General features: G+C 41.4%; 1 protein-coding gene and 1 non-coding gene across 37 annotated transcripts; both read right to left on the bottom strand.

The window, feature by feature from the left end:
* Positions 1 to 15,172: 15,172 nt before the first annotated feature.
* Positions 15,173 to 112,911, bottom strand: Mia2 (MIA SH3 domain ER export factor 2). 36 transcript variants are annotated; one of them, NM_001371341.1, is made up of 30 exons: positions 112,584 to 112,911; positions 107,820 to 107,953; positions 105,187 to 105,273; positions 100,093 to 101,329; positions 89,410 to 89,589; positions 89,192 to 89,292; positions 74,950 to 75,081; positions 73,560 to 73,581; positions 73,376 to 73,464; positions 66,140 to 66,211; positions 64,549 to 64,575; positions 63,964 to 64,074; positions 55,586 to 55,657; positions 53,252 to 53,356; positions 49,038 to 49,160; positions 46,397 to 46,517; positions 44,893 to 44,939; positions 44,279 to 44,369; positions 40,540 to 40,678; positions 34,219 to 34,320; positions 32,841 to 32,901; positions 32,340 to 32,375; positions 30,840 to 30,907; positions 29,666 to 29,748; positions 27,494 to 27,622; positions 23,969 to 24,127; positions 20,047 to 20,163; positions 18,851 to 18,909; positions 16,596 to 16,830; positions 15,208 to 15,708 (listed from the first exon to the last, which is right to left on the bottom strand). In NM_001371341.1, exons 1-30 carry the CDS (start codon positions 112,696 to 112,698, stop codon positions 15,545 to 15,547), a joined length of 4,218 nt encoding a protein of 1,405 aa, NP_001358270.1. In that variant the 5' UTR covers positions 112,699 to 112,911; the 3' UTR covers positions 15,208 to 15,544. The 36 variants fall into 36 exon arrangements, with proteins under 36 accessions (XP_008762901.2, XP_017449942.1, XP_017449939.1 ...); XM_008764679.4 differs by lacking the exon at positions 20,047 to 20,163 and having other exon boundaries at positions 15,173 to 15,708; XM_017594453.3 differs by lacking the exon at positions 27,494 to 27,622 and having other exon boundaries at positions 15,173 to 15,708.
* Snora26l1 (small nucleolar RNA, H/ACA box 26 like 1) lies at positions 76,740 to 76,861 on the bottom strand. Its single transcript, XR_005486523.1, has one exon. It is a non-coding gene; the product is annotated as a small nucleolar RNA SNORA26 (small nucleolar RNA).
* Positions 112,912 to 118,791: the final 5,880 nt, after the last annotated feature.

Genomic DNA, 118,791 nt, shown 5'->3' with positions numbered 1-118,791 from the left:
GCTCAGGGTCTTAATTACTTTTCCGTTGTCCTGACAAAACTCCATGATCAAGGCATTTTATAAGTGAACCTGTAAGACAGATTAAACAGTTAAATAATCGGTCTTACAGGTTCAGAGGGTTAAAGTCCATGGTGGTGGAAGAAAAGCATGAGAGCAGGAACATCTGAGAATTCGCATCTAGAACCACAAGTTAAAGACAAAGAGCTAAGCATAGCATAGCCCCCTGTCTAAGCCATTGTTCTATTGCTGTGAAGAGACACCATAACCAAGGCAACTCCTATGAAAGAAAGCATTTAATCGGGAGCTTTCCCACAGTCTCGGGGCTAAGTGAACTCTGGAGAGAATGGCAGCATGCAGGCAGGCAATGATGCTAAAGAAGTAGCTGAGATCCTGGTCCTTAGGCAGCAAGGTAGGACCCAGAGCCAGGGAAAGACTCGGCTTGGCATGGACTTTTGAACCTCAAAGCCCACCTTCAGCTGCAGCCCGCCCCCTCCCCCTACCAGTTTTTTCAAACAGTCTACCAACAACTAAGTATTCAAGTATGGGGGCCATTAGCATACAAACCACCACTCCCTCCCTCAGTGATAAGCCATACCTCCAAATCCTTCCCAAACTGGACACCAAGTGTTAAAACGTGAGCCTAGTGGGCCATTCTTACTCAGACCACTAGAGTCACCTGCTGTTGCATAGTGAGTTTGAAGACAGCACGGACTGCATGCTGCGTGAGACCTTGTCAAAAGAAAGCGAAAAGATACCGAACTGGTTAACAAAATCCCATGGTCCTATGCCTTTAGCATATGTTATTGATACTGCAAACTTCCTATTTTTAAAAGTTGCTTTATTAAGTGCAGAAATAATTGCCCCTGTTAAATACACTTGCTTAAGCCCCTATTATTGCTGTCTTAATTTAATCTCCATTCTTGGTCCTTGAACAGTGTTCATTCAAGGGAAAATAGTCTCTTTCTCTTTTCCATCCTCCTTTTATTGTTGTGGGCACTGACTCTTTGAGAACTGATCCCTCTTGGAGTCATCTAGTGTCCTTTGAGTCTTTTTCTTGAACATACCTGATGCCTATGAATCACTCAGCGTGTTTGTCTACATGGACCCGGGCGTGTGCAGAGAGAGTGACTTAGGAGCGATGATCAGCATCCCAGTGAAGAGTCAGGTGCTGACCTCAGAGGCTCTCGAGTTGTGGCTCTGCCTGCTTCAACACAAGCTGCCCTTTGTCAGTGTCCATATCTCTTGAGTAAGAAGGGAATTTGGTGTTGTATGCCTTTAATCCTAGCAGGCAGATCTCTGAGCTCCAGTCCAACCTGCTTTACAGAGCTTCCAGGACAGACCGCACTACACAGAGACATGCCGTTTCAATAAACCAAAAGAAAATAACAGGCAGAAATAGAGTAGGACTCGGTTATCTCATACTGCCCTTCCCTTTTTGAAAATCCCAGCTGCTTTTAGCTTGACAGCTTATAGACAAATAAGATCATCTTTAAAAAAATAAATATTGAAAATTTCAATATGGTACCCTGTTTCTTATTGGGCCGAGAATAAACCCTGTCGTGTGCAAAGGCCCTGCCTTCCGTCCCCAGCACCGCCAAAGGACAGTAACAAAGTGAATAAAGTCATTTTCCCACCATCCTGGGAATAAAGAAGTCAGGGAGCCACTGGGAAGTGAGGGTGGCTGGGAAAGACCTTGTGCTCATGGTTGAACACAAAGATGCAGAAACCAGCTTGCTTGGGCTTGTTACATGAATCAGTGGCTCTTTATGAAGCCAAGAACAACTGTGTTCCTGGAGTAGTATACAGACATGAATAATATGCAGGTACCACCCTACACTGTCACTGCTTCCCAAACTTTTTACACACTCTCACACAGAAAATACTATACAGGAAACTGATAAACACCGGAAAGAACTGGAATCCCTGCCCGCCCCCCATTAGCCTGTAACATTTGCATTTTCTTTATAATGACTAAATAAAATGTAATCTTTTTCTATACAACTTTTTTTGACATTAACTCTGTGCACCCGCCACCGGGAATGTGTGGAGGTCAGAGGACAATTTTCCCTGTGGGTCCCAAGGATCAAGCTCACATTGGAAGGCCTAGCAGCAGGTACCTTTAGCTTATACACTGAGAAATCTCCTGGCTCTGTAGATCTTTCAGATATAATCATGTCCATGGTCAACCTCTTCAGAAATTCAGTGCTGCCACCATGTCTGCTGCTGTCTCAGCTCACAGTCAGAGTGGAAGGTTATACCTAGTTAGCTGAGTCCCTCAATGATACCACCCTGAAGAGGCATTCCTACTTCCCTTTAGCTCGTAATTCAGATAAGCCTGTTAATTGTTCCTCAGTCTGCAGTGGATGAGAGCAGAGACTGGCATAGGGCCATGCACCTACAAGTAAGCACACACTGTTCATCGGTCCACTTCTGCAGAGCCCTGGAAGACTCCAGCATGCCTGCACCAAGGCTGAAATAAAGGGCCATGTGTGGTGCTTAAATCAGTAGAGAAATACTGCATTGTCTCTGTTACCTTTTCACCCCTGTGACTTCAATACCCAACAGAAACAATGTGGTCTGGCCCACCGAAGTGCCTACTTCTGCCAACTAAGCCCCACTCTACCAAGTCCACACCCTCAGCTGGGGAATCGCTCTTCGGATCATTGGGCCACAGGCAGCTCGGTGGCAGTGCACTTAGCAAAGGCATGTGAGGCCCAGGTCCTATTCCTAGTACTACAACAAAAAATTCAAACATGAGCCTGTGGGGGATATTCAGATTTAAACCACAACAAAGAAACATTTACACACACGATGGCTTGAGTTTGTGTTTAAAAGAATGCCCTTAAGAATGAAGAAATTCTGGTAAGATTGACTAGAAGTGTCCTGGACGCCCACGCATTGTTTACTGTGTGTGAAGCACTGCTTTAAGTGCTGGAGTAAGTGTTTGCTTACTTAATTCTCACAGCAACCCTGGAGTCACTACCATCTCATCTCCATTGAATTAGGAAACTGAAACAATAATCTTGTCCAATTCCAAGGCCAATGAATTTCATTAATAAGAATGAGAACGTGCGCAGTCAGACGGGCCCCTATGTTATATGATCCCATCCTACCACTCAGTGTCTCACTGTGTAGCCCTGGCTAGCCTGAAACTTGCTGTGTAAACCCAAGCTGGCCTCCAACTCAGAGATCAGCTTGCCTCTGCCTCCTTGGTAATAAATCCTGCTGGGATTAAAGGCTTATGTACTCATGACACACACTCCTGGCCCCTTTCCGTCACTCTCCAGGCCTGCCATTACATCCCTGGTGAGAAGATTTTCCTGTCTTTCCACTTACTAAGTGTTAAACCGCACCTGTGTTCATATGCCAGTGTTCTCCAAGTGTCCTGAAGTGCATTGTCTGTGCCTGGTGTGATTGTATCGGTCTACTGAACTGCACGGCAAGAGAATGACTGTAGGGTGCATTAACTCAGCCCTACTACAGAGTGTTTATGAAGACAAAGTAGAAATGTAAATAGACTATATAGGCTTATAAACTTATTCTGGTTTTAATAAGAAAAGTCACGGCTGGTGTGTGGTCTGCCTGCTGGTAGGCAGCTGTAAAATTAGAAGGACAATACTTTGTAGTTGTTTTTCTGCACACTAAGAAGTATGCTCACCTGTGATGATGTCTTGTTGAAGATCGTTTCCCAGTACTGAAATAAAATGGAGGTTTATACTTTATGAGCATTTTCTTATATATACTTGGAAACCAGATAGATGGAAGCTATTTATCAAAAGCTGGCTGATCAAATTTGTTAACATACTAACATACTGCTCTTGTTCCCTTCTAAATTATTAAATAAATAAACTGTTCTGGCACCTTATGAGCTGTAGGCCATTATGTGACCCATTTCTCCAAAATAAGGAAATTAAATTCTTTTGACTTAGTGTAGTCCTTGACAACATGTTAATAACTAGACTTTAGTTTTCATTAAAATACTACATGGAGAAGTGAGACTTTGAGATTTCTTTGAGTTAATGCTAAAATAAAACAGTCTTGTGGGCAAACTATTTGAAAATGTAAGGTTGACACATTTAGGAGTTGGAGAAGTAATCAAGAGGGACTCAAATGCCAGGTCAGTAAAATGGGAATAGCCAATTGCTTCTGATGAATGGATTCGACGAGCTAGAGGAGGGAATGTGTCTGCTACTGAAAGCCCAGTCAGAAGACCACAGATGCTCATTCCACAAGAGTGAGTTCAAATCCGGTGCAGAAAACATGGCAGAAATCCGAAAGTCAGACATCCTAGGAATCAACTGTTATTCTGCTCAGTGGATCTTTGCCACACGAACATCAAACTGCTTTCCAGATAGTTATGTTTATATCCGTAGATTAGCACTGCTCTCTGCTCTGCTTAACGCGTCTCCCGTTTACCATGAGTAGCAGTAACTACAGAGACTCATAACCTGTCAGAGTGGTAAATGGACTGCCGAATGCTCAACCATTTATATCACCTCTTCCAAAACTTGGAACCTCATAGAAGGGTGGGAGGGGTAAGAGGCAGAGCGAGGAGTGGAATCAGGTGGAACGCTGTCTTCAGATCATGGCTGTCCTACCTAATCCTGACTTGAACTGAACTCACTACGAGAGGTCTTCGAACTTTTCAGAGCTGATGATATAACACCGTACAAATTCCACATACATGAGACTACACGCCATGCCATCTGTTAGAGGGCAAAGCAGCCCGAATTCAGACAAATTAAGAGGTCATCTTAAGGCCTGTAGTCCCAAGCACTGCCTGGCCCCCATACTTTAGAGCATGCAGGTCATACGCAGCAACACTGATATTAATATTCTGGCTCACTGGAGAATTTTTTACAGCCTTCAAACTCGATATTTTTTTTTATTAACTTGAGTATTTCTTATATACATTTCGAGTGTTATTCCCTTTCCCGGTTTCCGGGCAAACATCCCCCTTCCCCCTCCCCTTTTTTATGGGTGTTCCCCTCCCCATCCTCTCCCCCTTGCCGCCCTCCCCCCAACAGTCTAGTTCACTGGGGGTTCAGTCTTAGCAGGATCCAGGGCTTCCCCTTCCACTGGTGCTCTTACTAGGATATTCATTGCTACCTATGAGGTCAGAGTCCAGGGTCAGTCCATGTATAGACTTTAGGTAGTGGCTTAGTCCCTGGAAGCTCTGGTTGCTTGGCATTGTTGTTCATATGGGGTCTCGAGCCCCTTCAAGCTCTTCCAGTTCTTTCTCTGATTCCTTCCACGGGGGTCCTATTCTCAGTTCAGTGGTTTGCTGCTGGCATTCGCCTCTGTATTTTCTGTATTCTGGCTGTGTCTCTCAGGAGAGATCTACATCCGGCTCCTGTCGGCCTGCACTTCTTTGCTTCATCCATCCTGTCTAATTGGATGGCTGTATGTGTATGGGCCACATGTCGGGCAGGCTCTGAATGGGTGTTCCTTCTGTGTCTGTTTTAATCTTTGCCTCTCTATTCCCTGCCAAGGGTATTCTTGTTCCCCTTTTAAAGAAGGAGTGAAGCATTCGCATTTTGATCATCCGTCTTGAGTTTCATTTGTTCTAGGCATCTAGGGTAATTCAAGCATTTGGGCTAATAGCCACTTATCAATGAGTGCATACCATGCAAACACGATATTTTTAAGTAGTAACAAATGTGATCTTGCGGTTTTCAGTGGTTTGTGGTATTCCCCACATCCCCAGTTACCTTTGCCTCATGCTTATAAATCTAGCTGAAACAATGAAGTGGCTTTGGTTCAAGGTCAAGTACATCCTCTCGAGCTTCACTTTTGGTTCTAAAAAGCAGATTACAAGGCCCTGCTTCCTAAGGCTGAATCTAAAACAGAAACGAAAGCACCAGCTGTAACTGCTTTACAGAGTTATTTTGAAACATCAGATGCAAAGATGAGTCTCTCCTAACACCCAGAGGCCTAGAGGAGTCACCACCCCAGCTGTTACCACCCCAGCCTCCTGTTACATAAGCTTCTCTCCACAGTTAACCAGTGCCCCTGTGACCTCTGAGCTCCAGCAGGAAGAGGGCCGCTTCCCACTGCTGACTATTTGGATACAAAACAAACTCTCTAAAAGATCAACATCCATTTTCTCTAATTCATCAAGACCTCTGCTTCACAGGTATGTGCATAAAGGAGCTACATCCTTTTCAGTACACTTGTAACCTACGATTTTCCCATGTTTTTCCAAATAAAGACTTTCTGATTTCCCCCCACCCCCCAAATAAAACGAATCACAAGGCTAGAGAGCTGACTCAGCATTTAAGAGCTCTCCCAGCTCTGGTAGGGAACTCCAGTTTGATTCCCAGCAGCCTTGTGACTCATAAATGCCTACAACTCCAGTTCCAGAGGATCCAACACCCTCTGGCCTCTGCAAGCACCAGCACATTCATGGTACACAAATCCACTCAAACAGATGTACACAGAAATAAAAAAATGTGAACAATAGTACTGTCAGTCACCGTGTGCATTTAACTGTCCTTTGGGGAAGAGTCCTAGGTCTGCCCAGTCACTCTACCCATTTATACATCCAAATACTGCCAGGAAAGCCAGAGCCAACCCTAGGCCTGCTAAAATTTAAAATAAAAATAAATGCTGGTGCTTGACATTATACAGACTAAATGCTGTGTGGCCTGAAGATGTGGTCCCTTCTTGAGAAAATAAGAAGCTTGAGGAGAGGACTTACAGAGGAGAACACGGTGAGGAGCTACCCAGGAGAGACCAGCATCCGGTAATACACTTCATGCCACTACACACTGGAAAGCTTTGAAATTCTTATACAAAGTAATACTCCATTTATTTTTCTCAGACAAGGCTGAATCACATTTCTGTCTTACAATCAAGAGCTCCCTCCCTTCCCCCTCATCATAACACAGAGTAAGTTTACAGTCTTCAAAGCTTGTTTGGGGTGGGGGGTCTCTCAAATTAAAAAAAAAAAAAACAATCCCCCCAAAAGTTTTCTAAAACTCCTACCAATTCTACGAAAATAGCTATGAAAAAAACAGGTGGTTTAAGTTGCGAAAACTTGAAAAGCTCTCAGGGAGAACTTTCCCTCAGGATGGAGACCCTCTAACTCCAAAGACCAGACCGAGACACCACAGGATGCAATCAGCAAGAGGATTTGGTTTATTGTCGGGATACACAGGCACAGGCACCTGCGGGCGCTTCAGTCACTCGGGGGACTGGCGCGCCCCACGGAACCAAGGATGGGCTTTTATAGGATTTTGGGGAGCAGAAGCAAGCATACAGAAGCAGATGCATGGTTACAGGGATATAATTGGTGGATTCTAATGTGGCAAGGGTTCAGCCCGGGGGCAAGTTTCCTAGCTACCTTCCTGAAACATAACGACTGACTCGGCCCCCCAAGGGTTCAGCCCGGGGGCAAGTTTCTTAGCTACCTTCTTGGAACATAACGGCTGACTCGGCCCCCCACCAGGGTGTGGGACCTCTCCCGGGGCTTTTCTCATTGTCAGGTGTTCAACGGCAGTCCTCCTGTTGCCAGGCCTTCAACCAAACACATCTTGTTTGGCAGCCGCTGTGTACTCAGTGTTCTAACCTTTCCCTGAACCAGTCATCTTAAGTACAGCCTTGCAAAATGGCGTTACTGCTGCTAAGCTGGGGTCTTTCAAACTGAGTCTAAAGTTGTTTGTAAACAGGCTTATGGCGATCCTGGAACTACTACTGCAAATACAATTATCACCCAACAGACAGCTTTATAGTTTCCTAACCCTGTCTGTTGCAGGGTATTTGATTACACTGTGACCCCTGGGAATGTTTCTAGTTGTGTTCTATCTCAGCCTTGGCACACACCTTTAATCCCTCTGGCTGGAATACAGACTCACCCTTAGTAAACACCTTAAATCCCAAACAATGGAGGTAAAGTTAGTTTGTAAAAGGAAGCACCCATGCTTGAAAGTGATGTCTAATTGAGTGTCAGACAAAGTGATGAATCAGAGAAAGATTTGACAGAACAGGATATCCCCAACTCTCAAGAAGAGAGAGAAAAGAGGGGCTACTTAAGAGAAAAGAGCACAGAGAAAGAAAGGGAGAGAAGGCTATTTCACGGGCAAAGTTTTATAGAGACAGGTCACAGAGAGGACAGGCTAGGCACAGGTGAAAGACAGAAGGAGCCAGAGAATGAGAAGGCGCCAGAAGATCAGAACAGAGTGCCAGGGTTAGTTTGAGGCCAAGCAGAGCAAAGTCGGAGATTGAAAGAGAAGCCAGATTCAACCAGTCAGCTTTGAGAGGAGTTTGAGCCAGAGAAGCTGAGCTGAACCAGCCAGCCAGAGAACAGAAAGAACAAGAAAAGGAGGTCTCAGAGACCAAAAGCATCCTTAGCCTAGACAAGATAATACTGAGATTAGAAGCATCCCAGGCCAGCCCTAGTCAGCAGATTGCGGCAATAAGATTGGTTGTAGGTAAGCTGACATGGGCACTGAGAACCTAATTCAGGCTGTCTGCAAGTGCAGACTGCACCTTTAATACCTGAGCCATCTCTCCAGCCCTAGCTCCAAGAAAGGTTAGTTACAACTGCCTTCACAAACTAATGCCACACAACATGAAGCTTGTAAAGACTGTAGCAAAAACAATGTGCTAGACTATTTGTACAAAAATGTGTATTGATCTATATAAATATGTAATATGGATCTAAATACATGGATCTATATTCAAAATACATTTGAGCCTTCTGGTTTCTGTCTGCGCCCTCTTCTGAACCGGTCCCACAGCTCTCTGCACCCAAAACCCTTGGGGGAGAGAGCTGAACTCTCAGAAGTGTGCACAGGGGAGACCACCACTTCTGCTCACATTCCTGGCCCAAGAGGAACCCTCTGAACAGGATGGGTTTAGTGCAGAATTCTATCAGACCTTCAAAGAAGACCTAATACCAATATTGCTCAAACTATTTCACAAAATAAAAACAGATGGAGCACTACCCAATTCCTTCTACGATGCCCCAATTACTCTTATACCTTAAACCTCACAAAGACACAACAAAGAAAGGGAACTTCTGACCAATTTCCCTTATGAGTATCGACGCAAACATACTCAATAAAATTCTTGCAAACTGAACCCAAGAACACATCAAACCATCATCCATCATGATCAAGGTGGCTTCATCCCAGGGATGTAGGGATGGTTCAACATACAGAAATCCAACAACGTGATCCACTATATAAACAAACTCAAAGAAAAAAAAAACCACATGATCATCTCATTAGATGCTGAGAAAGCATTTGGCAAAATTCAACACCCCTTCATGTTCAAGTCTTGGAAAGATCAGGAATTCAAGGCCCATAACTAAACATAGTAACAGCCATATACAGCAAACCAGTGGGTAACATCAAACTAAATGGAGAGAAACTTGAAGAAATCCCACAAAAGTCAGGGACTAGACAAGGCTGCCCACTCTCCCTACTTATTCAATATAGTACTCAAATTTCTAGCCAGAGCAATTAGACAACAAAAGGAGGCAAAGGGGATACAAATTGGAAAGGAAGAAGTCAAAATATCACTATTTGCAGATGATATGATAGTACACTTAAGTGACCCCAAAAGTTCCACCAGAGAACTACTAAGCCTGATAAACAACTTCAGCAAAGTGGGCCAGGTATAAAATTAACTCAAACAAATTAACTCAAGCCTTCCTCTACTCAAAGGATAAACAGGCTGAGAAAGAAATTAGGGAAACAATACCCTTCACAATAGTCACAAATAACATAAAATACCATGGGAAGTCTTTCCATCTTCTGAGAGTTTCTTTAATTTCTTCCTTCAGAGACTTAAAGTTCTTGTCATACCAACTCAATTCTTCACAGAGTTAGAAAGGGTAAGCTGCAAATTAATTTGGAATAACAAAAAACCCACGAAAGCAAAAAACTATACTCAACAATAAAAGAACTTCTGGGGAAATCATCATCCCTGACTTCAAGCTGTATTACAGAGCAATAGTGATTTAAAAAAAAAAAACAAAAAAACACTGTATGGTAGTAGCACAGAGACAGGCAGGTAGATCAATGGAATAGAATTGAAGACCCAGAAATGAACCCACACAACTATGATCCCATGATCTGTGACAATGGAGCTAAAACCATTTGTGGAAAAAAGATAGCATTTTCAACAAATGGCGCTAGCTCAACTGGAGGTCAGCATGAAGAATGCAAATTGATCCATTCTTATTGCCCTGTACAAAGCTCAAGTCCAAGTGGATATAGAACCTCCACATAAAACCAGATACACTCAAACTAATGGAAGAAAATGTGGGAAAGAGCCTTGAACACATGGGCACTGGGGAAAATTTCCTGAACAAAACACCAATGGTTTATGCTCTAAGATCAAGATTCAACAAATGGGACCTCGTTTGCAACGCTTCTGTAAGGTAAAGGACACTGTCATTAGGACAAAATGGCAACCAACAGATTGGGAAAAGATCTTTACCAATCCTACATCTAATAGAGAGCTAATATCCAACATATACAAAGAACTCAAGAAGTTAGACTGCAGGGAGACAAATAACCCTATTAAAAAATGGGGTATAGGGCTGGAGAGATGGCTCAGTGGTTAAGAGCACTGACTGCTCTACCAGAGGTCCTGAGTTCAAATCCCAGCGACCACATGGTGGCTCACAACCATCTGTAATGAGATCTGATGTCCTCTTCTGGTGTGTCTGAAGACAGTGACAGTGTACTCACATATATAAATAAATAAATCTTTAAAAAAAAATGGGGTATAGAGCTAAACAAAGAATTATCAACTGAGGAATATAGAATGGCTGAGAAGTACCTAAAGAAATGTTCAACATCCTTAGTCATCAAGGAAATGCAAATCAAAACAAGCCTAAGATTCCACCTCACGCCAGTCAGAATGGCTAAGATTAAAAACTCAGGTGACAACAGATGCTGGCGAGGATGTGGAGAAAGAGGAACACTCCTCCATTGTTGGTGGGATTGCAAGCTGGTACAACCACTCTGGAAATCAGTCTGGAAGTTCCTCAGAATATTGAATATAGTACAACCTGAGGACCCAGCTATACCACTCCTGGGCATATACTCAAAAGATGCTCCAATATATAACATGGATACATACTCCACTATGTTCATAGCAGCCTTATTTATAATAGTCAGAAGCTGGAAAGAACCCAAATGTCCCTCAATAGAGGAATGGATACAAAAAATGTGGTACATCTACACAATGGAGTACTTACTACTCAACTACCCAAAACAATGTCTTCATGAAATTCATAGGCAAATGGATAAAAGTAGAAAATATCATCCTGAGTGAGGTAACCCAATCACAAAAATACACACATGGTATGCACTCACTCCTAAGTAGATATTAGCCCAAAACTCAGAGTACCCAAGATACAATCCATAGGCCACATGAAGCTCAAGAAGAACGACCAAAGTGCAGGTGCTTCATTCCTTAAAAGTGGGAACAAAAATATTCATAAGAGGAGATATGGAAAGAAAGTTTGGAGTAGAGACTGAAAGAATGGCCATTCAGAGCCTGCCCAACCTGGGGATCTAGCCCATATACATACAGCCACCAAACCCAGACAATATTGCTGATGCCAAGAAGTACATGCTGACAGGAGCCTGATATAGCTGTCTCCTGAGAGGCTCTGCCAGAGCATGACAAATACAGAGGGGAATGCTAGCAGCTAACCATTGAACTGAGAATGGGGTCCCCATTGGAGGAGTTAGAGAAAGGATTGAAGGAGCTGAAGGGGTTTCCAAATCCATAAGAACAATACCAACCAACCAGAGCTCCCAGGGACTAAACCACTATCCAAAGGGTACACATGGGCAGACCCATAGCTCCAGCTCCATATGTAGCAGAGGATGGCCTTGTTGGACACCAATGGGAGGAGAAGTCCTTGGTCTTGCCAAAGCTGGACCCCCCCACACCATTGTAGGGGAATCTTAGGGCAGGGAGGCAGGAAGGAGTAGGTGGTTGGGTGGGGGCAACACCCTCATAGAAGAAGGGTGAGGGGGCATGGGATAGGGGGGTTATGGATGGGAAACTGGGAAATAGTTTACATTTGAAATATAAATAAAAATATATCCAATAAAAAAATACATTTGAAGGATGAATGCCAGAAGGGAACATCACCTGAAGGGACAGAAATGCCACTTCCTAACAAATGCTTCAGTTGTTTCAGCCATTGTCTACCATTCTGCAAGGACAAATACATTCATTTTCGGTTTTGTTTTTCAGAGCAAAATTAATCAGAGAATTACACATGTAATTATACATTCACACTGGTCAAAATCATGCCTAATTCAATTTCTTGAGCTTTATCACTTCGATTAGTCTATGGATAAAGGAAACTAAAATGTGTCACTGTTTTAGGCTCTTGATGCTTAAGAACAAACAGGATTGGACGGAAAATTGTGTGTCACTGCGAGTCACAGAGAAGGGAACAGAAAATCATGTGTTTACTACTGTGCTGAATTAGCACTTACATGATAAATTTGATTTGACTTGCAAATTTTAGGTAAAATATAGAACTATGCATATATTTATATGCACAATAAAATTAATAGCATATGTGAAAATATAAATGCATAGCTAACTGGTCCTGGGAGAGAAAGAAGAAAAGTAGGTTTAAACAGATTCAAAGATATTAAGATTACTAAGGTATCAATGTAAACCTTAAATGTGGCCAGGCAGTGGAATGTGATGGAGAGGTGGGAAAATGGAACAGCAGAACTGTGCATACACTATGGAGATGTGACAGCAGTGGCAGCTGTGGGTCTCCAGGTGGCTTGCAGTAGCCTGGAACTTATGCAGATTCACCCCACCCCCACTGTGCCCCAATACACTGCAACACCACAGGATCGCCCTGGCTCTGGGCAAGTACAAAGGCCTTTGATGAGGAAGGTTCACTTTCTGGATTTGATCACCTCGAAGGACCACCATGATCTGAGGTGCCACCAGAGGCCATGTTGGTGGTCCACGCTGCTGCTTCAGGCCGAGATGAAGCCCAAGATCCATATGGCCAGTAGTGACTGAAGCCTTGCTGATGTCCAGGGGGTAGGAGGGGATGTTGATGTGAGTGGCCTATGTAGCCACCCGAGGCCATGCTCAGGCACAAAATCCATGCTGCTGCTGCTGGATATGAGTCAGTCAGTAGTCCTGATATATAGCCAGGAGCCATGCTGGTGTCTGTGGCTCTTGTTACTATCACACCATGGGGAGTCCATGATCTATTCCTCAGCATGAAGCCATGTTGATGCCCTTGGGCCATGCTGCTATATTGATCTGAGTGGCCTGCGCTGGCACCTAAGCCCATGTTAATGACCGCTGTCAGTCAGGGCTGTCTCTGAGAGCCTTGCCTTGGTTCACAGTCCTGCTGCAGCTGGGGGTTATTTTTGAGGTCTACAGTGTTGTCAGGAACCGTGTGACAGCCCATGGTCCATGCTGCCACTGACTATAAAGTACAAGGAAGCTACTTTTGCAGTGATATGGGTGACTGAAGATGGAAGGCTTCTGTGACAACCCTTATTTCACTCCACCCCACTCCCCAACAACCTAAACAGGAAACCATGGAAGTCTTAAAAAGTGTGGTAAGGGTGCTGAAGTGTAGCTCTCCACAATAGGTGGCAAGCCACTAAGAGTTTGAGCACCCTAAGGTGAGTATATAGATAAGACAAATTGGACTTGTTTCTGTTGGGAGGGGTCACAAGAGGGGGCAGATGTGGACTTGGAAGTGCTGTGATGAGGTGTGCGTTGTAAAATTCAAAGTTGTACATTCTTACTTCACAGAAACAACACACAAACTGGTGAGTGTGCTCAATCACATAATAAAATGAGAATAATCACATAATAAAATGAGTAATAAAATGAGAATGAAGAGGAAGAAGTGTATGTTCTAACTAGAATCTGAATAGGGGAAATAGACACTCCATGCAAAGTCTTTCTCTCCAGTCCAGAGAGAACATTTGTGTTTCCAATAACACATGGGAATGTTCCAATCACGATCACACTGCTGTATTAGAGAATGTTTAAAGTGCTGACCTTTGACCCTGAAAGAGAAACCTAACTAAGTGAAAAGCACAGCTGACCACACCCCGTGTTAGGTCCCACTCTCCTTTCACTGGCATTCAAAGACTAAGAACTCAAACACAGAGCGTCTGAAGACACTTGAACCCCAGCTCAAAGTGCAGACAGATTGCCTCAACAGTAGTTACACTGTGGCAACTCTCTTAACACTACCCTCAGAAAAGTCACCATCTTACAAGTTAAGAGTAAAATGAGAGCCTGGCCCTCGCCTCTATTCCAGGATGCCTTTATTCGCATTCTAAAGCAAGAAGTAGGCATTATCTCTTATATTCAAGGCCAGTCTGGTCTACAGGCCAAGTTCCAAGGCAGTCAGTGCTGTTCAGAAACCCTCTCAAACTCACTAATGAAATAGTTATAGAGTGACAGAAAGACAAATTATATAAGAAAGTCAGTCAGTAGGGCCCACAAGGTATAGGGGAGAAAGTGCTTGCTCTGTGAGCCTGACAACCTGAGCTGTCTCCGGAACCTACAGTCGAAAGAGGTTAACCGTCCAGTGATCCTCTCACCATCTTCCATGCCCACGAGTGGATGCCTGTATACTGTCCCCCCCCACACATTGTTTTCAAACTGATAAAAAAGAAAATTAGTCAGTGGAGTAAGTTAAAAAAAAATTGAAATTCACCATTAGACAATATCTGGGCTTTTAAAAAAAGTAATCCATATTTTAAGTCTTTAATTTGTTTTGGGTCATTCATATCTAACTATAAGAACTAGGGTACATACTTTGCAAGATAATCAAATCAGAAAGACCATAAAATGCTTTACTTTTTAAAATGTAATTTCATGTGTGCAAGCATTTTCTCTATATGCATGTTCACATACTATAAGCATCCCTGGCCGTGTGGAGGTCAGAAGAGGCCACTGAGCCCCTGGAGCTGGAGTTACAGAGCGTTGTGAACTCCCCAACTCCCCAACTCGTGACCCAAACCCAAATCCTCTGGAAGAGCAGCCAGTGTTCTTAACCGTTGAGCCACCATCTCCCCAGCCTCAAATGCTTTACTTCTGAACCACTGACTTATTGGTACAGGTCAAAAGACTAATTTATGGAACCATACTATGGAAGACTAGTTTTATTATTATCAATACAAAACAAGACTTTAAATCAATTAAAATTTTATTTGATTAAACATAGTTACTTTTACATTGTCTACAACCATGGTGAACACATTCCCGGTATAAAGACACAGCCTTTCGAGTTTGAGATGTCCCCAACTATGAGATTACATATATAAAACCGCATAACTATAGATGAGGTAATCAAAGTAAGATAGTTACTATCTAAAATAAAATAAAATGGAAATAATTTACTCATAAGATTCATATTTAAATCATCTTTATTTACAAAATACTATCCTGAGAATTATAATTCCATTAAGCTTCAATTTGAGCAAAAATATAATCAGGTAAGTAACGGCAGTTACTTAAACTGAAAGTGAGAAGGCAATGACTGCCGACAGACCCAACACGGTCAGGTCTCCTGTGTTTCTGGAGGGTCAGCTGCAGGTTCTTTCGAAGGCGGACTCATGTCTGGCGGGAGCTCACTCCGATTTTCATGATGTGGAGGTGGGGGGAAGAACCCAGCTCTTGGGGGAAGGAAAGGTGGAAAGCCCCTTGGTGCGTACACAGTTCTCCCTGTTCAAAGAGATCAGTAAATTGGAAGTTTAAACTGAGTACCGCACACTTGTTAAACTACCAGCTCCAGTAGCTATTATGATATTCAGTCATTCATACCAGAATACTTGATCTCAAGAATTAATTTTGTCACTGAAAAATGTACTTCTTCAAAAACACAGGATTAATAAGAATATCATTAATTTCGGGTATGTTTGTCCTATCTTAGCAGCTATACAAGATTTTGATACACTCAAGACTTAAAACCTTGATATTCTACTAAAAATATTTCCTATATACCAAGGACCACCTTAAAACTTCCCAAACAAAATTCATTTTGATTCGCCTTAAACCTGAACTTTAAAACCAGTGATGAGGTCAGAGTGACTATCTAGGACACCTAAGCTGATTCTTGTCTAGTACTTGAAAACACGATTTACTGTGTAGAAATCTGGGGTTCCAAATGTTAAAGTATGCTGTAAAAGCAATAAATTACTTTTATTTTTAAAATGTAAGGGTATTAAGGAATTTCAGTAGGTTCTACAAATAGCCAAACATGATCACAGATTTTAAATAAATATGATCACTTAGGAACTGTTATGAAAAAGATCTTACAACATTTTAGTCGGCCACAATACATGTCTAACAAATGAAATACACATAATTTTAATCTTAAAACTGCTTGTAAATTCAGCGGTTTTCTGAACTATCACAATACAGTAAAATTAAAAGTTAGCTAAGGTGGATCGAGCCCTGGCTCCGTCTGATGTTGGGCTATAACCTGTGCGCTACAAACCCTTCCCTTCCCCCGAGGTGGCTCTGGTTAGTGTGTATCATAGCAGCAGGGACCAAACTAGAAGTAAAGCCCAGATAAACTGTCATATGCACAGACTATTAAAAAAGCCTACCTGGGAACGGAGGAAGTGGTGGTCCAGGGAAGTCCCTTGGTGGAAAATAATCTCGAGGAGCTGTATAGATGTTTCCTGGAGGAGGTGGGGGAAAAGAGGGGCCCCTTCTCATGAACTGGCTCCTTGGATCCACTGGAAACAATGGGGCTCTGACTGGGGGAAATGGTGGTGGGATGAAGCCTCGGCCAGCTGCTTCACTTTCAGTGGGGTGAGGAGAATCAGGCACATTAGAGTTCTGTAACAGAGTGACAACCAGCAGTCAGTAACGTGGCGCAATTCACAGCTCCTTTCCTGGGAACATTAGGCATAAAAGAGAGCTTGTAGGCACCTATGCCGAAAGTGGTCCATGACTCTAGAAAGCTGCACAGCAGACTCAGTTTCCACACCGGCATATGAGCTATGTGCTAACATGTCTTTACTAACTCAACAGAAAACTTTAATCATGGTAGTTAATAGTCTACCTAGCTCACCTAAAACTCAAGCATGGGTCAAGCATATCAAAACAGACACTTAAAAAGTTTAAAGACACTACTGTCAAACACATGTTAAAAGAAAAGGTTAAGATACTGATATTTTGGAGATGAGAAGGGGAACAAAGGGAGGATTGGGTGTAAGGAGAACCAGCCGAGTGAACAGAAATGGGGCTGGGAGAGCATCTCCAGGACCTGCCAGGGACCTGGGATAGAGATAGAGGAGGCTCCAGGGAGTCATGAAGATGACTCTAGCCGAGACTCCTAGCAGTGGAGGATACGGAGCCTGAAGTGGCCACTTCCTGTAGCCAGCCAGGACTCCCAGTGGAGGGATAAGGACATAAACCCACCCACAAAGCCTCTGACACAAAATGTGTCCTGCCTACAAGAAGTGCAGGGATTAAAATGGAGCAGAGGCTGAGGGAATGGTCAACTGATGACCAGTCCAACCTGAGACCCACCCATGGGCAAGCACCAACCCCTGACATTATTATTATTATTATTATTATTTTTTTGGTTCTTTTTTTTTCAGAGCTGGGGACCGAACCAACCCCTGTCATTATTAATGATACTTTGGTAGGTTTGCAGACAGGAACCGAGCATAACTGTCCTTGAGGGGCTCCACTCAACAGTGACTGAAACAGATGCAGAGATCCACAGCCAAACATTAGATGGAGCTCAAGAAGTCTTGTGGAAGAGTTGAAGGAAGGATTGAGGGACCCGGAGAGGATAGGGACTCCACAAGTGAACCAACCGAATCAACCAACCTGGACCCTTGAAGGCTCTCAGAAACTGATCCACCAACCAAAGAGCATGCCTGGGCTAGACCTACGCCTCCTCACACATGTGGCAGATGTGAGCTTGGACGTCACGTGGGTCGGAGTCAGGGCTTACCTGTCTCCTTCAGCCTGTCTGTGGATCCTGTACCCCTAACTGAACTGTCCTGTCTGGCCTCAATAAGAGAAGATGTACCTAGGTACCAGGGTGGGTTGGTGTCCAGTGGTGATCTCCACTTTCTCAGAGATGGGGGAGGGGGAGGACTAGGAGGAGAGGGGAGCTAGGTGATCAGGACATAAAGTGAATAAACTAATGGGAAAAAAAGATGCTGATAGTTTCAAAATGATCAAAATCAATGTTATGTTTTAAAACTAAAACATACTTTAAGATTCAAATAAGACTTTGTTCAGCAGTAAGGTGGCTTTAAAACCCATCTGAAATTCATGCTATTTTTTAAGGAGGGAGCTGTCAGGTCTCTTCTTGTTTGTTTTTTTAAAAATGTTTTGTTTATCACATGTGTATGAGTATTTTACCTGCATTCCATACATAGCCATGTACAATTATTGGAGGATAAGAATGGGGCTTCAGATCCCCTGGGACTGGAGTGGAGGATGGTTGTAAGCCATCATGCAGTTGGAAACCCAGGCCCTCTAGGAGAGCAGTCAGTGCTCCTAGCCTGTAAGCCATTTCTCCAGCCCATTATCTGGCTTTTTGAGACAACATCTCCTTATATAGCCCACACTGACTTTGGACTCACTATCCTCTTGCCTCGGTCTTCCAAAATGACAGGATTACATACACCACCAAAACCCGGCTTGTGATTTGTAATATTTCACCATAGGTGAAAGAAAACCATAGCTAGGAAGGAAACAGTGTTAATCCTAAGTAGAAGTATGTTTTAATAATATATTGATATCACAAAGTAGAATAGTTCTAGCCTTGTTCTAGTAAAACCAAGAAACTGGTTATGATACATGGGTAGGGTAGAATTTAATTTTCAATACTTACACCAAGATTATCTTTGGTATCGTTTCTACTGGATTCCATTTCTGAGGATACTGGCCCATCTAGACAGACAAAAAAAGGAAAAAAATTCATGAGTTCTTGCTTCCATTCCTGGACTATTTACAGAACCGGATGACACTGATGTGTTCCCCACCCCTGCTGGCTCAAGAGAAGAACTTGACATGATTATTCCATATTAGGGTCCCAAGAGCAGCCTGAGGCCTGTGGAAATTTCAATAAAACAGACATTCTTTCGCAGTGTTGTGATGACCTTTCCGGCTAGTTCCTAAGCAATCTTCCTCAGGGAACTTCTTGGGGGACAGTACCTCAACTTCCCATCCTTCCTGTTTGCCCTCCATCCCCTTAGTATACAATATAAACTTTTGTTGTAAAAGTTCCTTATGGAACCCCATGACTGCACAATGAAAACTGAAATTTCTGAATTTTGTTCTTTCTTAATGTTGTGTGCTTTCTGCTACAGTAAATACACACATTTCCCACCTTCAGTGGGTGGTTCAGTGGTAGTCAAAGAGGTCCCAACAAACATCCATTGTCGTGTGGCCACCTAACATCCCTGAATGCAAAACAAGCTATATGTAAATGGACTGAAAACAATGAGACCTTAGCTATGGAACAGAGAAAAGTCTGTATCACAGGGAGAGGTAGCAAAACCCTTATCATGGTACCCAAACTAACCTTCAACACATACTTTTTTCTGCTTGCTATTTATTTTTAATTTAATTTTATTTTTTTTAACCTTTTCATTTATATGACATGCCTGTAATATGATACAACAAAGAAGGACTGGAAAGATGGCCAGCTGCTCTTCTACAGGACCTAGGTTCGATTCCTAGCACCCACAGCAGCATTCATCCATCTGTAACTCTAGTTCAGGGGAATCTGACGGCTTGTTCTGGCCTCCACGGGCATCAGGCATGCATATGATGCACAGAAATAAATGCAGGCCAAACACCCTCACATAGAGCATAAAACTTTTTTTTTTTTAAAAGACAATAAGAAATACAAACACAGGAAATCAGGAAATTCAGGAAAGAGATTTTGGCCTTCAGAGCTCTTTGACATAGTAACTGTATCAGCCTTCTGCTCAATTCCCAGTCCTCTAGACCATCACAATTTAATCATACACAAGCATACATTCACCCACACTCACAAGCAAACACACACGTAGTATTTCTTACCCACTTTATCCAAGGAAGGCATGTTATAGCTTCTGAGCTCCGCTGGCCCAGAGAGTCTACCAGAATTGGAATAAAATCTATCTTGCCTTTGTGGCACTGGATCAGAATATGGTTGGCCTAAAAAATAATTTTTTAAATGTCTTCATTAATTACTTATGCTTAGACATTTCCTCTACATCCAAAAATTAAAAACAAAAACTGTGAACCTATATTACAGGTAAGCACCTGTAATATATTAATTCTTAACAATTTAAGAAGTTATCCTGGCATACTCTGACATGTTAGAATTTGAATATTTCAATTACTGAATAAATGGAAGTTGAATCTGCACATGAAATGCTGAACAAGACAGAATCTGTGGAAACAACTTACTCATTTCACCTTCAAATTATTAACTACCTCAAGGAAACCACACCAACATGTCAAAGAAAGTGCTGAGCAGACCCTCAGTGAGAAGGAAGAGCAGAGTAGGAAATTCAGCACGAGAGTCACATTTGCCACCATGGCAAAAATACTGCAGACATCACGTGTGCTCAAACCTTCACTAACTTGAGAATTCTGGTTTCGCATTCTGTTGGATGGTTTTGTGCATTGTGTGTGTTTGCAGTCCAGGAAGATGGCATGGCCAAGTCTTAAAGTTATGTAAAAACTGCTTTCCATCACCTCTAATTGGTTACTAAAGAGCTGATCAGCCACTTAGCTGGGCAGAAGAGACAGAGTGGGACTTCTGATTCTAGTCAGGGTGCCCCAACGACGACGACCACAGAGTAGAAAAGGACCCGAGCTAAAAAAAGGGAAGAGAGCTGGACCTGGGGGATTTGCCATGAGGTCTGGATGAGAGAGCAGCCTGGGGACACACATGGAGGAGAACCAACCAGGGCAAACAGAGGGCATATAACAGGGCATTCTGCTGGGTGGTAGCAGCCTCGTTGGGTTAGCTCAGAACCTGCTCAGCTTAATGCCTGAAGCTTGTTAATAAAAAATAACAAGTCTTTCGTGTCTTTTATTCAGGAGCTAAAATGGACTACAATGGCATAAAACACCCCGGGGCGAAGGTAATCCCCTCAAAATTACATTTACAGCATTTATTCCAAACTGAAGGAAGGTGTGTCTCAACTGGTAGGCAGAAGGTGTCCACTCAGACGAAGGGCATCTGCACACACGTTTGTGCACTAACTATAAAACGAGGGCCTCTGCGGCCAACTCTCCTTCAGTCACAGTCATGGTCACTGAAAGGGGAAATGAACCTCTTCATTCCTAGTGGAATTCAGCACTCTGGAAGAAACTACAAGGAGTCTTGGCAGGTGATGGGAGACTTACTGAGAATGCTATGAAGATATCAACTCCATACTCTTGAAACAAAGAAAGTGGGCTATGTAGTTCTCAGTTTGTGCCTGGTAATCTTGTGCCACCTTGACACAGCTAAAGTCATCTGAGGGGAGGGAACCTCAGTCAAGAAAATGCTTCCATAAGCTCTGACTGAAGGCAAAGCTTCAGGGCATTTTCTTAATTCTGTGATCAATGGAGGAGGGCCTAGACCACCATGTGTGCTGCCAACCCTGGCAGGTGTCCTGGAGAGCAAGCCAGTAAGCAGCACTCCTCCATGGCAGGGGTTCATAATGTGAAGTGCTAAACTCAGCATTAGTGTCACTCTTCTTCTGATGTCACCACATGAGACGACCTGGAACATCTCTCCTGCACAAAGCCAAGGAGAGCACTTAGATGAAACAGAGCCAATGGAGAAAACGGTATTTAATGAGCTCCCAAGAGTAAGGGGATGTGACTAAGGAGAAGCTCTAAAACTCACTTACACTACCTTTCAGATCTTAGCAAAGAGCTAATAGACAGCCTCATATGTAAACACAACACCCCCTTTTTCTTCAAACATGGGATTAATGAGACAGAAGAATTAAGTGGAGAAACCTGAAACAACTCGTTCTTAATCAGGTCTCAAGAGAACACATTAGTGTTTTGCTTCTAAGGTACATCAAAATATCAGAAACTCAGACTTTATTCCTTAACAAAATATAAACATTTTGCCCTCCATTAAGAAAAGCAATGTGTTCCTTAAATCTGGGGCCTATTGTGCGGCAATACATAGGTCTTAGTATACGCTCTTAGAGTTTAACTGCAATAGAAACCAATAAATATAATGTGGCTGATTACTTAAAACATTCATTATATTGTGTGTGCACATGTGTACATATGCCATGGCATGAGTGTGGAGGTTCAAAAGACAGCTTTCAGGAGTCAGTTCTCGCCTTCTACCATGTGGGGTCCAAGGAATGAACTTGGGTTTTTCACGCTTGTTGGCAAGCACCCTTACCTCCTGAGCCATGTCACTGCCTGTGTGATTGGTGTTTTAAGAAAAGTATATGCAAGGAACAAGAAAAGCCGATTATCAATTATAATGGGAGTAAAAATTAAGTGGGGTCAAAGGGCTTTACTGAACTTTGTTGCTATAGTAACAGCTAGGTCGCTGAAGAACACAGTTCTGCTGTGGGAAAGAGAGAACTCAAACTGACCTAGAAGCTTCTTCCCACAGGCTGGCTTTCACAGTGCCAGAAGGTGCCATGTAGTCCACCGGAGAAGAAAAGTCACCAATATAAGATGGCTTTTGCAGGCTACAGGAACAGCCGTCCAGGGAAGACACACCACTGGCCAAATAGCACCATAACTCTTTTGGGAATGACCAACCATTTCCTGATTGAACTTGAGGCCTGCTTTACAGAAGGGAATTAATGCAATGTACTGCTCAAAAGTTTGTGGCTGGGAAGTTCACGGTCCCTAGAGGGGAACCTACAGGTTGTTTTGCTAAATGGATAAGTTATCAAAAAGAAGCCAAGCCAAACATGGTTCCAGTCATATGGCTCTGGCAGGGTAAGGGAAGCAGAAGCTTCATCCAAAAGATTAGCCAGGTATCCCAGGTAAGAGGGGACTGACCATCTTAAATTAGGGCAGACCCACAGTGTTCACAAGACTCAAACAGAAATGCAGGTTTTGGGGAGTGATTCTTAAGCAGAAGTCGGCACTAGAAAGCAATCCTATCCTGTTCCTCTCTAATAATTTGGAGGGTGAAGGCTGAGCATTGTCTTGAAAGGGAAGCTATGTAAAACAGCTAACTGGGGAGCCAGAGATCAACCACAAATCGAGAAGCCTGGATTCAACCAGCCACAACCAGTGTTAGAAACCCCTAGGAAACAGCTCTGACAGCTGAACAGTGCAGAGAGCAAGAAGCTCGGTCGGGGAGGGCCACAGCAGAGGAAGATGAGGCTCTGGAACCCAGTCTGCTGTCACAGCTCTGTCCTTGCCATCCACAGACGACCCTGTCTACAGACAAGCCATACTTGGGATCTGCTCATATCTCAGTAAGGTGGATGCTTCCCTCTTTCCCAAGTAGGAGACCCCTGCCCACCAGAACACCAGTCGCCTCAGAGAGTATCTTCTGGGCACCTTTCCAGGATGCAGAACTGAGAGTTCAAGCAGCAGCAGTAAGAGAATTTCAACAGCTATGTTTGTGGGGGGAAAAATATATGTATATATATTTTTTAATATAAATAAATATATATTTTTTCATTCATTCATTCATTCATTCATTCATTCATTCATTCTGGGCAAGATGGTTAAGATTACAATGGAAACTTTTACTTTTTTTTTTTTCTTTTTTTTGGAGCTGGGGACCGAACCCAGGGCCTCTACCGCTGAGCTAAATCTCCAACCCCAAAATTTTTACTTTTTAGCTATACATCCCTACACTACTCATATTTTCAAAAATAAGCGTTATTACTTTTATAAGCAACAAAAACAATAAGGAAAAGCTTCTTCTAATGTAAACCATCACCTCCTAATATTCTTTTTTCTAGACTTATTCTTATTCCCAAAATGTATCTTGACTTTAAGATAGGACTGTTGTTTCACACACCTGGTGGTGGATGGGCTGTCATCCTGCGTTCTTGTTCCCATGGAGGTGACAGGGACCTGTCAGAAGGTGCTCTAGGAGCATCAGATAACCTGTCATAGCTTGAGTCTCCTCTTTCAGTGTTCATCTGATGGTCCAGAAGGTTCTCAGGGCCTCGTGAGCCTAAATAAAGAAAACACAAATCTAGTTTATCTCAAGAAGTGTCACAAAGGTGTCATAAAATCAAGACAGTTTTTAAAAGTAAATACTAATTCAAACAAAGCTTCTACCAAAACCATTTCTAAGAAACAGGAAAAATAATTTTACAATGTACATAAACAAATACTTGCTTATGAGCTGGTGTATAGCTCAGAGATTAGAGCATTGCTTAGCTAACACAAGGCTCTGGGGTCAACCCATGCATAAAACACATAAGTAAATAAATATCTAGCAACACTTGCCTATAAAATGCATCTTTAAGCATTATCACCATCAGCACTTTATAATTACATCCGGTGGTTAAATAAATAAATACTAAATCTGAAAAATAAGGCATGGAGAGTAAACTGTAAAAACTTGCACTAAGCAAAATGGCAGCAGTGAATGAGGAGGTTCTGTAGCTCAGGCCTGATGTGAACCAGCTGTCCTAGACCTCACACCTCCCAGCCACTCTGCTACTAATCATGCACTTTCAGACTTTGCAAGTATATTACACTGACATTAAGAGGCCAAAACTTGTACCACAAGTTGTAATCGAATTTCTAATTCTAACCTACTATGATTATACATTCTAGAAAATTCCCACATCTTTCCTTCTAGCTTTCTCCCCCTCATTGGTTCATGAGAAGACTAGGAAGGGAGAACACTCAGGAGTCCACTGGGCGGAGCGCATCTCCAATGAAGTGCACAGGCCTTAATGAAAGACTTCAAACGGCTCTCCTCAGCACTTGCTACCAGAGAACCAGAGTCACAGACTACCAGGTACACTGCAAACCTAAAAGTACAAGAGCTAAAGGGTTTTAAGAACAAGTTATATATAATCCACTCTCTAAAAATCCTTGTTTTCGTTATATACAATCTTATTCAAGCTTTCAAATTTCAAGATAACAAAAGGAAGTAGAAGGAGCCACTCTTTCCTTTCACTGGTCATAGGAAAAGTGATCCAAATCAAGATTTTAAGCCTGAAGGTACTTACCAAGAGCTTCTGTAACTTTTTGAATAGATAAGAAACAACCTTGCGAATAATCTAAACACACTGTCACTTAAAAGCGATTAAATAGAAAAGTACTTAAACAGGAAAGGAGAAAGGAAATGTAATTTTTACTCTAATTTCAAACAAGCATTTGACTACAAGCAATCCTTGACTTATACAATTCAGCTTCCAGTGAGTTACTTTAGCCAATTAGCCCTATTTCTAGGATAATATGCTGATAATAGCTAGCTGCTACCCATGTGTGCTATGCAAAATTAACTTTGTCTTAATGACTATTCTATTAATGAAATGTGGCAACATTGTACAGAAACATCACAAATCACTAAAGTGCAATGGCAAATATGTTATGTGGCAGCTATGTTGCTATAGGTATATAATGTGACATGACTTAGTTCTATAAGTTGAAGTGGAAACGGTGGTGGCACTGACTAACAGCCCTAAGCCCAAAGTTTAATGTAGACATGTAAACTTCAAAACAAAACCCCATTCTGAAGTATTCAATACAACCCCCTAGGGCTCTATGTCTGTGGCATAATCGCTTTCCCTCGAAGTTTCCAGTTCAAAACCCACACAAGCAAAGAAAGCTCTTTCTGAGGTGAGCCAGGGCTGGCACCCAACTCAGGAGCTGGGATGTGAAAACAACTCAGAAGAGCAAACTGAGGGCCAAGAAGGTAACAAAGAGGAAACACGCTGCTTCACCTGCAACAGTGAACCCCGGGGAGCCTGGGAAACTCATATCCTCACTGTGTGAAGCCAACTCCAAAGACTAAGGTTGGAAGAGACGTACAGTGGTGTTGGGTTCAACAGAAGGACCTGCTGCCTGGGAGACTCAGGAGAGGAGTGGACTCAGCGTGAGGTGTCTGCTTCATTTAGCTGGCTGTTTTACAGTCGCCTTTGTTTCTGCCTCACATTTAGTTTGTTAAATCACTTACATAAATGGTTAGAGACAGTCATTAGCAGTTCATGTACTTAATGTAGCTATGGAAATACAGAAAAAGCAAGCAACCCTGGCTTAGTTTCTCAAAGTATAAGTAAAAGTTAGGCCTCCTGAAATGGCCACATCAAAACTCTGTAGGAAACAACGCTTCTGACGTCTTTCATGATTCAAAAAGGAGAGTAAGGATTTCATGTTTTGATTTTCTACAATTAAAGAATGTTAATTTATATAATATGTATTATATATATTTAGATATATATTTAGAAAATTCTATATTCTGATCCTGTTTCATAAAAGCACATTTTATGCTGGTTACACTGCTATATAGTATGGGTTTTTTTGTTTTTTGTTTTTGTTTTTTTTTTTTTTTTGACTTGTGACTACAAACCTTCAGGGATGACCATCATAAATCTAAAATCTGCAATATAAGATGCTTTAAAATTCACAACTTCTTAAGTACTATATACCCAAAGAGTCTGGCATTCAGAGCACTCTACAGAGTTGGGATGGCCACCTGTGCTACACTGCTTGTTAGAGTTGGGATGGTCACCTGCACTGAACTGCATGTCAGATTTGAGAGGGCCACCTGCATTACACTGTGTGCCACAGTTGGGATGGCCACTGTAGTAGTTTGGGTATGCTTGGTCCAGGGAGAGGCACTATTAGGAGGTGCAGCCTTATCGGAGTGGGTGCAGCCTTGTTAGAGGAAGTATTTCACTGCTGGCACGGGCTTTCAGACCCGCTTCCTAGCTGCCTGGAAGACAGTCTTCTCCTGGCTGCTTTGGAGCAAGATGTAGAACTCTCAGCTCCTTCCCCAGCACCATGCCCGTACGGATGCTTCCCTGCTGCCACCTTGATGATAATGGACTGAACCTCTGAACTTGTAAGCCAGCCCTGATTAAATGTCCTTCAAAGACTTGCTTTGGTCATGGTGTCTGTTCACAGCAACAGAAACCCTAAGACAGCCACATGCAGTACACTGTAGTCAGAGTTGGGATGGTCACCTGCACTATACTGTGTACGAGAAAACATCAGAACAAGGTGCTACAGAGCCATGCTTTTGTTTGTTTTTTGAAGCAGAATCTTACTATGCAGAATTACTATTCTGAATCACTAATCTTACTATTCTGAATGGCCTGGAAACTACTATGTGTGCCATGCTGGTCTCAAACTCACAGAGATCCTCCTGCTTCTGCCTCCCAACTGCTGGGATTAAAGGTGTGTGCCACAATATCTGGTCAAATATCTTAGTTTAAAAAAAAAAGCAAATCTCTGATAAGTACAAGGAATGCCTGTATTTTCCAAATGTCTATTTACAGATTATTTCAAAGGTAAGATGAGATGAAAATATAAAGGAAGGAAGGAATTTAGAGTAGTAAAAATGTTGAAACAAATATACCTCTTCCTCCTCCCCCTGGAAGCAAAGGGGAGAGTCTGAGTGGACCCTCCAACAACGTTGGAGGAGAGAGAAAAGCTCTCGTTTCAGATGGAGGTCGGCCCAATGGTGAGGGACCATATGGGGAGTGCTCTGGAATAATTAAAACAGCAGATATAAATGCATATCCAGTCAGCTGCATGGAAACATCAGCATCTTATTGAGCAACTGTCACCAGGTTACCCTCCTGTCAGCTTAAGTCTAATCTGTGCCCTGAACACTGCACAGGATTAAATAAATAGGAGGCCTGGTGCTTTTACAGCTTTTCAACAAATTAGATATTAGACAATTCAAAACATTAGATTGTATATATGAACACCCAGAACTTGAATTCTGTCACCTTTACACTTATATATACAGCTAAACATTATTCTGATGTTTTTAAAGGTAGTATTTTATTTTTAACTTTGCACATATGTGTTTGTCTATGTGTGGGTATGTACATGTAAGTGGCAGTAGTCTACAAGGCCAGAGGCAGTGGATCCCCTGGATGTGAAGTTAACAGGAACCATGAACTAGCTAGTTGACATGAGTGCTAGGAAGCAAACCCAAGTCCTCTGGAAGAGTTATCTGTGCAATGCTGAGGGCATGCCACAACTCCCAGAAAAACATTATGTGGTTAAATAAATGCAATTTTCAGAACACATGGTACATAAAAACCAACCAACAGACAAAAAAGTTCCAAACAAAACAAAAACATTAGCTTATAGTTAAGTAACAACATGGGTTAAACAAGGATGCGGGTGGTACTTAGGAGTTACAGAGTTAGGGAGCATGACATTGGTTTGCGTTTTTTGTTTGTTTTGTTGTTGTTTTGTTTTTTGAAACAGTCTCATTATGTGGCACTAGAATTGGATATGTAGAGCAGTTAGCCTCAGAGACCAGCCTGTCCTCTCCTCAGAGCACTAAAGGTGACTACACGCAGAGGGCTCAGGATTTTGATATTCCTTCCCAATATTTCAAATGGGAAGGTTTATAATACAGAAGTGCATGATTTATGTCAGAGCCAGACAGGCCATGTTAAACCATGAGAGGTTTTAGTCAGAGTCAGAATTTGAAAGTAAATAAATACATAAAATATTCCAAAGAATCAGAGCCAGATTTGTATCCGTGTAAGTGAAAGATTCAATTACACACTCTCATGGATCCAATAAATTTCTCTGTAACCTACATGACCAAGAGCTTAACCTTAATCATTTCCAATTTGTGGATATGCTTCCAAAGGTCAAAAAACAGCAACACAAAAATGAACTTAAACCCCAAGAACGTCACACTTCAAGCACAGTAAGTCTTATAAGTGTACTTGTTACACCCAATAGTTTACAGAAAGATCACAGCATGGTTTATCCTCCTCAGACTCCTACACTGGGTCTATATTCAAATCCCCTCATACACTTGTCCACTCCAAACTCTGCTACTACCTCAAATCTACAATAATCTGATATTTTAGCTTGTAAGACATATTTACATTTTAATGAAAGTGGACTCTGAAAAGTGATTTGATGACTCCCAGAGGTTATTAAAGTAGATTCCACCTATAAAGATTCCTTTTTATAACAACAGGAGTTTAATTCTACTTCAACTAACATTACTCTGAAAATGTTTAACTCAGAAGTAAACGGGCAGAGATACCGACTGCGTCTTTAAAGGATCAGCCCTCCCTGGGGTATTATAGTAATGACACATTACACTAAGGTTGCCCTGACTCTAAGTCAATACCTAGGAATTTCTTGAAGAACTATGCTAATTCTCACTTTAACCAAACAAATTTCCAAGTATTAATAATATGTAAAGTCACATGCTATTCCACTTAAATATTTCTCATTCATTGTCTCAAAAATTAGCAAGCTGGAATTTTTATTAAGAGCACTGGGCTTTTCAAGGAATTGAGGACACTAAATCTCTGTCTTGAGATCTACTGAAAGGGGAAATACCAATCATTTTCATTGTTGCTAGGAAAACAAAACCGTGAAGCATAAGAGTTAATGAAATAGTTTCAAATAGAATACTGTCTACAAAATCCAAACTACTGTTAAATGGAAATGGTAACTTACACTAATGTATACTATACATACAATATATATAAGTTATATAATATGTATTTCAAACAAGGGGTTTAAAAAAAAAAAAGACTACCTCTGCCAAATGCTGTATTTGGAACATCAAGTGCATAAGGATCTTTTTCTAAAAGTTCAAATTTAAACTCTGTTTCAGTTAATCTGCAAACAAAGAACAAACATCTCTAAGTTACTTATCCAAGAGAAACACATTTTTAAAGCAAAGGCCACTTCCAAACCAGCTACTCTCACAAGCTCAACATCTGCAGAAAGAGAGGGCCTGACAGTGCTCTGGGCAGATGCCTGCCATAGCCCCACACTGACTTGGGATGACTGGCTTCTTGTTAGAGCACTGGTGTTTGGAATTATTTGGCTCTTTAAAATTAGACTGGTGAGTGCTACCTCACAGAGTCCACATTTCTGAAATAGGAGAACCATTCAAGATGAAACAATGCAAATATATCATTTGTTAACTGAGGAAACCGAGGCAGGCAGTTTAACCAACTCATTCTAAATAAAAAGACCAGGGCTACAACGCAGAACCCCTGCCCTGAATTACTATACTGCCCTTGTGAAATGAAAATCCCACTAAATGACTCTACTACTTTATTTCTAAACTTTGTATCTTTAAATGTCACATTTTAAAACAAATGTTATTTAGTTCCTGAGCCTTATACCTAGAATAAGACAACTGTTTGACTTTAATTTCTGACTACAAGCCAGCAGACAAAAACTAAGTTTCTAATGATGCTAAAAGTACAGTTTGGCAAGCAAGTCCAATACTCCAGAAGACTGCTACCACCTTGAGAAAAGCATTTACTTGTCCCTTTTCTTCTTCCTTTCACGTTCTTCCTGCTCAACCTGACACCCAACAACAGCAAGCTAGGGGCTGAGACAATAAACACTATCTCCCTGGCAGTGAAAATGGAGGGGTTCTAAGCATCACTGTGCCCAGGAGACACAGTCTTTCTTTCACCCACTATCTTTTCTGTCCACTCGTACTAGTTTACATTTTTTTTAAGTTACACTTTTTACAGTACAATTTGTAAAAGCTTCTTTAAAGTGCCACTGGAGTAGCCTAAGAAAACTATTTCAAACAAACAAAAAATAAATACAACTTCTCACCTAGTAAAACTAACTAGATATTTCCTAATAGATTCTGTGGGAACTACATTTTTATTTATTTTTATTCAAATATTATATAATGAAGAAAGTATTTCTGGCTTTTAAAGTATTCCCACAAAGACACTTACTTTTGTCTGTTGTGGGCATTCTCTTTTCTTAAATCATTGAGATTTCTTTCAAGAGTCCGAGCTGCCAGCTTGAAGAAAATAAAACACTTGAAAAATCTATCTAATTAAACTTAAATGAAAGAACAGCATAAACATCAGCATATAGTGACAGCATATAATATCATAACTGAAACAGATACAAGTCCACATCTATTAAATTCAATGTAAAACATTTTAAATTTGGGGAATTAATTCAAAAGAGGAATGAGTTTCATGCCAGTCAAAAGCATAAGCCTAGAGTCTAACAGGTCCTTGTTAATGAACATTGCTATTTAGATAAAAGTCTGGGCCTACAATTATTTGAAGATGTGCGTATCCAATCATAAGAGGCATGCTGGCAGACAAGCTTAGGGCAAAGTCACTGGAAACACATGGCCATCATGTTTCCTGTCATTTCCCAGAATGCCAACAGAGGTCATGTTTCTAATAACTAAGTACCATCCATGCACACTGCACATCTATTAAGTACAGAACAATGTACAGATACTAAAGTATGGTGTGTGTGTGTGTGTGTGTGTGTGTGTGTGTGTTGGTAGGATATACATTAACAAAGGCTAGGTATATGCTGTTCTGCATGCTTTTCAGCCATTCTATGAACGCTACAGTTTAGCCACAGAATACCTAAAACATGAAATGGATCAAATGCAAACAGTGGCTTACCCAAATACAGGGTATAAAATAAGCTAATAGTCTATACCATCATCCATTTACAAGTAAATGAAACTCTTTCCATTTTGCTTTTACTTAAAACTGTGAATCATACATAAGAATTGATGTTAGCCAATGACAAACTAAACAGTCACAGGAAACAAAGCTAAAATATATTTAGTACTATCAAAGATTTTTGTGTAAATTATTTTCCAATATGTGATCATAAAATCAATTTTGAACAGAAACGATTACACCAATGTTACACCAATAACAACATTAGCTAGTAAATTGTAACAATTCACTTAGCTGTTTTTAAATTTTACTTAGTTCTATGTGCAGGAATATTCCGGTTGAAGGTGACAGAAGTGGAATTACTAGAATTACGCTCTGCTTGCTGTGTGTGTGCACGCACGTAAGTGGACGTGCACAGAGAGCAGAAGAGAGCACTGGATCACCTGGACTAGCATTGCGGGCACTTGCGAGCCAGCTGACATGCTCAGAACCAAATGCAGCTCAGGCCCTCTGGGAGAGCAGCCGTGCTCTTAACTGCCGAGCCCCCTGGGTTCCATTAAAAGAAATTTATAACTAAGTGCATTCAGAAAGAAAAGTACAAATAAAGTACAAATAAAAGATAATCACTTCTCAGCACAACCTGTGGTCTCTAATACTATTTTATCACTGGTAAAATTAATAAAATTAATAGGAAGTAATTATATTTTAAATACTGTCTGTATTTTTCCCTAATCTAAAATGCTAGTATATTCTCTGAAAGGAATTTAACAAAGGGCTTTAGGAGGACTTAAAACTTACCCAATTATCATGTGCTTTTTTTTCATGAGAAATAACCTAAAAAATAAAGTTATTAAAAAAATTTTAAGTTAAAAAAAAATTCATTCCCAACACTAAAATTTAGTGCATAAGCTATAAACTCAAGCTGCCCCAACATCCCTGAAGAAGCAGTTCAAGTATCTGAAAATACGCTTTCATAAATACACGATCTATTCTGCTACTCTTAAACAAAAACTGAACGTAAGTTTTTGTAATGCCAACAAACCACATGTGATAACCTGAGCTCCCAAGGAGCAGATAATGGACCCAGCTGGGGCTGCAAAGGTGACATTTATTTTGACTGCATAATCCTCATACCCAAAGAAAGGAAAAAAGGTTCATAATCTTGATTTCAGAATCATTAGCTCCCTGGAACTGCATCAGCCTCTGACCTCCTCAGGAGGAAAAGAAGCTACAGCCCTCCATCAGTTCTAGAGACTCACACTGTTTTCATTGTGTACACAACAGAAGTCACACACGTACCTGCCCCTGGTAAGAATGAATTGTTCTCTCCAGTTCTTCTTCAAGGTCCTTGGCACGCTGCCTGTAAGGAACAATTATTATTCCACTAAGGTAACACGCAGTAAGAAATGAGAACACATGACTACGAAAGTATAAACAGAGATGGCAGTGCATGCCTTTGATCCCAGCCCTGGGGAGGCTGGCCTAGAACTAGAGATTCAATTGCTTCTGCCTCCCTTGGGCTGGGATCAAAGACATATGCCACCCCCAAAGCAAATTCCCTGCCTTAATTTTAACCTCAATTAAACCTATGAGTACCACTGCCTGGGTGTGGCTAAAACAAACTCACACAAAGATTTATACAACAAGCAAGGTCTCACCATGTATCCCTGCCTGACCTTGAGCAAATTTATACTTTCCTCTCTCTCCATCCCAAGTGCTGGAGTCACAGACACCATCCTGGTCCTCAGGTTTTTATTTTCAGGATGTAGAATACTGAGAGATTAATTCAGATGCCTGTAATCTTATTAGAGTCCCAGGATAGGAACTCTTAGAAGGCAAAATATGACTTACTGCCTTTATGAAACAGAGGTAATTTCTCTGTTAGACAAAATGCAAACTCTTCCCGGAGTAAAGAGAAGCCCCACTATGATTCGGAGCGCCACTTTGCTAGCCTCTTTCTGACTGACATCCTATGATTTCCTTAGATCCACTGAGGCCTGAACCAAAAACTACAGCTAAGCACTTGCTCAAATGCCGAGTGTGACCGGCTGGTTTCGTGGCACACTTACTGAATGTTATCTGTGTACATTCTCCCCATCTGAACAAAGCCATGTGAGCTTAAATTAACTGCTCTCTCCATTTTCCTTTTGCAAGACAGGGTCTCATGTAGGCCAAGCTGGCCTCAAACTCACTATTTAGCCAAGGCTGGCCTTGACCTTGTGACCCCAGGTGCTAGGACTGCAGGTGGGATTGCAGAACAGGATAATGTGCATGCCACCACACTCAGCATTAATAACTATTTACAAACTTCTCGACATTCACAGAAAATGTCTATATTCAATGTGAGACTTAAGTATCAAATCCTTGAAAAGAAAGATTTCTCTTCTTATATTTTCTGAATATTTGCAAAATACAAAGAAATCGGAATGAAAAGAAATGAAATAAAAATATAAGCCACTTTGCTGCTGCTGGTGGTGCCTGCATGTGGTACCAGCACTTGGGAGGCAGAGAAAGGCGAATCTCTGAGTTAGAGGTCAGCCTGGTGTATACGATGAATTCCAAGAAAGCCAGGGCTACACAGAGAAACCCTGTCTCAAACAAACAAACGAACCAGCACCATCACTTTAGTTACTGCTTCCTGCTTCTGAGTTTGCCAACGAGAAGGAGCACTTCATACCTGTAGGTCTCCAGTTCCTCGGCCGCATGGCTGATTCTCTCATCTACTTTGGAAAGTTTTTCTTCTTTCTCTAATCGGTAATTTTCCTCTACTGTTAATTTCCTTAAAACAAAGTAAAACCAAAAATTATCAAATGAGATGGGGAAGAACACTGCATATTCATCAAAGAAAAAATCCACCAAGAGGAGGTCCAATTCTGAAAATCTATGCCCTAAATGCAAGGGCACCCATATTTGTAATAGAAACTTTACTAAAGAACAAAACATACATTGAGCCTCACACATTAATAGTGAAAGACTTTAACACCCCATTCTCAACCAACAGACAGATCATTGAAATAAAAAATAAACAGAGACACAGTGAAACTAACAGGAGTGATGGACCAAATGGATTGAACAGATATCCACAGAATATTTCACCCCAAAACAAGAGAATATGGAACCTCATGGAACTTTCTCCAAAAGTGTCCATATAATCAGACATGAAACAGGCCTCAACAGATACAAAAAGATTGGAATAATCCTATGCAATCTATCAGATCAACACGGACTAAGGCTGGTCTTCAATAACAACAAAAACGACAGAAAGCCCACACAGTCATGGAAACTGGGTAACTCTCTACTCAATGATAACTTGGTCAGGGAAGAAAGAAAGAAAGAAATCAAAGACTTTCTAAAATTCAATGAAAATGAAGACAGAACTTAGCCAAACGTATGGGACACAATGAAAGCATTCATAAAGAAGTGGAGAAATCCCATACAAACGACTTAATAGCACACCTGAAAGCTCTACAACAGAAAGAAGCAAATTCACCCAAGAGGAGTAGATGGCAGGAAACAGTCAAACTCAGGGCTGAAATCAACCAGTTAGAACCAAAGAGAACAATACAAAGAATCAACAAAACCAAGAACTGATTCTTTGAGAAAATCAATAAGATAGATAAACCCTTAGTCAAACTAAGTAAAGAAACAGGATACAAATTAACAAAATCAGAGATGAAAAGGGAGATATAACAGCAGAAACTGAGAAAAATGCAAAAAAAAAAATTATCAGATCCTACTACTAAAGCGTATATTCAACAAAACTGGAAAAATCTAGATGAAATGTATGATTTCATCTAGAAGGGGAAGGAGGAATGGGATGAGGAACTGTGGGAGGGAGGACTGGAAAGAGGGCAATGGCTGGAATGTAAATAAAATAATTTAAAAAACAAAAACCAAAGAGTATTTTATTTCTTTTAATGTATGTAATACATAAAACCACAACATTTTAGAAAAAAAATCACACCAGAACTGATGCATCCCGGAAAGCAATTGCCATACACTACTGCAAAGGTCACAAGCAAAAGGGTCTGTGTATTTCTGACATAAAATTTAATATTATAAAGCACTGTTCTTTGCTCATTACAGTGCTACTGCTATTAACAGTCTCAAGTGTTTTATCCAATATAAATATTACTAAACACTTTTAGCAAGAGTCCCTGTGGTAAAGCATTACGTTGGCTAATAAGGAGCTAACAACTAAAACTATGGCTTTCAGTTTTGGTTTTTGTTGTTGTTTTTTAAGACAGGGTCTGAAACTCACTAGCTGGCCAGGAACTCACTGTGGAGACCTGGCCGGCCTCTGAATTCACACAGATCAGCGTGTCTCTGCTCCTGGGAGAGAGGATTAAAGGTCTGTGCACTCACACCTGCCCCTATATTTTTATTGGTAGATAAAAATGAAGAATTTGGTCTTATAATTATGCTAATAGAACAAAGATCACCAGCACAAGTACTAATTCTGTCACTCCTTATTTCTTCTACTAATAGTGGGTAACAGGTAACTCACACATTAGTGTGTGCCAAAAACTGTTGTTTGACTTTTCAGGGCCTTTAAGAAGTCAGCAGCTATACAGAAAGGACTATGTTTCCTGTGACAGAAAAAGGAAAACACAACACAGAGAAAACTAATACAGTCATATGCTCTGTGTCAACAGAGCTCTGAAACATGTACCAAGAAGCCACTTCCTTACTCTGTGGACATCAGGGTGTTCTTACACAGCCCAAGAGGACCAACAATCAGTGGGGTAGCAGTGTCATAAAAGCATTATTATATCTATGATTCACAGCTGGCCAACATGCCACCAAGTGTCACGTGACTGTCACCGGGAACAGGCCTTGGGAGCCTCTCCCTACTTCAGTATTCACTGTCCTCACGCTTAGGACAGGACTACCCAGTTTCTGTGTTCCCCTTACCATCACAAGCTCTCCATGCCACCAGCCGCCCTGAGCACAATATTTTGTTTTTTGCTATGTTTTGTTTAGCATTTCAGTCATGGTGTTTTATCACAGCAACAGAAAAGTAACTAATACAGCCTTAAAGTTGAAAATGGCATTGTCAAATTTCCACTGGTAGAACTTTAAAGAATCATGTATTTAAAATAGTATACCAACTCCTAGGTTCTAATATTTTACTTCCCAATATTAACTTCAAAAAGTACAATCAACAAATGAATGTCATGAAAGACATCAAGAAAATACATTTTTTAAAATCACATCAGAATTGATGCATCCCACAAAGCAATTTCCGTACACTACTGCAAAGGTCGCATCCAAAAAGGGTCTGTGTATTAAATCTGAATCTAAAAAAAGAAATCTAGAAAATTACTGAGCCTGTATTATATCCTATACAGGCAACAATCGAATCTAGCATTTTAACAGTTCCACCAACTTTCTCTTTCCTACCTTGAAGAACCAGTGGTATAATCACCTTGAATAGTGAGTATCTTCAGAACAGAATTATAATATTTGGGGATACAAAAAGTTGTGCTAGTTAGGTTTTTGGTAACTTCTCACGAACTACAGACATTTGGGAAAAAGAACCTCACTTGAGAAAACACTTCCACAAGAGTAGGCTGTAGACAAGCCTGTGAGGCATCTTCTTGCTCAGTGATAGATGGGTCCATGTGAGTAAGTGCTGGAGTTGGGAGGGAATGAGAGTAACCAACAATCCACAGTCATAACTCAACAGAGCAGTAATATTCTCTACTCTTTTTTCAAATACAGAGAGTGGATTTTTGTTATCTGAACTCATTCTATTCGAAGTGACCATAAACTGTTAATTAGCAAATACGGGGGCCACTTTTCCTGGGAATAATGCAAGCTTACTGTTCTGTTAACCCCTCTTCACAATACTTACCAACTAAACAGTACACAACTTTGCTTTACGTATATTGTGTGATATTTAAAACTTGCCAGGGGCTAGAGATGGCTCGCTGCTCTTGCATAGGCCCAGGTTGTCCCCAGCACCCACATGGCGGCTCACGAACGTCTGTAACTCTAGTTTCAAGGGACCCAATGCCATCCTCTGCCCTTGGAGGGCACCAGGCACACATGTGTCCCATAGACACACATGTAGGAATTCACACATACACAGAAAATAGAAATAAACACTTATGGGCTAGAGAGATAGTTCAGCAGGTTAAGAAAGCCCACACTGAACCCATGTCTACTGACTCATAACTGTATGTATCTGTCGTTCCAGGGGGAATCCAACATTTCTGGCTTCTGCAGGCACCAGTACCCACACACATATATACATAATTTAAAATAATACATTCTGTAAGAATAAATAAAAAACTACAATGGTGGCAAACACCTGTAATCTAAGCACTTGGGAGTGAAAGCAGGAAGATTAGGAGTTGAAGGTCATCGTTGACTATATATCAAGGTCAAGCCGGCATGAGTTACATGAAATAATCTCACAAAATAAAAGATGTCTTATTTTATATATATTGTAGATTTCCTAACATTAAACTCATAGACAACAGCACTGTAAGTTATGCCCAAACAAAATTAATCTGATACGAGGTTATTTCTGCACAAACTACATCGTGGTCTTCTTACCATGAGGAACCCTCACCAGCACTCAAGCATCGGCCTGGTCTGTGTGAACAGTTAAATCACCACACAAAACAGTTAAACCATCCAATAAACGCTCTCAATGCTGTGGCACTCGGTAACTGCAAGAAGGGTACTTGTTTACAGACAGAGAACGGAAAGAGGCTGCTGATTCGTCCTCCACTGGGAGGGCTCATGCTGGGAAACTCAAACCCTTTACCATTCTCCGAGTATTTATGAAAGGCCATGAAGGCTCTGTAAGACCAGGCCTTTAAGGTTACAAACAAACTTTGTTTTTTTTTTTTTTTTTTTTTTGGTTCTTTTTTTCGGAGCTGGGGACCGAACCCAGGGCCTTGCGCTTCCTAGGTAAGCGCTCTACCACTGAGCTAAATCCCAGCCCCACAAACAAACTTTGTTAACAGACTAACTTTCCATCCAGAATGTACGAAGGATAAGAACTTCCAACTTTCATTAACTTCCTAAAAAGAAATGAAAGTCTGCTAGGTTTCATAAAAAAAATCTATGCTATAGTTTGTACTTGAAGATCTGCAGTCTCTGGGTCAGTACCTCGAGGTCTGCTCTCTACGTCTATCTGGGTATCACTACGTGTAAGCACAGCCTAATGTCAACAGGTAAGCGCACTGAGGATCCGCATCTGTACGTTCAACAAACACTGACAGGAAACCTACCATTTCCTCCCAGTTTAGGCACTGGGCATGTAAACAAAAATTTCCCAGAGTTTAAATTTATTAGCAGGTGGAGGACACACTTGATGTTCAGGTATTGTTTTAGTTGGAGCACTCAAAAAGCATTTTAAGATAACACCCGGGTTGGGGATTTAGCTCAGTGGTAGAGCGCTTGCCTAGCAAGCGCAAGGCCCTGGGTTCACTCCCCAGCTCCGGAAAAAAAAAAAAAGATAACACCCAAACCTAGACCCAAATAAATAAAGGATCAAACCATACAAACACAGACGGGGAACACTAACCACTGAAGGCAAAAGAAACATGCATAAAAGACCTTAAGATAAAGATATATTGGGGCTGGGGATTTAGCTCAGTGGTAGAGCGCTTACCTAGGAAGCGCAAGGCCCTGGGTTCTGTCCCCAGCTCCGAAAAAAAAAAGAACCAAAAAAAAAAAAAAAAAAAAAAAAAAAAAAGATAAAGATATATTTGACACATCAAAACTCAAGAAAGCCAGTGTCCACAGACAGCAACAAAGAAAAGAGAAATAGAAAAAGCTACAGAGATAGCAAGAAGGCAGGTTACAGAGGGCACTGATGGCAAGATAAAGTTTTGCATTAAATCTATTTAAATATACTTGGGGGGGTGGGGATCCAAGGACAAGAATATGGAACCACAATTCATGTTTTCACAGTTATTCTGTGATCACAGAGGAAAGACAGTGCAGGAAGTTAAGGTATAAAGATGACATTCATGAGACAAGCCAACTACTGCCAATGGCGCTTTAACCAGAGCAGTGACAGAGGTAAAATACCATCACACTCAGGACAGAAAGGCTGACAGGATGAATATGGGCTACAAGGAGGCACGTTAGGATGACCTGAGTAGCTGCCTTGAACACAAGAAAGAACACTGTCATTTGTTCACTAGGACAAGGAACACTGAGCAAGACTAATTTGCACAGGAGAAAGCAATCAGTTTTACAACACACATCAGATTCCCTGAACCCACTTATTAGTATTAGTCCAAGGCAATAAATAATCTGATAACTGTTTAGCAGACATTAAGGAAGAGCGTGTGAGGTAGCTTGGAAATTCAAACATCATTTACACTTTCTTCCATGAAGAAAAACGTGTCTCAAGATCAAATAACACTCTTAAAAGTGATAGTGCAGGGGTTGGGGATTTAGCTCAGTGGTAGAGCGCTTGCCTAGCAAACGCAAGGCCCTGGGTTCGGTCCCCAGCTCCGAAAAAAAGAAAAAAAAAAAGTGATAGTGCAATACAGCGGATAACTTCCAATAATTGTAAGCCTTAATGTCATGAGTATAAAACCTTTAAGATTTATTTATTTTATATACAGCATTCTGCCTGCATATGTGACTACAGGCCAGAAGAGGGCACCAGATCTCATTACAGATGGTTGTGAGCCACCATGTGGTTGCTGGGAATTGAACTCATGACCTCTGGAAGAGCAGTCAGTGCTCTTAACTGCTGAGCCATCTCTCCAGCCCATAACCTTTACTTTAAAGCAGCAGTTCTCAACATGTGGACCATGACCCCATCTGGGGCCACTTATCAGAAACTTACATTATGATTCACAACAGTAGCCAAATGACAGTTATGAAGTAGAACAAACTAATTTGATGGCTGGGCTCAGCACACATGAGAACTGTATTCAAGGCCACGCACTGGGAAGGTTGAGAACCATTACTTTATAGCCATTCCACTTGCCATTCAACGGGACCGGCCAACACTGCTCACCTGTGAAGCTTCATCTCATTTTCTTGGTACAGCTCAGTTATGACTTTCAGTTTCTGCTGAAGTCTCTGGCTCTCACTTTCAAACTCTGTGTTTTCTGACTGCAAGGATGCTTGTTTAGACTCAAGACTTTTGATATGCTCTAAAGAAATTATTGAAAAGTCATTAAGGAATAAAACTAAAGGAATTTCATAAAAATAAAACCTGTTAAAAATAGACAAGACTGGACATTCCCCTGGGTGATTCGGCTGTAGACAATTACTAAAAATAATAACAAATCAAACTTCCTCCAGCAACAATAGAAAACCTATAATATGTTTTCTTTGCCCAATTGCTTTCCACTATTTAACTGAGATGCTACACACACTATTTTAAATAGTTAATACTATTAGTACAAAGATCTCCAAAATCTCTAGCATTCTAATTCTAGAATTTGATTTTCAGTCTGAGATAGTAGCTTCTAAAGGAAGGACGAGAGTTTCTAGGGCAAGCAGTTCCACTCAGCACTCCCTATTTCACTTGCTGAGTATCTGTGACAACCTAGTGAAAACGTCAGTTATACGGTAGCTCAGGCTGCTGCAGAGAGCTGAGTGGCAGAGCACATGCCTAGAATGTACAAAGCTGTGGTGTGTGCAATCACCAGTACCATAAACACCCAGCCCCACCGTTTAAGCCAAATTCTACATATGCCGCAATTCCACCCTAGCTGACAACAAGTGCTCATTTCCAGTGCCGTGAGAGACCGAGTCTCAATCAAGATCAAGCCTGGGAAGAATATAATGACTTTAACTTTGTTTCAACAGCTAAGCTACCTAAAAGAATGACCATGAAAATGGGGAGATGGCACATAGTAAAGTAGTGGCCACATGACCGTGAGGACCAGAGTTTGGATCCCCAGCACCCACATATAAGCAGGGTAACAAAATAAACCTGTAAGCCTTATTACTGTGCAAGGAGGCAAGCAGGATTCCTGGGGCTCACTGGCCGGCTGTTGTAGACAAATTAGCAAGCTCCAGGGTTGGGGAGAGACCCTTTCTTCAACAAACAAGGTGGAAAGCAGCAGAAGAAAACACTGTATGTCACCTTTGTCCTCCCTACGCAGTTGTGTAAATACAGACATACAAGAACATAGGCAAAAATGAAAAGGAACAAGCCAAGTAACTATATGTCCTGTATAAACTAGAACCCCACTATTCTTTCAATATAATTACTTCAACTCTGAACATCTCTAATATTAAGGGACCACGATGAGAACCTCAGTTCTAATCTCATCTAAGATCATTTCCCAAAACATGTGTAAATGTACTAGGCTTCAAAAGGGCAGGTCCAAAACTGTAACAAACATGGCAGTTTAGTAATTAAATGTAATGGTATGTAATTATTCTAAAACACCAGTTAATTGAATATATATACCATAAAACTTTATGTAAATACATTAATAGTAAATGGTACTTGTACCAAAAACTGTGAATTGTTATTTTTCTGAAAATTTTTATATATCAGAAAAAACATCTCATACCAGAAAGAAAAAAGTCCATCTATGCTGTCAGCCAATTTCAAAAACAGTCACTGAGGAAAGAAATCAAGGTTGGATATTCTCTCTACTATAACTGACTCACAATACCAAAGAAACCTTACAAAACACCCCAAATTCTTTATTTTTATCTACTCTAGTTCATTTGTCTCATACTTTATTTTACTTAAAACTTTTAAAAAATTAGTGTGCTGGGGGCAGGGAGGAGGGAGAGATGTGTCTGCGTGGTCAAGCAGTCAAAGGTCAGAGGTCAACTAGCAGGGGTCAGGTGTCAGTTCTCTTCTTCCACTGGGAACTGCACTCAGTTCATCAGGCTCGGCAGCGAGGATTTTACCATTGAGCTGTCTCAGCAGCCCATATATTTTATTTTATAAGGATACTATACAGGCTAGGCATGGTAGTCATGAGCCTATATACACCCCATCACATGGGAGGCTCGGAGAGAAGGATCAGGACTTCAAGACAGCCTGGGGTTCCATAAAGACACAACTCCAATAGAAAGATTGTTGTAAATTATTTGAGTGAAGTAGAAGACTAGAGAAGGAGGATTAGAAGAAAATGTTTATATACAACAAAAATCAATTTGTGAAAGTTTTTATGATATGAGTAGTTGGATTCAGAGGAATATACACAGACTGTAGGAAACAATGGGATGACGGGTGACCTGGCCTTGCTACACTGGCACTCCCCACTAAGGCACACATATGGTAACATGCACCACAGGGCAAGTACCCCGACAACACCGTGCTTACTCCTCCATGGACCTTTCAGGCTGAGTACTAGTCTTTGCTGATAGCAGCTTTGGTTTACAGTTAGACTACCATTTTTTCAGGTCTAATGAAAATGCAACTACTACAATCATTACGTAGAGCAATGATCATTTCTTAGTAATTTTTTATATCCAGTAGTTCAATCTTTTTATACATTTTACTCATTTAAAAAAGCTTTCGAAAATCAGACAAGGACCCATTTTGTCCCTTCCTCATAAGATCTCCGTGCAAGTCTTGATGGCTGTAAAGGGACAAAAGAGTACACTGACACTGGCTCCCAGCGATGCAGTTTCCTATAGAGCACTGGTCCAGATTCAAACAGGTCTGGCTGCTCTGGGTTAAATAGAATAAGCTGAGAATTAGAGAGAAAAGCTCTGGGCAGCTGTAGCAATGGCTGACTAAAGGCTGGGTATTTCTTTCTTGCCCTCCTTGAGCAGGAGCTTTTGTTTGTTTCTGGTTTGTGCGTTTCCAGCTCTGTAACCAGTAAAGGCCGGTCAGCAATGATTGGTCTACAGTTAGAAACATGCACGAAGAGACCAGGCAGGGAAAGCAAAGCTCTGCAGGGACAAACTCGGCTCGTGCTGCACGATTTACACACATGCGCCTACACCAATAAAGACATTTTCAGCGAGTAAAAAGGAAAGAAAATGTAGATTAGAAGAAATAAAATAAAAAGTGCCTGCATTCAACACAGGTTTCTATATGTAGCCCTGACTGTCCTGGAATCAATTTGATACTTTTTTTTTTTTTTTTTTTTTTGGTTCTTTTTTTCGGAGCTGGGGACTGAACCCAGGGCCTTGCAATTTTTGATACTTTTTTTTTCTTTTTTTTTTTGGAGCTGGGGACCAAACCCAGGGCCTTGCGCTTGCTAGGCAAGCGCTCTACCACTAAGCCAAATCCCCAACCCTTTTGATACTTTTTAACAACTAAAACTATACCAAACATATAACATTATGTAGTGGTTTGAATGAAAATGGCCCCACAGGTCCACAAGCCCATAGAGTGGCACTATTAGGAGCTGTGGCCTTGTTGGAAGAAGTGTGTCACTGAGGGTGGGCTTCGAGGTTTCAAATGCTCAAGCCAATCCCACTGTCTCGGTCTCTTCCTGCTGCCTTCCAATCCAGAAGTAGAACTCTGGTTCTTTCTCCAGCACCATGTCTACCTGTGTGCTGCCATGCTTCTCACAGTGATCACAATGAGTTAAAACTCTGAACTCCAAGCCAGCCCAATTCAATGCTTTCCTTTATAAGAGTTGCCATGGTCATGGTGTCCCTTCACAGCAATGGAACACTGACTAAGACACACTGTAATCCACAATCTTACATGCTTTAAAAATTATTTTATAAGTATAAGAAGCTGAAAAGCCTTTATCAATAACAGAAAAACTCAGGAGTAATGCATTATCTTTAGGAGATACACTCATTGAGAAGAGCCTTACCTGTAAGGTCTTCTTTTATTTGATCCACTTCAGATAACTGAGTATAAATTTGATTTCTTTCTCCTTCCAGAGCTTTTAAAGAAGCATTTAACTTTAAAGAAAGGAAGAAAAAAGCAATAATCAATTACACAACATACACACATCTTCCCATATACCCCGCACTGCTCTTCAGCTGTGTTCATCAGAGCCGACGTAAGGCAGCCTTCACACTACATGATCTGGCCTTCTCACACAGGTTACGTAAGAACAGGTACAAGGAATAAACCAGAAGAAAACAAAGCTATTATCTACTTTTCAAAATAGGACCTAGACCTATCAGGGTAAGAAAATAATAAAACCAGAAGAAAAACAAAGCACAAAGGGAACTGTGAAATAACTATGAAACGTTTTTAAATTATTTTTAACTGAGTTACTATAGAACTTGAAATTTTTTAAATTAAATTATGTGAATTTCTAAAGATAATATAAAAGCAAATGATAAAATTCTAATTTCTCAGATAACCTTATATGGAAAAAAATAAACCCAATCTTTAAATTAGTTAAAAAGGACATACAGATTTAATCCCTGCTATAGGGCCTCTTTCCCATCTTTGTATTTACATAAAAATACAAACCTTGGCTGCATAAATCAGCTTCTTCAAAGCTCCCTTTGGCTGATTATCTAAGTGAAAAACGAAACCATAATTACTGAAGACATCCAAACGGATTCATTATCCCCTCAGCTAATCTTATAACCCCTCTTCTTGCCACAATAAACAATTGGAGCCGAGTACCTCGTGCCTACAATCCCAACACTCCAAAGGCTGAGACAGGAGTCTTACAGTGAGTTTGAGGCCAGCCTAGGCTAACAAAGTTAATTCCAGGCCAGCCTGAGCTACAGTGAGACACTGTCTCAGAACAACATTAACTAAAATAAAAGTAATTCGTTTAAGGTAGAGTGACCGTATAGCTTCTCGGGAAGCTAGACCTTAAAAGCAATCAGAGTACCAGCTACAGAGTCCCGACAAGACTCAATATTCACCTAAATGTTGGCCACAGACTTACCCACTCTTGGATACTAACGTGTTAGTGAAATTACAGCTCCAAATAAAGTAATATTAAGCATAAATCCTATTAGAAAACTACTTTTCCATGATAAGGTGTACATGAAAAAGTATAAATACAACTTCATTATAGTTCCACTCGTCTGTTTTAGCAGCAGCCTGTGCAAAATTCTATCCACTCTCACCACCTCAAATAGCGACATTTTCTAGTAATCTTTCTTCACCTCTTGCTCCATTACAACTTTACACTACACAGCTATTACATGTCATTGTGAGCAGCATGAAGTCTTACCACTTTCTTCCTGAGACAGGCCACACTGTATCTGTTCATTCTCCCTTTGTAGACAACTCAATTAGACAACCTGTTCCAGCCCTGGGAGTAAGCAAAACCACATTCGTGGCTTCATAACAGTATATTGTCATAACTGTCCTGTTTTGTTATTGCTGCTCCAAGTCTCTTACTGTGGCTATGTAACAGTTAAACTTCTAAAGGTTATCTAAGGACAGGAGAGGGCACAGCAACAAGGTACAGTACAGGCCTCTACTAGACAACTTGAAACTGATCTCTGTGAAGACTACTTTATATAACAGGTTGGGGAGCCAATGGGGCAAATTACATCTGGAGTACATGGGACCTTCTTGTATTATTTTTATCATTATTCTGTAATTTTCTCAAATTAAACTCTAACAAGTCAAGAGAACTGGCTTAAAAATACAATAAATGGCTAAAGGAACGTGAGTTTTCTGAATACTATAGCAAGCAATGGCAGTCAGTCTGTGGCAAACAAGACTAAAGCACCTTAACCGTCCAAAGCAGAAAGGCGTCGGGAATAAGTTATTCCAACACCTATACAATTAGCAAGAGAGACGGCGGGCATAAGTGGTTATGATCCAAATCCTAACGTGACTCCCAGGACAAAGCAGAAGGGGCTCCAACACTGAAGAGGGTAGGAAAGATTTACTAGGAAATCTAGCTGCATGCGATGGTGAGAGCAGACAGCTTTTCAGGCAGCTGAGCCCCATGTACAAGGAACACAGCACACATGCGCAATGCAGAGGAAGAAAGAAGCCACACCTAAGGAAGCAGTGTCTTCTAGGCCACTCTTCATATCCAGGTCCAGATTTCCATCATCTGCTGTGTCGTCTCCAAGCACAGCAGCCCAATCCTTCATCTTTAGCAGGCTTTTGATCAGAGACTGGACAGGGAACAAATAGGAAAACAAAGAGAGAAGGTATTACAATTTAGAAATGTGCAGCAGTCTAGCAATCAATCCCAGGCCCAAGTAATGGCTCAGCAGATAACAGCATCTGCTCCTACTGATGACATGTTTGAACCGGAGACCCGCCCACAAGGAAGAGAACGGACTCCCAAAGGTTGTCCTCTGAACTCTCCTATCGCACACAAACAAATTCGAAGATGTAATAAAAGAATTTTAAATCAATACACATAAGTAAGTCCTCATGTGCTCTAATTTTCTACCTACCATTAAGATATTTTAATGGTTTTGGGTTGTGTTTAGGGTTGTGTTTTGTTTTGAACTACAGCATTTATTGACTGTTAAACCTTAAAAAATACAAAACAAAACTTGCGGAGCATGGTACTACATCTTTAATACCAGCACTCAGAAGCAGAGGCAGACAGAGCTCAGCAAGCTTTGAGCCAGCCTGGTCTACAAGGTAAGTAGTCTGTTTAGCCAGGGCTATATAATTTAACTTTATATTTTAAAAAAGTGAGAGGGAGGGGAGAAGGGAGGGAGCAATAGGAAGGGGTGGGGGAAGGGAGAGAAAGAACAAAGAAACAAAGGAGAGAGAGAAAACTACTTCCTAAATCAACAGTATTTCACAATGGCCCGTTCTTACTAAACATCCCATATGACTGCAAACAGTAAAATCTTTTCTCCTGTGTGCATCACATGCTTGTGAGTACGCAGCTGCATATGCAGTCTAAGCTTCCTAAGTAGACTGTTTAGAGGGAGAAAAGCATCCACAGGGCACAATTCTCAGACTGGTTGAATTCAGAGAGGTAGAAAAGTTAGTCAACTATACAGCAAAATGTGAATAAAAGTAAACCTAGAGTCTCTCGAAAACATTTTTTCAATTACTTTCCACATTGACTTATTTAGGTAGGGAGCAACATTATGTATATGCGCCATGGCATATACACAAAGGTCAGAGGACAATTTACGAGTTAATTCTCTTTCCACCCTATGAACCCTAAGGAGCAAATGAACTCAGGCTGTCCAGATTGTACATCAAGCACTTCCACCCACGGAGTGCTCTCAATGGCCTATGGGAAGTCAAGCACTTCATTCCTACAATTAGAGTGAAGTTCCAATCAGTTCTGTGTGACCTGAGAGCCATATGTTCCTATGTATAGGATCAGGGACATATACCAAAACAAACCTTTGGAGTCAATCCTTTCCTTCCCAACTTGTTTGAGACAGGGGAAGCCAGGCTAGTTGGCCCTCGAGCTTATGGAAAGTCACTAGAAGCTGCCTCCGTCTCTCTACCACAGAGCACAGGCCTTAGATACTGTGCTACTGTGGCCAGCTTTTGCCTGGGTTCTAGGAATCTGAACTCACATCATCAGGCTTATAAAATACAGGCCTTTATCCAATGAGCCACCTCCCCAGACCAAATTTCAATTTTTTAAAAAGTTTTTATATAAGCGCATCTTCTCCCATTGAGGCCAGACAAAGCAGACCTCTGCTACATATGTGCCAGGGGCCTCAGACAAGCCCGTGTATCTCCTAGTTGGTGGCTCAGTCTCTGGGAGCTCTCTGGGGTCTGGGTTAGTTGAGACTGCTGGTCTTCCTATGGGGTCCTCCTCCCCTTCAGCTTCTTCAATCCTTCCCCTAATTCAACCATAGGGGTCCCTGACTTCAGTCCAAAGTTGGGTTTAAGTATTTGCTTCTGTCTCAGGGAGCTGCTGGTAGGGCCTCTCAGAGGACAGCCATGCCAGGCTCCCATCTGTAAGCACATCATAACATAGTAGTGTCAGGCCTTGAGGCCTCCCCCATGAGATGGATCCCAAGTTGGGCCTCTGATTGGACCTTCTTTCCTTTTCCTTTAGTCTCCATTTTTGTCCCTGCAGCTCTTTTAGACAGGAACAATTCTGGGTCAGGAATTTTGAGGCCCCAGAAAAGGGGGAGGCCTAAGGGGGATGGGGGGAAACACCCTCTCAGAGGCAAGGGGAAGGAAGAATAGGATGAGGAATTATGAGAGGAAAGACTGAGGGAACTGATGACTGGAATATAAATAAATATTTTTTTAAAAGTTTTTATATAGATAAAAGCATTACCAACTTGTAGAGATACTAAGAATATTCAGTCAATTCATTAAAATAATAAACCCAATTTATCAAAGTCTTTTCAACATCTTCTTAGCAGGAGATGTCAGAATACTAAGAAAAAATAATACACCATTATTTTCTTATTTTTTTTTTTTTCCCGGAGCTGAGGACTGAACCCAGGGCCTTGTGCTTGCTAGGCAAGCGCTCTACCACTGAGCTAAATCCCCAACCCCTATTTTCTTCTTTATTGATAAATACCAAGCTAAAACACTGGAGGGACACAGTCAGGGAACGCACATATCTGTGGATCTTCAAGGAGCACTTGAATGGTGACAGAGAAATGACAGCAGTGAAAGCTCCTAAAGTATCTGAATTTCTAAGTATAAAATGGCAGTCAAGCAGTCCCAAAGTGAAAGGCCATTACCTCAATCTGAGTTTCCTTCTCACTCAGAACTTGCTCTGCCTGTGCTCTGGACTCTTCCAATGTCACTTTCTGCTTATCGAGATCACTCACTTGTTCTTTCATTATTTCAGCTTCCTGTAAAAGCTGATGCAAAAACAGTAACAAAAGAGGTAAAAGTCAACATAACATTTAGATTTAAATACTTAGATGTATCATTAAGAGGTAGGGCTGCTACTTTTAAAAGGAAGCCAGGTGTGGCTCCCATTCATAAAGACCTTTTTTGTTTGGTTGGTAGGTTCTGGTTTTTTGAGACAGGGTTTGTCCATGTAGTCCTGGCTTTCCTGGAACTTGCTCTGTAGACCAGGCTGGCCTCAAATTCACAGAGATGAACCTGCCTCAACCTCCCACCCGCCCATAAAGAACTTTCACAACAGAAGAGTGTAAAATAACAAATAATCTTCAAAAGATTGCCAAAGTAAATTGTTATCCAATACGAGGTCTTTGACACATATCTGCTGCATCCAGTCAATTCTTTTTATCATTGAATCCCACAGAACATGCCACATCTCTCACTTACCTTAAGGATATTCTTTTAGTCACCAGGATGTTTTGTCCTGAAGATAGGTAACCTTTAAGAAGACTATTAGATAATTCCAGCCTGAACTACACTGTGAGTTCCAATCCAGCCTGGGCTACATAATAAGACTTTTACAGGGTGTAAGGAGGGGCACTTTTAATTATAGCATGGAAATTTCACAACTGGCATCACCACCATGTTCTCTAAAATCTGAGATGGTAGAACAACAATGAAAAAGGAAAAGACATCAACCCAGAAAGGAGAGAGAAAGAGGAGGAGGAGAAGAGATGAAGAAAAGGAAACTAGAGAAATAGAAAGAAGGCAGAGACGTGTGATAAAAGACTCCAAGGCAATGGAAGAAACCTAAGCAGAAAGGTAAAAAAAGACAATGTGACACAACCCAGAAAGGCTCACGGTTTGAAGGCAGTAATAACAGGAGGATGAGTGGAAACTAAAAGGGGAGACATGGGGGGCTGAAGAGACAGCTGAGCAGTTAAAAGCACTTGGTACTGCTCTAGGAGAGGATCCACACGCAGTTCCCAGCATCTGCACGGGTCCTGTTTTCCCTTCTTCCTTCCTGTTTCTGTTTTCTCCTAGAACATACATATACACATCCTCTCATTTTATGCCATTCATCTCTTATCTTGATTTTACACACACACACACACACACACACACACACACACACACACACACACACACAGAGTCAAAAACAGTTATTCTTTGGAAAAATGGAACCTGAGGACCTGGGATGACTCGACCAGATGGGAAGTAGGAGTAACACACAGAGAAAATGTAAGTGCTGAGTCAGAAGGGGACTAGCTGAGCAATGAGATGCCGGTTCTCCTGACCTCACTGAGTTGCCAGACTGCTAGAAAAAGCTAACTCCTCTGAATGGAAACTGATGAAAATTACTTCTATGGAAACAATCTTCAAATACAACAACTAGGGAACCTCACAGAAACACCATAGCCATACCGCAATACAGAAAGAAACACCAAGGACACTCTCAAATCTTCCCACTGGATTCGGACTATTTCATAATTAAACAAACAGCCCCAAATATCTGAAAATAAAAAGTAAGCCTTTTAGGTAAAACAGAAAGTGAATGCAAAAGAAACAAGGCAACATAATGAACTGAAAAGCACTTGAAAAAAATTTCAATATCCTCAACAATGGAACGGGAGAAAAGCCTACCAAAACAAAAAATATATTAAGTCAGGCAGGCAGTGGTGATGCACACCTTTGTCCCAGTGCTCGGGAGCCAAATGCAGGTGGATCTCTGTGAGTTCCAGAGCAGCCACAGCTACAAAGAGAGGTGGTGAGGGGGGGGCTTAGGGGGCCGTGTTAGTAGTTTGTGAAGCAAAAAGAGCAGGGACCAAAAAAAGCAGAAAAGACCCCATAGTCTACACAGCACTCAATCCTCAAAACCCAAAGTGGAAAGAAGACAACACAGCAATGTCAAACTTGCATAAAAAAGGAAAAGCAGCACTAACGAGGATCACCAAACTATCAGAAATGTGAACGGCAACCAGGAGCTTTGAACAACTGCACAGTGCTTGAGGCCGCACTCTTCTCCAAGAGGCCCTGAGCTCTGTTCCCAACCCCGCATCGAGCTGCTGACAACTGCACAACTCTAACTCCAGAGGCTCCGACACCTTCTCCTGGTGTCTGAGGACACCCTAATCATGACCACAAATGCACACAAAGACAGGCGCACACATGTAATTAAAACAATAATGAATTTAAAAATAAATTTTTTAAAAGTGAAAGATAAGAATTTTCAGCTATAAATCTCTTAAAAATTACTTCTAGTACCTCTTTATCTGAAAGTTTAATCAAAACAACTACAAGAAAGCAAGTCTTTGATACAGGAAATAAAACATTTAAGACAAGGAAAAACAAGACTTCTTAGCAGCGGAGTGAAGTGATTCCTCAGAACAAAGGTCAGTTGTTCTACAGAACACCTTCTTACTAGACAAGAGGACCTACGCTCCCAAGAACCAGCTCCACAGAGACAATGAGCACAAGAGAGATGGCTCAGGGTTTGAGAGTGCCCTTGAAGGTGAGTGTTCTCACCCAGGACTGAAGCGGGGTTCCCCTCACATTATGTCAGTTGGCTCATAACTGCCTGTAACCCAACTTCTGTGAGGGACCTGATACCTCTGACCTCTTAAGGCCCCTGTACATGTGTGACTACATCCACACTCAAGACACACACATGAGCAGACAGAAGAGGAAGAGAAGAGGTAGCAGCAGGCATAGTACATGCCTATAAAGCCAGCAGTTAGGAGTGAGTTCTAGGCCACCCTAAACTACACTAGGAGACTGTCTCAGAAAAGAAGAGAAGAGAAAAGAAGAGAAGAGGAGAGGAGAGGAGAGGAGAGAAGAGAAGAGAAGAGAAGAGAAGAGAAGAGAAGAGAAGAGAAGAGAAGAGAAGAGAAGAGAAGAGAAGAGAAGAGGTTGGAGATTTAGCTCAGTGGTAGAGCACTTGCCTAGCAAGTGCAAGGCCCTGGGTTCGGTCCCCAGCTCCGGAAAAAAAAAAAGAAAGAAAAAGAAAAAAGAGAGAAGAGAGAAGAGAAAAGAGAAAAAGAAAGAAAAAAGAGAGAAGCTTAAATGATCAAATTAGCCAAAGCAGTCAACTGAATGACATTTCCATCTCTCAAACAGCATAGAAGAAAACATTACAAATATTTATTACAGAAAACCAAGCAATTATTAACAATAGGAAAAAGAAAATGTTGGTCAACACAGAATATATAATCAAGTCCCAGCATGTGGCTCAGAGACACTACTACTTAGAGAATGTTTTCACTATGCAGGGGGAGATGAGCAAAGGCACTTGCCATTGAGCATGAAGACCTGAGTTCAATTCCCCAGAACTCACATAAAATCCAGATGAACAACACAATATCTGTAATCCTAGTGCTCCTACGCAGAGATGGAAGGCAGACAAGCTAGAAGCTTGCAAACTAGCTACCGAGGCATATACAAAAGAAAACGGACAGAGACTCTGTCTCAAACAAGGTGAAGGCAAGGTCCAACACCAAGTCATAACATATGCACACTCACAAACACACACACACACACACACACACACACACACACACACACACACACACACATGCACATCATATGCATATCATAGAAAAGAAGGGAGAGAGACAGAGAGGGAAAGATTGGTGGAGAAGAGAGACAGACAGCAGACAAAACAGACAAGACAAAATTGTTTTAGGAGAACAGAAGAGAGGGTATATATGTAGGAGTACCTGGGGCAGGGGGAGGGGGAAGGTTAGATAAGAATGAAGCTAAATTTTCATTTTATGTGTCCCAGAACTGCTCCTTCCTTTAGGCCCAGACTGCTAATGTGTTAACTCTTACTAGTATTCTCTACTGAGGGTCGGTGTTAACTGCTGTTTCCTATGGTTATCAGAATGCTGACTGCCTTGGCTTATTTCTTTCATGGGAGAAAACAAAGACAAAAATACTTTTCAACCCTTTACCAGAGATACAAAGTATGCATGGGAGACTGCCCTGCCCTTGTGCTCTATAGCAAATGCCCCTCATGAATGTGACTCCATTCATGGATCATCTGAGTTTGCCCAGAACATTCAAAATCTATACCCAATATCTAAAAGAGACTGTACAGGCTACAAACCTGTTTCTGGCTTTCCTGAAGTTGAGAATTTTCATTCAAGGCATCTTTTATTGCTCCCCTGAGTCGCTCTTCATTGATTTCAAATATTCTAAAGGTCGTTTTGGCCTAAACAAAACAAACACACAGTTTATAATAACTCAACAGAACACCTCGGGTTTATACATTCTCCACAGACCACAGAATTTAAGCAAAGGCCAAAACATTTCACTATTAACAGCAGAGGCACATGATGAAGCAAACAAGGCTGGCCAAGACCAAGGACCTGGTCCTAGCCCTACCACTCATTCTCCATGTAACTCTGGGCAAATTATTGAACTTTCCATATACTGTGCAGTCAATTCTATTACCTACTGAAGTAGAAAAGATAGGAGAATCCAATTATTAATACTGCTTTATTGACTTATTTAGTGTCTTACTTCCAGCATGGTTTGCACTGCCTATTTGCTAAGCACGACTTCACATGCTATCTGGGGGAGGAATGACCTGAATGTAGAATGATGTCATTGCACAGGTGAAGGCAGGTACAGGATAGAATGAGGCCTACCATTGGACGAGTAGGAAGGATGGGTGGGAGAAAAGTTTTAGAGAGGGGGAGGAGACGGGAGTGAGGGGGAGAAGCAGCCGAGAGAACATGGAGGCTGATGTTAAGATTCCACTCTATGTATTTACAGGTTGTTATGAATGTTCTTAAGGGATGGATGTGTACAGACAGGGCTTTGTAGGCCTAGGTGGGCAATTATATCTTATCAACTGGATCAGAGGTTATTGTGCTGTGTGTTCTTTCATGTGGTGATTTAATTGAATTCAAGAAAGTGTGTGGTGGTGGAGACACTGGGCCGCCAGAGAACTGGCAGTGTGATGTGGGATGGAGCAGAGTGAGAGAGACGCTTTGCTGACTGAGATGAAGACTTCAACATGTCATGGAGCAGTAAGGTGCCGGACCTAGTGTGGGGTAAAAGACAGCATTTTATTTTAATTTTACAGCAACACCTGGAGAAATAGCTGAAACAATGGGTTGTTGCCCTTAACAACCTGCTGACCTGTGAAGTCTTGTTTAACTGCCCGCCCTACCTTGTGTTTTGAGGAGTATAAAATGAGAATACAGACTAGGCTTGGCATAGCAGCCTTTCCGCTGTCCTGGTTTCTGGTGACAGCTCTCTTCTGTACTCACTGCTGTTGGGGTGCTTATTCCAGAAAGAGAGCCACAATACTGCTTATCCTCTGTCTCCTCTCTTACACTTTATATTGTAGGAGGCCATTAGTGTTTCCTATTAAATGCTATACAACTTCAAGAGTATTCACATATGGCCATAGTTTAAAGCTATCCAGTGAAAAATGAATTTCACTGAAGTAACTCAAGTTTAAAAAATGCATATTAAGATTCCCTTTATCTCAAATACTAACATAATATTTTACTACCTAATATGTTGGCTATTTTTGTTTGGTTTTGTTTTCCAAGATAGTGATTCTATATGTAGTCCTGCTGTCTTGGAACTTGCTCTGTAGACCAGGCTGGCCTTGAACTCACAGAGATCCACTGGCCTCTGCCTCTCAAGTGCTGAGATCAAAGGTGTGCACCACCACAGCCGAGCATGGTGGTTACTCCTGCTTATAAACTTAACTACAACTGTAACTAACTAAAACCCAAACAGGCTGGGTATACCTGTGACGAATTTTTCTTAATTAAATCATTTGAAGTGGGAAGAACCGCTTTTTTTTTTTTTTTTTTTTTTTTTTTTTTAGTTCTTTTTTTTTTTCGGAGCTGGGGACCAAAACCAGGGCCTTACGCTTCCTAGGTAAGCGCTCTACCACTGAGCTAAATCCCCAGCCCCAAGAACCGCTTTTAATACAGATCTTAGAGCTCCTATATCAGGATCCTTTGAGGTAGAAAGATCCACCTTTAATAAGGACCAAATCTTCTGGTGGCAGCCGATATATAAAAGACAGGGAAGAAGGAAATTTTTGCTCTTTGTCTGCTTGCTCTCACAGTCTCGCTGGCAAATCCATTCCTTCATTGGCATTAGAGCATAGTTCTTTAGGATTCTTATGTATACTGAAGACCAGGTTAGATATCCATCCTCATAGAATGAACTACGGGATTCTTGGACATTTCACTGGTAAAATGCCATTGTTGTTGGACTAGCTGGACCACAGCCTCTAAAGCACTCTAATAAAGTCCCTTAGATACAGAGATGGATGGATAAATAAAGAGAGAAAGAAAGATGAACTATTAGTTCTGTTCCTCTAGAAAACTCTAATACACCTAATAATAAAAATATCATGAAGATGTAAATAGTTTTCAAAAGTTACCAGACCAATTAGAGTCTTACTTACTTCAGCTACTTGTGATTTGAGAGACTTTGATTCATCTTCTAGGGACTGTATCCTTTTTGAAATATCAGCCATCTGGAAAGAGAGTGTCAGTCTATAAGTATTTAATAAGTCCCACTAGCTTCAACACATGTATTTGCTAGGTGTATTGTTAAATTACATCAATAAAAGAGCTCAGATGAGGGTGCTTAAGCAGCTTGCTTACCATCTGCTCAAGAAGAGTTTACACATCACATAATACTACGTTTCTCAATTTCAATGTACCATAGCACTTTTCAGGTTCAAGATGAGTGCACTAATGTCATATTAAATCGCCTCACACACATCAAGATTTTCCTTACACCAGAATTTAAATTAGAAAGTTATATTTTTAACACATTTCTAAGATTTATTTATTTTATGTATATGAGCACACTGTAGCTGTCTTCAGACACACCAGAAGAGGGCATCAGATCTCATTACAGATGGTTGTGAGTCACCATGTGGTGCTGGGAATTGAACTCAGGACCTCTGGAAGAGCAGTCAGTGCTCTTAACCACTGAGCATTCTCTCCAGCCCAACACATTTCTAACTTGAAAAAAAAAATATACTTTCTGGTTGCTGCTGCTGCAGAGAGCCCGTGAGCAGCACCCCGCGAGCAAACTTGAGCCTCGGGACCACAGGTAAGACCAACTTGTCTGCTGCAAGAGAGCTGCCTGGTGACATCGGGACACACAGAGGCAGAGTTCATCTAGGACCAGGCAGGTCCTGTGTTTGCCGGAGGTCCCACGCCCGCGGATCCCGGGCCCGCAGCAGCTCTCTGCTCCCAGACCCTGTGGGGTCTAAGACACCTCACCGCCTGATCAGGTGGGCACTCCTGAGGCTGCAGAGCGGAAGAGACCACCAACACTGCCCACCCCTGCCCACATCCCTGGCCCAAGAGGAAACTGTATAAGGCCTCTGGGCTCCCGTGGGGGAGGGCCCAGGAGCGGCAGGACCCCTGCCTGAGACACCGCTGGAACCTGAGGGAAACAGACCGGATAAACAGTTCTCTGCACCCAAATCCCGTGGGAGGGAGAGCTGAATCTTCAGAGAGGCAGACAAGCCTGGGAAACCAGAAGAGACTGCTCTCTGTACATACATCTCGGATGCCAGAGAAAAACACCAAAGGCCATCTGGAACCCTGGTGCACTGAAGCTCCCGGAAGGGACGGCACAGGTCTTCCTGGTTGCTGCCTCCGCAGAGAGCCCTTGGGCAGCACCCCCCGAGCAAACTTGAGCCTCGGGACCACAGGTAAGACCAACTTGTCTGCTGCAAGAAAGCTGCCTGGTGAACTCAAGACACAGGCCCACAGGAACAGCTGAAGACCTGTAGAGAGGAAAAACTACACGCCCGAAAGCAGAACACTCTGTCCCCATAACTGACTGAAAGAGAGGAAAACAGGTCTACAGCACTCCTGACACACAGGCTTATAGGACAGTCTAGCCACTGTCAGAAATAGCAGAACAAAGTAACACTACAGATAATCTGATGGCGAGAGGCAAGCGCAGGAACCCAAGCAACAGAAACCAAGACTACATGCCATCATCGGAGCCCAATTCTCCCACCAAAACAAACATGGAATATCCAAACACACCAGAAAAGCAAGATCTAGTTTCAAAATCATATCTGATCATGATGCTGGAGGACTTCAAGAAAGACATGAACACACTTAGGGAAACACAGGAAAACATTAATAAACAAGTAGAAGCCTACAGAGAGGAATCGCAAAAATCCCTGAAAGAATTCCAGGAAAACACAATCAAACAGTTGAAGGAATTAAAAATGGAAATAGAAGCAATCAAGAAAGAACACATGGAAACAACCCTGGATATAGAAAACCAAAAGAAGAGACAAGGAGCTGTAGATACAAGCCTCACCAACAGAATTCAAGAGATGGAAGAGAGAATCTCAGGAGCAGAAGATTCCATAGAAATCATTGACTCAACTGTCAAAGATAATGTAAAGCGGAAAAAGCTACTGGTCCAAAACATACAGGAAATCCAGGACTCAATGAGAAGATCAAACCTAAGGATAATAGGTAGAGAAGAGAGTGAAGACTCCCAGCTCAAAGGACCAGTAAATATCTTCAACAAAATCATAGAAGAAAACTTCCCTAACCTAAAAAAAGAGATACCCATAGGCATACAAGATGCCTACAGAACTCCAAATAGATTGGACCAGAAAAGAAATACCTCCCGTCACATAATAGTCAAAACACCAAATGCACAAAATAAAGAAAGAATATTAAAAGCAGTAAGGGAAAAAGGTCAAGTAACATATAAAGGCAGACCTATCAGAATCACACTAGACTTCTCGCCAGAAACTATGAAGGCCAGAAGATCCTGGACTGATGTCATACAGACCCTAAGAGAACACAAATGCCAGCCCAGGTTACTGTATCCTGCAAAACTCTCAATTAACATAGATGGAGAAACCAAGATATTCCATGACAAAAACAAATTTACACAATATCTTTCTACAAATCCAGCACTACAAAGGATAATAAACGGTAAAGCCCAACATAAGGAGGCAAGCTATACCCTAGAAGAAGCAAGAAACTAATCATCTTGGCAACAAAACAAAGAGAATGAAAGCACACAAACATAACCTCACATCCAAATATGAATATAACGGGAAGCAATAACCACTATTCCTTAATATCTCTCAACATCAATGGCCTCAACTCCCCAATAAAAAGAAATAGATTAACAAACTGGATACGCAACGAGGACCCTGCATTCTGCTGCCTACAGGAAACACACCTCAGAGACAAAGACAGACACTACCTCAGAGTGAAAGGCTGGAAAACAACTTTCCAAGCAAATGGTCAGAAGAAGCAAGCTGGAGTAGCCATTCTAATATCAAATAAAATCAATTTTCAACTAAAAGTCATCAAAAAAGATAAGGAAGGACACTACATATTCATCAAAGGAAAAATCCACCAAGATGAACTCTCAATCCTAAATATCTATGCCCCAAATACAAGGGCACCTACATATGTAAAAGAAACCTTACTAAAGCTCAAAACACACATTGGACCTCACACAATAATAGTGGGAGATTTCAACACCCCACTCTCATCAATGGACAGATGATGGAAACAGAAATTAAACAGAGATGTAGACAGACTAAGAGAAGTCATGAGCCAAATGGACCTAACGGATATTTATAGAACATTCTATCCTAAAGCAAAAGGATATACCTTCTTCTCAGCTCCTCATGGTACTTTCTCCAAAATTGACCATATAATTGGTCAAAAAACGGGCCTCAACAGGTACAGAAAGATAGAAATAATCCCATACGTGCTATCGGACCACCACGGCCTAAAACTGGTCTTCAATAACAATCAAGGAAGAATGTCCACATATACTTGGAAATTGAACAACGCTCTACTCAATGATAACCTGGTCAAGGAAGAAATAAAGAAAGAAATTAAAAACTTTTTAGAATTTAATGAAAATGAAGGTACAACATACCCAAACTTATGGGACACAATGAAAGCTGTGCTAAGAGGAAAACTCATAGCGCTGAGTGCCTGCAGAAAGAAACAGGAAAGAGCATATGTCAGCAGCTTGACAGCACACCTAAAAGCTCTAGAACAAAAAGAAGCAAATACACCCAGGAGGAGTAGAAGGCAGGAAATAATCAAACTCAGAGCTGAATTCAACCAAGTAGAAACAAAAAGGACCATAGAAAGAATCAACAGAACCAAAAGTTGGTTCTTTGAGAAAATCAACAAGATAGATAAACCCTTAGCCAGACTAACGAGAGGACACAGAGAGTGCGTCCAAATTAACAAAATCAGAAATGAAAAGGGAGACATAACAACAGATTCAGAGGAAATTCAAAAAATCATCAGATCTTACTACAAAAACCTATATTCAACAAAACTTGAAAATCTTCAGGAAATGGACAATTTCCTAGACAGATACCAGGTACCGAAGTTAAATCAGGAACAGATAAACCAGTTAAACAACCCCATAACTCCTAAGGAAATAGAAGCAGTCATTAAAGGTCTCCCAACCAAAAAGAGCCCAGGTCCAGACGGGTTTAGTGCAGAATTCTATCAAACCTTCATAGAAGACCTCATACCAATATTATCCAAACTATTCCACAAAATTGAAACAGATGGAGCACTACCGAATTCCTTCTACGAAGCCACAATTACTCTTATACCTAAACCACACAAAGACCCAACAAAGAAAGAGAACTTCAGACCAATTTCCCTTATGAATATCGACGCAAAAATACTCAACAAAATTCTGGCAAACCGAATCCAAGAGCACATCAAAACAATCATCCACCATGATCAAGTAGGCTTCATCCCAGGCATGCAGGGGTGGTTTAATATACGGAAAACCATCAACGTGATCCATTATATAAACAAACTGAAAGAACAAAACCACATGATCATTTCATTAGATGCTGAGAAAGCATTTGACAAAATTCAACACCCCTTCATGATAAAAGTCCTGGAAAGAATAGGAATTCAAGGCCCATACCTGAACATGGTAAAAGCCATATACAGCAAACCAGTTGCTAACATTAAACTAAATGGAGAGAAACTTGAAGCAATCCCACTAAAATCAGGGACTAGACAAGGCTGCCCACTGTCTCCCTACTTATTCAATATAGTTCTTGAAGTTCTAGCCAGAGCAATCAGACAACAAAAGGAGATCAAAGGGATACAGATCGGAAAAGAAGAGGTCAAAATATCACTATTTGCAGATGACATGATAGTATATTTAAGTGATCCCAAAAGTTCCACCAGAGAACTACTAAAGCTGATAAACAACTTCAGCAAAGTGGCTGGGTATAAAATTAACTCAAATAAATCAGTTGCCTTCCTCTATACAAAAGAGAAACAAGCCGAGAAAGAAATTAGGGAAACGACACCCTTCATAATAGACCCAAATAATATAAAGTACCTCGGAGTGACTTTAACAAAGCAAGTAAAAGATCTGTACAATAAGAACTTCAAGACACTGAAGAAGGAAATTGAAGAAGACCTCAGAAGATGGAAAGATCTCCCATGCTCATGGATTGGCAGGATTAATATAGTAAAAATGGCCATTTTAACAAAAGCAATCTACAGATTCAATGCAATCCCCATCAAAATACCAATCCAATTCTTCAAAGAGTTAGACAGAACAATTTACAAATTCATCTGGAATAACAAAAAACCCAGGATAGCTAAAGCTATCCTCAACATTGAAAGGACTTCAGGGGGAATCACTATCCCTGAACTCAAGCAGTATTACAGAGCAATAGTGATAAAAACTGCATGGTATTGGTACAGAGACAGACAGATAGACCAATGGAATAGAATTGAAGACCCAGAAATGAACCCACACACATATGGTCACTTGATTTTTGACAAAGGAGCCAAAACCATCCAATGGAAAAAAGATAGCATTTTCAGCAAATGGTGCTGGTTCAACTGGAGGTCAACATGTAGAAGAATGCAGATCGATCCATGCTTATCACCCTGTACAAAGCTTAAGTCCAAGTGGATCAAGGACCTCCACGTCAAAGCAGACACACTCAAACTAATAGAAGAAAAACTAGGGAAGCATCTGGAACACATGGGCACTGGAAAAAATTTCCTGAACAAAACACCAATGGCTTACGCTCTAAGATCAAGAATTGACAAATGGGATCTCATAAAACTGCAAAGCTTCTGTAAGGCAAAGGACACTGTGGTTAGGACAAAACGGCAACCAACAGATTGGGAAAAGATCTTTACCAATCCTACAACAGATAGAGGCCTTATATCCAAAATATACAAAGAACTCAAGAAGTTAGACCACAGGGAAACAAATAACCCTATTAAAAAATGGGGCTCAGATGGATGAAGCAAAGAAGTGCAGACCGACAGGAGCCGGATGTAGATCGCTCCTGAGAGACACAGCCAGAATACAGCAAATATAGAGGCGAATGCCAGCAGCAAACCACTGAACTGAGAATAGGTCCCCTATTGAAGGAATCAGAGAAAGAACTGGAAGAGCTTGAAGGGGCTCGAGACCCCAAAAGTACAACAATGCCAAGCAACCAGAGCTTCCAGGAACTAAGCCACTACCTAAAGACTATACATGGACTGACCCTGGACTCTGACCCCATAGGTAGCAATGAATATCCTAGTAAGAGCACCAGTGGAAGGGGAAGCCCTGGGTCCTGCTAAGACTGAACCCCCAGTGAACTAGTCTATGGGGGGAGGGCGGCAATGGGGGGAGGGTTGGGAGGGGAACACCCATAAGGAAGGGGAGGGGGGAGGGGGATGTTTGCCCGGAAACCGGGAAAGGGAATAACACTCGAAATGTATATAAGAAATACTCAAGTTAATAAAAAAAAAAAAAAAAAAAAATGGGGCTCAGAGCTAAACAAAGAATTCACAGCTGAGGAATGCCGAATGGCGGAGAAACACCTAAAGAAATGTTCAACATCTTTAGTCATAAGGGAAATGCAAATCAAAACAACCCTGAGATTTCACCTCACACCAGTGAGAATGGCTAAGATCAAAAACTCAGGGGACAACAGATGCTGGCGAGGATGTGGAGAAAGAGGAACACTCCTCCATTGTTGGTGGGATTGCAAACTGTTACAACCATTCTGGAAATCAGTCTGGAGGATCCTCAGAAAATTGGACATTGAACTGCCTGAGGATCCAGCTATACCTCTCTTGGGCATATACCCAAAAGATGCCCCAACATATAAAAAAGACACGTGCTCCACTATGTTCATTGCAGCCTTATTTATAATAGCCAGAAGCTGGAAAGAACCCAGATGCCCTTCAACAGAGGAATGGATACAGAAAATGTGGTACATCTACACAATGGAATATTACTCAGCTATCAAAAACAATGACTTTATGAAATTCGTAGGCAAATGGCTGGAACTGGAAAATATCCTGAGTGAGCTAACCCAAACATAGAAAGACATACATGGTATGCACTCACTGATAAGTGGCTATTAGCCCAAATGCTTGAATTACCCTAAATGCCTAGAACAAATGAAACTCAAGACAGATGATCAAAATGTGAATGGTTCACTCCTTCTTTAAAAGGGGAACAAGAATACCCTTGGCAGGGAATAGAGAGGCAAAGATTAAAACAGAGACTGAAGGAACACCCATTCAGAGTCTGCCCCACATGTGGCCCATGCATATACAGCCATCCAATTAGACAAGATGGATGAAGCAAAGAAGTGCAGACCGACAGGAGCCGGATGTAGATCGCTCCTGAGAGACACAGCCAGAATACAGCAAATACAGAGGCGAATGCCAGCAGCAAACCACTGAACTGAGAATAGGACCCCCGTTGAAGGAATCAGAGAAAGAACTGGAAGAGCTTGAAGGGGCTCGAGACCCCATATGTACAACAATGCCAAGCAACCAGAGCTTCCAGGAACTAAGCCACTACCTAAAGACTATACATGGACTGACCCTGGACTCTGACCCCATAGGTAGCAATGAATATCCTAGTAAGAGCACCAGTGGAAGGGGAAGCCCTGGGTCCTGCTAAGACTGAACCCCCAGTGAACTAGACTGTTGGGGGGAGGGGGACAATGGGGGGAGGGTGGGGAGGGGAACACCGATAAGAAAGGGGAGGGGGGAGGGGGATGTTTGCCCGGAAACTGGGAAAGGGAATAACACTCGAAATGTATATAAGAAATACTCAAATTAATAATAAAAAACAAAAAAAAAAATATATATATATATACTTTACTAAGTATATGATTACTCAAGTAACATAATTTATGTTACTTTTACAGCAAATATGGAAAATTTCTACATAAATGTACAAGAGAGTCAAGTGTGGGGGTGTACACACTTGTAATCCCAGCAGGTAGGAGGCGGAAGCAGGAAGATCATGAGCTTGAGGCCAGCCTGAGTGACACAGTTACACAGACTGGGCTACATAAAAACAGTAAGAAAAGAGCATGTAAAAAAGATCTATGGTGGGTTGGGGATTTAGCTCAGTGGTAGAGCGCTTGCCTAGGAAGCGCAAGGCCCTGGGTTCGGTCCCCAGCTCCAAAAAAAAAGAAAAAAAAAAAAAAGAGTCAGAGCTAATATGAACGGTTAGAGCTGGAGACGCTGCCCTCTGTGTTTCTGTTTTGGTTTTTTTTTTTGCTTTGGTTGGACTTATTGCTTGGTTTAGTGATTTTTGTTCACTACATGTTGAAAGACAGTGTCTCCTCTCCTTTAGCAGTCCTGGCCAGCTTGGAAGTCCCACCTCTTCTTCTCAAGTGCTGGCATCACCTTGTCACTATGGCTGGCATGCACATAATATTTTAATCAATGTCATGTAAATGTATAAAATTCAATAACCTTTACATAATTCTGTTGAATATACAAGACTTACCAACTCATCCTGTTCAGAATGTTTAACTCTCTCTTCTTCTAGCTTTTTCTCTAGGAGTAGTATTTCATCTTCAAGTTTAGATTTGGATCTTTCTAGATTTTCATAGGCTGCCTAAAACAGAAAGACAACTTTAAAAGCCAGGCATAAGAAATTTTAATTAGAGTAAAAATCAGTGAGTATAATCAAACAGGTTTATGACACTATATACATTTGCTTCTAATATTAAGATAAGAGCAGGTCTAGCAGTTGCCAGCAACTTCTATAAGAGTGTAAGTATTTCAGGCTCCCATCAGCTAACCGCAGCTAGAAACATAGGCCACCCCTAAAGTAATTAATACAGTTGCATTCCAATAAAAACAGAAAATCCACTAAGCACAGCTTGTCAACTTAGTTGTAAAGCATGTTTAAAAGCGTGTTACAGGGGGAAATGGCAAGGTCAATTTAATATAAAAAATAATTAAAAATCAAGACTACATCATATTTTCCATCATATTTTCTGTAATCTTGTTAATTTAAAATGCTTAATTATTATTAATCATTATTATTATTTGGTTTAATTGATTTTAAATACTGTAATTAACATACCTCTGATATTTGTGATCCTTCAACAAACTCGTTAAAAAGAAGAACAAAACCAACATGCATTACAGTAGTTTAAGAGACTGTTTACCTACAATCTCCCCAAATTTGACTATTTCATTATAGGACTTCTGATTCCAATCAAAATTATTCTATTGGTTTGATTTTTATCTACAAAATCAACTGTTAAACTTTGTAAAACTTGTATTACCTTATAGTTTGCGTCCAACTACAATTACTATTCCTACAAATGTTTTCAACTACTAAAATTAACAGAGTATTTTCTAAGATATTCGGTTTGGCCAAATCTCAACTCATCTGACTCCTAATTCACATAAATCTGTTGTCATAACAACAAACTGCTGTGTTTATATTACCTGTAAGACCAAGCTTGAATAATGTTTGTCTTTGTTACCAAGTAACAATTTTTCTGTTACCATGCATGCAAAACACCTTTTAAAACTCTTCATGTGTTTTTGCTTTAACTGGTTTTGGGTGTTGTTTTTTGCTTCTCTGTTTAGTATAGACTTGGCAATCCTCCAGCATTGGCCTCCCAAATGCCAGGGTGGCAGGCATCCCTCACACCTGCCTAAATCCCCAAATTCTGTGAAACTAATACATTCCCATTGGGAATGCACTTACATCAGAGGCTCAGCAAAGAACACATAGCAACTAAAAATGTTCTTGAGGATATTCATAGGTAACAAATAAAGAAAAAGAAACTTAAGAAATGCATTTGGAGTCTTTAACTTCTTGTGAATTCTACAAGTGCATTCTAAATCATAAGACACAGACTTCCTACTGAGCACAGACAATGAGGTGACGGACTTGCCACACTAGAATGACACATAAACCAAAGGCACAAGGTCGTCTTCTATGGTCTTATCTTTAGGGCCGGCTGCTTCTACCATGCAGGCTCACATTTTACAACACTTCTATCTGGAACTCACTCCATCACGTCCTAATCTGTCTGCTAGGCTGAAAATTACCATCACGCTAACTATGTATCTCTCCTAAACTCCCCATTCAGTGACATCACGTGAGTGACTGAAAACTGGCCATGATGGAGTATTTATAATACAAAACTCAGGAAATGGTCTGTACACAGGGAATAAACATCTACCAGCATACCACGATTTACAATGTAAACCTCTGGTTTAATCCTAGCTAATGCCTACTATCACCAGATGACAAAAAGGTTAACATGGACACAACTTACATAATTTATTGTCTCCTGCTATGCTTAAATTTGTGAGAGCTCTATTTCTCTTTCCTGGAGCAAACAATATCAAAAAATGAACCATCTCTTCAATACATTCTTAGAAACACAGAATAAAGGATTTCTTCCTATAAACCTATATAGTCTGATAAACTAATTATGTACCCCTCATAGCAAGTTAGCAATAAGAGAGCAAAGTGTTTTGTTTTATGCTACTACAAATATTCTATTTCCTCCAATTTTTCTGTAAGCTTTAAGATCCTGATACACCATTTCATATTTCTCTGAAATAATTATTTTTGAGAAGATAACATATTTTTAAAGTTTGCTATTTAATGAGAATCTTTTCCCTAGCTTTTAAATCATATTTTTTTTTACCTCCAAACTTTGTGCTTCTGTTGACTCCTTCTCAAAGCTGGCCTCCTTTAAAGATGACTCTAAGCCTTCATACTGAATGAAACAAGGCAACACGTAAGTAAAAACCTTGAACTGTATCCAAACTGTATCTCAACAGATACCTGGGGAACAAACTCTGAGCTTAGTTTTGCAATCTAACCACTGTGACAAGCAAAGCCAGAACCCCTAACAAGTCACAACCATGAGGTTGAACAACATATGAAGAACCTTACAGCTGTGACTAGCAAAGTAGACCCAAGTCAGCTGGGGTAAAAACGCAGGCATCAAGGCTAAAGAGCGTCAAAGACATGAGTTGTCTGTCATGCCCTGAACAAGTTAACAGTTTCTACAGCCTTTTCAGTAGGGCAGTGTGCAGTAACCAGCCATCGGACATTTATATCATATAACAAATAAGACAAGGAAGATAAAATTTTTAAAAGACAGAATATCAAGGGATGAAAACTTAAATATAAAACATCACAAGATTAAATTGACTATGTTGCTTCCAATCAAGCTTCCTGCTGACTAACAGCTAAATAACACACCAAAAGTCAGAATCTATCTGAAGGCCTCAGAGAACTATTTAAACAGTAAAGATTTAAGGGAGAAGAGAGACCTGCAGAAAGGCAAGCCCAGTGGTTCACACTTCTTTCTCCTTAAAAAGGAGACTCACTCACACAGGCAGGAAACTAGATAAGGATTTTAAGAGAAGTAGAAACCACAGAGAAACATATACTCAGGACCTGCTAAGTTTGATGAGCTATAGACCAGAATCCTGTGCTTGCTTGAATATTTTCAAAAGTATTGTTTTGGTAACTAAGCAAGACAAAGACACAAGAAAAAGAAAACAGGTCAATGTGTCTGGTAACTACTGCAAAATTCTAAGTACTTTTCTAACAAGTGGAACTTAATACTGGTCTCAAAAAAATTATATGCCTAATCACATGGGCTTCCCCCGGCACAGTCAACATGATCCACGGCTTCGCCAGACCATGCAAGCAAACAAATAACTCAAGCAGAGGTCTGAACAAAATTCAGCATCCTTTTTTGACCAAGACTTGCACAGATTTATGTATAAGAGGTCAGTCCCTCATCATGATAAAGTCCCTCATCGTTTATAAAAAGTCCAGCCAACGGGGAGGAGCTGAGAGCAGGGTAAGGGCATCCCCCCACCCCGCCCAACAGCTGGCTGACACAGTGCTGAAGTCCTACTGAGAGCAGTTAGAAGAGGTTCCAACAGTAACCAGATCAAAAAAGATATTATCTCGGGCTGGAGAGATGGCTCAGCGGTTAAGAGCACCGACTGCTCTTCCAGAGGTCCTGAGTTCAATTCCCAGCAACCACATGGTGGCTCACAACCATCTGTAATGAGATCTGATGCCCTCTTCTGGTGTGTCTGAAGAGAGTGACAGTGTACTCATGTACATTAAATAAATATATAAATAAATAAATAAATAAATAAATAAATAAATCTATCTTTTTAAAAAAAAGATATTATCTCTATTTGAAGAATCTTGCTTATTAACCTGACTATATCTGTAATTAACTAAAACACAAGCAACTAGGTACCCCTTGATTTGAATGGATCATCTGAGATAGGAAGACACACCCTAACTCTAGGTCACACCTTCAGGTGGCTGTCCATATAAAAGTACATGGAAGAGGGAAGCTTTTGATTTTCACCTGCTTGCCCTCACTCATCTGTGAGAGCAGATCCTTCACTAGTATTAGAACCTACGTCTTCAGGATTCCAAGGTATGTGGAAGACTCAGTCATCTGGCCCAGTGGACTGAAGAGCTATCAGATTTTGTGCTTTTCTGCTGGGAGACAGCTATTGTTGGACTAGCAGGACCACAGCCTATGAACCACTCTTAAGAAGATCCCCTTTCGATGTATATAGATTCATTTTATTAATTCTGTTCCTCTAGAAAACCCTAACTAATCTAGCATGTTAAATGTAGAGAAACCTCTAAGACTGCCCCAAAAACTACAAGTCCATCAAATGAATTCAATAAAGTAGCAGACAGTCCATGACAAATAATGAAGCAGCTCAAAAAGACACCAACAGCCTTGATTCATAGTAGTAGTTTAGAAGTGATGTTCGGGAGGCCAGGAATCAGGGTACAAGGAAGTCAGGATAATGATACAGAGGAATGAGAGCCACAGAAAGGAAAAACAAGACTACTTGGAATCTCTTGCAAAGGCACACCCAGTCACACCAGACAGCAGCAATGAATCCTGCCAGAAGGTGTCCATTAAAGATTGCAAGGAAACATCCAAATCCAAGGCTGGACTCAGTCAGGAGAGTAGACCACCACAGCCACACAGGGATAGGGAATCTGAGCGAGAGCCTTCCAAGGCTCACTACTCCGTCTCCCTGCCTGTGCAGAGAGCAGGACGCAGACTCAGGACAGACCATGGGAAGCACTAGCTTGGAGGCTGAATCTACCAGCTCAGAAATCTGCTCAGCTAAAAGAGCCTAGCTCAGCAAATTATAGACAAGAAAGTGCCAAGATGGGGCATAGGACCCTAAAGAACTTCAAGAAACCTTCTCTCCAGCCCCTGCTACTGCCCCATGGAACAAGGATTTCCTTGGAACCAGGAAAGAGCCTGCAGAATTCAGAGCAGCATCCAGATGGGACCGACAGGCCCCAGCAGCACACTCTGGGGAGACAGCAGAAGCTAAGGGATTCCCGACACCCCAGCCCAGGCACACCAGCAAGAAGCTACACAAATCACACAACGCTTGGGTAGTGCTACTGTGCTGCAAGGAGCGCTGACCAAGAACACACCACCTCCAATTCATCTTATTTGTTTGTGTTATTAATCTTTAATGTTTATTTTCCAATTATTTATACATAATTTTAAGTGTTAATGTTTTGTTACTATGGACACTTTTTTTTTTTTTTCTGGAGCTGGGGACCGAACCCAGGGCCTTGTGCTTGCTAGGCAAGCGCTCTACCACTGAGCTAAATCCCCAACCCCATGAACACTTTACTTTAGGTATTTGGTTCCTATGTGGGAACTGGCATCTTGGTGGGAAAGGCTCCGTCCTTTTTTTTTTACCTCTAAACCAAATACACAATATTTTCTCTATTTCTTTTCATACCTCTGATATATATGTTTTTCTTCTTTTCTGATGTTCCCCTCTGCCCTATTCCCCAGTCCCCTTTCACCCATTTCTTAAATACTGATACATAATATTTTCTCTATTCTTTTCATACTTCTAACTCCTTTAATCCCAGCACTTAAGAAGCAGAGGCAGAAAAGTAAATTTTAACAGTCAAAAAAAAAAAAAAAAAAAAAGAAGCAGAGGCAGGCAAATCTCTTTCAGTTCCAAACCAGCCAGGCTACATAGTGAGACCCTACCCCAAAAACAGGGCATTCATTTTCAGCAGTTTTGGGTATTTCCCGAGGAGTGCTGTCTGTATTTGTTTCGGTAGAACTGTCTCACTTCCACAGTGGTTGTGTCGCTTCACGTTTCTATTAGTAGGTGAGTGCTGAAGTTTCTCTGGGTCATCCTGAGCGTGTGCCGTGCTGTTGCCAGCGCACTGGCTGAGGGCGTCACAGTCTTCACCAGCCTTTGCTTGGAAGCTGGTGACACTGAGTGTCTTTAAAGTTTATCTGCCACTTGCTGATAAAGTTTTTCTTCTCTGCAGCAAAGTTTATCCGGTTTACCTATTACATATATATTTATTTGTTTTTGAGACAGCCTTACCAGTATCCCAGGCTGCCCTCGAATTCTCCATCCTGCTTTATCATTCTGAATGCAGACATTATAGGTATATGCTGCCAGTTTTATACATCCTAGATACAGAGTCCTTACTAGATACATGGTAACATATACTCTGGTTGTCTCCTGCCTGCCTGCCTGCCTTTCTTCCTTCCTTTCTTTCTCTTTTGAAACAGTCTCCTATTACAGCCCAAGCTGTCCTTGAACTTGTAGCTAGCTCTCTTTCTGCCCCAGCCTCCTGAGTGCAGGAATTATTGGTGTGAATCACTATAGGTAGCTATCTCCCTCTCCCTCTCCCTCCCCATCTCCTCTCCCTCTCTCTGTCCCTCTCCCTCTCCTGCCCAATCAATCTCAATCTCAATCTCTCTCTCTCTCTCTCTCTCTGTTCTTGTTTGTTTGTTTTTTGGTTTTGGGGGGTTGTTTTTATTTTTTTGAGACAGGGTTTCTTTGTTCCTTTGTGAAAGACAGCCCTCCCATTTACTTTTTCCATTTGGGCTTTGTATTAGCTTGCTCGGACCGGTAAATCTCTTGTGAGCACAAGGCCAGCCTGGTCTACAAAGTGAGTTCCAGGACAGCCAAGGGCTACATAGAAAAATTCTGTTTTGGAGAAATGAAAAGAAGGGAAGGGAAGGGGAAGAAGGGAAGGGAAGGGAAGGGAAGGGAAGGGAAGGGAAGGGAAGGGAAGGGAAGGGAAGGGAAAAGAAGAAACATCTTGTAGAGACAGAAAGCATGAAAGTGTAAGTAACTATAACTATGTATAAAGTGGGAAAGTTGGGTGAAGAATAACAAAAATTTAGAAATGTTCAAAAGCTGATTGCTATTATGGATATCCAAACCTGTGAATATAACAAAAGTCATTTCACCATGAAGCCCAAGATAATCTGAAACTTGTAATTCTACTATAATCAAATTTGTAATGCTTTCAAAATGCTGGGATTGTGGTCATGTATCACCTCAGCTGACTCCCCTAGAAACTTCACATGGGCGAGCCAACTGTGCTGTAGAAACCGAATCCCAAAGAAGCTGTGGGCTGAAGGAATCCTAAGACTTGGGAAGTGGAGGCAGGAGGACCTAGAAGTTCATTACCCTCAGCTACATAAGAGTTTGAGGCCAGTCTGGATTACATGAGACCTTGTCTTAACAAAAATGGGTAGGGAGAGCTATAGAGGTGGGTCAGTGGTTAAGAGCATGTATTACTTGCAGAAGACCTGAGTCTGATTCACGGCAACTACATTATGTAGCTCATAAATTCCTCTAACTCAGACTCCAGGGGTACCTTCTGGACTCTGTATTCACATGTACACACACACACACACACACACACACACACACAATTAGAAATAAATAATTTTTAAAAGAAGATATCTGGGAGTTGGGGATTTAGCTCAGTGGTAGGGCGCTTGCCTAACAAGCGCAAGGCCCTGGGTTCGGTCCTCAGCTCCAAAAAAAAAAAAAAAAAAGAAGATATCTGGGAGTAAATCTAAGAAAAAAATCTGTTGCCAGCTTCAAAGATAATATACTTTTAAAAGTGAAGGAGGGGCTGGAGAAATGTCTCATTGGTGGCTGTCTGTGACTCTAGTTCCAAGGGCTCTGATGCCTTCTTCTGGATTCTGGGGCACTACATGCACATATGGCAAAGACACATCCACACAATGTAATAAAGGGAAAGGAAAAGACTACCTCACATATGTTTACTGGGCAGTGGTGAGCACACCTTTACTCTCAGCACTTGGGAGTCAGAGGCAAGTGGATTTCTGAGTTCGAGGCCAGCCTGGTCTACAGAGTGAATTTCAGGACAGCCAGGGCTACAGAGAAACCCCGTCTCATGAAAACAACAACAACAAACTTTAAAAAGCATATACAAAAGAGTGGACTATAGTTCACAGATAAGAATTCAACATTATAAAAATGTTTACTCTGAAACTGGGTATGGTGACATATGTTTATAATCCCAACACTCAAGAGAGATCAGTCATGAATTTGAGGCCAGTGTCATCTACAGAGCTAGTTCAAGACATCCAGGACTACACAAAGAGAGCCCGTCTCTTAAGCCTCAACCCCTCTGAATGCGTGTGTTATTTGGTGACAAAGTCTTCAGATGGTAGCGGGTTAAAGTGAGGCAGTTAAGAAGAGCCTAACCTAATATGACTGGAATCCTAAGAGAACTGAGGACAGAGGGAGACACAGCGAGTGAGCAGGTCTATCCACAGGTCAAGGGACAGGCCACAGAAGCAGAGGACACAGAGAGCTGAGGACAGAGGGAGACACAGCGAGTGAGCAGATCTATCCACAGGTTGAGGGACAGGCCACAGAAGCAGAGGACACAGAGAGCTGAGGAAAGAGGGAGACACAGCAAGTGAGCAGGTCTATCCACAGGTCGAGGGACAGGCCACAGAAGCAGCAAAGCCTGCCTACACCTTAACCTTTGACTGCTGTTTGCAGAGCTGTAAGGGAGTTCACTCCAGTTTGTAAAGTGGCATTTGGTCATAGCAGCCCTTGCAAGCTAACACGAATCCCAAATGAAAAAAATAAAGTCTCTATGTGATAACAAGCAAGGATAACTTTCCAGTCTTGACAGGCAAAAATCTCTTTATGCAGGAAGCACAAAAGAAAAACAAAAAACAAAGAACCAACAAATTATACTACATTAATTCTAAACCTATTTTCTTAGACACCAAACAAAATAAAAATATAAGTCGAAGATATCTGCATTCCATATATCTAACAAAACTTATATATAATAGATATAAAATGTGGAGCTGGAGAGATAGCTCAGTGGTTAAGAGCTCTTCCAGAGGTCCTGAGTTCAATTCCCAGCAACCACATGTTGGCTCACAACCATCTGTAATGGGATCTGATGCCCTCCTCTGGTGTGTCTGAAGACAGCGACAGTGTACTCACATATAATAAATAAATAAATAGATAGATAAATCATTAAAAAAATAGATATAAAATGTTAATTTTTTTGATATTTTGTCTTTTTTTCCTTCCTGGAGTTGAGGACCGAACTAAATTCCCAACCCCAATATAAAATGTTAAAAAGAAAACAAAAACCCTGCTTCTATATGACATAAAGGGAAAAAGAGTGTAAGTGTCTTTAAAAAGGTAGAAATGGGCCAGCAAGACGGCTCAGGAATTAAGGACTTTGCTACCAAAACTGACAATCTGATTTCAATCTGTGGGATCCGGATGAGTGAGAAAAGGAGAGAAGTGACTCTTCCACCATCCTCCACACACGCACAAGCACAGGCACAAACAGACACATACGATAACAACAATGTAAGGCAACTTCACAAAGACTATCTAAATGACCGATAAACAAATCGAGGTGCTACTTGGTCGTCAGAGAAGAGGTGGCTAAGTGACAGGGGTGAGGAGCCACAGAACTCGGCTCTGAATTCAGCAGCGCTCTGGAGGAATTAAGTAATCGTGGAGAACCACTAAGATCCAGACTACCAGCAGTGCTGGCCTCAGACATGCCTTACCTCCTTTTGAACAAAGCTGACTTTTTCAAGTAGTTTGCATTTTTCTTCAATTAGTGCAGAAAGCTCAAGAGCAAGTTTTTTTTCTCTCCCTGAGAAAGAAAAAGAAAATTATTGTGACTAAACTATTTTAGGTTTTTTAATTACATACAACAATGAGCTCTCAAATAGAAAAATAACAACTTACCCACATAAAATCGGCTTCGAATCTGAAACAAATTTTTAACAAAAGTATATTAAAACAAATATACGTTCAAGTAAATCTATTTGACTTCTACTCCCAACTTTAAGATAACAACTTCTTATGTCCTTGCCATGAGTGAATTACCCAGAGGCATTCTACTTCCGATAAAAGTGTGAAGACTCACATTGTGTGTTACCATATGAAGGCTTGGAAGCAGCCTCAGTCTAAAGACGCCTGTTCCTTCACTCAGACCCATCTTTCCCACACACATATCTGTCCCTAACACGAAGTATTTTGAGAGCACTATCATTAAGACTCCTACTTAATAGCCAAAATAAAACAGTCTAAGAAATACCATGGGGCTCTAAAAATGAACCAACTCTAAAAAAAAAAAAAACCATTGGCCTTTCTTCTTTAAGCCTCAGCTCTTAGTGAAGGAAAGATAAACCCACTGTGACAGACCTAGGGCTAGAGTAAAAGGAAGATTTATACCACCTAGCAAAGACAGGGAAGAGAAAATCAAAAGGACAAGCTATTCTGAGATGTGTGTAAACCGGAAATATAGGAAAGGCAACACGGGGTAGAGGGACTCCTTCTAGAGGGCACTGGAAAACCATGAAGAAATCAGAAATGGAGTCAGAAGCACAAGGACCAACATCTAAAAAGAAGTCTCAGAAAGAAAAGGATATGGTAGGACTCCCTCTTTAAAAAAAAAAAAAAGTTATCTATAGGAATAACTGATCAGGGTCTGGGACAGGGGTTCATCTACACAGCGGGGGGGGGGGGGGGGGGGATTAACCATCTCGTTATTAACTGAATGAGTGGCCATGTTTTTTATTCTAAATTGAAAGGTAGTCGTATCTGCTGGCTTTTTATACTGCTAAAAGTAAACACAGACCAAAAGGGGGTGGGTATGAAGAGGAGGAGCAGGGGAAGAGGAGGAAGATGGAGAAGGAGAAAGAAGAAACACAAGGAGGAGGAGGAGGAAGGGTGGGGTTTTGGAACTAGTGTATACTATCCCTACAAAGAAAATCCTCTAAGAATCCTTACATATAAAAACATTTCTCTGAATCTCTATTCAGTTTCTAATAACCAGACGTTACCCAGAACACTATGACCTAACTTATTTCCCTGAAATAGCAATGAAGTTTCTCCAATCCATTGTTTAGTCTAAACACAGAGTGAGGGATTACGAGCCCTTGTTCCTCTTGTAGAGGACCAGGGGTTCAACTCCCAACACCCATAGTAGTCACAACCCTCTGTAATTGTAGTTCCAGGGGACCCAATGCCCTCTTCTCACCTCCGTGTGTACCAGGCACACATAAAATAAACCTTAAAACAAAAAGCTTTAAACCCAGAATGAACATTCTCCTAGCATGCAGTAGGTACTTACTGATCGGAAGCCTCTCCACAGAAACAGGACAATTGCAAGCAGTCCAACGGTAAGCACACATATCGCCAATTCCAATGAAAAACCATTGGGATTGAAGTCTGCTCTCATATCTTCAGGCAATGCTGCCACAACCTTCAAGGAAAGGGAAGACAAGCGTATAAACACACACCTTCCACATCACTGCTACAAAGACAGGTACAAGTGGCTTAAGCCGACGCCATGAATGTGAAACATGCTGCCATACAGAATCAAGCATTTCTGCCTCTGACAGCTTTCTTCTGGCAACTTACAATTGCTCTCACGGGGTGAAGAGCAACAGTGTGGTGAAACACAATAGTTTTCACACCATTGAGGAACTATAAAGCGATTGTCAGAGCTTCACTCAGGAAGGAACAAGGATAGGGAGAGGGCCAAGAAAAGATTATCAGTGACCTGGGCTGGTAGTGTCCCTGACTACAAACTCAGATTTTATCTATATGCATTGGGGTAAAAGTAGCTTTCATTTGCTTGATATTACTGCCTCAGTCTGCAACCCTAGACCTAGTCCTGGAAGCTTCTAGCCTCCATACAATCTTATCCAGGCCTAGAATGTTTTCAGCCTCTGAGACTTGGCTGCTGAATAAGCTCACCCATTCCTAGTTCTTTCTGATCTCTGGTTTTCTGGTTCAACTCAGCTATTCTGGCTCCAAATTCCTCCCCAAGCTGACTGATTCAATCTGACTTCTCTCTCAGCCTCCAACTGAATTGCTCTGCTTGGCCTCAAACTAACTTTAGCAATACGCTCTAATCTTCTGGATCCTTCGTTCTCTGGCTTGTTCTGTCCTCCCGGGTATCTAGTTTGTTCTCTCTCTACAACCTGTCACTGTACAACTGTCCTGTAAAACTGCCTTCTTCACCTTTTTTTTTTTCCCTCTCTGAACTGCTTTCTCTTAAGTAGCTTCCATTTTCTCTCTCTTCTTGTGGGAGTTGGGCATATGCCATTCTGTCAAATCTTTCTCTGGTTCTTCACTTTGTCTGCCACTTAATTAGACATCACTTTCAAACATGAGTGTTTCCTTCTATAAACTAACTTTACTTTCATTGTTTAGGATTAAAGACGTACACTAAGAGCATGTCTATATTCCAGTCAGAGATTAAAGGGATGTGCTAAGGCTGAGCTGAACCACAACTAGAAACAGATTTTTTTCAGTGAATAAAAAAAAATATCCTGCAACACATTGAGTTTGACAAAAAAAAAAAAAAAAAAAACTTCCTTACAGGGGAGATACACAGATGTGGGAGTAGGGGAAATAGTTATAAAACAACTGATAGAGCTTTGAATTTGAGATATGAATCCTTCTCTCCTATCTCTCCTTACCTTGAATTAATGTAGTTTGATCACAAGGACAGATATTCAAAGCCCAAGACAATACAAGCCAAGCCTCACTACATTCCTTCTGAAAGGCTCTTCCACACCATGTATGGTTCTTTGAAAAAGAACCCATAGAACGACCAGGCTTGATTCTTTTCAGGCACCAGCACAGAACCAGCTAGAACTTCACAGCAATCTTCCCCTCGGGGGACTCTCTCTCTCTCTCTCTCTCTCTCTCTCTCTCACACACACACACACACACACACACACACACACACACACACACACACACAAACCCTCTAACGGTTACTCTCTTCAAAATCTATCTTTAGCTATTGTGTCTACAGACTCCTAGGTTGCTATTTAGTTTATTAACATAATATTAGAAAAGCATGGAATATTGTTTTTTTAATACTTATATCTTCATTCTTCTTTCTTCAACTGTGACTCCAGACAGGATCCAAAGAGGAGGAGTGGAGCCTCTTCTCTGGGTTTTATGGAGAGTTCCTTTACCCTTCTGTGTTAGCCTCTTAAGGTACAGTACCAACCTTAAAAGGGCACAGGAAAGGGTGAAAAACCTTTCATCCTACTTCTGCCTCTCTCCTTCACTTCAGACACCAATACACAGAAACATGGTCTCATGACCCCATGCAATGGTAAGGAGCATCTGTCTCCAGGATCACAAGGTAAGACACTCAGGAAAAGGCAACCCCTGCCATCATCCCTCCCAACAAAGACTACAATTCTGTAACCAAGACCGATTCATGAGGCTTCTCCTGAAACACTCTTCCACACCATGCAGCTGAAGGCTTGCAGCTGATTGCCTATTTCACCTCGCCCTGGGTCACCTCCAAACTCTTCCTCCCTCAGTGACCACAGATACCAACTGGTCATAAACCAGTGCAGAGACTTCTGTGACTTTAAGACAAAACCTGTTACTAAGAACAGAGAACAACATCCTGTGATGACAAAAGCTATCTCAGTCTTAAGAAAAAGGTTATACTTTACCCAACAGAAGAACCACAAAATGAAGTAAAGGAAAAAACAGACAATTCACCAATAGTCGTAGAGATTTCAAGATCTCACTTTCAATGAGTCAGCATAAAAAGACTTGGAACAACACTATAGCCAACCAGACCTTACATGCTAACAAAACACACCCAACAACCAGACCTTACATGCTAACAAAACACACCCAACAACCAGACCTTACATGCTAACCAGACCTTACATGCTAACAAAATACACACAACAACCAGACCTTACATACTAACCAGACCTTACATGCTAACAAAACACACACAACAACCAGACCTTACATGCTAACCAGACCTTACATGCTAACAAAATACACACAACAACCAGACCTTACATGCTAACAAAATACACTTAAGAGCAGAGAACACATTCTCAACTGCACACACAAGAGTCTTCAGAACAAATCCATACATCAAGCTAAAATAAACCTCAATATACTTTTTAAAACATAAAAGCTTGCAGCCCAGCCCAGAGAGGTGAGCGAGCAGTTAAGTACATTTACAGAGGACCAGAGTTCATGATGTTCCACTATCCCTATCAGGCAGTTCCTAACCGCCTGCCTTTAACTCCGGCTCTAGGGGATCTGATGTCCTCCCTCTTCTGGCCTCCTCAGACACCTGAACTGACATGCACATACACACAGAGACACATACACATATATATACATACATACATACATACATACATACATACATACATACATACACACACATAATTTAAAGTTTAAAATTAATTAAACAATTCAAATCTTGAAAAGTGTGTAATCTCTGATTACAATAAATTGAAATTAGCCATCAAAAACAGAAGGAGGGGCTGGTGAGCGGGCTCGGCAGTTAAAAGCATTGATTTGTCGTTCCTGTAGGCGGAACAAGTTTTGGTTCCTAGCATTCATATGGTGGTTCGCCACTATCCACAACTCCAATCCAGGATCCCTCTTCTGGCCTCCACCAGACCAGATACATAAGATACACGGTGTACAGACATGCATGCAAGTAAAATACTCAATACACATAAAATAGATCATTTTTACATTTTTTAAAGAAATCTGAAAGTTTTACAAATGTGGAAATTAATAATATACTACTAGATGGCCACAAATCAATGAAAAGCCACATTAGCACCACAGCCCATATGGTGAAGTCAGAGGACAACCTCAGGTTTTTGGTTCAGACCTACTTTGTTTGAGACTAGCTTCCTATGGTCCACTATCACATAGGCCAGGCTAGCTAGCCCAGAAACTTCTAAAGAGGCTCCAGCTCGCCCCCCCATAAACCAGTGGGATCAGCTAGGGTTAGAAATGTCTCTGCTGGGTCCAACATCTAATGTGGGTTTGGGGATCTACACTCAGGCCAGCAAGCTTGTGCTGTAGATGTCTTTACCTACTGAAGCATGCCTCCAGTCCAACTAGGGAAATCACAAAGTATTTCCAGGAGCTGTAGGGATGGTTCAGCAGTTAAGAATGCTGATTGTTCTTCCAGAGGACCCACGTTCAATTTCCAGCACCCACATGGTCCATAACTCAAGTCCCACGATATCTGACGCCTGGCATCTCTGGCTAACTGCTACGTAGTCATGTATGCAGGAGCAAACCATCCATACATGTAAAATAGTACTTTTTAAAATAAAAATAAAAGGCTTTCAGATTAAATTGAAAAAAAAAGTAGTATAACAAAACTTATAGTTTGCAGCTAATGCAGGGCATAATGGGAAAATTTATAATTGTGAAACATTTTTAAAAAGTTATTGGGCCAAGAAGATGATTCGCCCACCTAACAGGTGGTGTCGATAGAAAATTCACAGCTGGCACCACACTAAAGATAAGAGAAGAACTGTTCCCCAAAACCAGGAACAAAGATATCAACATAGCCCACTGAGCCCACAAAAAAGTGTGCAAACTCTGACATCTGCGTTCTCTCATGTCCCTCATGACCAACCTTATCAAAGCCAAATACTGGTAACTGTTCCCTGCGTGTGTGTTATACGTTTACACAGTGTGTGAACGCGCACTCGAACATGCAAAAAAGCCAGACGTTGACGTGGAAATGTCTTCCTCCATCTCACTCACTGAACCTAGAGCTCTCCCACTCTTTGCTGGTGACCCAGGAGCCCCTGGGATTGCCCTGCACACCTCCACCCAGTGCTAGGGTTAGAGGTCCCTGCAAGCCACCATTTAGTGTGTATGAGGACTCCAACGCCAGGTAACGCTTGCACAGCAAGCACTTGACCCACTGAGCGATCTCCCTGTGTGCTAATTGTTGAGTTCAGTGAAGGGAGATGTGTATGATTTGAAAGTATCTCTCATCTACAATATGATTCTCTTCCCATAAACCTCATCTCAGTAACTGACTCAGCCAGAAACTTAGGAGTATTCTAGGTTCTCCTCACAACCCACCCCTCTCCACATCCAATCAAGAAAGTTATACGCATTTCAGCTCTCCCTAGTTCCTCATTTAAACTAGTTCAAACTTCTGTTTCTTACTGTGGTCATTTCTCCTTCCTGTTTTGAGTTTTGTTCCCTGACATATGGGCTACATACATACTACTACCAGGAAAATCTATAGTAGCCGAAACACTGAAAAGCCTTCACGAGCTTTCCTGCACCACACAAACGTCCTCGAGAACCACTGTCCACACAGGCATCATTTCACATCACATCCTTGGCTCACTTTATACTCTGAGCAGCAGAGAGCCTGTATACACCGGTTTAGTTTTTTGCTCGGCCTGTTAAGACTTTCCCAACCTCCTAGGAATATACAATCTCTGTCTCCTTGCTTTGCATGTGTGCTTCTATAAGCTATCGGTTTCTACGACGGACTAATCTTGTGTCTTCTTTCCATTGAAAGACAACAGGATGCCAGTGGCAAAACCCTTAGTTCATTTAGGACCTCCACAGAACTTTTTCATTCACGGGCGTGTGCACTCACTACACTACAGTTGGATAAATAAATGAAACACGGACATGGCAACACTACTTTAAATTCACAGAAGAACATAACCCGAACGTGTTAATCAGAACAACCGCAATATTTAAATGGTCTTTTAAAAAACACCAGTTTTCAAAAACTGGTGTGTGTGTGTGTGTGTGTCTGCGTGCGAGCGCGCGCGCAAAGGGGGGTGTCCCGAAACCTAACAACAACAAAACACCTACAAACACTAAAGGAGAAAATCCTCCGCCACCTGATTACAAAATGAAACAGAAAAAAAAAACATACTTTGGATCCTGAACGTTCACTAACTGTAGAGTTTACAAGAACACCTTTTACATGAACAATGCAAAAAGGAGGAAGGACGCTATGGTTAAAGCATTTTAGAAGGGCATTCTTTACTGGGGAAAAATAATGTAGAATTAAAATCTCGTTCTGGCCCCAGCTCAGGCGATCGCTTAAGACAAGAAGTTTCATCACCAAGAAACTCCAGTTTCCGGCAGTCAGAAAAACCACGTGTAACTGATCCCTGTTCAAAATAAATGATGTTCAGGCAAATTGACTCCGGGGTCGGGAACAAAACCGGCTCCTTTGGGACGTCCACATTGCCTTCCCGATCCCCGGGCCTCTTTCCCCGAGGCAAGCAGTGGCTGAGAACAGGCCGGGCGGGTGCGCTTGAGCTCCGGCTTCCTTGCCGCAGCCGCCCGGCCCCGCCAGGCCCGCTGCTCCCGAGCCCAGGACTCACCCTGCGCAGCTGCTCCAGAACCTGCCGCGCGCAACCCGCCGCCGCCCCGGGCCCCGCCATCTCCGCGCCCACGGGCGGAGGCCTTGCAGCCGGCCCGCCGGCCAGCAGCAAGCCCGGCGCGATCAGCGCCGGTCTGGGATCGCGAATGCACTGGCGGCCGGCGCACACCATTGCGGCCCTGAGGGGGGAGCCCGCGTCGCACCCCCGGCCTTGGTCTCGCCGGCGCGGCGGAGACGCCCCCTCTACTGCACGAGCTCGACAGCCACGTCCTCGCTCAAGCTTAAAGGGCCCGTGCGCCGCTCCCCAGTCTTCAACCTCGTAGCACGAGGAATCCGAGCGTGGGGCAGCAGCCTTCCACCCCGAGGTCCGCGTTGCAGTCCCGGAGTGAAAAAAGTTCCGCCTCCCTCACCCTAGCTCCCAGCCTGCCCACGTCCCCTCCGCTAGAGCCTGAGCCCCACACCGTCGTACCCCTGGAGACTCCTCCGTCACAGAGACGCCGGCCTCCGCCATAATTCAGGCTAGAAAAACGGCCCGTGACGCGTGAGCCGGTGCGACCTGCTTTGTGAGTCCGCACTTCGGACTCTGGACACGAAGGCGTTCGGGTCAACTGTGTGGTCTGATCAGAGTTTAACCTCTCCTGGGCAAGCACACGTCGGTCCTCGGGCCAGCGTGCGGGTTCGCTCGCTCACCGTGTCCTCCTGATGGGCGCTGGCTAGGCGCCCCAGTCTTAAGACTGCATTAGCCCTAGGTACTCCCGGGAGTGCCACCAGATCAAGCCCGTGTGGACTCCTGCCGGACACGAGGAGTTCTCAGAAAAGAACTAAATGTAGCAACTTGCCCTCTAAATTTAGGGCCCTATTTTTAGAGCCATTGCGCGAAGTACTGGGAGAGACGATTTTAAACGTAAGGTTTAAAAGATAACCTGTCTCTAAAGTATGCCTTCTTTACCTACACCATCATTCTTATCCAAACTAACGCAAGTCGCCAGAGAAGAAACTAAAAAAGCTGCAGCCTCCCCAGAGAACTTGATAAAATCCTAAACCTTTGTAAATTTCCCTTAGAGTAAACACATCACTTTTCATGCCACAAGTACTCACACACAAAATCAGAAACAGCCACGGTGCAGCCTGTGATTTCTAAGACCAAACGGAGGCCTACTTTGTCGATACTCAAAACTCTTCTTTGCCACATCACCCTAGGGAGTTTCAGAAACTGCTACTATGAGGAGATAGCAGGAGTTGCTCAACACTCCCGTTTGAAGGTAGTACCCAACTTTTGTACATGTTGGACTGTGCTGAAATCAGCTTAAATGAATACTAAAGTCAGAAAAGCGTGCTTAAAACTTTTAAAAATTTCAGAGATGTTTAAGGTTCAGTTAGGATACTACCTTACTCAAATAAAAATTTTACAGTGAGTCTTGGCATATTTAACACACCAGAATCTTATCGGGCTTTTAGGATTTGTAAACGGAAAAGAGAAAAACTTGCTTTGCTCAGCCTATCTGTGCCCCCTTTCCAAAAGTCTGCAGGAGTTATCCCAAATGCTAAAAGCATAAATGAGACAAGTGAAGTTCTAAAAAGAAGAAAAAGCCGAAGCATACCTATAGCGAAGATTCCTCCATAACCAAAGAGTAAACTTGACAATCGCTGCAAATTCCCACATCTAACTTTTGAGTGCATTAGAGCAGTGTAGATACTCACCTCGTCACCCAGACCTTCCAATTCCATTTCTTAGGAAGTTCATGTTAACATACTAGAACATGTAAATACACCCCTCCTGAATACTTCATCTCCTTGAGAAAGAGTCCAGATTTAATACCTTCTGCACTCCTGTTTCCACACACTGTGTGATCCTGTTTTGACACTGTGGGTAGAGGGGTACTGTAGGTGGAGCTGCGACTACCAACCCGTAATCCAATTTCATGGACCTCGTAACTTGTTAAATATGTGTGCACACATGCCTGCACATGTGTATTTTCTTAAATATTATACATATCACCCATTAAAATCCACAATTGGAAAGTAAAATCCAAAGATTGTAACTGCTGAAACACTATTTTATTCTAGTCTATTCATATAGAGTTCATAATTTCTATCAAGGGAACGATTTTCAGAATGTTTTCCATAAGTAAACAGGAGATTTTATTATAAAGGACCTGCTTTCAAGGAAATGGACAGTGAATGTTATTAGTGTTCATAACAACTATGAGGAAACATCCAGGGACACTAGGCACTTGCTAACCAGAAAACCTAGAGCACTGCCTAGAAACTGCTCTCCCTTATGAAGGCCCTATGTCAAAGCTGTAAGGACTAGCTCCTCCCACTGGTGTTACACACATAAGCACTCCTCTCTGGGAAAGAAACCAACACTGTGAGGCCACATTGCTAGTCTCTGAATCTATGATGTCAGAGTTGTTCTCAGAATATACCGAATCAGGAGCTACCTGTTCAACAGGAGCTGGGCAGTTTCCCTGCTTATTACAAATGAAGCATTCAGGGGAGGAATAGATGCATGTTAGAACTTCAAGAGGAAGTTCCTTAGCTATAAGATAAAGTTGCTAAGAAGTTGTATGTACTTCTATTTCTCAAGTGATACAAGAAAGGTACGTCTACACATAATCTACCTGAAATACTCATTGCCTGAAACAATCACCTCAAACAATTAGGGAAGAAGAAAAGGAACCCCTTCCATTCAAAATTAGCTGGAAAATTGCTCCAATTTTTTTGTTTACTGAGGCCGTTCAGACCTGTGCTATATGTGCGTCAAAGCTGTGCCCAGATTGCTAGATTTCAGGTGTGTTAGAAACTCTTCAGAATGTCTAATCCCAATGACAGCCTGAGGGAAGGCAAGCTGTTGGAATCACAGAAAGTTGAACAGTACAAGTCTACATTCCTCTGCTTATCAGGTTGAGCTCAGGTTTATCATACTAGAGCTGTGTAGACTGCAATCTTTCAGTGTTCAAGAGAATCCAGAATTTTTAAATGAACTCACATTTTAGATATTGAAAGTTGACCTGAGGTGAAGAGAGGGAGGGGGGAGAGAGAGAGAGAGAGAGAGAGAGAGAGAGAGAGAGAGAGAGAGAGAGAATCTGTGTGTCTGTGTGTGTCTGTGCGTGTACTGTTTCTTGTCACCTGTTTTCAGTGCTGGGGAATTAAACCCATGGCCTTCTGTGACCCAAGCAAGTTTTCTCCTCCACTGAGCTACAACACCAGCCCAACAATAGCTTTTGAGATGTTTGTTTTTCAAGACAGGGTTTCCCTATGTAGTCCTGACTGTCCTGGAACGTGTTCTGTAGACCAGGATGGCCTCAGACTCAGAGGGACCTGCCTGCCTCGGTCTCCTGAGTGCTGGGGTTATAGTTGTGTGTCACCGCCACCCAGGCAAAGGTATTTCAACAGAGTACTCTAGTAAGTAAGTAGATTGAAGGCTTCATTCTGACTATTTAGTGATCATCATTAGCACTAATTTTTCTCCTAACCTGCTGACATTTGTAATCATCTTCAAGACTGAGTCATACCAAAAAAAATAATAATAATAATGATTTTTCTGGACCTTTTTATTTTATAATATCTACCTTCTGGAACCTAACAAAGAAAACTAAATGAGAAGGGGCTTCTTAAAGAAACTTGATGTAAGAAATACTTAAGTTAATAAAAAAAAAAGTAATTAAAAAAAACCTAAAAAAAAAAAAAAAGAAACTTGATGAAGTCAGGCATGGTGGCTCATGCCTGTAATAACAGCATTGGAGAAGGAGGCAGGAGGATCTGACATAGCCACAGGTTTGAGAACAGCCTGAGCTACATAGAGCACTCCAGACTGGACTGAGACCCTGCCTCAACAAAGAAAGGAAGGAAGGAAAAAAGAAACGAAGGGAGGGAGAGAGGGAAGAGGGAGGGAGGAAGGATGGAGGAAGGGAAGGGAGGAAGGAAGGAAGGAAGGAAGGAAGGAAGGAAGGAAGGAAGGAAGGAAGGAAAGATAGGTTCTAGGCGGTGGTAGCACATGGCTTTAATCCTAGTACTCAGAAGGGAGAGGCAGGTAATTCTGAGTTTGAGGCCAGTTTGGTCTACAGATCAAGTGGACAAGCAGGACTATGCAGAGAAACCTTGCCTCAAAAAACAAAAGATAAAACAAAACAAATATGAAAGAAAGAAAGAAAAAAGAAGGACACAGACAGAGAAAAAGGAAGAAAGGAAAAATATTAGGTAGTTTCCATAAAGTTGTACAGTTAGTGGTATTACCATACACTTAGCTAGCTACACACATTGTTACTATCTCACTTTTCTTTTTAATTCTTGCTGTAACAAATCAGTTACTAAATCCAATAAACTGTATCTGTAATCCAATGAATGTATCTACAAGATCTATTCAAATGGTCCCTCCACTCATTTCAACCAACACCAACACCACATGTTGGTCCAGAGGTTTAAAAGTGTGCCTACTGGACCATGTACAGCTCATACACTGTTTTGTCAGACCGCTACAGCATTGTTTGTTTTAGGTAGAGTCCCACTTTGTAGCCGTGGCTAGCCTAGAACTCTGTAATTCACAGAACTCACAGAGATCCTCTTGCTTCTGCCTCCTAAGTGCTGTGATCAAGCGGGCATTAATTTTAAGATGAATGTTTGCCAGCACTGGGAAAAAAAATGAGGCAAAGGCCAGGCATGATAGCACATATCGTTAATCCCAGTACTGGAGAGGCAGGGACGAGTGGATTTCTAGGAGTTCCAGGTCAACCTCATCTACAGAGCGAGTTCTAGGACAGCCAGAGATATGTAAAGAGACCTTGTCTCAAAATAGCAAAAACTGAGAACAAAGTTAAACATTATAATGAAACTCTTCTTAATATGATTCTCATGTACCTATGACATCTTCCCTATTCCATCAAGATGAATCACCTATGTATAGTTCTCAAAGAAAGTCGTGTTCCCTTCCACTTCCTAAGTGTTAAAAAATGTTATTTCCACTACAATATGTCCACCTTTTCTTGCTCTTGCTAACTCTACTTTTCTTTCAGTATTAGGTCAAATATGCTCCCCTCTAAGGCACTTCCTAGCTTCCTTTTCCCACACTTTCTTCCTACCACACTACCTAAGCCACCTCCTGGGCAGACCCCGGGATAGCACCGTCTGACCATTATATTCCAGGATTACAATTACTCTTTCTCCTACCTACATTTTCCAACGAACTCCCAGAAAGCAACCTACAAAATAAATGAGCAGATAAAATGCCTCCTCTGTTAACTCGGAGGAAACAGTAAAGAAGTTTGCAAAAGATTTCTTATTGTGCTAAATACTAAAGTAGGGTCTTGTTGGAAGGCTATATCTCATTTAGTAATCCGTTTCTGTTGTTGTTTTGGTTTGGTTTTTGCTTCGTTTCTGTGGACTGTTGTCTATATGCAGGTGAAGGGCAAGCACAACATAAGGTTAAAAGCCTGTGATGGGGGAGTGGATAGAGAACACGGGCTGAGAGTTTTAGAGACGGGACAGATAGGGCCACATGGACAGAGAAGGAAGACAGATGGAGGAAGAGAAGGACGAACCAGGACCCCGTGGCCTTAAATAGTAGCTAGAATTATCATAGAAGGGATGGATTAATATAGGACAATTTGTCCACTCTAGGCGGGCAGCTTATATCAATATCAATTGGCTCTGAGTTCATTGTGTGGGCATTTCGAGTGTTGAGAATTTGCTGCTATGAATCTGACTGATAAAGTACAAGCCTCTAGAGTTTTGATTTTACTGGGTTATGGGGATTTGTGACAGCTAGCCACAGGGGGCAGATGACTAGGAATGAGAGCAGGATCCACCACAACAAGAGAACACAAGTTGGGTGACCATGGAGACCTTGAGGATGGGGAAACCGAGTTACTAGAGAATAGTGCTATCGTATGTTCTTTTTTTACAGTTCATGCAACATGTTACGTTTTTGTTTTTTGAGACAGGGTTTCTCTGTGTAGCCCTGGTGGTCCTGGAACTCAAGCTATAGGCTAGCCTCAAACCCACAAAGAACTGCCTGCCTCTGCCTCCCAAGTGTTGGGATTAAAGGTATGTGCCACAAGGCTAACATTTTTAAAGACATATTTATTTTTATTTTATGTGAGAGTTTTGCCTGCAAATATGTGTGTGCCTGGTGCCGGCACCAGAAGGGGGTACTGGATCCTCTGCAACTGGATTTGCAGTTGATTGTTGCTAAGGCCTAGCTGAAGTGTTAACTGTTAACTGTCTCGCCTCCCATCTTGTGCTGTTACTAATGTCATAAGGAAACTCTCATATGCTGTTATTACTGTTACTTCTTCACTTCCAAGTTGATTGCATATTCTGTTGTATTCCGTGCCCCTGAACTTCACATCAGAAGTCAGTTAGAACTGCTTAGTATAGTTAACCACAATAAGCTTGAAACGGAACCACCCAGCCAGCAGCACTTCCTGCGCCTGTGAATAAGCTTTCAAGGTGTATGCTTTTATAAGCTGCTCCTGAGATGGATCCCAATAAGAGAGACACCTGCACCAATATAAGAAACTATTTGGGACAAGACTTCCATTTTGAGTAGGGGGTGAGTAAAGTTTAACTTCCCAAGACCTCCCTGGAAACAGACATCCTTCTTGGCAGAAAAAGACATGTGCGTGGGTAACTGACACTCTGGTTGATGAGTTAAGACATGGATGTTAGACAAGGCAAGTCCCCTGTCACAGTTGAATACCCCAACCAATGGGAGCAGGATATCTGTTCAACAAAGACGTGCTCCTAAGGAAATCCCCATCACTGAATAATGATTAGAGGGATAACTTGGCACAGACGTTTGTGGATTTTAGGTTTAAAAGTCCTGTAGGCGCTTGCCTAGCAAACACAAGGCCCTGAGTTCAGTCCCCAGCTCCGAAAAAAAAAAAAAAAAAAAAGTCCTGTAGGATCTTAAGGTCATGGTTCAGCTCCTGAGTTGGACCTATGGCCCTGATCCATCAGTTCTGGGGTGTGTACTCAATAAACTATACGTCTCTGACTGAGATCAATGTTCTGATGGTTTGTGAAGGGACTCTTAAGCCCCAACAATTGAAACTTGACCGTGGGTGCCTGGAACTGAACCCAGGTCCCCTGAAAGAACAGCAAGTGCTTTTAACCACTGAGCCATCTCTTTAATGCCCCCTCTCTTTTCTGAGATGGAGTTTCAGTGTATAACACCAGTAACTCCACCTCACCATCCTCTTGCCTCTACTTCTCAAATGCTGGTATTGCAGGAATACAACCCCACATCTAGCTGATAATAGCATTAGCCACAAATGAGAAATGTGAGTAGAATTCAGAATTTTTGCTATAGTAAATTTAATTATTACAATACTAGTTGGTTTTGTATTCTTTTTTTTTTTTTTTTTTGGTTCTTTTTTTCGGAGCTGGGGATCGAACCCAGGGCCTTGCGCTTCCTAGGCAAGCGCTCTACCACTGAGCTAAATCCCCAACCCCTTGGTTTTGTATTCTTATTATACCACTTCATTTGGTACTAACAATTTACTCAAGACTCTCTAAGTCATACTGTTTCTAATTAACTCATTTAGTATAATTTCCCCAAAAGAACAGAAAACTATTATTCAAGATTAAAAAAAAAGATTAAAAAAAAATCCTGGTTGGGGTGTTGGGGATAGCACATGTCTTTAATTCCAGCATTCGAGGAGCAGAGGCAGGCAGCTCTCTGAGTTGGAGGCCAGAGTGGTCTGCAGAGTGAGTTTCCAGACAGCCAGGGCTACACAGAAACCCTGTGTCAGAAAGCAGAACAAACGAACCAACAACAACAACAAAATCCTAACAACATCCACTTTATCAGAGAACTCAGACATAAGACTTCATGGAAAGTGAGGAACTGAGAGGTTTATATAAGCAAGAGACACTCTAAGTCATTTCTATATTAGGTAAAATTATTGCAACAGATTTAAAAATCCATGGAGTGCTTTGAGATGGCTCATCTGTTAAAGGTGCTTGCTGCCAAGCCTAGTGGATTGGACCCCCAACACCCACATGGTGGGAGGAGAGAACAGACTCCAGCAAAGTCTCTTCTCACCTCACATTTGTATCACGGCACATGTGCGCGCGCGCGCGCGGACACACACACATACACACACACACAGAGACGCACGAAAGGAGACAAACAGGCAACAAGCACTAAAGAATGTAAATGAAAATTTAAAATCCAACTTACACTTTCTAAAAGAATTTCAATTGGTGAAAAAGCAGATCTCATGAAACTGTAGACATCGATGTGTAACAAATACTTCAGAAGCTGAAACTCTGCAGCACGCTCTGTTGTTTTAGAAATAAAACATATTACCACTTGATATAAAATCTGTTAAGTTAATTTATTCTTCACTTGATGACTTGAAACAAAAAAAAGAAAAAAAAACCAAAACCATTTCTTACCATTTGGAGAAACCAGCTGAGTCTCGAGCAAGGCACCTTCCAGAGACTCTGTTTGTGCCACAGAGAGCTCTTCAGGGTCCACCCATGATTTTGAATCTTCCTCATTCCTTTCAGAAGATGAGGATTTAAAATTTATTCCTTCGTGGACTCCCGTGGGTGACTCTGTTTCAGAGGCCACATCTACAAATACATAAAGAAAAATGTCTTTTCTAACATACTTACTTTGTCATCAGTTCCTTTTATTTTCTGAAGTTATTGTACGTCACTTCATTTGAGAAAAGGCACAAAACCTTAACTGTGACCCAGACAAGTTCCCATAGTAGTATGACAAATGACCGCAAGCTTTTGTCTTAAGTTACAGAATTCATTCTGTTAGACTTTTGGAAGTCAAAATCTTTTTTTAAAAGAAGGTGGTGGCGGCCACTCCTTTAATCCCCAGCACTCAGGAGATAGAGGTAGGCAGTTCTCTGAGTTCAAGGCCAGCCTGGACTACAGAGCAAGTTCCAGGACAGCCATAGCTACACAGAGAAATTCCGTCTCAAAACTAAACAAGCAAACCAAAACCTTTCCAGTAGGACAAACCCCAAACCACAGGTCTTCCCTCTGCCCTTGACCCAGTCCAGAACAGTGAGAAGTCAAATCTTAAAGCGATATTTGCTGAACTGTGTGCCTTCTGGAAACTTGGAGGAAAATTCAAATGCTGGCCTTCTGTAGCTTCCGGAAGCCTCCCACGTTCCTGGCTTTGTAGAGCCATTCTCCATTCACTAGCAGTGGCACAGCCTGTCACCTCTTATTTGAACTCTCCTGCTCTCTTCTCATGAGAAACCCTGAGGCTATATTGTAACCAAAGAACAGCTTCTGAATCCTTCCTGCTTGTGAAATAACATGCTCACAGGTTGGAGGTTAAGACAGGCTTGGAGGGGCCCCAGATGACCCCAGAGTGCTTGATACCTTGGCCAAGGAACACACACACACACACACACACACACACACATACACACACACACACACACACACACACCAAAAACAAAAACAAACCTGTACTCATTTAAGCAAGCATGCATATATATATATATATGAAAAGATTCCAAACATGGTGACACAGGTCTGTAATCCCAACATTTTATAAACAGAGACAAGAGAGTCACAAATGCAACATCAGCCCAGTCTTAAAAAAAATAAAACTAGGAACAAATGCAACACCAACTTTCTTCTACTGTATAAGCTCATGACTAAGAATAATAAAAAGGTCCGGTTAAGATTTCGTTCCTGAGGATGACAAAATGACTCATCAGGTAAAGGTGAGTGCTGCCAAACATGGCAAGCAGAATTCAATCCCCAAGACCCACATGGTGGAGGAGGAGAACCAGCTCCTGCAACTTGTCTTCTGATTGTCGCACATACACCATGAAACTTGCATACAAATGCATACAGAGACATACACACATGTAAATAAAAATAAGTATTTTAAAAATGATAAATAAATAAATCACTCACTCATTCATTCATTCATTCCTGGGGTTGGATAGATGGTTCAGTGGTTAAGAGCACTTGACTTGCTACCTTGCAGGGGACACAGTTTCAATTCCCACCCACGGCTTTACAGCCACCTGTAACTGGAATCCAGGGGATCCAGTCTCAGTTTCTGGTGGTACACAAGTACATATACAGGTAAAAGGCTCACATTAATAAAATAATAAAGTTAACTTTTTAAACAAGATTTCAGCTAGGTGTGGTGGCACATGCCTCTGTTCCCACACTCCGGAGGCAGAAGCAGGCAGATCTCTGAGTTTGAGGCCACCCCGTGTGTACAGAGTGAATTCCAAGAGAGCTAGGACTACACAGAGAAACTCTGTCTGGAAAAAAATGAAAAAGCTTTTTTTTCTGTTTGAAACATTTATCCAAAAAGATACAATATGTAGATATCACTCCATGAAACAGACTTTGCTTATTTTATCTGTTAGAGAACCAGACAATCAGAATGACAACAGTTATTTACAGTATCTGGAGGATGCTTAATATTGGTTGCTAATCCTAATGAATAAACAGAGCAGATAGTTACAGCAAGAAAAGTCATACTAGAGCTTACAGTGATTGATTTCCAAGTTCCAAACCTGATGGAACTGGATCTCACTGGACCGTGTGTATGTAATAATATAAACCATTAAATATAAAAGACCAAGGCTCCAAGGAATAAACAAGAAAAGGATTGGCAGAGTTAAAGCCACAACATTTTGTAGTTCTGTGTTGACTCTGTACATGACGTCATAGAAATATAAAAATAGCAACTATGAAATCCATGCCCCCATGAGTTTGCACACACAGATGCTTCTTTTCTCTTTCAAGCCAAGTACAGCACGAGGCTGTGCTGAGAAATTAAGTTAAAAGCAACACTAAGCTGTGTGTTAGATCATCTTGGCTACCAATGCCTAAGGCAAAGAAAAACTCTCACAAGATTACTGCTTCCTTTGGTGATTTCAGGTGGTTTACACGCTACTTCGGCAAAATAACAATGTCAAAATCCCGGAAGCAATCTCAGGAAATTATGAAACTTATCGCTACTTTTTCCTCTCAGAAATTAATTAGATCTGTTCAAATAAAAATGTGTGTTATCAACCAAGCGTGGTGGTGCAGCCCCTATAATCAAGCCCTCCTGGTGATAAAGCAGGAGACTGAGTTCAAGGTCAGCCCAGACTACACAACCAAGCCCTGCCTCAAAATTAAAAAAAAAAAAAAGATTCCAGCGATGTGTCTGTTGAGGGAAAGGCTCTAACTGCTAAGCAAGAAAGCCTGAATCGGTCCCTAGGACTCGCACAGTGGAAAGAAAATAATCAATTTTCATACATTATCTTCTGACCTCTTAATGTATGCTATAGCACAGCTGTCCCCATACATACACGAAAAGATAAACACAATATAAATAAGCAAATGAAAAGATAAAATTTCAGCAGAAAGGGGTGCTGTGGCGAATCTAAGGAGAAAGAGGGAGTAGAGGAAGGTTTGATCAAGGTATGTTGCACGCAAGTATAAAACTGTCAGTCTAAAGTAAAAATATCTGAAAGCTTATTGCCCTCGGGATGGAAAGAACACTGAATGCTCTTCCAGAGGAAGGTTCAATTCCCAGTATCCACAGGGCAGTTCACAGTGAATCCAATGTCCTCTCCTGGCCTCCTCAGGCACCAGGCATGTATGTAACAGACAGAGACGCAGGCAAAAGTACATATACATAAAAATAAATTAATTAATTTTTAAAAGCATGTTATCTAACTGATAACAATTTTTATAGCATTAGGGAAATATTTCATATCTCAATGAAATAGTGATGATACAAATTTGTGCAAAATATTCCTAAACTTTCTGTTTTTATAATACCTTTTTTTTTTAAAGAGTTTCACTCTGTAACCTGGGGTAGCCTTGGATTCTGGATTCCCTTCCCTAACCTCTTAAGGGTTAGGATTACAGATACGCCACCACACCTAATTCACAAGTACATTCTTTAAACACCACAGCATGCCTGAACCTCAGAATAAAATCATATGAGCACATCTATTGATAACCTACATTTTTAAAAGAAAAATAGCAGAGTGTATTGAAAAGCAAAGACAAGGGTTGGGGATTTAGCTCAGTGGTAGAGCGCTTGCCTAGGAAGCGCAAGGCCCTGGGTTCGGTCCCCAGCTCCGAAAAAAAGAACCAAAAAAAAAAAAAAAAGAAAGAAAAAAGAAAAAGAAAAGAAAAGCAAAGACAAAAAATAAGCAAATAAATAAATAAATAAATAAATAAATAAATAAAACGAATTGGCTTGGATTCTTATAAAAATTCCAGTTCTTGCCAAATTAAGCTGAGAACTGTGCAGGAAACCTACATTTTAAAGGGATTATCTGACCAGGCAGACGACAGCTCAGTAGGCAAGACCACTGCCATCAAGCCCCATAACCTGAGTTCCATCCCTGAAACAAACATTCTGCGAGGAGAAAACCAGCTCCAGAAAATTTCCCACTGACTCCCACTCAAGCACCATGGCGCGCGCGCGCGGTTTTAAATTTCCGATTTCAAACACAGGTAGGTCAAAACTACTATGCTTATAATGGTGCACTGTATAATTATGTCAATGACAGGTCCAAAGAGTCATCGGTTTACTTCAAGACTATCAGTGACGGGGTTAGCCAATAAGATGACTCAGCAGTAACGACACTTGCTGCACAAGCCCGACAACCTGAGTTCAAACCCTCAGTGAGAAGAAAAAGGACTCCCAACATTTGTCCTTTGGCCTCTACATATGAACCATTGCACATTCACACACACACACACACACACACCCACACACACACACCCACACACACACACACTTCATATTGCATGCACAGTAACAATGAATATATTTTAAAAAAAAATAAAAGAGCTTGAGAGATGGCTCAGTGGTTAAGAACATTTGTTACTTTTGCAAAGCACCCATATGACAGTTCACAACTATCTCAAACTCTAGTTCCAAAGGATCTGACTCCCTCTTCTGGCCTACTCTGGCACCAGGCACTCAAGCCATACACATATACACATATAGACACTCTCATACACATAAAAAAATTTTTTTAATCTTTTTAAAAAGAAAAGAAAATTAATACAATTTACAAACATAGTTTAAATGGATAATTTGATTCGATCAAATGAAAAAATTTTTTAATGTTTTAACATGTCCTATGCTGAAGAACTATATTTAAGAGAACTGTGCAATCTACTTATATACTTAAGACAAAGTCTTAAAAGTGTCAGTGTGCTCCTAAAACAAATAGTAAGGACTAAGGGACACGTGCCACTACTGCCAGATGTGAATTATTTTTTTGCCTTAATGATTCCTAATAAAATACTTTGACAATGTTGTTCATTTAGCATTGTTTAAAGGCAAGATTCTTTTAAAGTGGCTGGAGGGAAGACTTAGCTGTTAAGACCACTGACTATGCTGGCTATGGTGGTGCACACCTCTAATTCCAGCGCTCAGGAGGCAGAGTCAGGCTGATCTAGTGAGTCTGGGGCCAGCCTGGCCTACACAGTGAGTTCCAGAACAGGGTAGGCTCCATAGTGAGACCCTGTCTCAAAACAAACAGAACCAAAAAGAAAGGGAAAGGAAAGGAAGAGGAAGAGGAAAAAGGAAAGAAAAGGAGAGGAAGAGGAAGAGGAGGGGAAGGGAAGGGGGAGGGGAAGGGGAGGGGAGGGGAAGGGGAGGGGAGGGGGGGAGGAGGGAAGGGGAGGGAAGGGAAGGGAAGGGAAGGGAAGGGAAGGGAAGGGAAGGGAAGGGAAGGGAAGGGAAGGGAAGGGAAGGGAAGGGAAGGGAAGGGCAGGGCAGGGCAGGGCTAGCCACTCCTCCAGACATGAAGGTTCCAGCACCTACACGGAGGCTCCAAATCCAGAGATCAAAAGCCCTTCCTCTGGTCTCCATGGGCACTGCATGAATGTAGCACAGGGCTCAGACAGACATGCAGACAAAACACCCATATGCAAAAAAAAATAGATGTTTAAAATAAAATTAAAGAACCAAAGTCCCCAGAGACTCACCATGTTACAGGTAATTTAACAACACCCCTGGGCATCGAAGGTAAAAAGTAGAGATCAGGTCGCATTCCTGGTTTGTTTTGTGTGCTGCTGGAGCTCCCTTTGCTCATTTGTTTTTAACAGGGTCTTTCTATGTTGCCCAAGCTTGTCTTGGACTCAAGGGGGCCTTCTGCTTCAGCCTCTGGGGTTCCAGGACTACATACACACACTGCCACGTAAGCTCACTGACACTGATACAAATCCAGGACTCAAATGCTGATATACAATAATGGTTAACAGTATTCAAAGGAATATATCCAATAATTGTACTAAAATTTATATGTGATTATAGGTGTTGTTTTTCAAAATACTGTTTTAAACTTAATTTGAAATGAGTATATGCTAAGAAGAAGGGTGAATCCATATGGTATTTTCACATTTATAGCTTGGGGATGTTATCTTCACATGACTTAAATCTAATCTTTAAGATTTGCATTAGATATGAACACGAATTTCTCTTCATTACTAACAGAATTTTAAGTCAAGCACAGCAATACCTTTTAATTATAGTTTACAAAATCATTTAAATAAGCTCTGTTGGAGGCCTTTTATAAAACAGAACTTCCCTAGTTTATCTGTATTACAAATTCCTATATATTAGTTTTTCTAAACTCAAGTCTTAGCTTTTCGCAGACCATGATTTGGGATCACAATTCCTTTTCTTATATACCCGTTCTAATTAGCACAGTTTTTATTTGTTCCTAAGTTAGTGAAGTCATCTGGAAAAAAAATAATTGGCTATAAAGCTATTTCTTTAACACTCAAGACATAGGGTCTAGGGTTTTATCTAAATCCTTATCCTTCTTTTAAGGTTTTGGATTTTAGCTTGCTTATTTGCTTCTTTGTTTTAATGCAGAGCAAATATTTTGAGCTAGAGCTAATGGGTCAAGGCTGTCAGCCCAACTACCTTGGAGTCAGGAGTTTGAGCACAGCATTTGGTGCCTGGGAAATTGAAGGCAACGTAAGACCCTGCCTCAAAGACAAGAACTAACAGGATAATCTCTACACTCCGGAGGCAGAGGCAACTGCAGCTCTGTGAGATCAAAGCTAGCCGGGTCTAATAGTGGGCCCAGGTCAGCCAGGAGTACAAGGTTAGACCCTGTCTCAACAAACAAACACATAAAAACATAATAAAAACATCAAATATTAAAGTAATAAATGGTGGGAGCTATAACTCAATGGTAAAGTGCAAGCCAAATGAGCCCGGGTTCAACTTTTATTTGTAGTTTTTGGGGTTTTTTTTTTTTTCTTTTTTTTTTTTTTTCGGAGCTGGGGACCGAACCCAGGGCCTTGCGCTTGATAGGCAAGCGCTCTACCACTGAGCTAAATCCCCAACCCTGGGTTCAACTTTTAATCACACACCCTGCTTTGTTTATGAGTGGAATATCTACTTCCTGAAACTTAAAAGAATTTCTGAATATTTTCATCATCAGAGTTTGTCGAAACTGCTTATAATTTGTACTTGACTAGTTGTCTTGGGCTCATTCTTTCTCTCTTTCTCTCTCTCTCTCTCTCTCTCTCTCTCTCTCTCTCTCTCTCTCTTTGGATATTGTAAGATAAGGTCTCATACAGCCCAGGCTAGCCTTACATTTGTTTGACCCCACATATCTGTAGCTTAAGTTGGCCTTGAACTCCTGATACTCTTACCTCCAACTCCAATTGCCAAGGTTGCAGGGGCAACTGGTGGGGAGAGGGAGGAGACATCACTATGCCCAGTGTGTCAAGCTTTCTTCTTTAGAAAATTTACCAGAATTGCTTTTTGAAATGATAAATAAAATTTAAAACACTAATTTTTCAAGATTTTTTGAAATCAAAAAGGTAATCTGTGACAAATTTTTATATATAGATCTTTTGAACAGTAAATAATTGTATTGAAGATTAGGCATAATCTGTCAGGACTCTCATTTTACATGAATGCTTTCTTCTCTTGAAAGTATTTTTTTCATCTATATTTGACAGTTTTATGCAAATATATACATTATGAACCTATTTACCCTGTCTCAGTTTTTTGGTTTTTTTTTTTTCTTTTTTTTTTTTTTTTTTTTTTTTGGAGCTGGGGACCGAACCCAGGGCCTTGCGCTTGCTAGGCAAGTGCTCTACCACTGAGCTAAATCCCCAACCCCCTCAGTTTTTTTTTTAAATCATGTATGTTTCTAGATTTGATGCAAATATGTTTCCTTCTGACTTCTCAGTATATTTGGCTAGTTCTGAAAAGTTTTCTGTCACTCTAGAAACAAGTTATCTCTGTATTATTGATCAATATTTTCTGAAGGTTTTAAAAAATCTTTTATTTTTATTTATGTATACGTATGTGTGTCTTCTTCTCTATAAGTACATGCAGGATCCCAAGAGTCCAAACGACTGCCGTATCACCTGAAATTGGAGTTCTAACTGAACTGCCCAGTGTGGGTGCTGTGAACTGAACTCAGGGCCCCAGAACAGTATCAAGCGCTCTTTTTCTTTCTTTCTTTCTTTTTTTTTTTTTTTTTTTTTTTTTTTTGGAGCTGGGGACTGAACCCAGGGCCTTGCGCTTGCTAGGCAAGCACTCTACCACTGAGCCAAATCCCCAACCCGCATCAAGCACTCTTAACCACTGAGCCATCTCTCCAATCCTTTTCTGGTTTCTGATCTATCCATCACAAGCAACACAATATGGCTGAGAGCAGCACAATTCAGATCTTCACTTAACATACAACCCATGAGGTCAGGTATGGTGCAAGCCTTTAATCCAAGCACTTAGGAGCCTGGTCTACAAAGCAAGTCCAGGATAGCCAAGACTATTACACAAAAAAACCCAGAAGAAGAAGGGAGAGGAGGAGGGGAGGAGGGGGAAGAGGAGGAGGAAGAAGAAGAGGAGGAGAAAAAGAAGAAAGGAGAAACTAAAAAAAAAAAATGTGAGAGGTTTTGTTGTTGTTCTGTGGTTGTTTGTTTGTTGAAACAGAGTTTTTGTGTGTAGTCCTGGCTATCCTGGAACTCACTATGTAGACCAGGCTGGCCTCCATCTCACAGAGATCCACCTGTCCCTGTCTCTGCCTCCAAGTGCAGGGATAAAGGTATGCAGCACCACAACTGGCTCAACTCATGTGGTTTTAATCACAGAAGTGGTTAATAGATGGGCATCTAAATAGAAGCGTTTATTCTTTTTTTTTTAATTGTTTTAAGGATTTATTTTTATTTACATGAGTACACTGTAGCTGTCTTCAGACACACCAGAAGAGGACATCAGATCCCATTACAAATGGTTGTGAGCCACCATGTGGTTTCCGGGAATTGAACTCAGGACCTCTGGAAGAGCAGTCAGTGCTCTTAACCTCTGAACCACCTCTTCAGCCCTTTTTTTTTTTTTTAAGGGTTTTATTTTTATTTTCTCTCTATATATTTTTTTTTATTTATGAGCACACTGTGGCTGTCTTCAGACACACCAGAAGAGGGCATCAGATCCCATTACAGGTGGTTGTGAGCCACCATGTGGTTGCTGGGAATTGAACTCAGGACCTCTGGAAGAGTAGTCAGTGCTCTTAACCCCTGAGCCATCTCTCCAGCCGCGTTTATTCTGATATTCCCCCACTGTGTGGTCCTCTGGTGCACTCTCAGAAATAAGAAAATTGAAAATCTTTTGTAATTTTGTGATTAAAAAATTTAGTATCTTGTTTTTATTTTATATATCTAAGTTTTTGTATGCTTGCATATATGTGTGCCACATACATGACTGGTGCCTACAGAGGCCAAATAAAGCATTGTATTCCCTGGAACTGGAGTTCTGGGTGACTGTGAGCCATATTGTGGATTCTGGGAATTGACCTAGAGAATCAGCAAGTGTTCTTAACTCTTGAGCCGTCTTCCTAACCCTACATGAAGTTCTCTAGGGCCTAGTACATTTAGAGAACACCTTTGTCATAGTGCTTCTCAGGAAGACAAAACAAAATATAACTGCAGATAGAATAAAATATTGTTTAAGAATCAAAACTAGCGGGATTGGGGATTTGGCTCAGTGGTAGAGCGCTTGCCTAGCAAGCGCAAGGCCCTGGGTTCGTTCCCTGCTCCAAAAAAAAAAAAAAGAATCAAAACTAGCTGGGTGTGGTAAAGCTCCCTTTCTCTCCCAGTGCTGAGACAAAGGCAGGCACATCTGTGAGATCAAGGTCAGCCTCATCTACATAATGAGACCTTGCCTCAAAATAAATCTAGACTATTGAATTATTGAGGTTGCCTTTAGCTTAGGTTTCAAAGAAAACAATGCATGTATGATTCTATCAGGAATGCCTAAAAACTGATCATCAGTAAGTGAAATCTTTATCTACCACAATGAAAAGTCAGCAGACATTGGATAAAATAAATTAATCAAAGTAATATGATATAAAGATTTTATTTACAAAAATAAGAGGAAAAAGCCCTAAATGGACTTCAAAAACAAAAGCAAAAAGAAAAAAAAAAAAAAGAAAACAAACCTAAGACCAATGGGACAAAGGTGAGACTAAAGATAGAACAGAAATTGCTGTCACTTTAAAAGGCCTTGACCATATTTATACTTTTAATTCTATTTACATACTATGGTTCTCTGGTAATTAAAATATACTATAAATATCTTAAAATTTTAGCAGAACACCAAGACAGTGCTAATCATTCTTTTCCTTAGGTTTTATTTTATAAGTTCCAGAGTAAACCAAACTCTTGGTAAGAATAGCTCTTGTTGGCCATTGACTATTTTCAAAAACACGGATTTTTTTCTTTTTAGAGCATGTATTTATTTGGGTGTGTGTGAGTGTGTGCAAATGGGAGCCTGAATTGCCATCTTTGGTTGTCCTCCTCTTTACTGAAGCAGGATTTCTCAGTGAACCTGGAGTTCCACAGTTCCAGCTTGGCTGTTAGCCAGCTTTGCCCTGTAATCCTCTCTGCCTCCTGGGTGCTGCGGTCACAAGCTACCACCATGCCTGCCCTGCTTGATATGTGTTTGGGGAGAATGCCAGTTCATCCTTATGTCTCCCCGCCAGATCCTGAATCCCCTGAGCCATCTCCCAGTGCCAGCATGAATTTTTTCATCTGACTTGTACTTAGAAAATAAATTATCTTAACAAATATGTCGATAAGTCTTTTCATACTAACCTGACAGACTGTATCTGCTCCTCGACATCATGGAATCTCTCATGCTACCGGTGGGAGAATTTTCAGTGAGAAGTTCTTCAGTTTTGTCACTTCCTACTATGTCATCTTCATCTAGCCTCTGTTTGGAAAATGGTAATTCTGTGTCCTCCGGGCGATTCTGGAAGCCCCAAGGATTATCAAAGAACTTCTTCAGATACTGCATAGAACCAGAATCATCTATCTTCTCCAAGGTGCTTTCCTTGCCTGTTTGGTCTTCTGTTTTCCTTTTTTGTTCCTTTTCAGGGTCGAAGTCATTTTTTGTAGGATGTTTGAGGTCATCTACCTCACCGTCTTCGTTTTCCCCGTTGTCTGAAATAATTTTGTCTTCATCGGCATTTGTAAAGCCTAGCATACCAAAACCAAAGTAAAACCAGCTTGGACTGAGAACGGAGCTATCATTGACAACTGTATCTTCCTTGACTGTTGATGTTTCTCTGCATGGAGCTGGAGCATCTTCATCCGGTGAGACAGGACTGGGAACATCTTGTAATGGCAGATGACTTTCTTCAGACAATGGCTCAAGTTCGGCACCCTCATTTCCAAAACCTAAATAACTTGTAAATCCACCACCAAACCAGCCAGAGGCTTTCGGATTGGGTGCACTCTCCGACCCAGATGCCAGGTCAAACTGTTCCTCTGGCGCTGAACTGAATTCTGATGTCTCCGAATCAAACTGTGATTTTGGCTCTTGCTCAAGTTCCCCTTGGGGCTCGCCATCATGTAGTTTCTCCAGGTCACTCTCCTCTTCTAGTGTTAATTTTCTGCTCTGAAATGAGCTTTCTTGTGTGGGTTCTGTATCTGGTTCAAAAGTCTTCTCTTCAGCTTCTTCTATCCCCAGGCCAAACCATCCTTGCCTTTCCGGCGTACTGAGGGATGGCAAGGCTTGGTCGGGGTCTGGAGTGTAATCCTGCTCCCCTGTGCCCTCGCTTGCAGTCCCTTCCCAGTCCTTCCACTTACTGGAAAACCTAAAATCCTCAGCAGCTTCTGATGCTGAAATTTGGTCTTCCGGCAAAGACCCTTCAGAAGCTTCATAAAAGTCGTGTTCTGGCTGAAAATCATCTTCATATATGTTATAGTGTTGGTCTTCATCTTTTTCATATGGGTACATATGTTCTTCACCATCATCATCACTGATAAACTCACTCTGTTCACTTCCAAATATGTAGCCTTCTCCAAGAAGGCACAGAAAGTCAGACTCCTAAAGACAAAAAAAAAAAAAAAATCATCAATGTCTCCCCCTGAATATTTTAAGAGGGAGGACTATATCCAGATGTGTTGTTTCACACCTATAATCCCAGCATGTTGGACACTGTGTAGGGAGGATTGTGAATTGAGACCAGCTCATCTGTATAGAAAGACTTTACCTTGGACTGGAGAATGGCTCTGCAGTTAGGAGCACTTGCTGCTTTCCCAGAGGACCTGAGCTCACTTGCTGCCTAAAACGTCAGTCCCAGAGCATCCAACCCCCTTTTCTTTCCTCCCAAAGCAACTGTATACATGTGGCATACATGTTCACAGATACACACAATGATGTGTAAATAAAAGTAAGTGTTTTTTTTTAAAAAGACTTACGCGTTTATTTCAAAAGGTAAAGTAAAGGATGACTTTAATTTTCCCAGAAATATACAACTAACTAGCTTAACCCCAGAGCACAAAGTAAAATCGGGTCTCAGAATCTCAGATAAATGCACCACAACTCACCTCTAAGGGTTAATGATATAGACGTAAAATCCTTAGAGTATGCTTCATTTGTTATCAAATATTTGAGAGGCGTAGATTACTTAATTGCATATCCCACAGATCAGTTGGGATGAGAGAGCACACACAGCTTCACCTCCTGAGAGTACCCAGGCGAGTGGATGCATCTGTGCAGCGGTCTGAGAGCATGGGCTATGTACATTAAATGTCTTCCCCCAAAAGCATACATTGGAAGCTTAGGAGATGGACCGTTATGGTCAGTGATTAGGTCATGATGTCAGTGTGGATGGATACAAACTGTTACCATAGGAGTGGGTGTGTCATTCCAGACAGGATTCTTCATCAAGGGATAGGCTCACCTCTAGCTCTGTTAAGCCGATTCCCACTCTCTTTCTTTCTGTCACAGAGTCATATAACAAGAATGTCCTCACCAAATGTCAGCAGTTGAGGGTAAACTTCCTAGCTTTCGTGGTTTGAATAAGAATGGTCCCTGTAGACTCATATATTTGAATTGTCCATTAGGTAAAAGTGCCTATCAACTAACTGTAGAAACTCACATAGTAGAAGGACAAAATCAACCCCAGCAAGTTGACCTCTGACCTCAACACACACATATACACACACATCTGCATATACAGGTGCACATGCCTGAAATGTGTATTTGAGCTCATGTATATCATGATGTTCATGTGGAGATGAGTGGGTTCTCTCCTTCCACTTTCTCATGAGTTCCAGGGATCAAACTCAGGCTGTCACACTTTATGGCAAGCTCTGTCACTGATGGTGCCCTCTTGCTGGCTCCCAGTTTTTTAAAACTGCAAACTAATTATATCATTTCCCCAATCTATATACAGTAGTAGTTGGCACACAAAAAAGACACACTGTAACTGCATCTAATTTGGTGAGTTTAGAGAAATCCACTGCTGTTGCCATCACAACAGTCTAGGGCAGCAGTTCTCATCCTTTGGGTCACGACCCCTTTGTGGGCTGAACAAATCCTTTTATAGGGGTTAGGTATTAGATATCCTGCGTATCGGATATTTACATTATGATTCATCGCAGTAGCAAAATCACAGTTGTGAAGGAACAATGAGATAATTCTATGATTGGGAGTCATTACAACATGAGGAACTGTATTAAAAAGGTCACAGCGTTGGGAAGGTTAGAAGCAGTGATCTAGGAGGATACCTGAGAGGCACTAATGTTTTAAGCTGGGGCATAAAGGGTAAGAGGAAAGTGCTAGATGAAAGGGGTGTGGGGTGCTCTCCCAGAGAAAGAGCCCCTTCAAGTCCCTGGGCTAGTAAAGAATTGGCACATCTAAGGGCAGTCAGTCCAAAAGTCAGTCTGTCCCGGGGGTAGGGGTGTTATGAAGAAGAGTGACACAGACAGGAAGAGCAGCGAGAACAGGACCTGGGAGGCCAGGATGGATTGGGTCTAGGCTGTACGCTAGGTTCAATAAAAATTAACAGAAGAAGTGATCTGGCCTGATCTTCTGGGCTGGTTTTAATAAGATCATTGCAGTTCAAAGGATCAACATGCAATCAAGCAGCTAGAGAGCTACTGCATCCCAGTCAAGAGAGGACCATGACTGGCTACTGACCCAGATCCATGAGTAAAGGCTGTGAAGGCCTGGGTCCAATCCCTACAAGGGTGGAGGGAGAGAATTGAGTCTACAAAGCTGTCCTCTGATCTGCACAGGCTCTCCATGGCAATGCACTCTTGCCCTCAAGGTGCACACTAATGCCCAGTGATGATAACATAAGATTGTGACGAAGAGAGATAGATGGTTATGCCTAGGATAAGGTCTACAAGAGTGAAACTACAGAGAAGAGGATATGCTACAGATAAAGTGCACAAAAGTGACCAGAGCCAAGTACCCTGCAGCAAGTGGACAGCTAATCCCAGTGCCAACAACAGATAGCATGTGGGAGCAAACAGTTTCATTTCACCATGTCCTGACTCGTGGTAAACCTGGAATCCGAATTAAAGTGGCAAGCCAAATTCATATATTAAAATATCACTTTCTGACGCCTTTATTTTTTTTAAGATATATTTATTTAATGTACATGAGTACACTGTAGCTGTCTTCAGACACACCAGAAGAGGGCATCAAATCCCATTACAGATGTTTGTGAACCACCATGTGAGCTGAGATTTGAGCTCAGGACCTCTGGAAGAGCAGTCAGTGCTCTTAACCACTAAGCCATCTCTCCAGCCCTCTGATGCCTTTATATTCCCAAGCTCAACATGATTTGAAATTCGTTTAGAATTCCAAGGGCAGCAAGGCAGTGATGGTACATGCCTTTAATCCCAGTAGAGGCCAGTGGGATGCACATGTGTATGTACACATACACACACACATACACACATGCACACACAAAGTAAAAAGTAAAGTTAATTAAAAAAAAAAAAAAGGAATTCCAACAACAAGTAGCTGGAGAGATGGTTCGGGGTTTAAGGGCAGCAGCTGTTCTTGCAGAGGACCTAGATTCAATTTTCAGTACTCACATGGCTACTCACAGCTGTCTATAACTCCAGCTCCAGGGGGAAGGACACACTCTGCTAGCCTCTGCAGGCTCCAGGCATGCATGTGGTGCACAGACATACGTGCAGACAGACACACTCATACACATAAAATCATAACATTAATTAATTAAAAAAACAATAGCCAACGTGTTTGTACAGATGTGAGTCCTGGGAAAGGTGGAAGGAGAAACAACCTTTGGTCCTGGCAGGACAATGGTATGAGTAGCTGTGGCTAATGGTAGCTGCTGCGTCTGCTCTGTGGCCTTCGTATGCTCTACTCTCCTTCTGCCTGTCAGAGGTTGTGCTGTGTCGTGTACACTCACGACTCCTGTTTTTCAGGTGATAAAGTGTAAACATCCCTACAGCCTCAGTCAGCAGATGAGTGGGGCTTTAAACTTATACTTTCTCCAAAATTCGCACTTTTAACCACTGTACTCTTTTTGCCTATTAATTGTTCAAAAAAGAAAGTCTTTAACGGTCGTTAATTCTGTCTTATCTAATTATATTCACATGCCCAAACAATGCCAAGGACAAGTTCTTAACAATTATCACTTGCATTCACTAAAGTGAGGTACACAACCAATGAACATTTATACCAAGGAAACCATGTTTTTTGTTTGTTTTGTTTTGTTTTTTTTGTTTTGTTTTTTTTTTGTTTTTTTGTTTGTTTGTTTGCCAAAATCCTTTTTTTTTTCTTCTTTTTTTCCAGAGCTGGGGACCGAACCCAGGGCCTTGCGCTTGCTAGGCAAGTGCTCTACCACTGAGCTAAATCCCCAACCCCTTGCCAAGAACTTTTAAGCTCAATTAATTGCTGAGAATGAATTTACTCACTTTAGTTGGCATTTCGACTTCTTCAGATATGAACACCTCTTCAATCTCGACTGCATCTCTGGGAAAAAATCCAAAGTCTTTTCCTTTCTATCAAAACAAAGAACAAAGACTTTAAGGGGAAAGTGATTGAAGTAGGAATAGCTACTGGGTCTCATCTTGTCCTGGGACCTTGGCTTTTAGCTATATTAAATCACAAAACATTAACTGGCTATTAAATACCACCTAAAAATGATGAGTGGGGACTGGGCATATAATTAAGTGGTAGAGTGCTTGCTCAGGTCCTGGGTTCGAGCCCCAGTAACAAACAAAGCTACAACAGTGGGATGAACATGAGTGAAGCCCCCCTGTTTTGTTCCTTGACAGAATGACGTTAACTTAAGGGCGTGAAGAGCTGAACTGTAAAACGCCACGGTTGCAAACTTGAAAACTGTACTATATACTCCTGTTATTGTCGCTCCCTCTGTCTCCACTCTATTTCTTTTAAATATGTTTATGCATGTGTGTGCATGCATGCATGCGCATGCATGCAAGTGTATTTCAAGACAGGGTTTCTCTTTGTAGCCTTGGCTGTCCTGAAAAATCACTGTGTAGACCAGGCTGGCATCGAACCCACAGAGATCCACCTGCCTCTGCCTCCCAAGTGCTGGGATTAAAGGCATGCAGCACCACTGCGCAGCAAGACTTATATAATTTTATTTTATGTGTATGGGTGTTTTTTTCTGTAGTGCCTGTGGATACCTGAAGGGACTGTCAGATCACCTAGAACTGGAATTATGGACAGTTGTGAGTGCCATGTGGTTACTGGGAACCAGGTCTTCTGGAAGTGTAGCTCTTACCCACCGGATCATTGGTCTAGCCCATCCCCAACCCTCACCCCAGTTTTCTAGGACCTTCTTTGCCTAGGTTATGCAGATTTACACTTTAGGTCTAAGGTATCAGAAAGTAACAACTCAGGTGACAGTTCAGGAAGACAGAACTATAGCAAACTCAGTTATCAAGATGTCACTTTCAAGAAAGGGATTTAGACTTCCAGAGTGGCAGATGGATTTCTCAAGGTAGTTAAGGTCCATGTGTCACCAAGGAACGATGCAGTTCCTTTTGGCTTTTCTGGGCCATCGTGGTAACAGATGTCTTGACCCAGTTCAAATACATCTAGGATGTTCCCCATGAGTGAAATCAGCATTCAACCGCTCAGAGCCCCTCTTATTCCTACAAAGTTCTTCAATGGTTATGAGCACAGACTAACCATCTCTACTTCTGCTTAGCCAAAACGCAGAGAAGCAATTAGATTAAGCATTTAAGGTACCAAAAGTTACATGACCTTTCCCAAGGTTTTATCCGTTAAACACTGTTTTATGTAGAATTATAATTTTCGTACTTAGTAAACAAAAAATCAAAATTGTTTTCTTTGCTTTTTATGACATATACTCGGTCATTTTCTTACACCTGTGTCAGATTTCTGTGATGCATTCAAGACAGAGACGGGTATTTTAAAACCATTCTAGGCAATAAGGAGAAATCAAATCTGGCGTGGCAAAGGTTCAGTTACATATCCCCTTGTGGGAAGAGGAAGGTTTCAAATACAGTCTGCACCGTCAGACGGGCAGTACCGCACACCACCAGCAACATCAACACTCAGGAGGACCGGGCATTCAGACTCATCCCCAGCTACAGACAACGGGAGTTTATGGATGACCTAAGCCACATGAAACTGTCTCAAAACTGAAGTTGTTCATTCAGACAGTGATCACAGAGGCTACATTACAGAAGAATCTGATGTACACACAGTATGGGAACTATGTGAAAGGCTATCCAGCTGGCCACATCTATTCAGATTGGAAGTAAACTCATCTATCATAGCTTGCCAACATTATAAATCATAATACACACCAGAGATATAAATCTTTTCAACTGAAAACATGAATTATTATTCCAACAGATAGTCTGGGCTTCTTTTACTTTGGGCAAATAAAAGGATCTCCCAGTTATTATTTTATTTTCCATGAAAAATTATATGCCTCTTTTCCCTACCATACCAACCTTTCTGCTGACCTTACCAGCACACCTCGGTCCTCTCTCTTTTCAGACAGACATGCTTTGGAATCTGACAGACTAACTTCCTAGTCTCTCTCGAACTTGGCCACTGACAGTACAGAGAAATGCTGTGGTTGCCATGAAATATGCCAGCACTCCTAACAACCTTCTTAATAAACATGACCTCTAAGCTGAAAATTATGTGTTATGTAAAAAATAATTGCAATGCACTCCTTTAGTCCTCCATCTCAGGCTATCTCAAGCTGTCTTCCTCAAAAACCTCTTCTCCAGGAATTTTAGAGCAATCACTAAGTGCGATTGTCTGTCTTTTGCACCCCGGATAGTCTGTAGCTTGCTATATAAATCAGGCTGGCTCTGTACTACCAGAGACCCACCACTTCTGCCTCTCAAGGGTTTGAATTAAAGGCATGCATGTGATCATTTTTTTTTTGTTTGCTCAAATATGATGAGGGTGTTAGTGTTTATACAGAGCTTTGGAGTTGTTAAATAAGAGTTCCTTTCCATACTGACAGCGGGCATTCTTGTCTGAGTTGGACATTTATTCTGCATTTAGTTCTTAAAACTAAATAAATACTTACGCTTCCTGCCCACAGATCTTCTCTGTCTCCTCCGAGTTTCACATAAACAGATATCTCTTCTCCCGTAGTGAAGTTCAGGTACCGACAGTCAGGTCCTGTGTGATCTCTCAGGGCTAAGACTCTGGTGATCAAAGCTATACAGACACATAAAGAAGAGCTCACACTTTAAAATGTCATTGCTGGGGTTGGGGATTTAGCTCAGTGGTAGAGTGCTTGCCTAGCAAGCGCAAGACCCTGGGTTCGGTCCCCAGCTCCGAAGAAAAGAAAAAGGAAAAAAAATAAATAAAATGTCATTGCTTCTCATTTACTTATGTATAGACAAAGTCTTGCTGTGTATCCCAGACTGGCCCCAAACTTAAAATCTCCCTGCTTCAGCTTCTCCTGCTGCTGCGCCGAGATTATAGATATATACACCACCATAACATTGGACTTCTCCATCTATTTTGCCTTTCTTCAATCCATCCTTTAAATTCTGAAATGAGAGGTAGGGCTGATGGCTCACATTTGCAGTCACAGCACTCATTAAGCTGAGAACGATCCCAAGAGTTTGATACATTTCTGTAACAATAACGATGATGATCATAGTTGAAATCCTAGCTTACTAATATTGGTTAAGTTCTCAAAAACTAAAACAGACTTTCCACTGTATACAAATTCAAGCCCAGATTTTTTGGCATAGTATTGAAGATTATTATTCATAACCTGATCCCAGTTACCTATTTTACCTATTTTTTAAACTTAAATTGTGTGTGTGTGTGTGTGTGTGTGTGTGTGTGTGTGTGTGTGTGTGTGTTGCACATGTCCAAATACAACTTTTGGGAGTCAGTTCTCTCCTTCTGTCCTGTGAATCTTGGTTATCAAACTCAGGTTTTCAGGCAGCAAAAGCCTTTACCCTCTGACTCATCGCACAGGCTCTCCCTTATTTCATTTTACATTTTAAAGATGTTTTTTATTAAATTTTTACTTTATCTTATGTGTTTGAGTGTTTTGCTTACATGTATGTATGTGCACTGTATGTAAGCCGGGTGCTGGTGAAGTCCAGAGAGGGTGGTTGTCAGCTGCCACGTGGGTACTGGGAACTGAACCTGGATCCTCTGGAGAAGCAGTGAGCATGCTTAACTTCAGATTGCCCTCTGAAGTCCCTGCCCTTCCCTATTTTAAGCAATCGCTCCTTCACACAGATTCAAGGCTCGCACACATTCCAGCTTGCAAATCTGCTGTTCTTGGAATAAAGCACGACTGTTCTCAGGTGTGTAGGAAACGCTGGCTTTCTTTCTGGTACCTTTACACTTCCAAATTATATTTTCATTCTGTTGAGTCCTCAGTGCACATCTATAGGGTAAATCACGCCATTTCTTTGTAACGATTGAGCCTTTAGCTAAGGTTTAGGGGGCTGATCATATAGCTCTGGGTGCCTAGCTCTGCCCTGAGATTTGTTTTCCTGCAACATTGCGGTCCTCCTAAGCTTCTATTTCTATTCTCCCCTCAGTCCAGAAAAAACCCACCTCTCTTCAAGCTTAACTCATATGCTGTTCTGTCTGAGTCTGAACCCAGCATCACCTGTCATTATTACAGTTTCATCACACTTGTTCCTCCATGATTTGTTTTGTCATTATTAAATAAGATGAAGATTCCTACAGAGAAGGAAATCACTTACATTTCATTTTATTGCTTTTAAAATGCATTGTATTAAAACACATACCTCCAGAGACATAGTAGGCCCTCAATAACTGAGTAAATCATGTATGACTGATTCATCCCTTCAATGCCTGAAGTAACATGCAATCACATAATTATTGTGGTACTAATGTGTAAAATTTTAAAACATACTGGTTAAATCCTTCAATAACAGTCAAAATTGCATTATAAGTTAATACAAAGTGGGAAAGAATAGTCCCTGCAAAGTACCATAACTTCTCTACATATTGAATGACTTTTTCAAAAGGTTAAGAGAAAAGGATTACGCGTAAAAATATCACTTGTGAAATCTTTACATTTCAGCTACTCATATTTCGCATTTTGAAACGCTGTCTTCTGGACATGATTGTTGCACTCACAAATTCAAGCAACTGTGGTTGCCTACCAAAGACTTCCGCAAGATCAAGCCATTGACATTCCAGAACAGATTGGGGAGGGGCTCACAAGTCCCCACAGCTATCGAAGGAGCAACTGAGTCCATCGCTCCCAACAGAGAATCATTTTCTCCACACCCACACGGTTCTTCAAAACTATCTGAAACTCCAACTCCAAGAGGGCTCCAATGTCTTCTTATGGCATCTGCCACCATCAGGCACGCATGTGGCATGCAGACATACATGCAGACAAAATACTCACACACAACAGCACTTGGGAGGCAGAAGCAGGCAGAGCTCTGAGTTCATGGCCAGCCAGGTTTACAGAGTGAGTTCAAGGACAACCAGGGCTGCACGAAGAAACTCTGAGGGCAAAAACACTCACATATAAAATAAATAAATTTTCAAAAAGAACGTTATTTTAAAAAATATTTAAAAATATATGAATTAGGAGAGAAGATGCTGCAGCACCTGTGGGTTGGAAGTGGGATATGGATAGACATGATCAGAACACATTGTTTAAAGGTATAGGGGCTGGGGATTTAGCTCAGTGGTAGAGCGCTTACCTAGGAAGCGCAAGGCCCTGGGTTCGGTCCCCAGCTCCGAAAAAAAGAACCAAAAAAAAAAAAAAAAAACAAAAAAAAACAAAACTAAAGGTATGAAGTTGCCAAAGAATGAATTAAAAATACTATGAAAATATGAAAAGCAGTTAATTGAGGAAAAATTAAAGGATTTTTACTATAAAATACCATGTTGTTGGCAGAGCATGCTGGTGCAACCCTTTAATCCCAGAACTTGGGAGGCAGGGGCGGGCAGATGTCTATGAGATTAAGGCCAGCCTGGTCTACATAAGGAGATTCAGGACAGCCCAGGCTATGTAGAGAAACAGTTTACAAAGAAAGAGAGGAAGAAAGAAAAAATGAAAGAAAGAAAAGAAAAGAAAAAACAAAAGAGAGAAAAATTAGTAAACTTAAATGTTTTAAATTGCTTCTACAAAAGGTTACAAAAATTTTTACTTATAAAAATATTACTAGGGCTGGAGAGATCACTCAGCATATGGAAACAGTGGCTGCTCTTCTAGAGGACCTGTGTTCAATTCCTAGCACCCACATTGTGGCTCATGGTCATCTGTGGCTCCAGTTTGTGGATTCAGAACTCTCCCTGGCCTCTGGGGCACCACGCACACACAATGCCTTTACATGCATGGAGGCAAACACTAATACGCATAAAATAGAGATAAACAAATCATTAAATATGCATATATGTCTTAGACATTTTTGTGTTTCATATAATAATATATTGTGTTTTAATTTACATTCTACAACATTATAAATAGTTTTCATGTTGGAAAGATAGGACTTTCAAGGAAACTCTAAGGATACAATATTTCTTTTTTCCCTGTTGTTATTGTTTTGAGACAAAGAACTCATTATGTAGACCAAGCTGGCTTGGAACTAGAGCTCTGTCTACTTCTGCCTCCTGGTACCATTATACCTGGCAGAATAAAATTAGTCTACAGTCATATGGATACCAAATAATTAAGTTCTTGGGGCTGGGGAGATGACAGAGTGGGTAAGAGCACTTAATGCTCTCTCAGCAGTAGACCCAGGTTCAGTTCTCAACACCATGTGGAAGCTCAGAACTGTTTGTAATTCACGTTCCAGGGAATCCAATGCCCTGTCCTGGATTCTGTGAGCACTAGGCACATAAGTGTTTACGAATGTTCATACATACATAAATGCATGCAGGCAAAATACCCTTATATATAAAATAAATATAAATACGTCTTTAAAGTGAATTCTTAAACAACAAACTAGAAATTAACTTCTTTTCATAGAGACTTAAGAAAGTTTAATATTAAATGTTATACATCATACACACACAAACATATTGGAATGCTTATTTTAGCATTTCTTTCTTTTTTTTTTTTTTTTTTTTTTTTTTTGGTTCTTTTTTTTTCCGGAGCTGGGGACCGAACCCAGGGCCTTGCGCTTCCTAGGTAAGCACTCTACCACTGAGCTAAATCCCCAGCCCCTATTTTAGCATTTCTTACACAATAAATTGACACAAATGATTAGCATTTGATAAAATTTGGAAACGGCTTTCAAATATGACAGTTTAAAATAAAAACATTTTGGGAGAAGCTCACGAGAATCGGAAAGTTCTGGTTGTGGAACAGAAACTGAACCATAGAGGGTTCATCAACAGTGAGTTAACAGACTGCCTGAGAGCCTTCTAAACAACTCGGTTACCTTTAAAAAAATCCAAGACAGTAAAAGGCTGATTATTTAATTTTTGGCACATGAATTAATACCATCTCTGACATATTTCTTTTTTTTTTTTCTCTTTTTCTTTTTTTTTCGGAGCTGGGGACCGAACCCAGGGCCTTGCGCTCGCTAGGCAAGCACTCTACCACTGAGCTAAATCCCCAACCTCTCTGACATATTTCTATCAGACTTCTTTTTGCCTTTAACTTTATACTTATGTTAGATTATAAGTATTAAACATATTAACCGTGTTAAATTTATAATTTGCTGCCACAAAATGCCTTGCTTCTAGAATTCCCCTTTTCCCATCAAGCTTTGCTTTATAGTTCAAATATTTCTCAATACTTTTCATCACACAAGTCCATGGTAGGATTTAATGTGATTTTAGAACTCAGCGTGAGAGGGAAGAAGAAAAGCGAACTTACTTTCACATTCCAAGTCACCACACTTTTTAAGGTGTGCCAGCAACTTTGTACCCTCCAGACACTTTGCCAGAGAAATAACCAAAAGAAGGATTCTTTGAACACTGACTTCCGCCATGCTTAAACAAGCCACCAAGGATCCTGCACCAGCGTTAGAATGCACCAGGCATGCCAGAGAGAGTTGATGCTTTAGAGTTGATGCTTCCTTCCGTAGCGAGGAAAAAGCTGAGTGTTCTTCAATCCCTTTGTAGCTACATTTTCCTCACGGTGCGCTGGCTCAGCTTCAGGAACTAACACTCTCTGGTCTCAGTCTGCAGAGTCAGTTAGCCAGATGATACCGAAGGGCTTAATAATTAACGGGGATTTTCAGCTGGACCAATGTTGTATAAAGTAGCCCGTGTGAAACCGACTCACTTAAAGGCACCTTGCGCTCAGTAGGACAGTTCTTAAGCCGCCACAAAAAAGTACTAAATCTCTGACACAGTCTTCAGACAGAAGAGTCAACGAGTACAAACCAAATATTTACTGCATGCAGATTCTAACGTCAAAAGAGAAGGTATGGAGTCAAAAAACAGTTAATAAATACCTTTACCATGAAGCCCGATGACTCGAGTTTAATATTACCTAGGACCGGGGTTGGGGATTTGGCTCAGTGGCAGAGTGCTTGCCTAGGAAGCGCAAGGCCCTGGGTTCGGTCCCCAGCCAGCTCCGAAAAAAAAAGAACAAAAAAAAAAAAAATTACCTAGGACCCACTTGGGAAAAAGTGGTAAAATGCCAAACCAGAAGGGGTAGTCTGACCTACACTCATTAACACAAACACACACACACACACACACACACACACACACACACACACACACACACACGGAGAGAGAGACAGACAGACAGACAGGGTATGTGTGTAAATAAATAATTAAATAAATGTAATTTTAAAAGTTAAATGCATAATCCAAAATGAATTTACTGTTTTTCTTTTAAAAAAAACTTCAAATATATAAATTAAACTAGAAACACTTACCATACATGTGACATTAAAAAGAAGATACGTAGTTATACAAAAAGCATCATTAATTTATGTTAAAAGCATGGTTTTGAAATAATATGAGGTTGGGGATTTAGTTCAGTGGTAGAGTGCTTGCCCAGCAAGCACAAGGCCCTGGGTTCGGTCCCCAGCTCCAAAAAAAAAAAAAAAAAAAAAAAAAAACTCCTCACTATGACCCACACAGTATCTGAAGCGCCTAGATAATGAGAATAGGTACTTGGAGTGGTCTCAACTTCATCCCAGCTCTCCAGGACAGGTGACGTTATCACCCTGATATTTGCATACGAGCCAACGTACAGACAGACTAAGCTGCCCAATGTCATGGAGTGAGTGAGGAATAAATCTAAATGTAGGTTCTGTGGTAAATCAACACACAAGCTACTGTGTGTTTTCAAGTCATCCGATGTGGAAAATTATTCCACACGTTTCAAATTACACGTGTATTTCTAAAAGGGGAGCGAAAGCGAGATGAGAGAGTTCTGAAAATGTTTCCTCAAAGAGTAGAAATTCGATCTCAGGACGTATTCTCCTTTAGAGATTTCCGTAGTAAAAGCCAGGAAACATCTGCCATTTAAAAATCAGCTATGAAAATGATTTTGTCATTTGAATGTTGCTGTTGCTTTAAAAGGATCAAAGTCCTATGTTGGGAAATTTTGTTTAAGGAACCAGATCTGAAAGTCCTTGGGTCCTAATGCAGCACATTCCACTCCAGAGCCAGACAGAAATAAAACAAACAGCCATTGCACCTGTACCGTATGTCTGTAACTAAAGGAGCTTTGCTTTCAAACTCCTAACAGAGCAGAAGTGCACTGCCCGCTGGATTGTCTATCAGTGGGAAGTCTGCTCTCTCCCAGGTAGGGATTGTACATTCCTAAAAGAATCCAATAGAACGTGCACTTGAAGTCAGGTGGCTTGTGACAGAGCATTCCACAGTTGTACACACACACACACACACACACACACACACACACACACACACACAGAGACAGAGACACAGAGAGAGACAGAGACAGACAGAGACAGAGAGAGACACACACGCACATACACACACACACAGTGTAGATCAGTTTCTCGAATACCTTCATGAGTCTGCAATATTATTGAAGATGAAATTTAAATATAAACCAGCTCCTCAGGGCCAGGTAAAACACAGGACTTTAATCTTGGCACACCAAGGAGACAGGATATCTGTGAATTCCAGGTCAACCTGGTCTGCACAGAGAGCTTCAGATCACCAGAGAGTAACCAATTGTCAGAGGGGGGGGCGGGGAGGGAGATCTTCAAGAAGTTATTTGCACAATTTATTTTATAGAAGTCAATATTAGAAGTTAAAGAAATGGCTCATCTGTGAAGAGCATGTACTGCTCTTACAGAGGACGCAGGTTGAGTTCCCAGTATCCAGAGGGATCCATCACCTATGGCCTCTGAGGACACCTGCCCCTCATGTGAACACATCTACACATAGTTACAAATAACACAAATAAGCCAGCAGTGGTGGCACATGTCTTTAATTCCGGCACTCAGGAGGCATAGATAGGCAGATCTCTGTGAATCTGAGACCAGCCTGGTCTACAAATCAAGTACCAGGACAGCCAGGGCTACACAGAAAAACCATGTCTCAAAAACAAACAAACAAACAAACATAAATAAATAAATAAATATAATAAAAATAAAATCTTGGGTTGGGGATTTAGCTCAGTGGTAGAGCGCTTGCCTAGGAAGCGCAAGGCCCTGGGTTCGGTCCCCAGTTCCGAAAAATAGAAAGAAAAAAATAAATAAAATCTTAAAAATCAAACCCAATAATAAATTGGGATCACTTAAGCGATTTTAAATATCATTGTTATTTATATTCAATTCTAAAGACTTCATTAGCAAGATCCAGAATTAATGATGTTCTAAATTAGCAATGAATCGGTGAGTGAGATGCCTCACTCAGCGAATGAGGTGCTTGTGCTGCAAACCCGATGGCCTATGTTTATAAAGGTGAAAGAAAAGAACTGACTCCATAAAGTCTGACCTCCACACATGTGCCATGACACGTGTGCATATCATGAAAGCATGTGTGGGCTGGAGAAATGGCTCAGTGGTGAAGAGTACTGGCTGATCTTCCAGAGGTCCTGAGTTCAAATCCCAGCAACCACATGGTGGCTCACAACCATCTGTAATGAGAACCGATGCCCTCTTCTGGTGTCTGAAGACAGCTACAGTGTACTCACATATATAAAATAAATAAATCTTAAAAAAAAGAAAGAAAGAAAGAAAGGAAGGAAGGAAGGAAGGAAGCCTGGCAGTGGTGATGCAACCTTTAATCCCAGTAGAGGCAAGCGGATCTGAGTTTGAGGCCAGCCTGATATATAGAGAGGGAGAGGATGGCTAGGGTCATGCACACAAAGAGATCCTGTCTTGGGGAAAAAATAACATAAGTAAGAGCCCAGCAAATTTTAAATTTGTCTTTGAACGCCATAGAAATGATATAAGCAGAGAAAACATTCAGAGAGGGATGGGTCTTCTAACCACGTGTACCCACTCTTGTCTCTCACTGCACTTGGTGATCTCAGCTTCTGCTGAGATTGTGATTTAAAGAAACCAGAAATTGTAGAATAATGTTGATTAATGATCTCCAGCAGAGCCAAGTGAAGAGGCAGAACACGGAGAGGACAAGAGGATTTAATTTAAGAAACTACTATAAATAACAGCTATATCAACTTAGTCAGATATGGCCTAACTGTTGATGTAGTATGTAGTTTAAATGTATCTATATTCACTTACAAAGCCAACACTGAGGAAGATGTCATGGTAACAAAATGCAGTCTTTGGAAGGAGGAGAACCTGCTTCCAAAGCTAAAGGCTGAATCATCAAAGACACACATCATAGCCTACAGATAAAATTACAGAACAGTCTTCCATAAGAACATACAAGCATACTCCTAAGGGTTTGGTTTTCACTGGGTGGTTATATTATTGCCAGTTCTATACAGCATTGCCTCCTTTGTTAATATCTCAACGTTCCTAAAGTAAAAATGTATTTCCTTAAGCTATCCACCAGTCACTCTGGCAACTTATAAAGTAAGTTCAGTCAGGAGCTCCTCAGAGTTAGCAGAACTCAATAAAACAGTAGGGTTTTTACCAAGGTCCAGGCATGTGAACAGAGCTTCTGTATAAAGTCCCCATCGTGGGCCGGTACATAGTAAGAGAAAAGGCCTAGGAATGACTTAGAGATAAGCTGGTGTGGGAGACGCCACGGAGGCGGAGGCAAAGGCTCTGGTCTCCTTTCCTCCAGGTCAGATGCCCAGCTTCCTCGAGTCCTGTCAGCTGACAGTCTCCAGCAGGGTGCTAAGTCAAAGTCTGCCTGGCCTACAGGGAGTCACCTTAGCCAAGATTATCACCTCCCCCCAGGTATTCTAGAGCATCGAGGGATAAACAGGGTAGTAAAGGACGGGAGTCATTTTTCATCCAGTGCTTCCTGTTGACTAAGCCATTGCAGTTTGACGTCTGTTTTCCTGCTGTCTTCCCCTTCCTTTTGAGGAAGTGAATCCCTTGAGTTCCAGACTCCATCAGATGGTGATCTGTTTCTAGAAGACACAACCTTAGAACCCATGAGTCAGAGACAGAAAAAAGACAACAGTAAACATATACATTTTAGTCTGTCCTTTGTGTTAGTCACTCCATGCCTTCCTTGAGTGTTTACAGTGCTCCAGTCCGCTGTATAATTCTACTCACCTTTTTATGTGCCATTTCCATCAATAGGAGTTCTACCAGGAAACAAATGGACAGGCAGACCTAAGGGCTGATAGGAGGCGATGATTCTGAAGGGACAGTTCACAAAGGTATAGAGTGGATTAAAGGGAAGCAACAGGCATTTAACATCCTCAAGATGGAATTGTGGCTTGATGGGGAGAGCTACGGAGAGGCCTGCCCGGCAGGAACTTGAAGCCTTCAGTGACGTTCAATCATTAGTTCCTCATTCTTCTGTCCCCACTGACCCAAACTGGCAGAGGACAGCAAAGAAAGGAAGCCTTTGAAGCAGCTGTGAAAGTCTGCATACTGGAGGTATAAACACAATGACAATTGAAGAGTGGATTAAAAGGAACATTAGAAAACATAAATACTGGGGTTGGGGATTTAGCTCAGTGGTAGAGCGCTTGCCTAGGAAGCGCAAGGCCCTGGGTTCGGTCCCCAGCTCCGGAAAAAAAAGAACCAAAAAAAAAAAGAAAACATAAATACATAGTAAAGTATTGTCTAGACCTGAGACAGACTTGAATTATGGCTAGTTTTTTGTTTTTTGTTTTTTTTTTTTTTTGGTGTGCGTGCCTGCGTGCATGTGTGTATGCATGTAGAGGTCAGGACAACTTCCAGAAGTCTGTTCTCTCCTTGCACCATGACTTTCTGGGATCAAATCCAGGTGTTAGTTTTGTGTGGCAAGTACCTTTACCCCACTGAATCATTTAATTGATCCATTACTCATCTTTAACAGTGCCTCTCTCCCTACTTCTAGCTTGTAGACTAGGCCATGTACTATAAAATATACCCGTCTACCTCAAAAGTCTCTAAAAGTCAAAAAACGCACTTTGTTCTTGGACCTGAAGGGAAAAGGCAGACCTGAGGAGTCTGTGTCCCTTCGGAACTTCATTATGACTGTGACCCATCTCGTCTCTTCTAAAGGAGTAATCTGCTTTTCAAAAAAAGATTTATTTATCTGTATTTTATGTGTGTGAGTGTTTTTGAATGGATGGATGGATGTGCACCATGCGCATGCCTGTTGCCCACGGATTACAGAAGAGGACTTGGATTTCCTGGAACTTTGAGTTACAGAAGGTTATGAACCACCATGTGGGTGCTGGGAACCCTGGTCTTCTGTGAGAACAGCAACTGCTCTTAACCCCCGAGCCAGCTCTCCAATCTGCAAACCTGCTTCTCATTGTAAGCTCTACCTCTTAACATGCACAGGCTTGTCATTATCCTCAAAGGAATATTACACAGCAACTATCTTCACGACATTTATATTATAATTAATTTAGACATGATAAAGTGTATGAAAGGAGGGTATATGTAGATTGTAAATATTGTACCAGTTTATGTGTGGCTTATATGTAAACTATACTCTGTTGGAAAGGGAGGGTCATAGGACTGGTTCCAAGGGACTTTTGTATAATGGATAAATTTGAAGGT

The sequence above is a fragment of the Rattus norvegicus genome, chromosome 6 (genome assembly GCF_036323735.1).
Source record: "Rattus norvegicus strain BN/NHsdMcwi chromosome 6, GRCr8, whole genome shotgun sequence".
Classification (NCBI taxonomy): domain Eukaryota; kingdom Metazoa; phylum Chordata; class Mammalia; order Rodentia; family Muridae; genus Rattus; species Rattus norvegicus.
This window is presented reverse-complemented; position numbering and strand designations above follow the sequence as displayed.

Coding starts and splice junctions, on each gene's coding strand:
- Mia2 (NM_001371341.1), bottom strand. CDS start 112,698: ATGGCGGAAGTCAGTGTTCAAAGAATCCTTCTTTTGGTTATTTCTCTG. Junction 53,357..55,585: donor TCAAATCACAAGTAGCTGAA/GTAAGTAAGACT, acceptor TGTTTTGTTTAG/GCCAAAACGACCTTTAGAAT. Junction 27,623..29,665: donor AAATACAGCATTTGGCAGAG/GTAGTCTTTTTT, acceptor TAATTATTCCAG/AGCACTCCCCATATGGTCCC.